This window comes from Paramormyrops kingsleyae, chromosome 19 (assembly GCF_048594095.1).
Source record: "Paramormyrops kingsleyae isolate MSU_618 chromosome 19, PKINGS_0.4, whole genome shotgun sequence".
NCBI lineage: Eukaryota > Metazoa > Chordata > Actinopteri > Osteoglossiformes > Mormyridae > Paramormyrops > Paramormyrops kingsleyae.
The window spans coordinates 2,018,025-2,162,203 of record NC_132815.1 but is presented as its reverse complement, the minus strand read 5'-3'; the positions used below and the strand labels follow the sequence as shown (position 1 = coordinate 2,162,203).

General features: G+C 44.2%; 3 protein-coding genes and 1 long non-coding RNA gene across 4 annotated transcripts; all 4 read right to left on the bottom strand.

The window, feature by feature from the left end:
- Positions 1–12,039: 12,039 nt before the first annotated feature.
- LOC111834501 (uncharacterized) lies at positions 12,040–26,589 on the bottom strand. Its single transcript, XM_072703071.1, has 7 exons — positions 26,562–26,589; positions 24,187–24,504; positions 13,956–14,099; positions 13,442–13,555; positions 13,169–13,258; positions 12,815–12,870; positions 12,040–12,725 (listed from the first exon to the last, which is right to left on the bottom strand). Exons 1-7 carry the CDS (start codon positions 26,587–26,589, stop codon positions 12,615–12,617), a joined length of 861 nt encoding a protein of 286 aa, XP_072559172.1. The 3' UTR covers positions 12,040–12,614.
- An 11,967-nt stretch (positions 26,590–38,556) lies between these two features.
- Positions 38,557–128,857, bottom strand: LOC111843825 (uncharacterized). The gene is made up of 9 exons (XM_072702814.1): positions 128,775–128,857; positions 121,018–121,335; positions 120,357–120,620; positions 40,706–40,828; positions 40,174–40,275; positions 39,949–40,044; positions 39,675–39,764; positions 39,320–39,375; positions 38,557–39,230 (listed from the first exon to the last, which is right to left on the bottom strand). The coding sequence occupies exons 1-9, from the start codon at positions 128,833–128,835 to the stop codon at positions 39,120–39,122; spliced, it is 1,221 nt and encodes a 406-aa protein (XP_072558915.1). The 5' UTR covers positions 128,836–128,857; the 3' UTR covers positions 38,557–39,119.
- Positions 70,533–74,328, bottom strand: LOC111842658 (uncharacterized). The gene is made up of 4 exons (XR_002837966.2): positions 73,962–74,328; positions 71,349–71,450; positions 71,101–71,217; positions 70,533–70,704 (listed from the first exon to the last, which is right to left on the bottom strand). It is a non-coding gene; the product is annotated as an uncharacterized lncRNA (long non-coding RNA).
- On the bottom strand, positions 110,476–111,622 carry LOC140581019 (lysosomal cobalamin transporter ABCD4-like). Its single transcript, XM_072702781.1, has 3 exons — positions 111,587–111,622; positions 111,110–111,249; positions 110,476–110,760 (listed from the first exon to the last, which is right to left on the bottom strand). Exons 1-3 carry the CDS (start codon positions 111,620–111,622, stop codon positions 110,658–110,660), a joined length of 279 nt encoding a protein of 92 aa, XP_072558882.1. The 3' UTR covers positions 110,476–110,657.
- Positions 128,858–144,179: the final 15,322 nt, after the last annotated feature.

Sequence of the window (144,179 nt, the reverse complement as noted above, 5' to 3'; positions counted from 1 at the left end):
ATAAACTCTCACTGACCCACAGCGGGACCCCCAGTGCAGAGCAGCAGCCCCACAGGGATAAACTCTCACTGCCCCACAGCGGGACCCCCAGTGCAGAGCAGCAGCCCCACAGCGATAAACTCTCACTGACCCACAGCGGGACCCCCAGTGCAGAGCAGCAGCCCCACAGCGATAAACTCTCACTGACCCACAGCGGGACCCCCAGTGCAGAGCAGCAGCCCCACAGCGATAAACTCTCACTGACCCACAGCGGGACCCCCAGTGCAGAGCAGCAGCCCCACAGCGATAAACTCTCACTGACCCACAGCGGGACCCCCAGTGCAGAGCAGCAGCCCCACAGCGATAAACTCTCACTCACCCACAGCGGGACTCCCAGTGCAGAGCAGCAGCCCCACAGTGATAAACTCTCACTGACCCACAGCGAGACCCCCAGTACAGAGCTGCAGCCCCACAGTGATAAACTCTCACTGACCCACAGCGGGACCCCCAGTACAGAGCTGCAGCCCCACAGTGATAAACTCTCACTTACCCACAGCGGGACCCCCAGCGTAGAGCAGCAGCCCCACAGTGATAAGCTCCATCCACTGCATTTTATCTGCAGGCATCTGGCTCTCAGCGTGCTGGTTTGTGTTTGTCTCACGGCCTGAGAGGATGTTGGTTTATACACTAAAGAGGAAGTGCCCTTCCCTTAATGAGCTCATTTTTGATGGACATTATTTGCACTGTTGGCTAAAATGTAAGATAAAATATCAATATATTAATCCAGTGTCACTGCTACGTACAAACACATCACACACTGTGCACAGGGCACTGAGTGCTGGGGGGGGGGGGTAACAGCCTAATGATCATCATAATAACCATAATAATCATAATTAAATAATTAAACCACTATACATGATATACATAATGGCTCAACATGATAAAATAAATTAAGAAGAAATTAATGTTAATGTTTCTGTCCGCAGTGCTGCAGTGTGTCAGGCAGTAACGCGTCTGCAAACAGCAGCGGCTTTGCAGTTTGTCTCCCTTTGCTTGGCCTCTTTCTCACCGTCTCTCACCATTGTTTGCTGCTCTCACTGCCCAAAAAAACAGAATCTAAAATAGCGTGAGGTTAGTGCTGAACAGCAGATACATACTGAAGCATGTGACTAGTGTGTGACCAGCTGTGAAATAATGAGAACTTCAGATGACAGAGATAAAGACAGAAGAGAGAAAATAGACGCCAGTTAATATGACAGCTAACATGTTAGTGCAGCACGATGTGGCGACTTTTGAAAATGAAAAAAAAGATTAGCCAAGAAATCAGTATTTACCTTAACACCAGTATTATATACAGTCGGCACGGCCATCAAACAGCCACCTGTCTACTGAGTCTCGATATGCTTTCAGGACTTTGTCACCATCATGGGTTCCACACAAGCAGAGATAAACCTCTTCAGCATCTCCAGTTGGTGCAGACACTGTTGGAAGCTGTACTGCTCTCTGATGAGCTGGAGGTGGTTAAATATCAGGCCCAGACTAAAGCATCTGATCCTGAGAGCAAAGGGAATGAAGGGGCGGATTTCTGGGCCAAAGAGGCGGCGCGACGCCCTGAGGTCCTGGCTGCCAGTGTGCTGGTGGCCCAGCTGGATAAAACCAGTGATGTTCCTGATGTGCTTTTGATCCAAACTGGTGCCACAGAGAAGGAGAAAGCAGGATGGAGCAGTGTGTGATCGTCAGGGACATGGTGACATGCGGGAACAGACTGTCTCCCTAGGGCCGCCTACCCAGGGACGGCGAAGGCAGCACATGGTGAAGGTCACGGACCGAAGGTGACAGTGGTGTCACGGCTGTGGCCCCAGGGCGTGTGGCTCCCGTGGTGCAGTTCTGTCAGAGATGCTTGGTGCTTGAAGTTCAGCACAGGGAGATGTATCCAAACTGGTCAGGCCCCAGCCCCTGCTCCCGAGGGCACGTTTGAACATCTGCAGATGGATTTCATTATGTCAGCAATGTGATCTGAGAGTGACAGAGTGGCTGCAGTCTGACCTCAGACATCACTGTGCCTATCAGCCTTAGAGTGGAGGGATGGTAGGGCGGGCAAATCAGACACTGAGACTGACAGTGGCTAAGATCACAGAGACCACTGGCCTGGCCTGACCCCTTACCCATAACCCTAACATCCATGCGAGGGGCCACTCACCGGCAGCTGGGGGGGTCACTGTTTGAAGTTCTGACAGGCTGATCAGTGTGTGTTCCACTCCCCAGGAGTGATAATTTCAATTAAATTCAATTTATGTTTAAATAGTGCTTTTCACAATAGTCACCCCAAGGTGACGTACATGGATGTGTGGTGATACAGTAAAACATCATAAAGACAAAATAAAACAAAAATAGGGAAAAGGAAGGAAGGAGGAAAGAGAGAGAGAAAGAAAGAAAGATCTGGATTTAACTCTTCTTTCATTATGCTCATACATGTCATGTTCACTTAGGCTTTTATTTCACTGTGTTCACATAGATATTGTACTCAGCTAACTCGTTTCTGTATGATTATATGTAACACATAATGTGTATATGTCCTGTAGCAATAGCAAGTAAGCTATAATAAAACAATTTTTCAACAATTTATCCAGTTTATCAATTTAACAGCTTTTACCCCTATGAAATGTTTATTCCCTTTTACACATTTATTGAACATGGAATATTACAGGAACACAGACATGTGAGCAGGTGGGGACCCCCCAGGAAATGTTAGCTGAAATCACTAATTTACAGGATAGTAAGGGCCTTATAATTGATAACGAAATTGATATGGTAAATGAGTTTAATGATTATTTTTCAAGGGTGTTCACAATAGAGAACACAAGTAACTTACCACCAATTAATAGGAATACAGCATCGTCTATGACCAATATATGTATAACTGAGGTTGATGTGATACTAAGCCTAGCTAAACTCAAAATAAATAAATCACAGGGGCCTGATGGCATCTTACCTTTAGTCTTGAAAGAGATGAGGGATATTATTAGCCAACCTTTGACTTTAATATTCCAGAAATCGTTATCTGCGGGTGTGGTACCATCAGATTGGAAGCATGCTAATATAACACCCATATTCAAAAAGGGGGATAGAAGTAATCCGGCAAACTATAGGCCAATCAGTTTAACTAGCATTACTGGAAAAATAATGGAAGCTATAATTCAAGTGAAAATGGTAGATTACCTAGATGCAAATAACATTATAAAGGATAGCCAACATGGATTTAGGAGAGGTAGATCCTGCTTAATGAATCTGCTTGAGTTCTTTGAGGAAGCTACAAGTGAAATTGATCACAAAAAGGCCTATGATGTGATTTACTTAGATTTCCAGAAAGCCTTTGATGTTGTCCCCCACAAACGGATCTTGTTAAAGCTTAAAGCTGCAGGAATTTTAGGAACTGTGGCAGCTTGGATCAAAAACTGGCTAACTGATAGGAAGCAGCGAGTAGTTATTAGAGGCACTATGTCACAGTGGGCCTCCGTTTATAGTGGGGTACCGCAGGGTTCAATTTTAGGACCACTATTGTTCCTAATTTACATTAATGATATTGACACGAATACATACAGTAAACTGGTTAAATTTGCAGACGACACTAAGGTGGGCGGGGTAGCAGATACTAATCTAGCAGCAGAGAGGCTCCAACGGGATCTGGATTTAATTAGCGAATGGGCTGATACTTGGCAGATGAAATTTAACACAGATAAATGTAAGGTAATCCATGCAGGGAGCAGAAATATACAGTACAGATATTTTATGGGTTCCACTGAAATAAAGGTAGCTGATTACGAGAAAGATCTCGGTATGTATGTTGATGCTTCCATGTCCCACTCTCGCCAATGTGGGGAAGCAATAAAAAAGGCGAACAGAATGTTGGGTTATATCTCTAGATGTGTGGAGTTTAAGTCAAGGGAGGTGATGTTACACTTATATAATTCCTTGGTAAGACCCCACCTAGAATACTGTGTGCAGGTTTGGTCACCATACCTCAAGAAGGACATTGCTGCCTTAGAAAAGGTGCAACGAAGAGCTACGAGAATGATTCCTGGTCTTAGAGGAATGTCTTACGAGGAGAGGTTAGCGGAACTGAATCTGTTCAGCCTTGAGCAAAGGAGACTAAGGGGGGATATGATTCAGGTCTATAAGATTCTAATGGGTCTGGATGCCGTTCAGCCAAATGACTATTTCAATATTAGTCTAAATACTAGAACTCGTGGCCATAAGTGGAAATTAGCGGGAGAACATTTGAGGAAGCACTTCTTTACACAGCGTGTAGTCAGAGTATGGAATAGTCTTCCTGCTATTGTAGTGGAAGCTAAAACCATGGGTTCCTTTAAATCAGAGCTAGATAAGATTTTAACAACTCTGAGCTATTAGCTAAGTTCTCCCCAAACGAGCTTGATGGGCCGAATGGCCTCCTCTCGTTTGTAAATTTCTTATGTTCTTATGTTCTTATGTTAGGAGTTTCAAGGACAGAACTGAAGGGCCCAGTACCAGGAACCTGGAAAGGTAACAAGACAGATAAGAGCCGAACCAACAAGGAAGAAAGAGAAACATCTGGCGAGATCATCTGGGAACGTCACCCCCAGAGAAGGTATGGAATGTGTGTTGATTTGTAAGTGGGGGCTCTTCTCCTTTGCATGGGGGAGCCCCTGTGGGCACAGACAGGATAAACGGGAAACTTCTCCCACCCCAAGGTGTCGGCGTTTTATTTATGTCTGTCTGAAATGTTTAACTTCCACACCTCCTTCTCCCAAGGCTTTGGAGGAAACGACACAGGTTGTAAGGGGACAGCAGAGGATTTAGGCCTTTTGTCAGATGATTGGCACAAGTGGCAAGATTTCATCTGTGTTCCAACCAGACCGTCCATCCCTGGCCCTCAGTAAAGCTTCCTGAGCCGGTGTTTTGTACGTACAATACCTTGGTGACCTTCATCAGCTAACTGAACCAAGGTACGGAGCACAGAAATTGGAACGATGAGACACGTATCTCTGAACACATAATTCCTTTGTGCTCTCAGCTCATCACGCAATCAGGGACCTAGAACATCACTAACAGCAGCAGGAGTCGAAGGCCGTCCATGGAAAATATGCTGCTGCAAAGCATTCAGTTCAGAGCAAGATGCAGATTCTGAAGAGAACTCACTGACATCACAGAAGTCATGGCAGCAGACAGCATTGCTACAGACTCAGGTTCCATGTCTGAGTGTCTCCATGAGCATCAGGCAGTGGAAGGAGAGAAAGACAGTCAGTTGGACTGTTTTCAGATCCAGGAAGGTAAGTAACTGCATAATTGCAGCAGAGCAATCGGGCTGCCCAGTGTGTAATACTCATATCCACACGGTCTGATCCTTTAGGAGTTAGAAGGGGGTTAATGCTTGGTGATCAGCATGATTCAAGATTCTTTTAATTGTCACATGCATAGTTATACAGGTACAACATGCAGTGAAATGTATCCTGAACTGCTCTTTTGACTGCAACTATTAGAATAATTTAAGAAGGAAATAAGCAAGAATACAGTTACAGAGGATATGAAAAAAAAAAAAAAAAAAAATTTTAAAATAGAACTTTGAATATAATAGATTTAAAACAGATTTACAGTTATAAAGTTAAAGTGCATAACAGTATAAACAGTAAGGAACCTGAGTGACAGTGTAGCAGCATGAACAGTGCAGTGATAATGACAGAGACAATATGGAATGATGACAATGAGACCCTGAGAAGGTTGCTGTCCAGTTATCATGAACAGAATACTATACTATAATAATATACTACAATACTATAATATATAAAGTACTATAATAATATACTACAATACTATAATATATAAAGTACTATAATAATATACTACAATACTATAATATATAAAGTACTATAATAATATACTCTAATACTATAATATATAAAGTACTATAATAATATACTACAATACTATAATATATAAAGTACTATAATCATATACTCTAATACTATAATATATAAAGTACTATAATAATATACTCTAATACTATGATATATAAAGTACTATAATAATATACTACAATACTATAATATATAAAGTACTATAATAATATACTACAATACTATAATATATAAAGTACTATAATAATATACTATAATACTATAATATATAAAGTACTATAATAATATACTATAATACTATAATATATAAAGTACTATAATAATATACACTCACCTAAAGGATTATTAGGAACACCATACTAATACGGTGTTTGACCCCCTTTCGCCTTCAGAACTGCCTTAATTCTACGTGGCATTGATTCAACAAGGTGCTGAAAGCATTCTTTAGAAATGTTGGCCCATATTGATAGGATAGCATCTTGCAGTTGATGGAGATTTGTGGGATGCACATCCAGGGCACGAAGCTCCCGTTCCACCACATCCCAAAGATGCTCTATTAGGTTGAGATCTGGTGACTGTGGGGGCCATTTTAGTACAGTGAACTCATTGTCATGTTCAAGAAACCAATTTGAAATGATTCGAGCTTTGTGACATGGTGCATTATTCTGCTGGAAGTAGCCATCAGAGGATGGGTACATGGTGGTCATAAAGGGATGGACATGGTCAGAAACAATGCTCAGGTAGGCCGTGGCATTTAAACGATGCCCAATTGGCACTAAGGGGCCTAAAGTGTGCCAAGAAAACATCCCCCACACCATTACACCACCACCACCAGCCTGCACAGTGGTAACAAGGCATGATGGATCCATGTTCTCATTCTGTTTACGGCAAATTCTTACTCTACCATTTGAATGTCTCAACAGAAATCGAGACTCATCAGACCAGGCAACATTTTTCCAGTCTTCAACTGTCCAATTTTGGTGAGCTCTGGCAATTTGTAGCCTCTTTTTCCTATTTGTAGTGGCGATGAGTGGTACCCGGTGGGGTCTTCTGCTGTTGTAGCCCATCCGCCTCAAGGTTGTGCGTGTTGTGGCTTCACAAATGCTTTGCTGCATACCTCGGTTGTAACGAGTGGTTAGAAGTTGCTCTTCTATCAGCTTGAATCAGTCGGCCCATTCTCCTCTGACCTCTCGCATCAACATGGCATTTTCGCCCACAGGACTGCCGCATACTGGATGTTTTTCCCTTTGCACACCATTCTTTGTAAACCCTAGAAATGGTTGTGCGTGAAAATCCCAGTAACTGAGCAGATTGTGAAATACTAAGACCGGCCCGTCCGGCACCAACAACCATGCCACGCTCAAAATTGCTTTAATCACCTTTCTTTCCCATTCTGACATTCAGTTTGGAGTTCAGGAGATTGTCTTGACCAGGACCACACCCCTAAATGCATTGAAGCAACTACCATGTGATTGGTTGATTAGATAATTGCATTAATGAGAAATTGAACAGGTGTTCCTAATAATCCTTTAGGTGAGTGTACTTTAATACTATACTGCAAAGAGAGGGGGGCGTGTCCTGACTGAGTCGTCAAATGACCTGAGGATAGAAACTCCTCCTCAGTCCGGAACCTTCTGCCTGATTGCAGAAGTTGAAACAGTTCCTTACCGGGATGAGACAGGTCTTTAACAATCCTTACAGCTCTGGATCTACATCTCCTTGTGTAGATGACCTGCAGCAGCGTTCCACTGCACGGATCACTCTCTGAAGGCAAGGGCGTAACTTTGGCTGGAACATTGGGGGGGTCGAGGTCTCCACCCATTACAGGGGAAACATTATTATTGGGGGGGGGTTATATTGGCTGGATCTGATTATTGGGGGGGGTCATGACCCCCCTACCCCCCCTGGAAATTACGCCCATGTCTGAAGGTTCTCAGAGATGTAGACGCCCAGGTACTTGGTTCTGCTCATCCTCTCCACTGGAGCTCCGTTGATGATGAGGGGCTTGTAATCACGCTGCTGTCTCCTTCTGAAATTGACCACCATGGTCTAACTGATGTAAGGGGGAATATTCTGCCCCATAGGTATGTCCTCCATTTCTCATTTGCCCACACACAAGCCTGGGCTTCATTTTCAACGGTTTAGTACTTGGGATCAGAAAAAGTCGGTGTCCTGGAAGCAAATGCAACGATGTGCTCTGTGTGTCCTGGATGAATCTGTGAGGACAGCAGCCAGTACATAACCGGACACATCTGTGGACACAACGGTAGGTAGATCAGGACCAAACAAGGCCAATGCTGGACTGTCTAACAGCATCTGTTACATGGCCTGAAAGCTACTTTGTGCATCATCTGACTACTGAAGTTAGAGGTCTCACAGATGCAGGCATGTAGGGATTCAACAACTCTTGCAAAATTGGGAATGAATTTACTGCAGCATGATAAAAGTCCAAGAAATGAATAGGATAAGATAAGATAAGATAAGATAAGATAAGATAAACCTTCATTAATCCCACAGTTGGGAAGGAAGCTTAGCTGCATCATTTGGGGCTGGAGCATAGATAATAACAGCGAGATGATGTCCATCAGGCTGAACTCCATGAGCTGTGACCATGTGGCCAAGGAACCGCAAGCTGGTCCAGCTGAAGGGCCATTTGTCTTTGTCCAGCTGCAGACCAGCCTCTTGTATGTGCTGAAGAACAGCTGCAGTGTTTGGTCATGTTCTGTTTGTGTTTCACCTCAAAGGATAATTTCATCAATACAGTTTCCTACATTTACTGACTCCTGCAAAAATGTCCCTGACATCTTATGTAAAGCAGATGGAGCTGAGACCGACCCACATGGAACTTAACAAAACAGGAAAAGTCCTTTGTGTGTAATGAAAGCTGTTAAGTCATGACTGTCCTGAGACAATGGTAACTGAAAGTATGCACTTTCCAGGTCAGTTGTGGAGAAGACAGTAGCCCCTCTCAGCTATGATAACATTTCCTCCATGTGTGTAATAGGGTAGCTGTCTGTTACATCTGCTTTGTTAGGCTCATGCAAATCCAGACACATACAGATTCCCCCAGACTTCTTCTGCACAATGACGATGAGTCAAACCCATGGTGAAGCATCAGTCTTCCCAGTGATACCTGCTTAAGAAGACAATATAGTTCCTTAATCACAGCATTCTGAACAGAGAGCGGCAAGTGGCGTAGTTTATGACGTACAGGTGGGACACTGTCTGCTATTTCAACTATTTTTAAAAATCCTTTGGCTGAACCCAGAGACACCCGGGTTGGCGGAGCAGCAGGCAGCTGACTGACAGGTTTGGAAGTTGTCATGGTAACTGGAATGATAGCAGTGCTGTTAAAACAAAGATTGAGTCCCTTTATTAAATCCGGTCCAAGCAAACAGAGCCTGACTCAACAACATAACTTACCGCAGCATGTAATGTCGTCCTTAGAGACAGTGACCGGTAACAATCCAAGAGCTGCACTTGGAGCCTCAGAGTCTGTGACCAGTTTCATAGCAGAAGGTTGTAAGGATTCACCACAGAAATAAGGATTATTGTAGTTTGGCTGTGATTTTGGGTGCGGTTTGCGATGGCGGCTTCCTCCGCAGGAGTCGGCCTGGTATCTACAACCCATACATGTAAGGAGAGCTGGCTGGAGATACATCTCACCTGCTGCCCAGCAGCTTCAGTCTGAGGCCCAAATCTAACAGCCTGACTAAAATTGGCTGCTACGTCTCTAAGGGCAGCGATATGCTGTTAGACTCAGTAGGAGCTTGAACACATTTTCTAAATGCATGTCGCACTGCCAGCACGTTTCTCTTAGGAGTGACATGTGCACACAGCACAGTAATGGCGTCCTCCATCGACTCACCCTGGACCAGAAAAGTGTAAAAGGGTCTCTGACTCGAGGCAGTGGAGAAGCAGCACGTTTGCGAGTGTCCTGCCAGTCGTCCTCCGGTGTGGCAACAACAAGCAAATGATTTCTAAGTTTATAAGTTTAATCCAAGTATCAAACTGCATAGTCGGCTCCCCTGGGCCCAGCAGAAAGTGAGCATTAAAAGAAGGACTGACCACCATCAGACAGTAGTTGGTTCCTCGTCGCCAGTTTAAGTTGTGGCTTGGAGGAATCAGAGGTACATTATAGATGTGCTGCTCGATACACCGTGTCGAATCACATGTCGAGTTTTCAAAGCAACAGTGTTTTGAGGCAGTGCCTCAGTGCCTCAGTGCCTCGCGTCACATGACATTGTCATGTGGTCACTGGGAAAGACGCTTCCAAACTTCACTGAAACGTCATACGGTTCTCAAAAACAATGCAAGGCAGATGGTACAGCTCACTGTAATGATAATGTGCATAAGTCAACAATAAATATAAATGTATATATACACTGCTTGGCAAAAAATCACATACATTCATATTTCGTTGGACCATATTTTGTGGTGCACATTCATCATGGCCTTGTTTCCACAAACTTATGCAAAATCTCAGCATTTATTTTCATCCATATTTGCATTAATTTCTCACTGAGATCTTATACTGAAGGCAAGTCCATAAAGTCCACCTCCATAAAGTCGTCTTCAGCTCATCCCAAAGACTGTCAATGGGGTTAATGGCCGAATCACATGTGAAAATGACTCTTTCCCAGTTCGAGCCCCATGGCCCTTGGCCTCCTCATCCTGGAACACGCCCATGTCATTAGGGAAGGAAACATCCATTGATGGTGATGGAGCTGTAACCCAGACATTCAGTAGATTCAGGTACTCAGCTGACTTCACTCTATTGCTGTGTAACGTTGCTCAGCTGTAATAATGATCCAGTCATTGGGTTTTAAGTATTTGCTGATTTAAATTCAAATGGCATTTTTTTAGGCCTTCAGTGCATATTCTAATCATAGGATAATGGGCTTGCATTACCAGTAGAAGCAAGTCAGAATGACCCTCATACACAGAAAGTCATGCATACAAGTACAATTTAAAACAGTTGTGACTGTTGTCGGCTGCTTTGTTTAACAGGAAGCTGATATATGATACGTGTCAGTGACACATTCACTTAGAAAAACACCAGGAGTGGGTGTAGGATGTTTTATTGACCAGTAGATGTCGACATAGAGTAAGGTGTCGAATGCTTTGAGGCGCCAAACCCTTTCAGCTGCCAAAGCATCACTGTCAAAAGCCTCATTCAGCACATCCGTAGAAAATACAGTTAAACTTAAACATATTTTAATGACACTCTGAACAATGTGTAATACACTTCTCCACACTCTGCTCACTCCTCACTCTCTTTCGTCCCTCTGCCCTCTGTCTCCCCCTACTGGCCTGTATGTGTACAGCACTGAATACAGCAATAAGTAAGATTTATAATCCTGAGATACGTGCCTTGGATTACAAGGTTGTATAAATCTGACTTTTACTGGTTGTATGAACATTTAAGTTTTTGTACGTACATATATTCTTCCGCATTAAGGTACAAACATTTATATGCATGAGCTCCCTGGTTTGGCTCCTTTTCTATCACCGGCTGGGCTGCAGTCTTTCTGTGCTGGAAAGGGCCTGTTGTGTGTGGCCAGCAGGTGGCGCCAGCTCTGGGGTGTATCTAGCCGGGGGGGCCTGGGGGAGGGGTGTGGATGTGCAGGAGCTGGGGGGGGTTACCTGACGAAGCCCCTCCCTCGAGTCTCTGTCCTCATGTCACAGTGAGTTCTCTGCTCCCTCTCCCCAGGCGACCCACCCAGACCCTGACCTCTGACCCCGTGCAGACCCTGACCTCTGACCTCCCCCCTCGGCCCCCGCCCTTCCATGGACGGCACCAGACTGCTTGGTGTCATTCTGTTTGTCCCCCTCTGTCCTTACACACGTTTGTCTTTCATTTCGGTTTTATTAGACACGTCTCTGCTCTCGTTCCCCATAAAGTCCGGGTCCCTTCCTGCTGGCGTCTATCTGCCAGCCCACCTGAAGGGGGCGCCACAAACAGAGAGAGCCTCACGGGAGACTGAAACACAGCAGTGTGACAGAAGGCTGTGCCACCGTATCCAGTCCTGTGCATTAATTCTCATGGTCGCTGTTAGATTAATGTGCAAATAAAACAGATCATTCAAAATAGAACATTCATGACATTTTATTTTTAACTAAAAATACAAGAGAAGCATAACGACAGAATCAAATGTTCGTTATTTATGCCGGTTTCACATAATCACATATAATAAAATATTTCATTAAATGCAAACCGTTTTCTCCATGGTATATTGTGGGCTGTTGGAGACGGACCAGAGCCAATTAGAAGGTTTTTAATTAAAACTCACATTCATGTTCGTTTGGACTTTTGTCCAAAGTGACGCACAAGTGAGGCAGAGAGTAAATCACAAGCGCAGTACCAGTCCAAGCCTGTGTGGTGCCCTAGGCAAGCATCACCGCTGTCGCCCCCCCATCTGAGGCAAAGTCAAACTGCAGGGGAAGCTGACGCCCCTTCAGAAGTTACCCCCCCTAGGCGGTCGCCTATGTCGCCTGTAGGACTGACCGGCACTGCACAAGCATGCAGCTGTAAAGGAGCCAACTGGGCATAAGTGCAGCTGGGCTGAGCTTCCAGTTAATGCCCAGTGGCAAGAGCAAGTTAGCACTGGAGCAAGAGCCATACAGAGTGTCAAAAAGTAACCTAATAAAGGAGTGTATATTTGCAACGGTGATAATAGCGGCTATTAAGAGTGTGTATATATGTACATATTTCATGTAAAAGTTCTGATACTGAGAGGATTAGGCCCCAGTTCTGACGGTGGCGTATTCTGTAAAGTTGTCAGAATTTGCTCTCTCTCTCTTTTTCGGTGCCGGATGATTGACCATGGAGTAGGTGACTTCGTCCTCTGTCTGCTTACACACAGCAAAGAATAAATTGCAGTGTCAGGAATAATTGAATCAATAAGGATCTCATATACTGAGTGGATGTTTGTGCTCACCGTCTTCGGATTGGATGTCATGTGATTCTCTGACATACGGGGAGGTGAAGAACCATCTTTAAGCAAAACACAAATATACATTCATACTCCAGCTCAATGTTTAAGACTAAATATGAAGGAAATGAATGTCATTAACCCTAAGTAACAACTTCTTACTGGGACAAGAGGACACTTACAAATCACACATAGTAAACATCCTAGTCTAATATGTTTGATGGTCCATCATCTCTCATATCTACGTTCCTGTAAGCTGATTAAAATAAAGGTAATTTAAATAAAATATGAATAGTCCATTATGGCAGCTGAGAGGCCGGGTATGACAGAGTCAGAGTGTCCAGCAGCTCTGTGACTCACCTGCCCTCCTCCTGTACGTCACCATGACGACGACAGCCAGACACACAGCTCCAAACACAGCAGCTGCAGCCCCGATACCTGGCAGGAGTCCTGAGGGAGTATAGAACAGTGCGGGAGACATGGATGCATTACTATAGTGACCACTGTGACAGACAGGTTCAGCTAATAGAAGGTAACAGTGATTTTATGCATTTCTGCTCATACATTATGGGATTATGCTGTCATTGTGCTTAAAAATTAAGGTAAAAATAGAAACCAGAAATATCACTGTACCTGCGTTAGTTGGTGCAACTACAGTTGTGTGATTTGTATGGTTAGTATGGGAACCAGTATGAGTTGGTGTCTTCAGTGTAGTTTCTGTATGACCATTGTTGTCTTCAGGACTGTCTGTCAGTTGAGTACAAACACATAGAATTTTTTGCTCAGTTTCTACCACTAACCAGCTGGAGAATGTTAACTTGAATCAGACACTGTTAAGGACTAAACACTCATGTTATTTTGGTAAAAGGGTCTCACATTGAGGTTTTGTAGGAGAAAGACGAACAGTTTGCTTTATTATACGTATTTTTCAACATTTATTTTTGTAAGATTTAAATTATATTTAATATCCAAATATTTAACATATCCCCATGACCCAGGAGGATAAACGGTTTGGAAAATGGATGGATGGATATTTAACATTTATTAAATTTCTTTAACTGCTAAATTATTTATTTTTTAAAGGATTTCAAATTTAAATTAAAAAATAGGTTTAAAAAAAGCACAAACCAGAAATCAGACACCCTACCTGCTGTAGTACAGACTGTCCCTGTGTTTATGAGGTTAGTATGGGAACCAGTGTGAGTTGGTGTCTTCTGTGAAGTTTCTGTGGCTGTGGATGTTTTCTCTGTAGGTCTGTGTTTGTTTCCTGTAGTTTTACCACGACTCTGTTCTGGATAAACAGTAATGAAGCTGGAAGTTACTTAAGATCTTTCCATGATTAGCTTTTCAGTAACAGCACTTTATTAAAAAGTGACTCTGGATGTGGAAACACACTTTCATCCCTGCTAAGGGGACCTGATCTTTTTAAAATTAAACATCCTGAATAAGCAGCTGCAGTAATACACTGTGCAACTGAACTACAGTTTGCTTTGTCCTCCTCATTTTCAGCAGGGGGAATTTCTAGAAAATGGGCTGTTTTTAATAAAGTGTTGTTTATAAAGATGCTCAAAGCATGAAACAATTCTGAAGTTCTTATGTGAAACATAAAAAGATCTTTGTAAGAAATACTAATAGCCTGAACTTTCTGATATAACCCTACATTTTTTTAAATTGATTTAATATTTGGCAATTTTTCTGAATAACTATACTTACAGTAAAACCGGTCTAAGTCGACACTCGCGGGACCAGCTTAAAAGTGACGACTTAGAGAATTGACGAGATACACCTAAGTCGACACTTTGGCGACTTACGTCTATCTCGTAGTTTTGCCGACTTATCAAGTCGACACTTCAGCGACTTATGTCTATCTCGCCGATTTGACGACTAGTAAATATAACACCATACCTCTACTCATCACGGTAGAGACCTGCGCGGGACGGATTTTTCAGTCCCGCTCCTGCCCGCTCCCGTAAGATTCTGTCCCGCTCCCGCAAAAAATATATATTATTTTTTCCCGCTCCTGCCCGCAGTATTCAAGTTTTGTCCCGCTCCCGCCCGCAAAATACCGCAGGTAAACATATAAGTAGTTTTATTTTTACCGCTTCTTCCCGCTACTCTGTTATTTGTTTCACTTGCTTCCCTTTTGAGTATATATAAAAAAGAAACGGAAAATAAACAAATATGTTTCGTTTTATTTTAGTTTAATTAAATGTAATGATGAACATGGACACGAACGAGGAGCTTTTCAGAACATGCCATCCCGTCCAAGCACCAGGCTGATTACTTCTTGGGGTGTCCGGTTACGTCCCCCGGCACTCAGAGCGCAGCAATTGTAGTTTCTGTAGACGATTCGCCTGTAAATTGTTATTATTTTAATTTAGTCGTTCTTGTTGCTTTTGTGCAGTAGATAAATGAGTATTTGTTTTTAATAAATAAATTTTAAGATAATTACATTTTGCGGGAGTCCCACTGTAGCTACACGGGTCCAATTAAACAATGGCCACGCTTCATACAGATGTCTTTGAGGGTTTATTTGTATCTCTCTCTCTCTCTCTCCTCTCAGCAGACACCGTGAAAACTATAACAAAATTAAGACAAAAATTTACATCACAGTCCATACAAGTCTCTTCCTTAGCAGCCCCGTCACAAACACGCAAGCTCGTCCAAAATACATCACACTCACAATTAACCGAAACAAAGATACATCGTTCATATAAATACACACTTAATTATAACCACATACAACACAAAAAATTTAACAATTACCGTGTGCGCCTCTTGGACCACATGCAGAGTTAAATCCCTTTCAGCACTGTGCAACTACCTCTTCCCCAGTGCCACCGCGCCAAAACCATGCCAAACGTCAGTCATGTGACCCATTACGCTTTGCGTCAATTTACATAGAATTTTTAATTATTCAATAAACATATCTTAAATAAATTGTAAAGATCACAACAGATTTAGGCATCTCAATTTATAACAAAAATGAACTTTCAGAACACACTGTCATTGGGACAGTTACACTCCCACCAAATTACTATGATTTATGAGAATGTTCGCACAAACTCTTGAATAAATCTAGTTATTTCTAAAACTAAATAGTTGTGGCCTCTAAGCAATTCTGAGGTCTAGGCTGATTCCTTGAACTGCACATACATAAGTTTCACTGGAACATATTTAGTTATTTTCTATAAGCACTACTAGTTTATGAATGGGACGTTCAAGGATGGATGGGTGGAGTCTTTGGCTCTCCTTCTCTTGTTTCCTACTTCCTAATTGGATCTTGGCCCTTCGTACCAGTCCATCTTCATCCTCACAGACATGGAGTACTCTTCCAAGTCTCCATTCATTGCGAGAAATCCCTTCCTCTTTGACAATGACAATATCTCCCATTTTCACATTTCGTCTTGGAGAGCGCCAACGTTGTCTAAGGGTGATATTCAACAGATATTCCTTCCTCCATCTACTCCAGAATTGCTCTGTTAAATATTGCACTCTACGCCACCTTTTTCTGGCATACAAATCTTCAACCATGAACTTTCCTGGTGGAGGCAATGGGATAGAGGTTTTCATGGTGAGTAGATGGTTTGGTGTGAGAGGCTCTAGGTCTTTAGGATCACTAATGCCTTCAGTAGTTAGTGGGCGGCCATTTACGATTGACATGGCTTCATAGAAAAATGTTCTCAAGGAAGCATCGTCTAATCTTCCAGCACTCTGTGAGAGGACAATGTTTAGGACACTCCTAACTGTCCTTATCTGCCGCTCCCAAACGCCTCCCATGTGACTAGCGTCTGGTGGATTCATGATGAAGTCACATTGTTCTTCAGCAAGGTAAGTAGTCAATCTGTCCTTGTCCATTTCTTTTAGGGCCCTTGTCAGTTCATTTTTTGCCCCAACAAAGTTTGTCCCCTGATCTGACCTGATTTGCCTCACAGCTCCACGGATAGCTATAAAACAACGTAAAGCATTTATGAAGGCATACGTTGTTAGGTCTTCCAACATTTCGATGTGAATTGCCCTTGAAGACAGGCAGGTGAAAATAAGACCATATCGCTTGTATTCTTTACGGCCTTGCTTTGTGTGAAATGGTCCAAAACAGTCCATCCCACAGTAGGAGAATGGCGGCGAAGGGTCAACACGATGGGCAGGCAGATTAGCCATCTTCTGAATTTCTGTTGGCCTGCGAGCTCTCCTGCATGTAACACACTGTTTGATGTAACTGGCTACAACCTTGCTGCCACCAACAACCCAGAAGCCATCTGCTCTCAGTTTATTAAGAGTTTGTCCCCTGCCTTGGTGCTGAGTCTTTTCATGACAGTAACGTAAGATTAGGAGTGTGACTATGCTATGTCTGGGTAGGATTACTGGATGCTTCAAGATGAGAGGTAAGGAGGCCTTCCTTAATCGCCCTCCCACCCTGAGGAGACCATCTTGCAATATTGGGTCAAGTTGAGACAATGGATGGCTGTGTGGCAGTTTGTCATAACTCAGCATTCGCATTTCATCTTTAAAGGCTGCCCTTTGTGCTAATTTTACAAGCACAAGACAAGCATTTCTCCTGTCTTCGACATCTATGGCCTTTGCTGGGTTTACCCTTCTGGCTAGCTGCTGGATTCTGGCAACAACATTCAACACTGTATGCCATTTTGAGAACCTTTTAAATCTCTCTAAAAAAATCTCCTTTTCTGTTACCTTTGTTTGGAGAACTTGTGTTGCCTTGACTTCAGGATCGCCCACCAGAAGCCCTGGCGCTGACACTGGCATAATGATCTCTCTTTGCCACAAAAACTCAGGTCCAGTAAGCCAATTTGAACTGATCAGCTCGGCCACCTTAAGGCCTCTTGAAGCATGATCTGCTGGATTTTGATCAGTGTCAATATAATACCATTGGGCTGGGTCAGTGGCTTCTCTGATTCTTTGGACTCGATTTGCAACAAAAACGTGAAATCTGCGGGCATCATTATTAATGTATCCTAAAACCACCTGGGAATCTGTCCAGAAATACTCTTGGTCAATTTTAAGCTCCAGCTCTTCCTTAAGTATACTGCTGCATACTGAGGAGACCACAGCAGCTGTTAACTCCAGTCTTGGTATAGTTACAACCTTTGTGGGTGCAACCCTTGCTTTAGCAATGACTAAGGAACAATGCACCTTGTCGTCACTCAGCACTCTAATATATGTACACTGACCATACCCATGACTACTTGCATCTGAAAAGTGATGCAGTTCAATTCTTTGAACTTTCCCTAAACATTGAGGAGCAAGGCATCTTGGGATCTGGAGTTTTTCTAGATTCTTTAAATCGCTAAGCCAATTATCCCATCGTGGTTGTAATTCTCCAGGCAGCGGGTCATCCCATCCTATACCCTTCAGGCACATTTCTTGTAGAATTTTCTTACCCAGCAGAAGGAAGGGAGCAAGGAAGCCTAATGGGTCAAACACTGATGCTATAGTTGAGAGGATTACTCGCCGTGTTGCTGATTTCTCATCCAGGGTAACCTTAAAGGAGAAGTTGTCGCTGTTTGCACTCCACCTTACCCCCAACACATTCTGCACTGGAAGTTCATCATGACTGATATCCACATCCTGAACTTCACTAGCTCTTTCACTTTCTGGAATCGACTCTAGGACTTCCCTGCTGTTGGAGATAAACTTGTGAAGGTGTAATCTTCCCTTTGCACACAACCCTTGCGCCTCTCTTACTAGATTAATGGCCGTGTCCACAGATTCTAAACTGATGAGACCATCGTCAACGTAGAAATTCCTTCTGATAAAGCTGGCCGCCGCGGGATACTCCCCTTCATTTTGGCTTGCGAGATACTTCATTCCATAGTTTGCACAGCTAGGAGAGGATGCTGCGCCAAAAAGGTGGACTTTCATGCGATATTCCTTTGGCCTTGAATTTGTATCGCCATTTTCCCACCACAGAAAGCGCAAGTAATCACGGTCTTCTTGATTTACATGGAATCTGTGGAACATTTTCTCTATGTCACAAATAATAGCGATTGGGTGTTTGCGGAACCTGCAAAGTACCCCTATTAGTCCATTTGTAAGATCAGGACCAGTTAATAAATGATCATTTAAGGCTGTGCCACCATACTTAGCAGAACAGTCAAATACCACTCTAATCTTTTCTGGTTTCCTTGGGTGATAGACACCATGATGTGGGATATACCACACATTTCCTGGCTTGGGATGATCTTTAGCTCCCTCTGCATCACCTTCCTTGAAGACGCCTTCCATAAACCTTAAATAGTCATCCTTGAATTTGGGATTTTTGTCAAGTTTTCCTTTGAGATGTCTCAGTCGTACCAGAGCTAGCCTCTTATTTTCTGGTAGTTCAGGGCGTGTCTTAAAGGGGAGGGGCATTTCCAGGTGTCCATCTGCATTTTGGTGTATTTTTCCATTCAGCAGTTGCGTGAACTGTATGTCATCTTGTGATATACTCCTTTCTCCAGGATTAGTGTCTCTGAAGTCTGACTCAAGTGCTCTGATGACGGTGGCTGGTGTTAATGGTGGTAGTTCCTTGACTAACACACGGTGGCACAACCCTGTCACTTCTGTTGACTTTGCCACCTGTGCTGAACTGCCAACAATGCTCCAACCCAAGTCAGTTTTGATGGCATATGGCTCTGCTTCACCTCCTATGATGACTTGTCGTGGTACTAATGCTCTGGAGCAGTCGTAGCCAATCAACAGTCCGGCCTTACAATCCATCAGCTCTGGTATTTCCTGTGCTATTTTGCTCAGATGTTTCCACCCCTTGGCGGTTTCAGGAGTAGGAATGTGGGAACGGTCAAGTGGGATGAAATCTCTGGTATAGGCGAGCGGCAGGTTGATAAAGCCTTGGGAGGAAAACCCTCTAACTCTGAGCCCACTAACTCTTTCACTCTGAATAACAGAATCCTTTCCCATCATAGTAGTTAGCTTTAACTTGACTGGCTCTAAACCCACCCCTATTGTCTCACATGTTTCTTGATCTACAAACGTGTTACTGCTCTGAGTATCTAGTAGAGCGTACACTAAAGTTTCTGTGTTTGGAGTAGTGTTTGAAGAAATCCACACGGGCACTATCATTGTTGTGCTCCCACCATCGCTTCTGTCCACACCACAAGAAAGTGAGGATGTGTTTGCTGCAGCAGGGGAACGGTCTTCATGAAGTGGTGTTGGATGAGGTTTTTTACAAATGGCACAAATAGATCTGCTCTTGCACTCCCTTGAGGTGTGTCCTCGCCTAAGACACCCAAAGCATAAGTTATTTTCAAATATGAACTTTCTTTTGTCATCCACAGGCTTGCTGGCAAACTTCTGGCATTTGTAAACTGAGTGGCCTTCTCCACAGCACATGCATGTGACTGATTTTGAAGAAGATGAAAATAAAGGATTTGCTTTCTTAAATGAATCCAAATCCACTGAGCTACTCTCCTCGGCACTGTATGTTTTGCCTGAGGCTTTCACGCTTGTGATATATGCATTTGCCTTTGGACGCTTCATGTCTCTGGATTGCCTGTCTTCAGTATTCTTTAAGGCATGAAAGGATGTTACCGGATTGCATGCTATTTCTGCTTCTTGTGCCACAAAATCTGTAAACTCTTTGAAATTAGGATATTCCTCTGTCTGTTGCAATTGCTTTGTGACATGACGATTCCATCGAGAGGTTACCCAATCAGGGAGTTTTTGGAGTAATCTCTGATTCTCTTCACAATCATTTAACACCTGTAGTCCCTTAATGTGTGACATAGCATTGCTGCAGGCTGTCAGAAAATCACTAAATTGTCTCAGTTTAACTGACTCCCTTGAGCTAATCTTCGGCCAGTTGTTCAGCCTTTCTCTAAAAGCACGCTGAATTACAAAGGGGTGACCATACCGAGCATCTAAAGCTTTCCAAGCTTGGTCATAGGCTTCATCATCATTTCGATAGAAGCTTCCTTCCAGTACAGATTGTGCTTCGCCACTGATGTATCTCTGTAGGTAGAATAACCTGTCAGCTGAATTTGTGCATCGCCGTTCAATCAATGCCTTGAAGCTTGTGCTCCACTCTAAGAACTTAAGAGGGTCACCTGAGAAGACCGAGGGCTCAGGTGAAGGAAGTCTGGTAAGTACCATTGTGTCATGCAGGGCTTGTATTAAAGATGCTTCATTGTTAGTTTTGTTTGTTTGCTCACCTTTAATTTCTTTGCAAGCCGATGGAGGGAAGTTAACTACCTCAAGTGCTATTCTATCTTCATCACTGGCTTCAGCAGTGTCTGCTTCAGAGTAAGCTTTGAGCTTTGCAGCTATCACATGAAGATCTCTCTGACCTTCCAGTCTTTTCAGTTCTTGCCTCTGTGCAGCAATAGCTTCCTCCATCTCCATTTCAGCTCGTTTTGCAGCCAACTGTGCAGCACACTCTGCTCTTTTTGCTGCAATGCTTTGCTGCTCTGATAAACAGCTAGAGCGATGGCTGAGGACTGTAGATCTGTGGACTTCAGACCCAAATATTGACTGGGCATACTCTCTGTCGAGCACCATATGAAGTATTGCATTTTCTGCCTTAGCATCGAACTCGTCTAGCCCCACTTCACTCATACGTACCTTCATTATCCCCATCAAATCTGCTGTTACTGCTGTGCAGGAATCCATCTTCCTTCTGATTTCAGTAGAAGTTGTTGACTGAGATCGTATGTTTTCATAAACATTTTTCACTTGGGTCTCCAGCCCTTCAACAGCATCCATCATGTCACCTATGTCTTGATCAGAACACTCATCCTTAAGTTTGGTACGTGTAGCTTTCACTTGTTCCTTCCAGCTTTCATATAGTTTAATGAATTTGCTCTCCTTGTGAGAGGTCTCTTGTTGCTTAAACTCTGACATTTTGGATGTTAACTTTCTATCTCTGGAGGACTTCCTAATATTGACTCTTGAGATAGTTGGCGAAAGCTCCCTTGAAGTTGTTTCAATTTCCTTTGGTGATTCAACTTGTAATTTTTGGGGGGAACCAACACTGTACATGTTTTAGAAAATTTACTTTAGCTATTATCAAATTATTCCTATATACATAACCCTTTGCAATATATAATGGTCAGTACAATGCAAGTCTTAACATGTAATAACAGCTTACTTAAATAAACCCATTGTTGCACTACCTATAAAGTAGCTTTCAAAAAAAAACTAATAAACATTCAAACCAATATTAAAGAAGGGCATCGATTACACTATCGTAATAGATCATAGTCAGTTACCCTTTAAACCCAGTTACCTTTATCTATAACAAACGGAAAGACAAATTTATTTATTTTTTTACACTGTACTAATGTCCATAACCTTGCAGATGTAGTACAGTCAAACCTGACGCCGTCTGCAGAGTCGCACTCTTATGCCTGAAGACCTCAAATGAGAAGCCAGTCACTGCACTCCGACGAGAAATCGCTGTCTTCACCCATACACCGAATCTAGCGATCCCGCTTTCTTCTCCGCCGTCATCCGGCTACACTGACGAACGTGGTTCGTTCTCTCTTATCCCGAACATGCGCCGCTCCTTTTGGAACTCTCAGCCATGTTGGCGGTACGTTTTCACTGTAGCTACACGGGTCCAATTAAACAATGGCCACGCTTCATACAGATGTCTTTGAGGGTTTATTTGTATCTCTCTCTCCTCTCAGCAGACACCGTGAAAACTATAACAAAATTAAGACAAAAATTTACATCACAGTCCATACAAGTCTCTTCCTTAGCAGCCCCGTCACAAACACGCAAGCTCGTCCAAAATACATCACACTCACAATTAACCGAAACAAAGATACATCGTTCATATAAATACACACTTAATTATAACCACATACAACACAAAAAATTTAACAATTACCGTGTGCGCCTCTTGGACCACATGCAGAGTTAAATCCCTTTCAGCACTGTGCAACTACCTCTTCCCCAGTGCCACCGCGCCAAAACCATGCCAAACGTCAGTCATGTGACCCATTACGCTTTGCGTCAATTTACATAGAATTTTTAATTATTCAATAAACATATCTTAAATAAATTGTAAAGATCACAACAGATTTAGGCATCTCAATTTATAACAAAAATGAACTTTCAGAACACACTGTCATTGGGACAGTTACACCCACGATTAATTCTATTCTCCCGCAACCCGCACATACATGAGGACCTTACCGCCCGCACCCGCATTCACCCATCAAATCTTGTCCCGCGCCGCACTCGGCGGGAGTGCAGGTCTCTACATCACGGCCTCGGCATCCAGGGAGCGACTAGTGCGATAGGTGGGGATTCCCCAGTTCTACATTGCCGTGGTGACAAGCAGGCGGCGGGAATGCAGCGATTGGGGTGTCGACTTACAGGTAGGAAAATCCATTCATTTGTGTTGTTCGGGACCGGGATTTAGGTGACGACTAAAGGAATTTGACGACTTACAAGCGGCGACTTACACAAGGAATTTTAAAGGAAACATCATTAGGAAAAATCGGGACTTTTGCTTGAGCGTCGACTTGTGCACATTGACGAGTTACAAGCCGGCGACTTAGACCAGTTTTACTGTATAAAGAATTTCATCTACCAAACACAAATGCTTTTCTGAAAGAGTGTGTGCTTACGTTTTATATTACAGACAGTCCCAGGGTTAAGAACAACTGACTACAGGCAACTTGTACTTATGAACGGGCTGCAATAAAGTCCATTATATAAAACTTTCAGGTTAACACAATGGTTCATAATACCGAAGGCATGAACTGCTTTGTGACGCTTGTGAAACTATTGCGTGGCTCTCGGTACAGTACAGTACCGTATGTAGTTACGTTTATTATTACCATATAATTATTATTGTTATTATGTAATGTATTATTATTATTCCGACTTAAGTACAAATTCGACTTAAAGACAGACTTAGGGAGCAGATCTCGTTCGTAACCTGCGGACTGCCTGTATTTACCAACAGCGGTAGGTTTATATTCAGTTTCCTCTTTAATACTCTGACTGCGGCTTTCTCACTGTAAGAACACAGAAAGCAAACATTCCACCTCATGTCACTTTCTTTATCTCCTCTTTCTTTCTATGTCTTAAAATGACAGCGGATAAAATGTACAGATGCGCTACAGCTGTAAGCATCGCTGTTTAACCTGAGATTACGGCCGTGATGCTGACGGACTATACATCCATCCGGCCATTATCCATAACTGTGGATCTAACCAAGTCGTGTCGTTTGTCTCGTCGAAGGAAACTAGAGTTTCTCTGCAGAAACCAATATAACCAGAGAGAACATGCAGACATAAAAGCTTAATTACTGCATGAAAAGCTTCATGAATAAATATATAAAAATGTTAAACAACTGGTCATGTTTATGGAAAATTTCAAACGCAATAGTATTTCATAAGGGAAACACTCACCGGTAAGAACAGACAGGAAAGCAGCAGTATCATGTCCGTGTTTCTGTCCATTGATAAACGTCTGACATGTGTACTGTCCAGCGTCGTCAGCGCTGACATTATTAATGTGTAGAGAGCAGTCAGTCAGCAAACTTAGTCTCCTGTGATTCTGTGGGTCTTTGATCTTCCCATGACCGACCAGTTCAACAGCACTTTTGCTTGACCTCCCAGCATAGAGCCACGTACTAGAGTAGCAGTTAGGATGAAGTACATTTTTACACGGCAGAGTGACATCATCTCCCTCTGTGACGTATAAAGCAGTGGATTCCCCACCGGCACCTGGGAGAGAAAGATGAAAACTCACTGAAACAGCAAACGGTTTAGTCACATAAAAACTACATAACCTCAATAATCCGCTAATCAGCGCGTAGGTGCAGGTGGTAACAGGGCTGCCAGCTTTGGTCCGCTGGCTGGGGTGAGATTTTCCACTCAGGATAAATATGCACACACGCATTTACATGTATGTCACAGTTTTATTACCTTGTAAATAGTCTGTAGGGTTTGCAAACTGCCCGACGCTTTTGATGTAGCTACTTTTAAGTTTATAATGTAATAACACAGATTTGCCGTAAGATTCCTTGCATGAGCGTGAGAGTCAGAAAGCGTGAGAGCTGGCAGCCCTGTGGTGAAGCTCAGCCATCGGCTGCTGGGAAAATTAGCCGCTCGAGTATAAACAGGCGAATCGATCGACCCGATTTAATAAGTAACGTTAGTCTTCGCAGCGCATCCTTCTTCTTTTCGGCTACTTTGTGCCGGTTCGCTGCCAGTGAGCAAATTACTGCTATGTTTGTCTTTTAAAGAGCAGACAAACTCGACGAGGGTTTTACTTAATGATTTTTACTAAAACACTCCTAGTGTTTTCCTAGTGCCCGCGCTCCGTCTGCGCATAGCCTCATGGGAAGTGTAGTGAATAATAAAAGCAAGCTATGCAGTTCTTAATGACAGAATTTTGATGTCCAGTACACAGAAAACGATGTACACCAATTATTTTTGCGGTACGAGCCATCTCACAATTTGTGCAAAATCTTGGTAATACCTAAGACAATTGTTCATTTCTGCTCTAATTAGATGTTGGTTTAGCATTTTGGGTTCATGATAACTAGCTATTGCACACCCCTTGGTTTTCCAGATTTCTTTACGGGCGAATTTTGATTAATTTTTTAATGTTCGCGTTTATCCATATAATATACGATGGGACAATACGTGAATCGGTTAATAACTTTTAAACTAAACATGACCGGCACATTTGGTGACGTGGGCTTTGATTAGTGGACTCAGGAGGACAATGCAGATTCCTTGGATTTCTGACATAACACACCCAGGTTATCTTTGTCTGTAATAGTTATTAATTATTATATTGTATCCATCAACAAGCCCCCTGACCCCCCCTGACATAGTCCCTGCCTCTGTCACCCACCCCCCACACACTCTCTCTGCATGCATCTTTGTGCATCTTTTTAATTTATCGCGCGTCATATATTTTCATACTTTTATATTCTAATATTCAGTACCTCTGAACCCTTTAATGTTCTTATTGTCTCACTGACAAATGTAAACACGGCCGAGATGGAGGCTACGAAACAAAATACCCTCACAAGGGACTTTATTATCAGGAACAGAAGCAGGGAGAAGCAGCACTGACTGGACAGGGGAACTCAGGACTGGGGAGTATTTAAATACAGGATCTACAAAGGAGCAAACAGGAGGCAGCTGGCAGTGACTGACGAGAGGACAGGAATGAGAGGTACGAGGGGCGTTCAATGATTTATCTACCTGAGTATTAAAGAAAAACGTTTTTTTTTTTTTTATATTTTTCAATATAGTCCTCTGATAACTCCAGACACTTCATTCGCTTTTGCTGCAATGACCTTAACTTAACCCCTTTTGAAAAGAAATCTTCTGTTTGACCTTCAAACCAGGACGTCACAGCTGCCTTGACATCTTCATCACTTGAAAACCGTTGTCCAAGAACACTTGCAATGCCAGTGTCTCTGCACTGCGTGTGTCTTTAGCACGGGTGGTTTGTTTGTTTATTTGGTTTATTTTTTTTTGTACTGGTGTTGCTCCCTGCTGACATGTGTGTCTCATTTGGACTTAGGGCTATTAACCCATTCATATGTCTCCAAATTGCACATTAACCCTAACTACCCCTATATATAACTAACCCTACTGTATATACTAACCATAACCTCTTTCCTTTGCTCTTGGCTGGCAACACGTCCGCTGTTTGCACAGGTATGTGCAGTTCCATGCATTTATAGCTGACATGGTTAGTTGGCGTCACTCTTCACTAAAAGTAGATCTGAATGACCCCAGTGCCTTCTGGACGTCTATACCGGCTGTGGTGACAGTAGTGCAGGCCATCGCTGCATTTCTCAGGTATGTTTCGTGCCAATGAGGCAGGTTTTGCTGGTGTGTTTATTTTACTATGTGTCACTGTGTTGTTGTTGAACTGATCCACTAATAATTGAATTGTTTAACGTGAGCTTTTGGCATTGAATGCTGCTGTGTTACTGGAAAATGCAATTGCAGAAAAGGTACAGCTGCAGTGAGAGTATAGGTGGGGTAACTTGGTTTTAGTTTTTCATCTCAAATGCCTCCTCGTCATACAGTTTGTATTGACGTGAGTTTTATATACACTTTAGCACCATTATGCTCGGTTATCCTGCAGGACTGTAGGGCCCCCACACAGCCCCTTTGTTAATCCTCTGTTAGGCTGTAATCTACTGCAGCCTCTGGCCTGTTTAGTGTTTGGACCTGTGACTTGCTTAAATGCACTGCTGTTCACATCACCTGTAATATGATCTGTAATGTGTTTTTTCTTGTAGTTCCTGCTGTATTTCCTTTGTGTGAGTGAGTGGCTGCCTTCATCTTTGTATGCATGATATTGATCAGTGTTCCTGTCTTTAACCAGGTACTGCATGTCAGACTGCAGAGAGGCTAGCGCCCCTGGTGGTGGGACCTCACACTGCGTGTGACTGTCTTCAGATTGCAGTGCCAGTGTGTGCACGCTGTGTGTGACTTTAGCACGGGTGGTTTGTTTATTTACAGTCATTGACAAAAGTCTTGTCACATAAGGACATAGTAACTTAAAAAGGCATATAACTTTATTTCTAATCAATCAATTGTTACAATAAATGGATCAATTTAATGCCAAGGGCTTTCACATTAATAACTGGGTACAAAATGAAGCAGTCAAAAAGTGTCCTGATGTTCACAGCTTGTTAAAGTCCATAAACACCTGTTTTTGCAAGGACAAAAGTCTTGTCATGTCTTTTAATTATTCAACCAATCACAAATTAGAGGTTCACCTGTGACAAATATTGTAATGAACATAATCCCAGGTGTGTATAAAAAGAACCCCAGCACACCAGACCTTCACTTGAAGTGCAACCTGACTTCTGACAACATGCCAAAGATTCAACCACAGACCAAGTCTGCTGCTGAGGTGGCAGACATTGTTAATGTATCCAAACATCAAGTGGAGAGGATTAAAAAAAGATATGAAGTAACTGGTGATGTTCATGACAAGCCCAGGTCAGGCAGACCCCGTAAGACAACTCTTTGAGAGGACCGTTTGTTGCTTTGAAAGTCCAGGGCCAACCCTTTTTCAACTGCAGCAGAGCGACATCAGAACTGTTCACCAGAAACCGCTGTGTCTACAAGAACAGTTTCTTGAATTCTTGCACGCAGTGGTCTCCATGGCCAAATTAGTGCTCAGAAGCCAGCATTAACAAGAACACAACAAAAAAAGCGTGTTCAATTTGCCAAGGCCCACAGCTTGCAGCAAGGATGGACAGAGGCAAAGTGGCAGAAGGTTGATTTTTCTGACGAATCATCCATTGAACTACATACCAAATGCTGCAAATACTGCAGGAGACCTGTTGGAACCCGCATGAACTCAAAATTCACCCAGAAAACAGTCAAGTTTGGTGGAGGAAAAATCATGGTTTGGGGTTACATCCATGGGGGTGTTCGAGAGATCTGCAGAGTGGATGGCAACATCAACAGCCTGAAGTATCAAGATATTCTTGCTGCCCATTACATTCCAAACCATAAGAGAGGGCAAATTCTGCAGAAGGATGGCGCTCCTTCTCATACTTCAGCCTCCACATTGAAGTTCCTGAAACTGAAGAGGATCAAGGTGCTCCAGGATTGGCCTGCCCAGTCACCAGACATGAACATTATTGAGCATGTCTGGGGTAGGATGAAGGAGGAGGCTTGGAAGACGAAACCAAAGAATCTAGACGAACCCTGGGAGTCCTGCAAAACTGCTTTCTTTGCCATTCCAGATGACTTCATCAACAAGTTATTTCAGTCATTGCCAAGACGCAATGCCGCTCCTGTTTTCCCAGCATGCACTGGTGTTTCTCTTCTCTCAGCTCCTCAGCCTGTGCACGCATCGTCTCTGCTGCCCTGAACATGTTCACTGCCTTTTCCAGTGTTACATCCTTCTCACACAACAGTCTGTCTCTGAGATTATTTTCTGGAATTCTACACAGAATTTCCTCAAATCACCAAATTCACAGGTTCTAATTAATGTCAGTAGCTCAGCTAAGTATTGATCAAAACTTACACCTTGTCTCTGGTCTTAGGGGATAAACATATACAATGAGATCCCTGTATCCACAGTTTCAGTAGCTGCAGTTTCAGGTATCTGCGGTTTACCGTTTGAGGTAGTTTGAAAATTGTTTATAAGTGTCAAACCGTGCGACAAGTGAGTACAGGCTGTAAGCTGGTGTTACGGCACAAGCAGGAAAAAGGTGACGATCCACTGGCGGCTCGGTGACAAAAGGGGCTTATAAACAAAACAGAGCAGAACACACTGGGAAGAGCACAAAATAAAAGGACCACGAGGAACCAAAAAGCAAACAGGGAAAACAAGAACTAACTACAGGAATCCTAAAGTAACCTAAGAAGGAAACAGGGTAACACAGGATTATACAACAAGCAGCATGGATACACAGTGTAGGATCACACATGCACATATCACAGGGCCTAAATTCCAGGTGGCCTGAGACAAGGCCGAGCCTGGTACGAGAGGTAGACATTGGCCTAGGCACCAAAGGGGGGTTAGTGACCCCACACACATAAACACACACACACACACACATAACAAGGGAGGCCAGCACTCCAACTTTTTTGCCCAAAGATTTAGGGACCTACAGACAAGCAGAGTGGACCTAATGGACAGGGGTCCCTCGACTTGGCACACAACCCCCTCCCCATACATTCTGCCTTACATATCACTCACCCAACAGACGAACACCCTAAAGGAAGTTTCATTTAAGTTTGGCTTTTGTATACCCTGTATATTGATTTACTCACAACTACTAGTCTCAATATACAGATAGGTTATGTTTGTATGTGTCCTTAGACAATCTTAGTGTTTTGTGTGCCACCCTTATAACCATGTTCACGGAGTATCACCTATTTCACCCCTTTGCACTTGAACACATATAAATTTAAATAAATAGATAGGTATAGCTACCATTGTATATATGTTCTCATGGTATACCAGAAGAATCTGGAAAATTAGTGTAACGAATGTGTCCTAACTTTGTTAAAAACCCCCCCTTCTCTTCCAACATTCCTTTGTGGTCCTTATCTGATCTTGGTGGACCGTCACCAAATTTCTTTGTTCTAACATGCTATGTTAAAAGAACTGAATTAAGTTGTATCTTATCCATTCTGGAGAAGATGAATTGGCATAAGCCACACCAAACAAAATATGTTGTTTCCAGATGTGCAACTTATCTTGATATTACCACAAACTAACGGCCACGCCTATCTATGGATAAGATGTGCTGTTTGTAATATGAATATTTGATGTAATATCCGCACAAAGTGTAACATCTGTTGAGGTGCAACCCAAAACACCTGTATCCTATACTGATGTGAATCAGTCACATAGATAAAATAATTAATTGTTTAATCAATTAATGCAGATGGTATGAGGTATGTACCTATGAAGCTGGTATGGCATGTTTGGTGTCAAACTGATTGTTAATCACCCCTGATTCCAAATCTGGTCAGTGATTACCATAAAAGTGGATGTATCAAAGGTTATAACAGCTTAATGAAAATCATCAGTAAAGGGAGTGTAAGGAAGAGGACTCCCTTACTATTATTTATATTGTAGGCCTAATCGGTATAGCACGTTAGCAGCATACTTTTCACTTTATTAAAGGCATGGTATATTAAGCACTTTATTTAGCATCGCACTTTAACCACAGATTTGCATAGAAGAACATGTGCATACAAAAATTTAATTGTGTGTTGAATATTTATTGGGAATTTTAAAATCAGTTGGTAGCCTTGTTTTAGATCCTGCACGGCGGCTCCTCATCAAGGAAGGTGGTGGTGCCTGTGAAACAGAAAAGGAATGGTGATTGAGAGAGAATAAGGTTTACTAGTAAGGAGAACTAAGGCAGATGTGTGTGGGTGGAAAATCTAGAATTAAAGGGGATGCAAAGAAATGATTGTAAGATGTGATGACTCACCTTTCTTTCCTGTGTTCTCTCCAAGGTGTTTGGGCAAATATTTCCCCGGGGGTCCAGACACCAGTTAAAGGTTCCGGGAGAGACCACGGGTTAAGGGAGTGTGGGGAATCTTTTGTGTTTGGGGTTTATAATTTGGGGTTTGATGTAAGATTAAAGTGGAAAATATTTATTAATATGAAAATGTGAAAATGTATTTGTATATTTATGTATTCAGGTTAATGTGTTGTGTATTATGGTGGAAGGTGGGGATTTAAGAAATTACCTGTAAGTGGAATGATGGTTTAACCTGTGACAGCTTAAAGTATTTAAGGCTGCCAGTTGTCATTAGACGAGAGTTGTTGTTGTGCTGTGAAGAAGCTCGACGGGTGAATTGGTTGTAAGAAGAGCTGCATGACAATAAATATGCGTTGTTCCACTGCATTTGTTTTAGTCTTCCTCACTGTCAAATCCAGCCGCTAAGGGCCGCCTCGTTACAGGGAGAATCAGTCAAGTCATAAATCCCAAAAGGACTGATACAGACCCCCTTCCAAAAGCCCGCCAAATGGATGGCCAGCCATTGGGCCAGGAGTCGAATTCCTGGTCATCCCTATTCATGAACTTTACAGCATAAAACCCTGGCACCTCAGAACAAAGAAGAGCAGAACAACCATCAGCCCAAGGAGAACAACCATTAGCCAGGGCAAACAGATCATCAAGCGCAGAACGACCATCAGCAGCGCAGGAAAAGACCATCAGCCTGGGAGAAGAGAAGCCCACAAGAAGCCCTCCGGTGAAGGCCCAGCTGAACAGAGAACAGCACCCAAGACAAAGCTTCACCAGGAGAGAGAATCCAAAGGGGCTCCACTCCACCGCTCCAAACGCCGCGCCTTCCTGAGTGCCATCAGCTCAGCAGCTCTGCCATCAACTGCCAAGACCCCCCCTCCCACTCTTCAACCAAGTAAACCAACTTCCTTTCATTCTAACAACTTAAGCTGTTCTGTTAACCTGCTATAAGACTTTAGGGTCGTGTTTCCACAAACTGTGCTTGCTTTGCAGAACAGTATTTCCCATTTAAGGTTACTCATTTAAATCCGGTCATTGCATTTTTCATAATTACATCGTTTGTTTTATTCCGTTATTTCGTGTTTGTTGTTTGTGTTAGGTGTAATGTCTGTCTTATGTTAGTTGTAGTGTTAGCTAGGAATAAATGCATGTCTTTTACACAACTTCAGCCTCCGTCATTGAGTACTCACACTAAGTTCCTGCCTCTGTGCGATCTTGCTACACGCTCTGAACCTCAAACTCGCCTGAAACATCGCGAGACTCTCTCTCATCTGCCGTAAGGGGGGCTTCGCTACCAATCGTTTACATTACCTGGTGATGCAGCTCGCTGGATGAGCCTTCTAACCCAGGTTACTAAACGATACTGGTAATTAGTGAATCCCATTTAAGTCTCACATTAACAGACTCACAGGGATACCGCAATTGAGTTTGGAGGAGCCGACCATTCGGCATAACGATTGATTAATAATCAGCATTAAATAATAATTAATTAAACTTTAATTAATTTCAAACATATTGGTGGAGATATTAAAAATTACCTGAGCTAATAATTCCTACAACAGTGAGAGACTAAAGACCTGAGCAGGGGCAGGCAGTTAAATACAAAGGTAACTGGGCTAATGAGGGGCAAGGTGTGGAACATCAGACAATCAACCAATAACGACGACGCAAAGTGTTTAGTATTGCAGAGTGTAAGTGTTTAGGAACAACAGGAACTCAGTCACAAAGTGGCAGATCATGTAAAGTAACAGAGCGGGGTCATCGAGTGCTGAGGCACATAGTGCATAAAAATCGCGATTGGTCTGTTAACTAAAGGGGGAGGAGCTTACATGGTGTTCCTTCACAGGCACAATAAGTGGGCCCCCCATCCCCAATACTACCCCCGCCCCCCCTTATCACACACACCAGGCACAAATAGGCATATACACTCACCTAAAGGATTATTAGGAACACCATACTAATACGGTGTTTGACCCCCTTTCGCCTTCAGAACTGCCTTAATTCTACGTGGCATTGATTCAACAAGGTGCTGAAAGCATTCTTTAGAAATGTTGGCCCATATTGATAGGATAGCATCTTGCAGTTGATGGAGATTTGTGGGATGCACATCCAGGGCACGAAGCTCCCGTTCCACCACATCCCAAAGATGCTCTATTGGGTTGAGATCTGGTGACTGTGGGGGCCATTGTAGTACAGTGAACTCATTGTCATGTTCAAGAAACCAATTTGAAATGATTCGAGCTTTGTGACATGGTGCATTATCCTGCTGGAAGTAGCCATCAGAGGAGGTGGTCATAAAGGGATGGACATGATCAGAAACAATGCTCAGGTAGGCCGTGGCATTTAAACGATGCCCAATTGGCACTAAGGGGCCTAAAGTGTGCCAAGAAAACATCCCCCACACCATTACACCACCACCACCAGCCTGCACAGTGGTAACAAGGCATGATGGATCCATGTTCTCATTCTGTTTACGCCAAATTCTGACTCTACCATTTGAATGTCTCAACAGAAATCGAGACTCATCAGACCAGGCAACATTTTTCCAGTCTTCAACTGTCCAATTTTGGTGAGCTCGTGCAAATTGTAGCCTCTTTTTCCTATTTGTAGTGGAGATGAGTGGTACCCGGTGGGGTCTTCTGCTGTTGTAGCCCATCCGCCTCAAGGTTGTGCGTGTTGTGGCTTCACAAATGCTTTGCTGCATACCTCGGTTGTAACGAGTGGTTATAAAGTTGCTCTTCTATCAGCTTGAATCAGTCGGCCCATTCTCCTCTGACCTCTAGCATCAACAAGGCATTTTCGCCCACAGGACTGCCGCATACTGGATGTTTTTTCCTTTGCATATCATTCTTTGTAAACCCTAGAAATGGTTGTGCGTGAAAATCCCAGTAACTGAGCAGATTGTGAAATACTCAGACCGGCCCGTCTGGCACCAACACCAATGCCACGCTCAAAATTGCTTAAATCACCTTTCTTTCCCATTCTGACATTCAGTTTGGAGTTCAGGAGATTGTCTTGACCAGGACCACACCCCTAAATGCATTGAAGCAACTGCCATGTGATTGGTTGATTAGATAATTGCATTAATGAGAAATTGAACAGGTGTTCCTAATAATCCTTTAGGTGAGTGTATATAAAACATAATGTGTAAATGTCCTGTAGGTGTAGTAATAGCAATTAAGCTATAGTAAAACAATAGGAAATATATTTTTTACTGTTTATCAGCTTTTATCCCTATGAAATGTTTATTCACTTTTACACATTCCTAACATGTAACATGGAATATTACAGGAACACAGACATGTGAGCAGGTGGGGACCCCCCAGGAAATGTTAGCAGTTTCAAGGACAGAACTGAAGGGCCCAGTACCAGGAACCTGAAAAGGCTACAAGACAGATAAGAGCCGAGCCAACAAGGAACAAAGAGAAACATCTGGCGAGATCATCTGGGAACGTCACCCCCAGAGAAGGTATGGAATGTGTGTTGATTTGTAAGTGGGGGCTCTTCTCCTTTCCATGGGGGAGCCCCTGTGGGCACAGACAGAATAAACAGGAAACTTCTCCCACCCCAAGGTGTCGGCGTTTTATTTATGCCGTTTTGTCAGATTATTGACACAAGTGACAAGATTTCATCTGATTCATCTCGTCGGAATGAATTTACTGCAGCATGACAAAAGTCCAAGAAATGAATAGGGTTAGGATAAAGATAAAGATAAGATAAACCTTTATTAATCCCACAGTTGGGAAGGAAGCTTAGCTGCATCATTTGGGGCTGGAGAATAGATAATAACAGCGAGATGATGTCCATCATGTTGAACTCCATGAGATGTGACCATGTGGCCAAGGAACCACAAGCTGGTCCTGCTGAAGAGCCGTTTGTCTTTGTCCAGCTGCAGATCTGCCTCTTGTATGTGCTGAAGAACAGCTGGAGTGTTTGGTCATGTTCTGTTTATGTTTCACCCCAAAGGATAATTTCATCAAGACAGTTTCCTACATTTGCTGACGCCGCAAAACTGTCGCTGACATTTTCATAAAAGCAGATGGAGCTGAAGCCAACCAACATGGAACTTAACAAAACAGGAAAAGTCCTTTGTGTGTAATGAAAGCTGTTAAGTCATGACTGTCCTGAGACAATGGTAACTGAAAGTATGCACTTTCCAGGTCAGTTGTGGAGAAGACAGTAGCCCCTCTCAGCTATGATAACATTTCCTCCATGTGTGTAATAGGGTAGCTGTCTGTTACATCTGCTTTGTTAGGCTCATGCAAATCCAGACACATACAGATTCCCCCAGACTTCTCCTGCACAATGACGATGAGTCAAACCCATGGTGAAGCATCAGTCTTCCCAGTGATACCTGCTTAAGAAGACAATATAGTTCCTTAATCACAGCATTCTGAACAGAGAGCGGCAAGTGGCGTACAGGTGGGACACTGTCTGCTATTTCAACTATTTTTAAAAATCCTTTGGCTGAACCCAGAGACACCCGGGTTGGCGGAGCAGCAGGCAGGTGACTGACAGGTTTGGAAGTTGTCATGGTAACTGGAATGATAGCAGTGCTGTTACAGCAAAGATTGAGTCCCTTTATTAAATCCGGTCCAAGCAAACAGAGCCTGACTCAACAACATAACTTACCGCAGCATGTAATGTCGTCCTTAGAGACAGTGACCGGTAACAATCCAAGAGCTGCACTTGGAGCCTCAGAGTCTGTGGCCAGTTTTACAGCAGAAGGTTGTAAGGATTCACCAGCGAAATAAAGATTATAAAGTGATTTTGGCAAATTGGAAACTGAGAGTTCGGAGTCCCCAGTCAATTCCACTGGCAGTGCAGTCGATGTATCAGTGTTAACAAGCCAATGGGTTATGTTAGTTGCTGTTTGCTCTTGTACATAAAGGATTTGCACATTAATCAATTTCATCTCCATTACAGACTGTATTTGTGAGGAATGACACACTCTAGCAAAATGTCCAGTTTTCTGACAAGACTTGCATATAGCAGAAGCTGCAGGGCAGTTTTTCCCATTAGCAAGGTGCTAATCAGACCCACAGTGATAACAGGCTCACAGGGATGCAGGGCGGGGAGGAGGCTGTGCAGACAGCGACACGGCGGTGGTTTAGTGAGCGGTTTGCGATGGTGGCGTCCTGCAGGAATCGGCCTGGCATTTACAGCCCATACATGTAAGGAGAGCTGGCTGGAGATACATCTCACCTGCTACCTATCAGCTTTAGTCTGAGGCCCAAGTCTAACAGCCTGACTGAGGGTCACATCAGTCTCTGTAAGCAGGAACTCGCCAATCTGGCTGCCAGCCACATTTTCCATAAACTGATATTCCATCTAAATTAGCTGTAAAATCACAAGTGGCTGCTACGTCTCTAAGGTCAGCGATATGCTGTAAGACTCAGTAGGAGCTTGAACACATTTTCTAAAAGCATGTCGCACTGCCAGCACATTTCTCTTAGGAGTGACATGTGCACGCAGCACCGTAATGGTGTCCTGCATCGACTCACCATGAACCAGAAAAGTGTAAAAGGGTCTCTGACTCGAGGCAGTGGAGAAGCAGCACGTTTGCGAGTGTCCTGCCAGTCGTCCTCCGGTGTGGCAACAACAAGCAAATGATTCCTAAGTTTCTAAGTTTAATCCTGGTATCAAACTGCATAGTCGGCTCCCCTGTGCCCAGCAGAAAGTGACCATTAAAAGAATGAGTGACCACCATCAGACAGTAGTTGGTTCCTCATCACCAGTTTAAATTGTGGCTTGAAGGAATCAGGGAAACATTAGGGATGCGCTGCTCGATACACCGTATCGAGTTTTCAAAGCAACAGTGTTTTGAGGCTGTGCCTCAGTGCCTCGCGTCACATGACATTGTCATGTGGTCACTGGGAAAGACGCTTCCAAACTTCTCTGAAACGTCATACAGTTCTCAAAAACAATGCAAGCCAGATGGTACAGCTCACTGTAATGATAATGTGCATAAGTGAACAATAAATATAAATGTATATATACATTGCTTGGCAAAAAATCACATACTTTCATATTTTGTGGTGCACATTCATCATGGCATTGTTTCCACTAACTTATGCAAAATCTCAGCATTTATTTTCATCCATAATTGCATTAATTTCTCGCTGAGATCTTGTACTGAAGGCAAGTCCATAAAGTCCACCTCCATAACGTCGTCTTCAGCTCATCCCAAAGACTGTCAATGGGGTTAATGGCCAAATCACATGTGAAAATGACTCCAAAGGCTCCTGAGTCACTCTTTCCCAGTTCGAGCCCCATGGACCTTGGCCTCCTCATCCTGGAACACGCCCATGTCATTAGGGAAGGAAACATCCATTGATGGTGGATGGAGGTGTAACCCGGCCATTCAGTAGATTCAGGTACTCAGCTGACTTCACTCTATTGCTGTGTAACGTTGCTGAGCTGTAATAATGATCCAGTCATTGGCTTTTAAGTATTTGCTGATACAAATTCAAATGGCAAGTTTTCTTGGCCTTCAGTGCATATTCTAATTATAGGTTAATGGGCTTGCATTACCAGTAGAAGCAAGTCAGAATGACCCTCATACACAGAATGTCATGCATACAAGTATATTTTAACACAGTTGTGACTGTCGTCGGCTGCTTTGTTTAATAGGAAGCTTATATATGACACGTGTCAGTGACACATTCACTTAGAAAAACACCAGGAGTGGGTGTAGGATGTTTTATTGACCAGTAGATGTCGACATAGAGTCTAATGCTTTAAAACATCAAACCCGTGTAACTGCAAATGCATCATTGTCAAAAGCCTCGTTCAGCAGATCCATAGAAAACATAGTTAAGCTTAAACTTATTTTAATGACACTCTGAACAATGTGTAATACACTTCTCCATACTCTGCTCACTCCTCACTCTCTTTCGTCCCTCTGCCATCTGTCTCCCCCTACTGGCCTGTATGTGTTTAGCACTGAATACAGCAATAAGTAAGATTTATAATCCTGAGATGTGTGCCTTGGCTTACAAGGTTGTTAAAATCTGACTTTTACTTAACATTTCAGTTTTTGTACGTACATATATTCTTCTGCATGAATGTACAGACATTTATATACATGAGCTCCCTGGTTTGGCTCCTTTTCTATCACCGGCTGGGTTGCAGTCTTTCTGTGCCAGAAAGGGCTTGTTGTGTGTGGCCAGCAGGTGGCGCCAGCCCTGGGGTGTATCTAGCAGGGGGGGTCTGGGGGAGGGGTGTGGATGTGCAGGAGCTGGGGGGGTCAGCTGACGAAGCCCCTCCCTCAAGTCTCTGTCCTCATGTCAGAGTGAGTTCTCTGCTCCCTCACTGCAGGCGACCCACCCAGACCCTGACCTCTGACCCCGTGCAGACCCTGACCTCTGACCTCCCCCCTCGGCCCCCGCCCTTCCCTGGCTGGCACCGGTCCGCTTGGTGTCATTCTGTTTGTCCCACTCTGTCCTTAACACACGTTTGTCTGTCTTTCATTCCGGTTTTATTAGACACGTCTCTGCTCTCGTTCCCCATAAAGTCCGGGTCCCTTCCTGCTGGCGTCTATCTGCCAGCCACCTGAAGGGGGCGCCACAAACAGAGAGAGCCTCACAGGAGACTGAAACACAGCAGTGTGACAGAAGGCTGTGCTACTGTATCCAGTCCTGTGCATTAATTCTCATGGTCGCTTTCAGATTGATGAGGAAATAAAACAGATCATTCAAAATAGAATATTCATGACATTTTATTTTTAACTACAAATACAGGAGAAGCATAACGACAGAAACAAATGTTCATGATTCATGCCTTTTCAGAAATTCACATATAATAAAATATTTCATTTAATGCAAACCCTTTTCTCCATGGTATATTGTGGGCTGTTGGAGACGGACCAGAGCCAATTAGAAGGTTTTTAATTAAAACTCACATTCATGTTCATTTATTCATTTATTCAGCAGACGCTTTTGTCCAAAGTGACGCACAAGCGAGGGAGAGAGTAAATCACAAGCGCAGTACCGGTCCCGGCCTGTGTGGCGCCCTAGGCGAGCATCAACGCCGGCGCCCCCCATCTGAGGCAAAGTGAAACTGCAGGGGAAGCTGACGCCCCTTCAGAAGTTGCCCCCCTAGGCGGTCGCCTATGTCGCCTGTAGGACTGACCGGCACTGCACAAGCATACAGCTGTAAAGGAGCCAACTGGGCAAAAGTGCAGCTGGGCTGAGCTTCCAGTTAATGCCCAGTGGCAAGAGCAAGTTAGCACTGTAGCAAGAGCCATACAGTGTGTCAGAAAGACACCAGTGCACCGGTGATAATAGCGGCTTTTAACAGTGCATATATTTGTACATATTTCAGGTAAAGGTTCTGATACTGTGAGGATTAGGACCCAATTCTGACGGTGGCATATTCTGTAAAGTTGTCAGAATTTGCTCTCTCTCTCTTTTTCGGTGCCGGATGATTGACCATGGAATAGGTGACTTCGTCCTCTGTCTGCTTACACACAGCAAAGAATAAAATGCAGTGTCAGGAATAATTGAATCAATAAGGATCTCATATACTGAATGGATGTCTGTGCTCACCGTCTTCGGATTGGATGCCATGTGATTCTCTGACACACGGGGAGGTGAAGAACCATCTTTAAGCAAAACACAAATATGCATTCATACTCCAGCTCAATGTTTAAGACTAAATATGAAGGAAATGAACGTCATTAAACCCTCAGTAACAACTTCTTACTGGGAGAAGAGGACACTTACAAATCACACATAGTAAACATCCTAGTCTAATATGTCTGATGGTCCATCATCTCTCATATCTATGCTCCTGTAAGCTGTTTAAAATAAAGGTAATTTAAATAAAATATTAATGGTCCATTATGGCAGCTGAGAGGCCGGTTATGACAGAGTCAGAGTGTCCAGCAGCTCTGTGACTCACCTGCCCTCCTCCTGTACGTCACCATGACGACAGCAGCCAGACACACAGCTCCAAACACAGCAGCTGCAGCCAAGATACCTGGCAGGAGTCCTGAGAGAGTATAGAACAGTGCGGGAGACAAGGATGTGTTACTATGGCGACCACAGTGACAGACAGGTTCAGCTAACAGAAGGTAACAGTGATTTTATGCATTTCTGCTCATACATTATGGGATTATACTGTTATTATGCTTAAAAATTAAGGTAAAAAACAGGAACCAGAAATATCACTGTACCTGCAGTTGTGTGATTTGTATGGTTAATATGGGAACCAGTATGAGTTTGTGTCTTCAGTGTAGTTCCCTTATGATCACTGTTGTCTTCAAGACTGTCTGTCAGTTGAGTACAAACACACAGAATTTTTTGCTCAGTTTCTACCACTAACCAGCTGGAGAATGTTAACTTGAATCAGACACTGTTAAGGACTAAACACTCATGTTATTTTGGTAAAAGGGTCTCACATTGAGGTTTTGTAGGAGAAAGATGAACAGTCACAGAAATGGCTGTGGATGTTTTCTCTGTAGGTCTGTGTTTGATTCCTGTAGTTTTACCACGACCCTGTTCTGGATAAACAGTAATGAAGCTGGAAGTTACTTAAGATCTTTCCATGATGAGCTTCTCAGTAACAGAACTTCATTAAAAAGTGAATCTGGATGTGGAAACACACTTTCATCCCTGATCTTTTTAAAATTAAACATCCTGAATAAGCAGCTGCAGTAATACACTGTGCTACTGAATCATAGTTTGCTTTATTATACTTATTTTTTAATATTCACACATTTATTTTTGTAAGATTTAAATAATATTTAATATCCAAATATTTAACATTTCCCCGCAACCCAGGAGGATAAACAGGTTGGAAAATGTATGGATGGATATTTAACATTTATTACATTTCTTTAACTGCTGAATTATTTCTTTTTTAAAGGATTTTAAATTTAAATTTAAAAATAGATCTTTAAAAAATCACAAACCAGAAATGAGACACCCTACCTGCTGTAGTACTGACTGTCCCTGTGTTTATGGGATTTGTAAGGGAATCAGGGTGAGTTGGTGTCTTCAGTGTAGTTTCTGTGGCTGTGGGTGTTTTCTCTGTAGTTTTACCACGACCCTGTTCTGGATAAACAGTAATGAAGCTGGAAGTTACTTAAGATCTTTCCATGATGAGCTTCTCAGTAACAGCACTTTATTAAAAAGTGAATCTGGATGTGGAAACACACTTTCATCCCTGCTAAGGGGACCTGATCTTTTTAAAGTTAAACATCCTGAATACGCAGCTGCAGTAATACACTGTGCTACTGGATTACAGTTTGCTTTGTCCTTCTCATTATCAGCAGGGGGAATTTCTAGAAAATTGGCTGTTTTCAATAAAGTGCTGTTTATGAAGATGCTCAAAGCATGAAACAATTCTGAAGTTCTTATGTGAAACATAAAAAGATCTTTGTAAGAAATACTAATAGCCTGAACTTTCTGGTATAACCCTACATTTTTTTTAATTGATTTAACATTTGGCAATTTTTCTGAATAACTACTCATAAAGAATTTCATCTACCAAACACAAATGCTTTTCTGAAAGAGTGTGTGCTTACGTTTTATATTACAGACAGTCCCGGGTTAAGAACAACTGACTACAGACAACTTCTACTTATGAACGGGCTGCAATAAAGTCCATTATATAAAACTTTCAGTTTAAACACAATGGTTCATAATTAAGTTTGTGACGCTTGTGAAACTATTGTGCGGCTCTCGGTAAAGTACAGTACAGTGTAGTTGCGTTTATTACCATATAATTATTATTGTTATTATGTAATGTATTATTATTATTCCGACTTAAGTACAAATTCGACTTAAAGACAGATTTAGGGAGCAGATCTCGTTCATAACCTGCAGACTCCCTGTATTTACCAACAGCGGTAGGTTTATATTCAGTTTGCTCTTTAATACTCTGTCTAGTGCCTGACATTACAGAGACAGACCAGCTGTCAGATATGAGAAGGAGAGTTCCTACCAGGGCTGGATGTGAGCTTCACCTTCCCGTTATCCAGCAGCTGACATCGCCATTCCGTCTGGTCCTTCTCTGTCCCCGGATGGTTAATCCACAGAGTGGAGCTACAGGGGTCTGTGTGTGTCTGGGAGCTGGGATCTGTGTCACTAACCCACCGCAGTGTGAGAGATGGGGGACACCGTCCAGGACCTTCATAGGTGTACAGGAGACACTGCAGCGTCACGGTGCCGCCAGACTGCGACTTTCTCACTGTAAGAACACAGAAAGCAAACATTCCACCTCATGTCACTTTCTTTATCTCCTCTTTCTTTCTAGGTCTTAAAATGACAGCGGATAAAATGTACAGATGCACTACAGCTGTAAGCATCGCTGTTTAATCTGAGATTACGGCCGTGATGCTGACGGACTATACATCCATCCGGCCATTATCCATAACTACGGATCTTTAGAGAACATGCAGACATAAAAGCTTAATTACCGCATGAAAAGCTTCATGTATAAATATGTAAAAATGTTAAACAACTGGTCGTGTTTATAATAAATTTCAAGCGCAATAATATTTCATAAGGGAAACACTCACCGGTAAGAACAGACAGGAAAGTACGAGAATCATTTCCGTGTTTCTGTCCATTAATAAACTGCTGACATGTGTACTGTCCAGCGTCGTCAGCGCTGACATTATTAATGTGTAGAGAGCAGTCAGTCAGTAAACTTAGTCTCCTGTGTTTCTGTGGGTCTCTGATCTTCCCATGAGCGACCAGTTCCACAGTAGCTCTGTTAGCCCAGTCATCAGAGTTCCACGTAGTTGAGGAGCAGCCAGGATAAAGTAAATTTTTACACGGCAGAGTGACATTATCTCCCTCTGTGACGTATAAAGCAGGGGATTCCCCACCGGCACCTGGGAGAGAAACATGAAAACTCACTGAAACAGCAAACGGTTTAGTCACAAAAATCACTACTGTATATCCGGGGGGGTGATTTGGGTCATACAACAAATACCTCAGATTGGAATAATTTTGGTCTGTCATAACTATAGTTGTTTAGGAAGAAATTAATGTATGAAACAAAGTGTCGATTATAAAGCTGTTATTGTGTTATTACAGTATGATTTTCAACTGGACGAATCCCCCCCCTGCGTAGCTGGTACCGCCGTAAAGTGTGTGTGTGTGTGCGCGCTGTGATAGGTTGGTGCCCCATCCTGGGTTGTTCCCTGCCTTGCGCCCATAGCCTCCGGGATAGACTCCGGACCTCCTGCGACCCTGAATAGGACCAGCATTTACAGAAGATGGATGGATGGATAAAATAACTGTATTTAGACCATGAAAGAAATAAAACACTTTAGCAATTTTGGTTAATGCGCTATTTTAAACAAGTATGAAATGTTATATTTCAAATAAGTATGAAATATTTAATAAGTCTTAAGGAATAAAAAACTTCCGCAGTCAGAACATTTTTTTTGCGAATATCTACCCAAACAGGCCAGCAGAGGGCAGCACATATCACCCGCACCAGGGGGTTATGTGTTCCTTATTAGGTGGATATGGTCAGCTGTGTGCATACGGGCCTGTATATAGCTGTTGTTTTAAGTCCACTTTTTGCGATTATCTGCCTGCGGTCAGCGATGGTGTGTGTGTGTGTGTACAATACAGTGGTACCTCAGTTCTCGAACTCATTAGAACTGGAATTTCTTAAAAGTCGAACCAACCAGTTCGAAAAAAAATTACCTAGAGCTCGATCTGAATCTCAGAAGTCAATCCGTGCACGAACGCCGACCTAAGATGACTTGTACACACGGGGAAATGAGTCACGCGGCACATCTCTCAGCGGAAACAAAGGGTAATGCTTTAGTCTCAGCCTCGCATTCGCTGTGATAGCATGTTTACACTATAGCTGAATACATATATTTAGACAGAAAAATACATTTAGACAATGATAGACAGTAACAGTAATTATTGTTATATAATAAAATACATTTAAAAATAAAGATTTCTTATTCATTATTTTAATATTAATAATAAACCATTAAAATGTCTAATTATAATAATATTGTTGTGCCGAGCGGGGACGGAACGGAGACAAAGGACGTCAGGGTATTGGGGAATACGGGGTTTAATTACAGGTAAGGCAGACAAAATGCAGATGGACAATACAATGACCGGACTGGGGAAATAAACTGAAACACGGACGAAATACAGAGGGTTAATGAAAACAACCAGAAACAGCTGATCACACGGGGATTCCACACGGGGTTAATGAGGGGGCGTGGCACACGGAAGGAGCGGACAATCGGGGCAGGACACATTGTTTGGATACATTTATTTTCTGACTTTACAAATTACTGTTTTGATAAATGTGCTTAGATGCGTTTAGTACAGTATATGCTCTTCTTATTTTATCCGGTTCATTTTGTGTTTAAATGCTAAAAAAACATATTTAGGTGTAATTTTTTGGGGCCGGGAACCAATTAATTGGTCTTCCATTATTTCTTATGGGGAAAATTCGATCACAACTCAAACTTTTTAGGATTAGATCCGGAGTTCTGAACGGATTAAATTCGAGTTCTGAGGTACCACTGTATATACACATAAATAGACACACACACTGATTATACTTCATCTTGGTATTCTCGGCGCTGTAGAGTGGTGACGTGTTGAATGCCGCTCCTCGCAGATTTGTCTGTTTTGCGTATATTGTCTTGTTTGTAATGTCTAGTTCACAGCCAGGAAGTAGTCTAATCCAGTACGATAGACAAACACTCCTAAATTTTGGCGAAGAATATGGAAAAACTGCTGTTTTAGACCCTGAGGTGACTTCGCTACTCACCCGCGAGCACATCGGTCGATGCGACCCAGCTGGAAGCAACCGGAGGACGCGTGGGCGGAGACGGGGCCGTAGGGCTGGGGTGCAAGTCAGACTGAAACGCCGCGGACTACGACCACCGATGCCAAGCGTTTTCCTGGCAAACGTCAAGTCCTTGGACAACATATTGGACGACCTCAGAGGAAGACTTCTATTCCATAGAGAGCTGAGGAACTGCTGTGTCCTCTGTTTCACGGAGACGTGGCTGACCGAGAGCATTCCAGACCATGCAGTCCAACCGGAGGAGTTCTCAATCCATCGGGCTGATCGGACAGAGATGTCGGGGAAGAAACGAGGGGGTGGCGTGTGCTTTCTTGTCAACAACTCGTGGTGCACGAACGTGGAAATTATTTCACGTAACTGCACTCCGGACCTCGAGTACCTGCTGATAAAGTGCCGGCCGTTCTATTTGCCGAGAGAGTTCGGAGCGGTGTTCCTGACGGCGGTATATATCCCACCGCAAGGGAACACACAGCGCGCTCTCGGCTCTGAGCGAACTCTACCAGCTGATCACCAGCCAGGAGGATGCGCAGCCGAACATCCTCCTAACAAGGCGAATTTTAAGAGTGTGTACCCGAAATACCACCAACATGTCTCCGGCCCCACTCGGGGAAACAACACGCTCGACCACTGCTACACAGAACATCGGGGTGCATATCGCTCTCTGCCTCGCGCGCGCCTGGGCGCCTCCGATCACAGCGCGGTGCTGTTACTGCCTGTTTACAAGCAGATACTAAAGCGCGAGGAGCCGGTGACACGCATGGTGCAGCGCTGGACACGGGAGGGAGAGGAGAAACTTCAGGACTGCTTTGACTGTGTGGACTGGAACATGTTCAGAGATTCATCCTCTGACCTGGACGAGTACACCACTGCGGTCACTGATTTCATTAAGACCTGCGTTGAGGAATGTATTCCCACTAAAACTGTACGGTCATTCCCCAACCAGAAACCCTGGGTTAACGCTACCATCCGCCGAAAGCTCCGCGAGCGCACGCGTGCTTTCCAGTCCGGAGATGCGGACCTGTACAAAAAATGCAGATACGATCTCCGGAAAGCCATCAGGAGCGTGAAACGGGAGTACAGCAGTTAAGTGTACTCCCAGTTTAAGTGCACACGTGACGCGCGTCAGATGTGGAGGAGGATTCAGACGCTGACGGACGATAAACCACAAGCTCACACACCCATTTTTGGCAGCCCATTACTTTCAAACGAACTGAATGCATTCTATGCACGCTTTGAGCTCGCTAACTCTCACCCTCCAGAGCGGGCTCCGGCAGATCTGCATGACGTCACTCCCACCGTGTCCGTTGCGGACGTGAAGAACAGCTTTACAGGGGCGTAGATTTAGGGTGGACGGAGGGGATGTGTCCCCACCAATATCCTCCGACCATTGAAATGTCCCCACCAATAATTTAATCCACTTTAAAAAAAAAAAAAAAACAATCGTGCTGTCAATATTAACCTAGACACGCAGAAAGGGATAAATCACGTTCTCTCCTTGAGTCCTCCCGCCCCCAAAACACATATGAACATTTTGATTGGCTGTGCATTTCCCTGCTATCATGTAAGAGGCTGTGGCTGCGTTCAGATACAAGCAGCGCCAAATGCAGTGGATTTTTTCCCCCGTGTAAGAAGGTGTGTTGGGTGACACATGTGAGGATGGCGGCAGCAAAAAAAAGAAGCTGGACATAAGGAGCTTTTTTTCAAAAAAAGTGTAAGTCACTTCAAGTTCGCTAGTGAATCCATCAAAGTCCATCAAAGTAACGACAACAGTTAACGTTAATGCTAGTGGGTTTTTTTTTTTTACCGTTTTGACGCACATTCATTATAGCAGGGCAGGCTATAGTCTGTGAATACGAACTTAAAACTAACAGCAGATTAAACAGCTAAATGTAAAAGTATAAATATGATCCCTGTCAGTTCTCCTAAGGCCACTTAAAATTAATAAATTGTTTTACATGGCCGCCCGCCTCAATTTTTTGGTGCCGCCTCGATTTTTTTAAATATTTTATATTTTTTATTTTGCTGTTTTGCTATTGTCAGGAGGACGGTTTTATTGGGCCATTCTGTGGCAAGACCATTAAACACTTAGACTAGGCATTTGTTTTTAAGGTTTCTCTTTTCTTGTAATTGTTTGAACTGTTGAGAGTTTAAAATGTTGAGATACATGAAAACGACATTGACATAGTAAATGAGTTCAATGATAGTTTTGCACGGGTATTCACGGTTGAGGACACTAGTAACTTACCAGTTCTTATTACTAATCCAACATCGTCTATAACTAATATATATATAACTGAAGCTGATGTTTTGCAAAGCCTAGCAAAGCTCAAAATAAATAAATCACAGGGCCCTGATGGCATCTTACCTATAGTGTTAAAAGAGATGAGGGATATTATTTGCCGACCCTTAACATTACTGTTTCAAAAATCCTTATCTGAAGGTGTGGTACCTTCTGATTGGAAGCATGCCAACATAACGCCCATTTTCAAAAAAGGGGATAGAAGTAATTTGTCAAACTATAGGCCAATCAGTCTAACTTGTATAACTGGTAAAGTTATGGAGGCTATAATCAAAGAGAAAATGGTAGATTACCTGGACTCAAATAACATTTTGAGGGATAGCCAGCATGGATTTAGGAGAGGTAGATCCTGTTTAACAAATCTGTTGGAGTTTTTTGAGGAAGCTACTCAGGAAGTTGATGATAAGAAGGCCTATGATGTCATCTACTTAGATTTCCAAAAGGCTTTTGATGTTGTTCCCCACAAGAGGCTCTCACTTAAACTCAAAGCGACAGGTATTTTAGGAACTGTAGCGACCTGGATTGATAACTGGTTAACGGATAGGAAGCAGCGAGTAGTTATAAGAGGCTCAATGTCACAGTGGGCCTGCGTTCATAGTGGGGTACCGCAGGGTTCAATTTTAGGACCACTTTTGTTCCTAATTTACATAAATGATATAGACACCAATATATACAGTAAACTGGTGAAATTTGCAGATGACACCAAGGTGGGTGGTGTAGCAGATACTGAACTAGCGGCTCAGCAGCTACAGCGGGATCTTAATTTAATTAGTGACTGGGCTGACACCTGGCAGATGAAATTTAACATAGACAAATGTAAGGTACTCCATGTAGGGAGCAGAAATATAAAGTACCGGTATTTTATGGGACCTACTGAAATAAAGGTAGCTGACTATGAGAAAGACCTTTGTGTGTATGTTGATGCTTCCATGTCTCATTCTCGCCAGTGCGGGGAAGCAATAAAAAAGGCCAATAGGATGTTGGGGTATATCTCCAGGTGTGTGGAGTTTAAGTCAAGGGAGGTAATGCTAAGATTATACAATTCCTTGGTGAGACCTCACCTAGAATATTGTGTACAGGTTTGGTCACCATATCTTAAAAAGGACATAGCGGCCTTAGAAAAGGTGCAGCGTAGGGCCACAAGAATGATTCCTGGTCTTAGAGGAATGTCATACGAGGAAAGGTTATTTGAGCTAAATCTGTTCAGCCTCAAGCAAAGGAGACTGAGGGGGGACATGATCCAGGTCTATAAGATTCTAACAGGTTTGGATGCTGTTCAACCGAATAGTTACTTCAGCATTAGTTCAAATACAAGAACTCGTGGCCATAGGTGGAAATTAGCGGGAGAACATTTCAAACTGGATTTAAGGAAGCACTTCTTTACACAGCGTGTAGTCAGAGTATGGAATAGTCTTCCTGATAACGTAGTGCAAGCTGAATCCTTGGGTTCCTTTAAGTCAGAGCTAGATAAGATTTGAACAACTCTGAGCTATTAGTTAAGTTCTCCCCAAGCGAGCTCGATGGGCCGAATGGCCTCCTCTCGTTTGTATAGTTCTTATGTTCTTATGTTCTTATGTAGTTTTAGTATATCTCTGTTGCCGTTCGTCTTTTCGCTAAAAATATAAAATATAAAATCCCCGACTCACCAATATTTTAGAAGTTTGAGTCATGTAAACAATTTATTAATTTTAAGTGGCCTAATCTAATGACGACTATTTGTCAGAAATCAGTCTTGTGAAAGAAATTGATATGCTACATACTAATATTGCCATGGCTAGAATTTTATTGACAGTTCACCAATAGACAATCCACTTCGCACAAATAGTTTTTAAAATGCATTCACTGACTTGGCAAACATTAATGATTTGATTCGAGATTTGCACACTAAGACTCAGAAAAAGTGAAATAAAATGATTGCCGTTTAAATGGCATGTGTTTATCCTGTTTTGTCAGGTGACAGAACCTAAACAACTGTGCTGTGTATCAGACAGTGATGGAGAGAAGGGGTCACAGGTGATGTTGAACGATGACTTGATATTATTATACCTAGTTGTCCTGAGATTTAACATTGTTACCAATAATAGGCTGAGGCATTCTCTGTCAATGCTCATAAGGAATCCCTCAATGTTTTTTTATTAGGGGACAGAAGCATATCAGCCATGTTGTAGTTTAGGTGAAGAGGCAAGGTCACAGGAGGTGAATCTGAATGTTGATTATATATAACATATAATATGTGTGTGTGTATTATACATGTTGATTATACTAATATTTAACATTATAGGCTGAGGATGTAAGTGATTCATTAGTGTTTTTGGCAAAAGTTTTGAACTGACATGTCTCACTTTTTTGTCACGCTATTTCATCAGATGGCAATCCTGTCAGGTACTAGTGCAGTCAGAGGGGAAGAGTTAGGGTCAAAGGTGAGGCCTATTAAAGGCATTGTCCAGCCCCCCAAAAAACTTTACTCACTATTTACTCCTTAAGTGGCTCCATTCCTTTGACATTACACTATTCCTTAATTTAACTTAATGAATTGCATTTCGAGTGGATTAATATCAATCGAAGCATTGCTAGTATTAATGTAAAGTGATTTTGCATTTTGCAGCATATTAAAAAAACATGCATTCCGTGGACGGAGTTGGGGTGGCGGGGTTGGTGGGTGGGGCAGGGGATGGGGGGGTGGAGTCATAGGTCCCCACCAATGTCCAGAGCAAATCTACGCCCTTGCAGCTTTAACAGAGTGAACATCCGCAAAGCTGCCGGTCTAGATGGAATTTCGGGTCGTGTACTGAAGGTGTGCAGTGAGCAGCTGTCTGCCGTCTTCACAGACATTTTTAACACCTCCCTGCAGAGCTCAACCGTCCCCATCTGCTTCAAAAACACCACCATTGTCCCGGTTCCCAAGAAGAACAAAGCCAGCTGCCTTAATGACTTTCGGCCTATTGCACTAACCTCCATCACAATGAAGTGCTTTGAAAGGCTGGTAATGGGGCACATATCTGGACCCCCTTCAATTTGCATACCGTCACAATAGATCCACTGATGACGCCATTTCACACACCATCCACACCACCCTGGCTCACCTGGACAACAAGAACTGCTATGCCAGACTGCTGTTTGTGGATTTCAGCTCTGCATTCAACACAGTTATCCCCTCCAAGCTGATCCAGAAGCTGCGGGCGCTGGGACTCAGTGCTACTCTGTGCAACTGGGTTCTGGACTTTCTCACCAACAGACCACAGCATGTGAGGATCGGCAAAAACACCTCCACCACAATGATCCTCAACACTGGCACGCCACAGGGAAGCGTTCTGAGCCCAATGCTGTACTCCCTGTTTACACACGACTGTGTGTCCAGGCACAGCTCCAACACAATCATGAAGTTTGCTGATGATACCACCGTTGTGGGCCTGATCAGCAACGACGACGAGACGGCCTACAGAGAGGAGGTGAGACTCTTGGCAGAGTGGTGTCAGGAGAACAACCTCTCTCTCAACGTCAGCAAAACCAAGGAGATGGTTTTGGATTTTAGGAGGCAGGATGCAGCTCATCCCCCTATCCACATCGGAGGAGGTGCTGTGGAAAGGGTCAGCAGCTTCAGGCTCCTTGGGGTCACCCTCAGTGCCAACCTCAAGTCCTCAGAACATACAGCAGCGGTCACCAAAAAAGCCCACCAACGACTTCACTTCCTCAGACGCCTAAAGAAGGCTGGGGTGTCCACCTCTGTCCTCACCAGCTTTTACAGGTGCGCTGTGGAGTCCATCCTCACAGGGAGTGTTGCGTCTTGGTACGGCAGCTGCACTGCTCAGGACAAGAAAGCTCTACAGAGGGTGGTTGTTGGGTTGGAATTGTGTATATATTATCACTCATGTGTATTCTTATGAATGTATAACTTGTTTTATATGGCAACTGTGTAAGCGCTTAACAGTAATTTTCTAACACGTGCAGCAGACAAGCCCACCTCTGCTATACGTTCTGTTGTTCCTATTTCCACTCCCACTTCCACATCCCATTCTATCCCACTCGAAATGTTGTTCACACCCACAATGTAAAGTATAAATAAACCCTCTCATGGTGCCACACCCTTGTAGCTACACTGCGGTGTGCACCCTTGCAAGTAAAACAGCGCGTGTCTCATACTCTGTGGGCCAGCAGCCGGGGGGGGCTGATCACTCTCTCCGACAGTGGTGAAAACAGCTCAGAGGATCACAGGCACACCACTCCCTGCAATAACGGACATTTATAGCACGCGCTGTCTCAGGAAAACTAAGAGCATCCTGAAAGACCCCAGCCACCCTGCCCTGGCACTTTTTACTGTCCTGCCATCGGGCAAGAGACTCAGGACAATTCACTCACGCACAACTCGATTCAGGAACAGTTTTTACCCCAGTGCCATCAGGCTATTCAACACACAGTAACAGCAACTTACTCCACACTATGCACTGACACCACACAGTAACTGCAACTTACTCACACTATGCACTTACACTTTACCTATTTATTATTTATTGCTGCTGCACTACTTTGTCTTCTATGTCTTATGTTTTCTCTGTGAGGGAGGGGTTTTCAAGTAAGAATTTCATTGTGCTCTGTACGCTGTACTTTGTACATATGACAATAAGCTTCAAACTTAACAAACTTAATCTATAACGTCAATGTTGGTGAACCTTGCATCACTGCATGAACCCTCACAGAACAATACAATTCAATACATTTACGGTTTATGACTTTGTCCGGCTCCCCCACTCATTTTTTATATTCCTTTTTCAGTATATATAAATTGGAAGGCTGGCAGATACTTTCATTGCTTGCTGGAGTTTTGCATCAGTCCGCAATACATACGCGTTTTGTTTCGGTAACCTAATATAACAAAGTTTTAAGCAAAAGCTGACTGGCCGCCCGTTACGTCAATCAAGTGACGAAAGCCATAGGGGTTGACAGATGACAGAGGCTATAACATCTAAAACATTTTTTTGAATGTTGCGCGATCTACCTCCACTACCTTTGCAACCTACTGGTCGGTCGCGATCGACGTATTGGGCACCCCTGGTTTTAGCAAAGTGCAGCAACCGTTTGACAGGGTTTACTTCGACGGATGAACGTATGACAGCACATGTTATGCAGATCATCGAAGGGGTTCCGGACCAGATTATGGATGAGACAGTGCAGGGGTCCTGCCGTGGTTGTGTGATATATGCTATTCAAACCCACCGTGACATTCATGTTTCTATCATCCATCCATCCATCCATTTTCTGAAACCGCTCATCCTATCCAGGGTCGCGGGGGTCCGGAGCCTATGGGCGCAAAGCGGGGAACAACCCAGGATGGGACGCCAACCCATCGCAGTGTGTCTATGATCTAGATGCGTTTTACCTTTTTATACAGTTTTGAAAAGCTGTTGAAACTGTCTAAACCACGGCTGAAAATGTCATCATGAAAGCGGCTGTGACTCTGTTTCCCCCCAAACCACCAACGCCAAAGAGCCGCTGAGGTCATCAGCTGAAGAGCTGAAGGAGGAGATCGACATTCCCTACAAACTGCGGGGTTTGATATGTGATGTTGCAGACAGATGATGAGAGAGCTGTGGATGCGAGCCTTCGTGCTTCTGGGAAATGCAGCAGCTTGGTCAGTCTTCGGCGGCTGTGGATGGAGGATCGGCTGTGGCCTGATATCTATGTCTCAGTATCACTGCTTTTTAAATAACGTTTGTCTGTCTGTGTGTCTGTTTAACATTATTTAGCATTTTAATCACCGTCATTTATTGATAGAAATTGTATAATCTTTAGTAACTGACTCACATCCCTCATTCTAAGGGCACTATTTTGTACCAGTGGAAAGCGCGACGCAGAGTGGTTTTGCTGGTTTCATACTAGCGCATTTCTCATTTTCACACCAAACACGCATCTTACCAAAATAAATGATTTTCCGTCTGCGTTCAGCTCATATAGGAGTGGTGTGTGTGCTTTTTTAGAACAGGCGTGGCTGGGGCAGGAAATGACATTTAGCTTTTGAAAAACAAAAACCGCGTCTAAAGCCAGTGGTGCAACATAAACAGTATCTAAGTTGTACATTTTAGAAACGTGCGGCTGCACGACGCTCCTTACGGACACGGGTATGCGCTTGAAGTGCAGTAATGCTTTTCTCTAATTTTAACACCTACATCATCAGATATTTTTGCTCACATGTTATCATGCTATCACTAAATAAAATTATCTGCTTTAAAAACCTAATGCCATGTTTATGCCGGAATCCATGGGATTGGCAGCCTTTGAATTCGCAGGGTGGTTTTCCACGCTTGTCCAATATGTTTTGATTAAGACACAGTGAGCCTGTAACAAAACTAAATTTTGGTTCAGTGCGGGATAAGGTTCCACCTAAATGTAAGGGTGATCTGGGAGCATGAGAAGGTTGGTGTCCAAGCTTTCTTGAGAGAATTTGACGGAGACAGTCAAGCTGGGGCAGTGTGTGGCTCAGTGGGTTAAGCCTCTGTATCTGTGATCAGAAGGTTGCTGGTTCAAGCCCAGCCTTGGTGTGTCTGTAGGTCCTTGAGCAAAGCCCTTACCCCCAGCTCCCTGGGTGCTGCTATGGGAGGCTGCCCTTCATGGCCAGCTTGTTCTCAGGGAGAGAAAGCAAACTGGGGGAGGTGTATAGAGAATTTCCCCATGGGGGTTGTCACACTCCGGCGTGCAGGCGAGCGGGGAAGCAGGCAAGCGGAGCCGTTCTCACGGGTAAACAGGGGTTTTAATCAGCAAGACACACACACGCAGGAACATCCACGGACATTACAATGACGGATCTGGGGAAACTAACTGAGACACGGACTAAATACAAAAGACTAGCCAGACATAACAGGACACAGGTGATCACAATCGGGGATGCACACGAGGTAATGAGGGGGGCGTGGCACACATCGGGATCGTACGGAGCGGGGCGTGACAGAACCCCCCCCCAAAGGCGCACACACCGGGCGCGCCCGAGAGGAGGCGACGGACGAGACGAGGGGCCCAAAACCTGGAAAACAAAAGCAAAAAACATCAATGGGGAACAGGAAACAGGACAGAGATACAGAACAGGAACAGGGACCAGAAAAACGACAAGACCTGGCATAGGACGGGGAACACAGACAGGCAGACAGAAAAGGGCGACACGGAGGGCACAGAAGGATCACCCACAGGCGACACAAAGGGGCCAGGGGTGAACAGAGGAGGACCAGAGGGACGAGGAACAGACACAGGCGGGACGAAAGGAGGAGGAGCAGACAGGAACGGAAGGGGGGCGACGGGCAGCGGCCGGAGGGGCCGCAGGCGAGAGGGAGAAGGGAGCAGAAGGGGACCGCCAAGGGAACGGGACGAGGGAGTGACGGAGGGGACACGGAGGGAGCAGAAGGGAACACCAGTGCAGGCAGGCAGGAGAGGGAAGCCGCGGAGGTGGCTCTGGAGCCGGGGAAGGCACCGTCCGACGCCCAGCCGGAGTAGGGGGGCTCGGAGGCGGCCGACACGGAGGCAGGACCGAGGACCGGCACCGAGGACCCGGCGGAGACTGCCAACCCCGAGCCGGAGGACCCGCAGGCAGCCACCGAGCCACAGCCAGGGGCCGAACGGGCAAGCCAGGGGGCAGGGTGGGCGGGGCCTGACGCCTGTGTCCCTGTCCCTTGCGGGACACTGAAAGGCGGGGTCCTGGGGGCTGTTGATCTCGCCGGGGCAAGGGTGAGGGAGTCATGAGGGAGGTCAGTACTGGGCGGATAGGAGTCAAGGCCTCTAAAGAGGTGGCCACAGGCGGGGCAGCCAGAGCCGCGGGCGTGGCCGCATGCGGGATGGGCAGGACGGGAGAGCCGGGCTGGACAGGAGAGCCAGGCTGGACGGGAGAGAGGCGGCCTCAGGCAGGGCCGCGGGCAGGACAGGAGAGGCGGCCTCAAGTAGGGCCACGGGTAGGACAGAAGAGGCGGCCTCAGACAGGGCCGCAGGCAGGACAGGAGAGGCGGCCTCGGGCAGGACGGGAGAGGCGGCCTCAGGCAGGGCCACGGGCGTGTGGCCAGCAGGGGGCGCCTCGGCGGGTGCCGCCCTCACTTGGCCAGCAGGGGGCACCTTGGCCCTGTGGCCAGCAGGATGCGCCTCGGCAGGATCCTCGGGCGTGCGACCAGCAGGGGTCAGTAAGTATCTATCATCATTACTGTTATTTTCCAGAGCTCCTCGACCCCCGTCTGGGCTGTTTGGTGGAGATTACTATGGCTTTACGCATCTTTACCCCCCTGTCAGGTTTAGGAGAACCCAGTGAGCCTCACACAATGGTACAGAAAACTGGTTTGGTTTCATTAAAGTCAAGGTGTCTCCCCCAAAAGGACTTTATCTACCGGTGCTGCTGTACTGGGCTGGTGGGAAACTCATGTTTAAAACATTAAAAGCATTAAAACTTAACATGTAGCATTAAAACATGACGAGAGGCTTAGTAGTTTAAGGGCAGCTCTGCTTCTTCTGTCAGGAAGTGGTTTGTTACCTCAAAGGGAAACTGGCGAGACAACAATTAAAATGCTGCACTTTGAACACATTGGATTGGTGGTTAAACACAGAACATTAAATATTTGTATGTATTACATAAGCGTAATAATACAGGAATATAAACAAATAACTGACTTTTTAAAAAAATCTGCTTATTTAATAGAAATAGCCTTAATTGCTCCTTAAATATGCCCAAAGTGTGTAAAGTGTTTGTGAGACTTTTCAAAGGCATTTGTTAAATTTAAATAAAATGACATTTTTTTATAAAACATTTTAATGTTTTAGTGTTTAATACAGTGCAGAAATTTCATATGTAAGTATATCTATGGCTACTTTCTCAAGAGCTGCCAGGAAATGAAGTGATTAAAGTTTCAGTGAAAACTTTCCTTATAATCAGCTCATTTAATAAAATAAAAGCCCAAACTAACCCAGAAATGTAGCCTAATGTATCTTTTGAGGGACTTTTCAGAGAATTTCTCCTTTATCTCAGTCCAGGCATTTGTTGAATTGAAATGGAATGAGCCTTAATTAAGAATAAACAATATGTTTTAATGTTTTAGCACATGGTTACTGTCTCAGAGACTTTTTTCCTCCTGGCTGGAAATTAGTTAAATATTCACCTTACATTCAGTAAATAGAAATCAACATATTTCAGTAGCATGATATTCTGATGTGAAAATGTGTAAACATCACAGTAACATTCCGTGTTCTTTGCATTAAACCCCTTTATATACGGATGTCCTCATGCAGCAGGATAATTAGTAAATAATATTTAGTGTCAGATCTGGAGCTCTGCTACCTGCCCAGTTCTCACTGACCTACAGCAGGACCCCCAGTGCAGAGCAGCAGCCCCACAGTGATAAACTCTCACTTACCCACAGCGGGACCCCCAGTGCAGAGCAGCAGCCCCACAGTGATAAACTCTCACTGCCCCACAGCGGGACCCCCAGTGCAGAGCAGCAGCCCCACAGTGATAAACTCTCACTGACCCACAGCGGGACCCCCAGTGCAGAGCTGCAGCCCCATAGTGATAAACTCTCACTGACCCACAGCCGGACCCCCAGTGCAGAGCAGCAGCCCCACAGTGATAAACTCTCACTGACCCACAGCGGGACCCCCAGTGCAGAGCAGCAGCCCCACAGTGATAAACTCTCACTGACCCACAGCGGGACCCCCAGTGCAGAGCAGCAGCCTCACAGCGATAAACTCTCACTGACCCACAGCGGCACCCCCAATGCAGAGCAGCAACCCCACAGTGATACACTCTCACTGACCCACAGCGGGACCCCCAGTGCAGAGCAGCAGCCCCACAGTGATAAACTCTCACTGACCCACAGCGGGACCCCCAGTGCAGAGCAGCAGCCCCACAGTGATAAACTCTCACTGACCCACAGCGGGACCCCCAGTGCAGAGCAGCAGCCCCACAGTGATAAACTCTCACTGACCCACAGCGGGACCCCCAGTGCAGAGCAGCAGCCCCACAGTGATAAACTCTCACTTACCCACAGCGGGACGCCCAGTGTAGAGCAGCAGCCCCACAGTGATAAACTCCATCCACTGCATTTTATCTGCAGGCATCTGGCTCTCAGCGAGCCGGTTTGTGTTTGTCTCACGGCCTGAGAGGATGTTGGTTTATACACTAAAGAGGAAGTGCCCTTCCCTTAATGAGCTCATTTTTGATGGACATTATTTGCACTGTTGGCTAAAATATAACGTAATATATTAATCCAGTGCCGCTGCAACGTACGAATGCATCATATGCTATACATAGTGCATCACACGCCAAGGGGTGGGGGGGCACAATAACAGCCTAATGATCATCAGAATAATCATAATAATCATAATGATGAATTATTTGAATTTGAGATGGAGCAGTAGACACCATTAAATAATTATACAAGATATAGACAATGATTTGAAATAATAAAATGAAAACCAATGGGGTTCCAGCACAATTATGAAGCCCCTAATTATGAAGCCCCCAGTCTCCTTGTGGTTTGTTTGGTTGCCCCTGACAACAATTTCGGAAACGGCCCCAAACAGGGGAAACAGGGAAGCTCTTTTACTGCGAGTCCTTAAAAGGACCGAACACAACCATCACGCACCGACCCACTCACACTACACAGTCACACTACACGCTCACACTACTCACTCACACTACACACTCACACTACACACCAGACTCGGGGTGGCCAGTCAGGAGAATTGCCGGTGGGCCAGTTAGCTCCAACATGACGACTGTAACCCCCACCCAGCCCTAACCTTAACCAAAAGGAACCAAACATAATATGAAAATTTTGGCATCACCCCAGAACTGAGACAGAATGGGCTGGACTAGGGCATTAAACTCCCGGGCTGAAAATCAGCCCCCCCCCCCTCCATGCCTGCTACACACTCACACTACACACTCACACTAAACACTCACATTACACACTCACACTACACACTCACACTGCCCACCATGCTCGTCGGCCTAACTGCTCTTTACATGACACTACGACACAATGCAATGCAGCACACTAAACACTAATCACACAGCTATTTACATTATTTACACAGCTGGCCCCGGTCCAGCATGGACCCCCAGTGCTACGTAACGTTAGCTGGAAGCTAAAGGTCCTATAGACTGTCAGGTATGTACTGGCCATCAGCCAAACGGAGCAAAATCCCACAGACCTGTGGCCTGTATCTGTATGTATCTATGCCTGTATCTGTATGTATCTATGCCTGTATCTGTATGTATCTATGCCTGTATCTGTATGTATCTATGCATGTATCTGTATGTATCTATGGATGTATCTGTATGTATCTATGCCTGTATCTGTATGTATCTATGCCTGTATCTGTATGTATCTATGGATGTATCTGTATGTATCTATGCCTGTATCTGTATGTATCTATGCCTGTATCTGTATGTATCTATGCATGTATCTGTATGTATCTATGGATGTATCTGTATGTATCTATGCCTGTATCTGTATGTATCTATGGATGTATCTGTATGTATCTATGCCTGTATCTGTATGTATCTATGCATGTATCTGTATGTATCTATGGATGTATCTGTATGTATCTATGCCTGTATCTGTATGCATCTATGTCTGTATCTGTATGTATCTATGCCTGTATCTGTATGTATCTATGCCTGTATCTGTATGTATCTATGCATGTATCTGTATGTTTCTATGGATGTATCTGTATGTATCTATGCATGTATCTGTATGTATCTATGCCTGTATCTGTATGTATGTATCTACATTCCTTGACCGGCTGTGTATATATACATACTGTATGCTATCTATTTATCTGTCTGTCTATTTGTTTATTTACGTTCCTGTCGGCCCTGTTGGACTTCAGTGTGGTATATATACACACACTTAGGCATCAAAATAGCCAGTCAGTCTGTTTTTGGTGTCTCTAAACGGCCTGTAGTGTTTGGCTGTGTGTAAATGTCTTCTGATAGGCTGCTAACCCTGAGGCTGTGTGTAAATGTCCTCTGATAGGCTGCTAACCCTGAGACTGTGTGTAAATGTCCTCTGATAGGCTGCTAACCCTGAGACTGTGTGTAAATGTCCTCTGATAGGCTGCTAACCCTGAGGCTGTGTGTAAATGTCCTCTGATAGGCTGCTAACCCTGAGACTGTGTGTAAATGTCCTCTGATAGGCTGCTGACCCTGAGACTGTGTGTAAATGTCCTCTGAAAGGCTGCTAACCCTGAAGCTGTGTGTGCATGTCCTCTGATAGGCTGCTAACCCTGAGACTGTGTGTAAATGTCCTCTGATAGGCTGCTAACCCTGAGGCTGTGTGTAAATGTCCTCTGATAGGCTGCTAACCCTGAGGCTGTGTGTAAATGTCCTGATAGGCTGCTAACCCTGAGACTGTGTGTAAATGTCCTCTGATAGGCTGCTGACCCTGAGACTGTGTGTAAATGTCCTCTGATAGGCTGCTAACCCTGCGGCTGTGTGTAAATGTCCTCTGATAGGCTGCTGACCCTGAGGCTGTGTGTAAATGTCCTCTGATAGGCTGCTAACCCTGAGGCTGTGTGTAAATGTCCTCTGATTGGCTGCTAACCCTGAGACTGTGTGTAAATGTCCTCCGATAGGCTGGTAACCCTGAGACTGTGTGTAAATGTCCTCTGATAGGCTGCTAACCCTGCGGCTGTGTGTAAATGTCCTCTGATAGGCTGCTGACCCTGAGGCTGTGTGTAAATGTCCTCTGATAGGCTGCTAACCCTGAGGCTGTGTGTAAATGTCCTCTGATAGGCTGCTAACCCTGAGGCTGTGTGTAAATGTCCTCTGATAGGCTGCTGACCCTGAGACTGTGTGTAAATGTCCTCTGAAAGGCTGCTAACCCTGAGGCTGTGTGTAAATGTCCTCCGATAGGCTGGTAACCCTGAGATTGTGTGTAAATGTCCTCCGATAGGCTGCTAACCCTGAGACTGTGTGTAAATGTCCTCTGATAGGCTGCTAACCCTGAGACTGTGTGTAAATGTCCTCTGATAGGCTGCTGACCCTGAGACTGTGTGTAAATGTCCTCTGATAGGCTGCTAACCCTGAGACTGTGTGTAAATGTCCTCTGATAGGCTGCTGACCCTGAGACTGTGTGTAAATGTCCTCTGAAAGGCTGCTAACCCTGAGGCTGTGTGTGCATGTCCTCTGATAGGCTGCTAACCCTGAGGCTGTGTGTAAATGTCCTCTGATAGGCTGCTGACCCTGAGACTGTGTGTAAATGTCCTCTGAAAGGCTGCTAACCCTGAGGCTGTGTGTGCATGTCCTCTGATAGGCTGCTAACCCTGAGACTGTGTGTAAATGTCCTCTGATAGGCTGCTAACCCTGAGACTGTGTGTAAATGTCCTGATAGGCTGCTGACCCTGAGACTGTGTGTAAATGTCCTCTGATAGGCTGCTGACCCTGAGACTGTGTGTAAATGTCCTCTGATAGGCTGCTAACCCTGAGACTGTGTGTAAATGTCCTCTGATAGGCTGCTAACCCTGAGGCTGTGTGTAAATGTCCTCTGATAGGCTGCTGACCCTGAGACTGTGTGTAAATGTCCTCTGAAAGGCTGCTAACCCTGAGGCTGTGTGTGCATGTCCTCTGATAGGCTGCTAACCCAGAGGCTGTGTGTAAATGTCCTCTGATAGGCTGCTAACCCTGAGATTGTGTGTAAATGTCCTCTGATAGGCTGCTAACCCTGAGACTGTGTGTAAATGTCCTCTGATAGGCTGCTAACCCTGAGGCTGTGTGTAAATGTCCTCTGAAAGGCTGCTAACCCTGAGGCTGTGTGTAAATGTCCTCTGATAGGCTGCTAACCCTGAGACTGTGTGTAAATGTCCTCTGATAGGCTGCTAACCCTGAGACTGTGTGTAAATGTCCTGATAGGCTGCTGACCCTGAGACTGTGTGTAAATGTCCTCTGATAGGCTGCTGACCCTGAGACTGTGTGTAAATGTCCTCTGATAGGCTGCTAACCCTGAGACTGTGTGTAAATGTCCTCTGATAGGCTGCTAACCCTGAGGCTGTGTGTAAATGTCCTCTGATAGGCTGCTGACCCTGAGACTGTGTGTAAATGTCCTCTGAAAGGCTGCTAACCCTGAGGCTGTGTGTGCATGTCCTCTGATAGGCTGCTAACCCTGAGGCTGTGTGTAAATGTCCTCTGATAGGCTGCTAACCCTGAGGCTGTGTGTAAATGTCCTCTGATAGGCTGCTAACCCTGAGGCTGTGTGTAAATGTCCTCCGATAGGCTGGTAACCCTGAGGCTGTGTGTAAATGTCCTCTGAAAGGCTGCTAACCCTGAGGCTGTGTGTGCATGTCCTCTGATAGGCTGCTAACCCTGAGGCTGTGTGTAAATGTCCTCTGATAGGCTGCTAACCCTGAGACTGTGTGTAAATGTCCTCTGAAAGGCTGCTAACCCTGAGGCTGTGTGTGCATGTCCTCTGATAGGCTGCTAACCCTGAGGCTGTGTGTAAATGTCCTCTGATAGGCTGCTAACCCTGAGACTGTGTGTAAATGTCCTCTGATAGGCTGCTAACCCTGAGACTGTGTGTAAATGTCCTGATAGGCTGCTGACCCTGAGACTGTGTGTAAATGTCCTCTGATAGGCTGCTGACCCTGAGACTGTGTGTAAATGTCCTCTGATAGGCTGCTAACCCTGAGACTGTGTGTAAATGTCCTCTGATAGGCTGCTAACCCTGAGGCTGTGTGTAAATGTCCTCTGATAGGCTGCTAACCCTGAGGCTGTGTGTAAATGTCCTCTGATAGGCTGCTAACCCTGAGGCTGTGTGTAAATGTCCTGATAGGCTGCTAACCCTGAGACTGTGTGTAAATGTCCTCTGATAGGCTGCTAACCCTGCGGCTGTGTGTAAATGTCCTCTGATAGGCTGCTGACCCTGAGACTGTGTGTAAATGTCCTCTGATAGGCTGCTAACCCTGCGGCTGTGTGTAAATGTCCTCTGATAGGCTGCTAACCCTGAGACTGTGTGTAAATGTCTTCTGATAGGCTGCTAACCCTGAGGCTGTGTGTAAATGTCCTCTGATAGGCTGGTAACCCTGAGGCTGTGTGTAAATGTCCTCTGATAGGCTGCTAACCCTGAGGCTGTGTGTAAATGTCCTGATAGGCTGCTAACCCTGAGACTGTGTGTAAATGTCCTCTGATAGGCTGCTGACCCTGAGGCTGTGTGTAAATGTCCTCTGATAGGCTGCTAACCCTGAGGCTGTGTGTAAATGTCCTCTGATAGGCTGCTAACCCTGAGACTGTGTGTAAATGTCCTCCGATAGGCTGGTAACCCTGAGACTGTGTGTAAATGTCCTCTGATAGGCTGCTAACCCTGCGGCTGTGTGTAAATGTCCTCTGATAGGCTGCTAACCCTGAAACTGTGTGTAAATGTCCTCTGATAGGCTGCTGACCCTGAGACTGTGTGTAAATGTCCTCTGATAGGCTGGTAACCCTGAGACTGTGTGTAAATGTCCTCTGATAGGCTGGTAACCCTGAGACTGTGTGTAAATGTCCTCTGATAGGCTGGTAACCCTGAGACTGTGTGTAAATGTCCTCTGATAGGCTGGTAACCCTGAGACTGTGTGTAAATGTCCTCTGATAGGCTGGTAACCCTGAGACTGTGTGTAAATGTCCTCTGATAGGCTGGTAACCCTGAGACTGTGTGTAAATGTCCTCTGATAGGCTGGTAACCCTGAGGCTGTGTGTAAATGTCCTCTGATAGGCTGGTAGCCCTGACACTGTGCCCTGTGCATCCTGGGACAGGCTAATGGCTCCAGGCTGACATCCTTTAGCTAAGTCATAGCAGCTCTGAGTTTTCTGTCTGAATCAGCTGCTTTATGCATGAGCCTGTGAGCCGTTTCTCTGTCAGCCTGGTTAGTGCTGCTCAGAATCACAGGTAATGTTTCTGTCCGCAGTGCTGCAGTGTGTCAGGCATTAACGCGTCTGCAAACAGCAGCAGCTTTGCAGTTTGTCTCCCTTTGCTTGGCCTCTTTCTCACCGTCTCTCACCATCGTTTGCTGCTCTCACTGCCCAAAAAACCAGAATCTAAAATAGCTTGAGGTTAGTGCTGAACAGCAGATAGACACCCAAGTGTCTCAAGACGAGTGACAAGCTGTGAAACAATGAGAACTTCAGATAAAAGAGATAAAGACAGAAGAGAGAACATAGATGGTAGTTAATATGACAGCTAACATGTTAGTGCAGCACAATGTAGTGACTTTTGAACATTAATAAAAAGATTGAAATAAAAGATTACAGTTTTTCTTCATTGCTTTGGCATCATGCTTAACATTTTCACAACTATAAGAGCATTTCTCAAAGCAGTTCATGCATATAGATCAACATTGTAGTTTAGCTGCAAAAGCCTGTAACTCACCCAAAGCTATTAACTCAAGTCTCCACAGCAAATAATTCCACCAATGAATTAGTCAGTGCTACTAAAATGAAAAGTACAATCAGCATCTATGTCACCATGAGAGTCAAAATACTGTCAGTGTGTCAGTGTAAGTATGCAGGTTCTGAGCTCCACAATGCTGAATGACAGTCGTTTCTCACTCTCTCTTTGTCACTGATCATTTTTCTTTAGCAAACTGTTACTTATTCATGTCAGAAACACCAGTTTCAACATTGCAAGGCTCTACATCACAGTATGTAAAGCTCACTGGAAAGAGGAAGTAGTCATATGCACATGTAACTTCCTCAGATCTCAAGACACAGTACAATAGCAAACACATAAGTCACACAGCATTGTAACACAAACACAGCAAAATGGCACCAAAAGCATGTACTGTGGGATCCAAAAACACAGCAATGCACTGTAATTTATGGAATATATTTTGAAATCATTTTGAAAGTTTGGTCAACTGTTTTGCATGTGGTGCCTTACATGACAATCACTTACATGTGTAGTTTTGGGTGTAAAATTATCACAAATGGAAGTGTCACAATCTATTTTGACCAACAAGACTAAAGCAACTGAAAATTGTGCCAAACGGTGACATTTGTACAAAACCATTTGTGTGAAGCAATGAGGAATTACGTTCAGCTGTGCAGAAGTGACATTATGGTGTGGGAATTACACTTGTTCTGCAAATATTAATTGTCATTTGAGAAATGCTCCAAAGCGATCGATAAAACCTGCATTAGATTACATTTATTCATTTAGCAGACGCCTTTATCCAAAGCGATGTAGCACAGTGAGAGACGTGTCAGCCAGTCCCTGCAGTGACTGGGGTAAGAGTGCTGTATAGAGGACATTACTGTCACCTAGACTGATACACAACATGCAAACCAAAAGCCCTGGTTCACAGCAGATGTGCAGGAACTACTGAGAATCCAGAATGCTGCTTTACATCTGGCACTGAGGAGGATCTAAGGGCAGCAAAAGCCAACCTGTCCAGGTCTGGCAGAAAGGCTTAGTGCTCCTCTGCAGAGAGGGGACACAACACCTCTCTGCCAGTAGAGACACCGGACGTATGTGGCATGACATTCAGGCCATTGCAGATTTTAAAGACCCCCCTCACTGCGCGGTAATGACAGTGAACCAACCCTTTTATGCAGGGTTTGGGGCACAGAACAATGTACCACTGAGGAAGTTTACCCCTCCATTGGATGAACAGCTCTGTCTGCCCCCAGCTGAGGTGAGGAAGCCTCTAGCCGGAGTTAACCCCTGCAAAGCCAGCGGTCCTGATGGTTCACATGGCTGTGCACTCAGGGACTGTCTGCACCAACATACAGACGTGTCGTCCTTGCAGCATACAGATGTGCAGCTATCATACCCATCCCAAAGGTGCCCAGTGTGTCAGGCCTCGTCGACTCCGTCCCTGTGGCACTTACCTCAGACATCATGAAGGGCTTCCTGTCAGTATCCTGGGCCACACTGGAGCCAGTTTGCCCACTTCACTAGACCCACTGCAGTTTGCATATCGTCACAATCGGTCCACAGAGGACACAGTTTCCATGACTCTTCACACCACATTGGCCCATTTGGACAGGAGAGACTCCTATGTGAGGATGTCAGGTCAGTGTTCAGTACAGTCATCCCTCAGTCACTGATTGAAAAGCTGACTTTGCTGGGCATCAACACCTCTCTCTGTAACTGGGTCCTGGATTTCCTAACTGGAAGACCACAGAGTGTGAATATTGGTGACAGCATCTCCAGCACCATTACAGAGTACAGGCTCCTCACAAGCCTGCGCACTCAGTCCAGTACTGTTTACTCTGCTGACCCATGACTGTAAGGCCAGGTCACACTCAAATCACACTGTAACATGTGCTGATGATGCCACTGAGGTGACAATCAGCGGGAACGAAGAAGCAGCTTATAGAGAGGAGGTGGAGCAGCTTATAGAGAGGAGGTGGAGCAGCTTACAGAGAGGAGGTGGAGCAGCCTACAGAGAGGAGGTGAAGCAGCTTATAGAGAGGAGGTGGAACAGCTTATAGAGGAGGTGGAGCAGCTTACAGAGAGGAGATGGAGCAGCCTACAGAGAGGAGGTGAAGAAGCTTATTGAGAGGAGGTGAAGCAGATTATAGAGAAGAGGTGGACCAGCTTATAGAGAGGAGGTGGAGCAGCTTATAGAGAGGAGGTGGAGCAGCTTATAGAGAGGAGGTGGAGCAGCTTGCTTACTGGTTAGAAGAGAACTACTTATGCTTGAATGCAGCTAAAACCAAAGAGATGGCTGTGGACATCAGCAAAGTAAGAAAAGTCCTTCCTGCAATGTAGAGAGTAAAAAACATGGAGTTCCTTGGCAGACGCCTCACCGAGGATCTTATCTGGAGCTGCAATGTCTCTACTCTGGCCAAGAAAGCAGAACAATGCCGGCACTTTCTGTGGCAGCTTAACGAGTGCAGCTCCCCCCACCCATCCTCAGGATGTCCTGCAGGGGGCGACAGAGCATCCTGACAAGCTGCATTACTGTCTGCTGCAGCTCCATCAATGATTAGACCCTGCAGCAGGTTATAGGAACAGCAGAGCGTATCACTGGGACTCTCACTGCCATCCCTGGACATCGACAAAAAAGCTGCATCTGTAGAGCCGTCAAAATGGTGACAGGCTCCTCCCACCCTTTTGACAGTCTGTCTGACCTCCCACCACAGAGGAGGCTCCACAGCCTGCAGGCCAGACCCACCCGGATGAGAAACACCTGTCTGCCCCTCACACGATACCCATAACTTCCCAACAACAGCTGGAACTATTTATATGACCACTGGAGCGTATCTATATCAGTGCGTATCTGTATCTCTGAATTAGTGTGTATCTGTATCAGTGTGTATCTGGATCTGTGCATATCTGTATCTGTGTGTTTCTGTACCTGTGTGTATCAGGACCAGGAGCGGTAGGAGCAGGAGCGGCTGTGTGGTGAGTTGGCCAGGTGGGGACAGGAGTGCGACCATCAGAAGTGTTTTATTTGTATGTTGTACATATCATTTGTATGTTGGATGTATGACTGACTGTCAGAGGTGAGAATGGTGACATGATGAATGATGGAGCAGATGGTTTTTTATATTTTTTTGTTATTTTTCATTTTTATATCTTTACCACATTCCAAAATGTATAATGGCCCCGAAGAAGCAACATTTCACGGTACTGATGTGGGACTCAGTACAAAAACGCTTGTGCTCATGTGTCCTTATATGTTGATATGACAGTGAAGAATCTTGAATCTTGGGATGAGTCCAAACCCACTGAGTCTCACACAGTCCCCAGTATGCATTACGTCCTGTGTGCATATTAACCTGCTTCTTTACATGGAGAAATGTCTTCCTAAGCGTGCAAAGCCATGGTGAAGGTTTTTCACTATTATTATTATTCAGCTGCAGGAACTGAAGGATTCTTTCATTGTGATATTTTATGTGCTTTGAATATTTTGTTTTTTTTCTTTACTTTTTTTGCTGTTGTCTTAAATAAACCGCGACTGCATGTTTGCCGATTCAGACGTCACTGTGAGGTAAAGCACAGCACAGCCGTGACGTGGGGCTGCTTCTGGGGCCCTTTGGCCTTTTCACACTCATTCAGCACCAGCTCTGTGCTCACAGACAGCCGACTGTCTGGGCTAATTGCTCTGTCAGCCTGTTTACAGGGTCTGTAAGCTGGACTTGAGCCCGTTAGAGGAGATGTGGGGGAATGAGGCTCCTCTGAATGTCTTTGGCTTTTCTCTCTGTAGTTTGCTTTTTGGGGTTCAGATTGTTATGTTTGTGCCTCTTCATGAGACCTCGCCCCCCATCCTGTGTTTGTATGTTGAGTAATAAACTAATTTCTGCTCCTTTGACCTGCCTTGTTATTCACTTCCACCCAACACTCTGTCACAATTTTGAACAAAGACATTCGTTTACATTTTTCAAAGTAATGAGCTGAAGTCGCCCGCAGCCTCCTGCCTACGAACGCCAGCGACTGCCTTAGCAAAGGAGCTCAGGCGGCTGGCAAAGGGCCGAGCGCCACATAGCAGCTCCGTACCTGGAGTCTCCCTCCAGCTCCTCCTGCTCGACCAGCGTGGCCACGATGGGGCCCATCGGCACCTTGTCAGTGAGGGTTAGGTTTAGGGTTAGGTTTAGGTGTAATAGGCCATGGTGACGGGGGACAGGATGAGGCGGCTGGCCATGGCGCTCATCTGCTTACACAGCCTCTCCGCGTCCTGGCTGATACGCTGGTCTCTGGCACACAGACACCAGCGTCACTCTCCGGCTGTATAGGCAGCGGCAGTGTGGCCCTCGCTCTTTATCACGCGTGGTTTCAGATGGCGCACACTTATTCACACTTCAAAGAGGCCTTCGGCCAGGAACCACAGGGCTAGGAGGAGCCCAGAGACCCGGGCCGGGCGACACAGAAAGGGCCGGAACTGGCAGAGCAACAGATGTTTCATGGCACTGAACTACATTAAATGCTAAAACATCACACAGCAGCTGAAGCCAAAGCATCACTGTACACAGGGCCATGTGAATACCGCCCCGCGTTTGATACACGGGCGCGAGTCAGTCACTGAGCACAGCAGCCGGGGCGTACGGGTTGTCCAGATCCTCACGCAGCACGTTCAGCGTGTAGTAGACCCTTCCCTGGAAGTAGGAGCCATGAAGCCGCTCAGTCAGAGCCCTCCGCCAGCTCACATACATCAGGCTGCAGATGTGCTGGTTCAGGTTCTTCAGCTGAGCGAAAACACAAAACTGCCATCAGACCCTGCAGCTGTGAGGCTGCAGCCCGGCCTGCAACATCCAGAACCATGTGTGAAGGACAGAACAGTGTCAGTGTTCTGTATCAGTCCTGCTGCTGTGCTCCACAGAGGAACTCAGCGGGTCTGAAGGAGAATCCGAATTTCACACCATCATTAATCCCGGAAAGTTTACTTCATGGAGAGAATGGAGTTTTTAAGATGGTAAACTGACTGTTAACTAGTTTCATAACTGAATTCATTACTGATGGTTACTGGTTAAGGGTTCCCGTAAGCCCTGTGGATGTCTGACTACAGACTCCTGACCTTTGAACTTACCATGCAGCAAACATCAAGAGGCCTTTAAAACCAGGACAGTCTTTGCTTGGAATGACACCCAGTTGGTAAATTATCAGCCATCAGGCTGGAACGGTGACCTCACATCTCCAGCATGGTGGGTCTGAATTCCACGTCTGCTGCGTGTCTGGAGTTTGCATGAGCTCCCTGGTTCTGCAAAGGTCCAAAATACAGCAGGCTGAAGACACACAGTTACACTAATTGGCATCTCTGAGTATTTTGTAAGGTCTCACTCTGCAACCCTGACCAGGATAGATGGTTAGAATATGGACATTCTGAAATGCAGTGACCATATTAGCCCAATACTCATTCAGCTTCACTGGCTTCCTGTCCAGTACAGGACTGAGTATTATCACATGCTGTAAACCTAGTGAGCATATCACCCTGATACTCATTCAGCTTCACTGGCGTCCTGTCCAGTACAGGACTGAGTATTAGATACTCTTGCTTACTTTCAAAGCCTTTCATACCCTTGCTCCTAGTTACCTGGCTGACCTTTTACACTCTCATACTCTCTCCGCTCCTCCTCACCGGAATGACTTACTATTCCTTCTGTTGGACTCAGCACCATGGGTGGCAGGACCTTCAGCGCTCAGCACCTACACTATGGAACTCTCTCCCCCTCAATATCCAGCAACTGCATTCAGTTTAAATCGCACCTTAAAACTCATGTTTATATTAGCTTTCTCTATTTCAGGAATTTTTTTATTTTCACTCTTGTATCATTTATACTGTGTATGGAGTTTCTTATTTATCGTTGTTTATTATTATAAAATGTTACTAAGTTGTTTGTGTATGGCGACATTGAGTGTCCTGAAAGGCACCTGTAAATAAAATGTATTATTGATTAAAATTAAAACTATTAATAATAATAATGATTTTCCCTGTGCTTCTTGGAATATCCCCCAGGACTGACATCCATTGAGTGATTGGTAATGAGAAATATTTATTTTTTGGCTATTTGTCTAGTCATGCTTTTGCACGGGACTGACAACATTATGGTGGTTTGTCAATAAGGGTGTTATACCTGTTTAAAAAGGCAAGTTCTAAAGCCAGCAGTTTTACTGACTGAAGTTCATTAATGGGCCTAATATCTATTTATATACAGCAAACAGCTCTAGCTGTGCATTAGCTGCACGTAACATATATCCTACATGACTTAAAGACCCTGACCAGGATGAGCTGTTATAAGTTGGATGAGTGGATGTATCTGTGACGTTTGGGGAGATGAAGGACCCCAGTGCAGCTGTGGAGCAGGAACCAAAGCAGCACAGGCCAATCATATCCACAAAGGGCCAGTGTGTGTGCAGGTTTTTTGGGTAACCTTCAGGTCAGCTGTTCAAACCCAGGTGTGAGGACTGTTCAACCAATCAGTCCTCTAATTTGGGAGTTACAGTGAGACCTGCACACACAGCGGCTCTTTCTGGGTAAGATTGGCCACCCCCGAACAGGGAATGGCACTGGGAACGACACCGATGACAACGACCGGACTGGGGAGCAGGTACTGATATATACAGACTAACAAAGAGTATGATTGATTAGACCCAATAGGGAGGACAAGGGATGACCAGCAGCACCCTCTGTTGGCCAAACGGGAGCATGACAGTATTCCTTTATACCACATACTGATTACAGACATGCATATACTCATCTACCCCAAGGGAAGGTAACAGCTGGAATATATTGGTGGAATCAAGAGAAAATGAGAACACAGGAAAAAGGTACGATTGGTCTGACAGAGAGAAAAACAGCTAAAACTCAAATTTTATACAATGAATCAAAAAAATTCAGCAAGTTTCTGTAAAAAGATTTACTTTATTGATCCAACGGGAAATTCTGGATCCTGTACATAACAACATGCAATATGAAGGAGAGCTGCAGGACTGAGCAGAGAGCAGGGCTCACTGCTCTCATTATATACACAAATGATATAACTGCAGGTCACTGGCAGGCTGTAGGGCCGCCCTGTTCCTCTCTGGAGCTGCTGAGAGAGCAGGGCTCACTGCTCTCATTATATACACACATGATATAACTGCAGGTCTGATTTAGATCAAAGCCGGAATAACATTAGAAGTACAGTAAGTAACTCTGGGTCAGCGCATTTTCAAACAAGCATCACATGCGTAACAGATCTTACACATATACAGCGTGTTTAGAGACAGTGTTACATCTGCCACACTGCAGATAATATTCATTCATCAGCCTGTCGCCTATGGAAAGAAACGCTGCTGGTGCAGTCACTGCGCTGAGCGATGCTCCTCTTCCTCTTGGTGTAAACAGCAGCTCCAGTGAGCAGAGGGACGATCAGGGCCAGGAAGAAGAAGGAGAGCCTGACGGGAAGCACTAGGAGAAAAGCACTGTCATGTTATCAGAGTGACACCATGTGGAGGGTCAGGGAGACGCATGCTGACAGTGAAGGTGACAGTGAAGCGTCACACTGCATAGTGTCAGAAAGGGATTAATGAAGCAGACTGGGCATGAGTCTGACTGTCAGAGAAATGGCTGCATATATTCAGGGATCCTGCAGGATATGAGCGTCTTAATCAGATTTACATGAATGCATTTGTCTTCAGTTATTATACTGATGCATTAGTCAGACATTTAAACACACGGTGATAAATACCTTAATGGTAAACTCACTCACAATTTCACAAATATCACATCCATTATGTATACGTATTACTCTTACAAAACAACTCTGAAGGTAAAAACTGGAAACCAGAAATGATATCACTGTACCTGCTCCTGTAGCTGTTGCACCTACAGTTGTGTGACTTGTATGGTTAGTAAGGGAACCAGTGTGAGTTGGTGTCTTCAGTGTAGTTTCTGTATGATCACTGTTGTCTTCAGGACTGTCTGTCCATTGAGTACAGACACACACAGAATTTTTTGCTCAGTTTCTACCACTAACCAGCTGGAGAATGTTAACTTGAATCAGACACTGTTAAGGACTAAACACTCATGTTATTTTGGTAAAAGGGTCTCACATTGAGGTTTTGTAGGAGAAAGATGAACAGTCACAGAAATGGCTGTGGATGTTTTCTCTGTCGGTCTGTGTTTGTTTCCTGTAGTTTTACCACGACCCTGTTCTGGATAAACAGTAATGAAGCTGGAAGTTACTTAAGATCTTTCCATGATGAGCTTTTCAGTAACAGCACTTTATTAAAAAGTGAATCTGGGTGTGGAAACACACTTTCATCCCTGCTAAGGGGACCTGATCTTTTTAAAATTAAACATCCTGAATAAGCAGCTGCAGTAATACACTGTGCTACTGAATCATAGTTTGCTTTATTATACTTATTTTTTAATATTCACACATTTTATTTTTGTAAGATTTAAATAATATTTAATATCCAAATATTTAACATTTCCCCGCAACCCAGGAGGATAAACGGGTTGGAAAATGTATGGATGGATATTTAACATTTATTACATTTCTTTAACTGCTGAATTATTTCTTTTTAAAGGATTTTAAATTTAAATTTAAAAATAGATCTTTAAAAAATCACAAACCAGAAATGAGACACCGTACCTGCTTGTAACACCCAACTCTCAAGGGTACAAACAATAAGCTTAAATCAAGGGAAGAAATTGGAGGATGGGCCAGTAGGTTCAGCTGCTGGAGCACAAGGAGCGTTCAAATCAGACATCAGAAGCCAGACTTTAACAAGAACCCTTTTTAATATCCAATAGGAAATTGTAGAAAGAGGAAAAGAAAGATAAATAAACAGACAAATGAATGAGTAGTTATTGACCCAAAAAGTTAATTTACAAATTTAACAACAGCAATATTTCAATTTTGGTATAAAACAACCTCTTTTCAAAATTTAAAATTTTCCTCTCAAAGAAAACTTCTGGTGCAAATTATCAGCAAATAATAATAAAAAAATAAAATAAAATATGCAATTCAGGAAAATAAGGTTTTATGCTAAATCAAGTTCAAGTCCAGTTCAGAGTCTCAAAAAAATAATATTCTTTTGATTGTGAGTGAATGAATGTGTATGTGTGTGTGTGTGTGGAGCTGCTGAAGAGCTGTTGTGGTGACACAAGCTGGGCCTACCACACTGGAGAGTGCAACAGGGTCTGTCCAGTTAATTCAGGCAAAAATCACTCCTTTAAAGGGGTCCGAGTGGGAAGGCTCGCCATCAAACGTCACAGTCCAGAGGCAGGACGTCAGCCCAATCAAAAAAACCTGACCTGCCAACAGACATGGCCAGTAGAATACGCAGAAGAAATGCACCATCAACGTACGCAGTTATACAAAGTAGCATCACATGTCCACAACTTTGACCGCATTAAATCAACTAATCAAAAACACAAAAATCACTTACATACCCAAAATTAAATGCAACAGTATCTCTCTCCATTACAAACGTCATGTAATAAAGCTTTTACAACAATCCTCTCGACTTTACATAATAAACAGAATTAACTTTTTTTCCCGTTCATTTCAAATTATTACATTTAAGATGGCTGCCATCAAAACCTCAACAATGCAATTTTCAATTTTAAAGTACAACATTAAACCTAAAATCTCCTTTTACAACATATAAAGAAAATAAAGCTTACCGATCTCCGTATGAGTGAATACACGCCTAAAAATGGCCGTGGCAAATGCATCCACAAAATTTAAAGATGTAAGCAGCGTTACATGAAGCCTACAAAATCCGTCCAAACTCGCAACCGAATCCTCAACCTATGGAAATGCTGTAAATATTTCCGTACTTTTATTAGTGTTCGTCGTTATTAAGCTCCAGTTTTTTCCCAACGCCAAGGTAAATCTGGATGTGGAAACACACTTTCATCCCTGCTAAGGGGACCTGATCTTTTTAAAATTAAACATCCTGAATACGCAGCTGCAGTAATACACTGTGCTACTGGATTACAGTTTGCTTTGTCCTTCTCATTTTCAGCTGGGGGGAATTTCTAGAAAATTGGCTGTTTTCAATAAAGTGCTGTTTATGAAGATGCTCAAAGTATGAAACAATTCTGAAGTTCTTATGTGAAACATAAAAAGATCTTTGTAATAAATACTAATAGCCTGAACTTTCTGGTACAACCCTACATTTTTTTAAATTGATTTAACATTTGGCAATTTTTCTGAATAACTACTTATAAAGAATTTCATATACCAAACACAAATGCTTTTCTGAAAGAGTGTGTGCAGCCCGTGCTTATATCATAGGCAGTCCCCGGGTTAAGAACAGACAACTTGTACTGAACGGGCTGCAATAAAGTCCATTATATAAAACTTTCAGGTTAACACAATGGTTCATAATAACAAAGTTTGTGACGCTAGTGAAACTATTGCATGGCTCTCGGTACAGTACAGTACAGTGTAGTTGCGTTTATTATTACCATATAATTATTATTGTTATTATGTAATGTATTATTATTATTATTATTATTATTCCGACTTACTGTAAGTACAAATTCAACTAAAAGACAGACTTAGGGAGCAGATCTCGTTCGTAACCTGCGGACTCCCTGTATTTACCAACAGCGGTAGGTTTATATTCAGTTTACTCTTTAATACTCTGTCTAGTGCCTGACATTACAGAGACAGATCAGCTGTCAGATATGAGAAGGAGAGTTCCTACCAGGGCTGGATGTGAGCTTCACCTCCCCCGTATCCTTATCCAGCAGCTGACATCGCCATTCCGTCTGGTCCTTCTCTGTCCCCGGATGGTTAATCGGCAGAGTGGAGATGCAGGGGTCTGTGTGTGTCTGGGAGCTGGGATCTCTCTGCCCCGGGAGGTCTGTGTCACTAACCCACTGCAGAGTGAGAGATGGGGGACACCGTCCATCATGGGGGTACAGGAGACACTGCAGGGTCACGGCGCCGCCAGACTGCGACTTTCTCACTGTAAGAACACAGAAAGCAAACAAAACCAGGGCAGAAGTACAGAGAAGGGGCAAAGCGAGAAATCGTAAACCGAGAAACCAAAACCGTCATACACAATAATCAATCAATCAATAAGCAAACCAAAAAAACAATCCAAAATATGAGCAGAGCTCTCGAAGGGTCTTGCTGTCCGGCTTTTCACTCCGGGAACCAGGAAGTGACGTGCGACGCATTGGAGGAGCCGTGGGCGGGATCTGGTCAGCAAGGCGGAGCCAAGATGCAGCCGGCGAATGACGACGAAGGAGGGAGGTCCGGAGATTCTGCAGGGCTCACCCTGGAACTTACGGCACATAACACCCCCCCACACAAGAGCGAACCCGACAGGAGTTCGCCATCACAATCCAGATTTGCACAATCAAAGCACCCAAAAACAAAAGAACTGAGAATCAGGAGAAATAGAAACCACCTGCGAATAACCGAGGGTAACGAGATGTCAAGTAGAGTTTAGATTCTCTGCCCGAGCCCGAGCCCAGACCCGACCCGACCCGACCCGTGGGCCGGGTCGGGCCGATATTTCCTGCCACTATCTTCGGGCCGGGCCGGGCCGGGTCGGGCCGGGCCGGGCCGGGCGGGGCCATGATCAAGCATTTGTGTGTGTTTTTTTTTTTTTTAAATCATTACTTAATTAGCCTAATTGGGTGGAGAGCTATGCCATAATTATAAATGTAGCTCCCTCCCGTAAGACACGAGCACAAGAGTCCTTTGCATTTAACTGAGCTGACGGTTTATTCGAAAGACAGTGGCTTCGTTATTATCACCATCATGGCAGACGTGAGAACTAAATACAGATACGGAAACACAAAATCAAGCACATTTACTTACAATATTAGCTAACAAACATTGAAATTCAAATGAAATATAAACATAAATAACAATAAAGACAGCTTAGAGAATTCATATACAGTTAACACGAACCTCAGTTAGCATTTACATTTACATGGCTAAATACAACAAACTTAACTAAAACTTAATTAACACATACCTCGTTGGCTGCTTACGGAAAGATTTAACCTTTTTCTTAACCCTTTACTTAAAGTTCGATGCCGAGCACACAAACTGGTTCCAGCAGCAAGCGAACTGGATAAGTGAAAACGTGCTTTTCTTCTAAACGTGTCTCAAAAATCCATTCTGAATAAACAAACAATGCAGTTTACATGCTTCGTCCTTGTTGCATTTTTCATTAAGATAAATCTAAACTAATTTCTGTAGTTCAAACAACTTAGAATTGTAGTTGAGAACGTCTGTTACAACGGCTCACGTATTAAAAAATAGTCGGGTTTAAATCGGGCTCGGGCTCATAATTACAGTTAATGTGTCGGACCGGGTCGGGCTCGGACACAAGGTGCACGGGCTCGGGTAGGGTCGGGTTAAATTTTTTGGGCCCGATCTAAGCTCTAATGTCAAGGTCTGGAGGGGACACTTTCCGCACTTGATCGTGGTCGTAAAAAACACACGCAGTGGGGTGGTTCTTGAAGTCTGTCTTCTCGACAGCGGAGGCAGGACAGGACACCAGGGAGAGATTTGCTCCCTGAGCCGTAACTAGGGCTTCCCTCGTGGAGGGAACTTCAGGGGGATCAAGGACATGGCGAGCAACAGGGGTGTCAAAATCGCACAATGAAGAAGTTGCTAGAGGGGAGTCAGACATAAGGGTATCAGCCAGGACAATATCCACGAGCCGGCGCCGCTGGGCGCGGAGCACACATGCAGGAAGCACAGTTGGGAGTTCCACCGCAAGATCTGTACTAAACAGTGGTTCGGGAAGGACTCCAGGCAGAGGAACAACTCTTTCCCCCGCAATGTCATTCCCCAGAACAAACGTGATGCCAGGGACAGGAAACTCTTTCTGCACCGCAACACGCACGTACAGTAGCCAGAAAAGTCAGGGGTCCTTAAGTATACGGTGTGTAGGGGAACAGCGGTCACACGTAGATCGATGCCTTGCACCAACACATCCGTACCACAGTAGGAAGTATCCGCGAGTGGTGCGATGCCTTCCACCAGGAACGACTGAGCGGCCCCTGTATCCCGCAGGATAGTAACAGGGTGCCGGGTGTCAGTCTCACTAAGCGAAACAGAACCAGCAAACATAAAAGGTACAAAAACAGCGTCAACAGCGGAGGACGAGGGCGAAGAGTTGTCGGGGCAGGCAGCAACATTAACTTTCCTTACAGCAGCCAAACGAGTATTCTTGCGCCGAAGCGGAGGGCAAACAGAAATGAGATGACCAACTTCATGACAATAGAAACATTCCCTGGTTTCTACGCGTGGGGTAGAAACAGCCGTCTCAGGGGTCGGCACCGATCTAGGGTGGAGTTTACGAGGCATAGGGGTAGGAACAAACACGGTTCGATGGGTCAGTACGAATTCATCAGCTAGGGTGGCGGCTTCCGCAAGAGACGTCACCTTTTGTTCATTCAAGTAAATAACCACACGATCAGGTACACAGTTCTTAAATTCTTCCAACAAAAGCAGTTCCTTTAGCTGGTCAAAGTTAGTCACACCACTAGCGGTACACCATTTATCGAAGAGGAGTGACTTCTCCCGAGCGAATTCCACGTGGGTTTGCTGGGCGGATTTACAAAGTTTCCGGAAGTTCTGCCGGTAAGCTTTGGGCACTAACTCATAAGCCCTCAAAACAGTAGCCTTCACAACATCATAATCTAGACTCTGTTCTAAACCAAGAGCCGAACATACCTCCTGAGCTTTCCCCACGAGTTTACACTGTAGCAGGAGCGACCAAAGGTGCCTGGGCAATTCAAGGTGGTCGCGATGCGCTCAAAGATAGGGAAATATGCATCCACTTCATTTTCTCTAAATATGGGCACGAGTCCAATATGGCGACTCACGTCAAATCCAATGTTCTCCCTCTCAGGGGATCGAGTTAAACCCAGCGGAGACTGAGTATTAGGACGCACGTTCTCGTCCGGCGAGCCTACACCGGCACGAGCGGTGGAGCGAGCAGTTTCAAGGGGCAACTTACGGCACATAACACTTGACCTGTAGTTAATCAGTTGGAATCAGAAATGGCTTATAAGAAAAGGCAAAGCCCTCTAGATACCAAAATAAAGTTTTGCATCATTCATTGAGTTTTTTCATGTAATTAGGACAGAAAGGTCAACTTTTGCCTGGACAAAAGTCTTGTCATATACAAAAATAATGTAGAAATTATACATATACTTCATTTAGAATACACAAACATGCTACAATAACATCAGAACATAAAGTCATGGTGCCTTGGAAAAAAAATAATAATAATGTGTATGACTCCCATGAGCTTGGAGGACCACATCCATACGTCTTGGCAATGACTGAAATAACTTGTTGATGAAGTCATCTGGAATGGCAAAGAAAGCAGTTTTGCAGGACTCCCAGGGTTCGTCTAGATTCTTTGGTTTCGTCTTCCAAGCCTCCTCCTTCATCTTACCCCAGACATGCTGAATAATGTTCATGTCTGGTGACTGGGCTGGCCAATCCTGGAGCATCTTGATCCTCTTCAGTTTCAGGAACTTCAATGTGGAGGCTGAAGTATGAGAAGGAGCACCATCCTGCTGCAGAATTTGCCCCCTCTTATGGTTTGGAATGTAATGGGCAGCAGGAATATCTTGATTCTTCAGGCTGTTGATGCTGCCATCCACTCTACAGATCTCTCGAACACCCCCATGGATGTAACCCCAAACCATGATTTTTCCTCCACCAAACTTGACTGTTTTCTGGGTGAATTTTGAGTTCATGCGGGTTCCAACAGGTCTCCTGCAGTATTTGTGCCATTTGGTATGCAGTTCAATGGATGATTCATCAAAAAAATCAACCTTCTGCCACTTTGCCACTGTCCATCCTTGCTGCAAGCTGTGGGCCTTGGCAAATTCAACATGCTTTTTTTGTTGCGTTCTCGTTAATGCTGGTTTCTGTGCACTAATTTGGCCATGGAGACCACTGCGTGCGAGAATTCGAGAAACTGTTCTTGTAGACACAGCGGTTTCTGGTGACCAGTTCTGATGTAGCTCTGCTGCAATTGAAAAAGGGTTGGCGCTGGACTTTCGAAGCAACAAACGGTCCTCTCAAAGAGTTGTCTTACGGGGTCTCCCTGACCTGGGCTTGTCATGAACATCACCAGTTTCTTCATATCTTTTTTTAATCCTCTCTACTTGATGTTTGGATACATTAACAATGTCTGCCACCTCAGCAGCAGACTTGGTCTGTGGTTTAATCTTTGGCATGTTGTCAGAAGTCAGGTTGCACTTCAATTGAAGGTCTGGTGTGCTGGGGTTCTTTTTATACACACCTGGGATTATGTTAATTACAATATTTGTCACAGGTGAACCTCTAATCTGTGATTGGTTGAATCATTACAGTTTTTTCTGATTGCTTAAACCCTAACTGTGATTCTTATAGCACAATTTCTAAAACTATTAATACTTATAGCAAAACCACTCACTGAGTTTGCAAAACTAAAAGCACAAACACTGCTTTGCACTCAGTTTGCAATTTTGTAACACACACTTTGCAAAACTGTAGGCACAACTCACTGCTTACACTCAATTACCAAATTTCCAACACACTCCTAGCAAAATTATACACATGTATGGCTATCATTAACACTATTTTGCCAACTGTCTGGCACACTTTCACATGTGAAAACTGTTTTAGAGAATTAGTTCACTTTGCAATCAGCCTAAGCACTATAAATAAGCCACAGGTAAGCTGTCTATGTGGAGTACAATGGAAGGAGCAGTAAGAGTGAGAAGAGTGAAAATCAGAGGAGGCCGAGGAGGCCTAGGGAGAGGAGTTCTTCTCTGCCTGGCGCTGGAAAGTGTACGACCGTCATCCTCATCAACAGGTAGCCCTTTTACAGGCAATGGAGGAGGCATGTGGAGATATTGACCAGGCATCATGTCAGGCCTGGATACGGCATTCATGGAGATATTTCCCCCGGTGCCTTGGACTGGAGGATATCGCATGCGATGTGGACGAAATTTTGTGGCCGGACCCAGAAAGACGACATGATGCAGGCTGATTGTCTTTTTTTTTCCTTTTTTTTGTGAAATTACTATTTTGTGTTCTGACTTTGTCTTGGTTTTGATGAGTGTGAATAAACACCAATACTTGAAGTTTGGATCCTTGTATGTTTACATGACACTATGACAGAAGTATGACCTCAAATTGACATCCGTACACAGAGAAAGCAAAAGCCAGATGTGTTTTGCATTCATACCATCAGTGTGCAGTTGGCGCATTGTGTGCTTAGTAGATGATGGCTTGTGTGTACTGTTTGATACGAAAACACCATTTTTACGAAGGTGTGAAGAGTTCATCTAGCTGTGTTCGCTTTTGAAAGAGAACTACAATGTTTTGATAATTGGGTGAAAGGTTTTCTTATTTGTGTGTAGAGTTTTGCAAAAATAGCCAATAGTTACAAAAAATGTGCTTAAGCAATCAGAAAAAACTGTAAAAGATATGACAAGACTTTTGTCCTTGCAAAAACAGGTATTATGGACTTTAACAAGCTGTGAACATCAGGACACTTTTTGACTGTTTCATTTTGCACCCAGTTATTAATGTGAAAGCCCATGGCATTAAATTGATCCATTCATTGCAACAATTGATTGATTAGAAATAAAGTTATATGCCTTTTTGAGTTACTATGTCCTTATGTGACAAGACTTTTGTCAATGACTGTAGTTGTTTAGGAAGAAATTCATGTATGAAACAAAGTGTCGATTATAAAGCTGTTATTGTGTTATTACAGTATGATTTTAAACCGGACGAATCCATCCAGAAGATGGATGGATGGATAAAATAACTGTACTTATACCATCAAAGAAATAAAACACTTTTGGTTAATGTGCTATTTTAAATAAGTATGAAATGTCATATTTCAAATAAGTATAATATATTTAACAAGTCTTAAGGAATAAAAAACTTCCGCAGTCAGAACATTTTTTTTGCGAATATCTACCCAAACAGGCCAGCAGAGGGCAGCACATATCACCCGCACCAGGGGGTTATGTGTTCCTTATTAGGTGGATATGGTCAGCTGTGTGCACATGGGCCTGTATATAGCTGTTGTTTTAAGTCCACTTTTTGCGATTATCTGCCTGTGGTCAGCGATGGTGTGTGTGTGTGTGTACAATACAGTGGTACCTCAGTTCTCGAACTACACATCTGTTTACCTCAACGGATGGATGTATGACAGCACATGTTATGCAGATCATCGAAGGGGTTCCGGACCAGATTATGGATGAGACAGTACAGGAGTCCTGCCGTGGTTGTGTGATATGCTATTCAAACCCACCGTGACATTCATGTTTCTATCATCCATCCGTCCATTTTCTGAAACCGCTCATCCTATCCAGGGTCGCGGAGGTCCGGAGCCTATGGGTGCAAGACGGGGAACAACCCAGGATGGGGCGCCAACCCATCGCAGTGTTTCTATGATCCAGATGCGTTTTACCTTTTTATACAGTTTTGAAAAGCTGTTGAAACTGTCTAAACCGCGGCTGAAAATGTCATCATGAAAGCAGCTGTGACTGTTTCCCCCCAAACCACCAACGCCAAAGAGCTGCTGAGGCCATCAGCTGGAAGAGCTGAAGGAGGAGATCGACATTCCCTACAAACTGCGGGGTTTGATATGTGATGTTGCAGACAGATGATGAGAGAGCTGTGGATGCGAGCCTTCGTGCTTCTGGGAAATGCAGCAGCTTGGTCAGTCTTCGGCGGCTGTGGATGGAGGATCGGCTGTGGCCTGATATCTATGTCTCAGTATCACTGCTTTTTAAAAAACGTTTGTCTGTCTGTGTGTCTGTTTAACATTATTTAGCATTTTAATCACCGTCATTGATTGATAGAAATTATATGATCGGTAGTAACTGACTCACATCCCTCATTCTAAGGGCCCTATTTTGCACCAGTGGAAAGCGCGACGCAGAGTGGTTTTGCTGGTTTCATACCAGCGCATTTCTCATTTTCACACCAAACACGCATCTTACCAAAATAACAAATGATTTTCCGTCCGCGTTCAGCTCATAGGAGTGGTGTGTGTGCTTTTTTAGAACAGGCGTGGCTAGGGCAGGAAATGACATTTAGCTTTTGACCAACAAAAACCGCGTCTAAAGCCAGTGGTGCAACATAAACAGTATTTAAGTTGTACATTTTAGAAACGTGCGGGTGCACGACGCTCCTTACGGACACGGGTATGCGCTTGAACTGCACTAATGCTTTTCTCTTATTTTAACACCTACATCATCAGATATTTTTGCTCACATGTTATCATGCTATCGCTAAATAAAATGATCTGCTATAAAAACCTAATGCCATTCCTGTGTTTATGCCAGAATCAATGGGATTGGCACAGCCTTTGAATTCGCAGGGTGTTTTTCTACGCTTGTCCAATATGTTTTGATTAAATCCGCTGGGATATTGTGTGACTCTGTTAGAAATACCTGTGTTGCAACTGATGAGGATGTGCCAAATTTTGAAATGAGAATAATATCTCAGGCAGACCAACAGGATAATGCTTTACAGACACAAATTGAGGCAATTATGATGCATAGAGATCTGCAGAACGATGTTAACCCCACTGACAGTATATCGAATGTGCCAAGCAGATCAACTGCACATAGTTCTATATCAAGCACCTCTTCTGCCCGCATTAAAGCTGAGGCTGGTCTGGCAGCATTAATGGTACGGCAAAAACTCATGCAGGAACAGCACACACTTGAGGAGGAAGAGGAGCAGAAGAGGAGCAGATCAGTCATATTTTGCTGCTTCATTCATTCCTCAGATATTGGAACCACCTAAAGGTGATGTGCAGGACACAAGCAGTAGTGTTGATCCAGCTACAAGACCTAAAGCTAGAGTGGTCACTCATGATACTCAGGTTAACTTTTCCACCCTGGAGTATAGCATGGGTAAGTCTCAGCCTCCCACTGGCATCTGTTATGGGCCGCAAAGTAGGATTACAGGTAACAACGAAAATCTTTCAGGCCATAGTGGTTAAAGCACTGTTCTCGACATAATGAATAAGCAAAATGAAATATCACTCCTTTATAAGGGTCTTTGAAAGCAAGTCCGATAGCTACAGTGATTGTCTGTATTTCCTTGAACAATTCACTAGAGGGCGCTCAAGAGAACTTGTAAGAAGTTGCTTGCATGCTGATCCAGAGAAGGGCTACACACTAGCAAAGGCCTTGTTACAAGAACATTTTGGTAACAGGCAACGAATTGCAGCAGCCTATATGGAGAAAGCTCTGTCATGGACTCCAATTAAGTCTGAAGATGTAAAGGCGCTACACGATTATAGTTTGTTCCTCAGAGGTTGCTGTAATGTGATGAATGAGGTGCAGTATATGTATGAGCTGGATATACCTGCTAACATGCTTACAATTGTGAAGAAGTGACCCTATAAGCTGAGAGGCTATTGGAGAACAGTAGCCTGAGAAATTGGCAACATCAAAGGGCCGCTTTTAGTGACATCGTCAAGTTTATTGAAAGGCAAGTGAAAATTGTAACAGATCCTATTTTTGGGAATATTCAGGACACTCTACCATTTTTAAGTAAAGGTGTGAACCAAAGAAATTTAAAACTCCAGACCCAAGAAAAGTAGTTTTGCCACATCTGTGAATACTGTGGAAGGCAGGAATGGTCATTAAATAATGTTTCACCTGTGAAGGCCTGTATATTTTGTGGAGATGGACACACATTGGAGTCATGTCTTCAGCTCACGAAAAGGCCTCACAGAGAAAAGATTGCTTTTTTAAAGGAAAATGGTGTTTGCTTTGCTTGTTTGTGTATAGGACACATCAGCAGGGATTGTAGAAAGCGTCTGTCTTGTGATATGTGCAGTATGAAACATCCCACAATGCTTCATATAGGATGGAAGGAAAGGCAAAGTGAATCCGAAAATGAAGAGTCAGATGTCACACTGGGCAGAACTATAGTGTCCAGTGGCTTAACTGGGGCTGGCGGTCAGGACTGCAAACTCCCTGCAGTACCGGTGCAGATTAAGTCAAAGAAAAGTAACACAACAGTGATCACTTATGCTTTCCTGGATTCAGGCAGCACTGCTGTTTTCTGCACTTTGAACTTGTTGAATAAACTTAATATTACAGGAAAAAGGAGGCGTGTCCTTTTACGTACTATGGGCCAAGAGAAGGTGGTGAACAGTTGCATGGTCACTGGGCTAGAAGTGGCTGGTTTAGGCAGTGAGCAGTTTTGTCAGCTGTCTTGTACTTATACACAAGAGAACATCCCTATTAACAAAAGTAACATTCCACATCAGAAGGACTTGACAGATGGCCTTATTCAAGCCATGTTTTTGCCAGATATTGATACAGGAATTGAACTGTTAATAGGTACAAATGTGTCCAAGACCCTGGAACCTCTGGAAGTGATCCGTAGTGTTGATGATGGACCCTATGCTGTTAAGACCATGCTTGGATGGACTGTCATCGGACCTTTGGGAGGAAATGGTGACCAAGAATATGATGCTGCAGCAGTGAATAGGATCTCTGTTTTGAATCTTGATGAACTTTGGCATCAGTAGTTTAAGACGGATTTCCCGGAGTGTAGCCAAGATGAACAAGAGAGGATGTCAAGAGAGGATCAAATGTTTATGAAACTGATCAGAGATTCCGCTAAACTTGTGAATGGTAAATACCAGATCGCATTGCCTTTAAGAGAACAGGAAGTCAATATGCCAAACAACAGAGAGGTTGCAGAGCAGCGTGCTGTTAATATGCAAAGGAGATTCAAGAAGGATTTGTCATTTCAACAACAGTATATAGGTTTTATGGATGACATTGTCCGTAAAGGATTTGCAGAGCAAGTTCCTGCAGAGGAGTTGGCTCGTGGCAATGGGAGATTGTGGTATATCCCACACCATGGTGTTTACCACCCTTGAAAGGGGACTATTCGTGAAGTTTTTGACTGCGGGGCAGCTTTCCAGTCCACGTCTCTTAATGCTCAGCTACTACAGGGACCAGATCTCACCAGCTCACTGATTGGTGTGATGACCAGATTTAGGAGACAGTCAGTGGTGATCATGCAAAAAAACATCAGGTGAGCCTTTACCCCTCCAGCAGGTTCTCACCATGGAGGTGTTTGGGACAGATTGATAAGGTCAGTGCGCAAGGTCCTTAACTCTACCCTGAGGTCACAGAATTCTGATGAAGAGGGTTTTCACACTGTTCTCTGTGAAATAGAATCTATAATTAATGGTCGTCCACTCACAAAGATGTCTACCGATCCTAATGATTTGGAAGCATTGACCCCCAATCATTTGCTGCTGCTAAAGACGTCCCCATGTTTACCACCAGGGGGATTTCAGAAAGAAGACCTCTATGCTTGCCGTCGCTGGAAGCAAGTTCAGTATATGTCCGACCTGTTCTGGAAGCGGTGGGTTCGGGAGTACCTGCCACAGTTGCAGGAACGGCAGAAACGGTCCAGCACAAAGAGCAACTTTATGGTGGGGGACATTGTTCTCATCATGGATGATAAAGCACCCCGTAACTCCTGGGTTATGGGTAGGATTATCCAAACCTTTCCAGACAGAAGAGATTTAGTTCGAAGGCTTCTTATCAAGACTAAGACTAACTGTCTTGACAGGCCAATAACTAAGGTCTGTCTTCTGCAAAATGGTGAAAACCTGAAAATTTGCACCAGACAGTGTGACTGTGACTGACAATTTATTTACTTTATATAGGCTGATGGTAAAGATCACCCTAATGGGTTATGTGCTTGAACCTCTGGCCCAGACTTGACTTGTGTCTTTGCAAGAAGATGATTATTCTGTGGTAATATTTTTATGGACATTTGTGTGTGATTTGTTGTAATTATTATGGTGTGGTAGGACTGGACGATATGGCAAAAATTTATATCATGATATATTTATTAATTTTGGTCGATACGATATAATTCCGATATCGATATGGACAATATTAAAAAGCCTCAGGAAAAAACTGTCGAGGACACACACAACTAACAGTTTCTCTATTATAGTGGATAATTCCTCTATCTCACCATCCCCGCAGGTTAGGAGTCTGGGTGTCATCCTTGATAGCACACTATCATTTCAATCACACATTAATAACATTACCCGGTCAGCTTACTTTCACTTAAGAAATATTAATCGTCTCCGTCCATCTCTTACCCCCTATTCTGCAGCCATTCTTGTTCACAGTCTAGTGACTTCCCGTCTAGACTACTGCAATTCACTTCTTTTGGGTCTCCCTCACAAGTCCCTCCGTAAACTTCAGCAAGTCCAGAATTCAGCTGCCCGAATTATTACCCGAACCCCATCCGTCCACCACATCACTCCTGTTCTTCAGCAGTTACACTGGCTCCCTATTCAGTTCCGTATCCAGTTTAAAGTCCTCTTGCTGACATTTAAAGCTATCCACAACCTCTCCCCCCCCTATTTATCTGACCTCCTTCATGTTTCTATTCCATCTCGTTCTCTCAGATCCTCTTCCTCATTATATTTGTCTGTTCCACCTGTCCGTCTTACCACAATGGGGAGCAGAGCATTTAGCCGCTCTGCACCCCGCCTTTGGAATTCCCTCCCATCTCATCTTAGAAACATGGACTCATTTTCTCATTTCAAATCTGGACTCAAAACCTATCTGTTCAAGCGAGCCTATTCATTGTAAAATCCATTTATTTGTCATTTATATTTATTTTTTTTGCATTTTATCCTTTGTAGTGTGTATAAATTTTATGTATGCCTGTACGGTGACCTTGAGTGTCAGAAAGGCGCCTTTTAAATAAAATGTATTATTATTATTACAATGGATGTCTGCAAACTGAATTTGCAAAGTCTATAATACTGTACCTCCAGGCTCCTTCTATTAAAATTATATATATATTTTTTTAATAAAAACAGTACAAAAAAAAATAAGGTTCACATTTTATTTGTATTTAGCCTTTACAAACAAGAAATGTGAAATAAACTATCAAATAAATAAAACTCTCAGACTCAGCTTATTAACAATAATATATTTCCATTTAAACTAGAACAAGCTGATTATTCATATACAGTCGAACCCGGTTATGTCGCCGGCCTAGGGGGTTGCCAAAAAGCGTCGAGATAATCGATGATCGAGATAACCGAAAACCAATATGGCAGCAATATATTAACATGTGCTTGAAATTTATTTATGTGCGTTAATAACTGAGAATGTACATGCACGGGTTTTTGGTGTTTTTGGCATTGCCGCGATTTGTTTGACGCGATCGGCATGCTATAAATATGTACATACATCAGAGCCGGTTCTAGACATGCATATATGAGGGGGCAGACAGAAATGTGAAGGGGGCACATGGTGGCGACAAAGGCGGGAAAGGGGTGGGGTGGTGCTCTGGATAACTGTTTTTGTCATGTAATTGAATTGCACTTTGTCAGGCCTCTACCCTAAGACCTGTCCAACTTGGGGGTCCCACCTGAAGGCTAAGCTTCTGCTGGTGTAGCTCTTAGGGTCACTGAGGCACGCAAACCCCCTGACCCCAGGTGGCAATCCCTCAGGGGGAAAACTGAAAAGTAAAACAACAAAAAATAAAATAAAATATTCCTCATCAGATTAAAACAAGTAAAAACATGACATTTACCTTAATTGGATGGCCTATATCAAACATATTTGAACCCAACAAAACACTTTTCACTATTGCCGATATTAACAAAACTAAAAAGGGTAGGCTAAGTTATGAAAAAGAAAAAATCAATTCAATCGAGTCTTGAAACATAAAACTGAAAAATAGGATCGGTCAGGTTTCATTTCACTACATGTTGTACTTGTTATAACTATGTATGTGACGAATAAAGAATCTTGAAATCACAACGAACAAGTCGCTCAATGAGAATGAATGACGTAACCGACTGGCTAAGCTGCTTCTAGCGCCGAGGTGGTTAAAATGGTACGGTCCACACTAGGGGTGTCTGAAATCGTTTTACATAAAATTTTCCTACAAGGTGAGGTTATCTTTCTTTAAAAAAAAAAAAACAAAATAAAAATGTTAAGACCGCCCCCCAAACTATTTTTGTCTATTTGGGGGGGGTCTTGATCGGGGGGTACAGTACCCCCCGATCTAGACCCCCCCCAAATAGACAAAAATAATTCGAACCATGATCTCACTAGTCACTATGATTTTGACGAGAGAGATTGTTGTTTCCTCTAAACCTCCCGCAATCGCGCAGCTCATTTCGCCCTGCCCTGCCTACTGAGAAATTGGCTCATTTGCATACTAACAGTGATTGGATGTTTAGCTGGGGGGAGGGTGAGTGGGGATCTCTGGCGTGCCGTGTGAGCCCGCGCACAAACAGAACGCGGAGGGAAAGAGCGAACAAGAAGTGAAATTTATCGTCTCGTTTGTGCCTTTTTCAGTGGATTTTTCAGCTACTGTAGTAAATCTTGTCCATATTCAGTTTGTGGGTAATTATTATTTTCTTCCTCAACTTCTAAAAGTTTGATTTAAGGGGGCAGGACGTTTGCTTAAGGGGGCGTTGCCCCCTCTTGCCCCAGCGTAGAGCCGGTGTTCTGTCGAAAAATACTACCTATCGAGACGTGCTATCGAGCCTTTCTGCGCATGTGCAGTTCCACCGTTTTGGGATTAGGGTTAGGTTTTAGGGGTTAGGGTTATGGTTAAGGTAAGGGTTTTAGGGGTTTTGGGGGGTTAGGGTTAGGGTTAGGGTAAGAGTTAGGGTTAGGGCTATCTATTAGCACTACAGTAGCATTTTTCGACAAGGCAGCATATATCGACAGAACACCGGCCCCGACATACATATTGGCTAACAAAAGGCATATGTGCACCAACTAACAGCAGAGATTTACCAGTATACATTAAAAACCACCGTTGTTTCTCGATACAAACCTTTAATTATATTCTCCAACATTGAAAAGATCGCTCACAAAATCACAAAAAACCTGCGGGGTGTACTGTAGTTCGTTGTTACAAAAAGCTAACCAGTGTCAAAATTAAATTCACGAGTCATTTCGCTCTGACACATCTCTGAAAAGTATCATACACGCGGTTACTATGGTTTCTTTACAAAGTCTAAAATGGTTTGTTGATTTTGCCTTTAACAGTGTGCTTGAAAACAAATGCTTCAATATTATTTATGCTGTCTAAAAAAGTTTTACCTGGATCGCGTTTCACAGCTGCGTTGTTCAGCAAATTACCATGCGAATGCGATTTGAATACGCGCTGTTTAGCACTTGTGATACATTTTTAAAAGCTGGCGAATCCTCATGGGGATCGAGATAACCGATGTTAAGTGGCGATTTTGGCCCTCTTTCGTGCTCGAGATATTAGGGTTCGGCGACATAAAAGAATCGACATAACCGATGAGAAAATGCTAAGACAAAGAGGGAATTTGGTGGTTCCCTCTATACATTTGGTATATTCAAATGTATATCGAAATATCGGAAATGTGTTTAAAAATCGTATCACCGTTATTGAAAAAAATTCTATCGCGATATATATTGATATCGAATTATTGTCCAGCCCTACGGTGTGGTAATAATTAGGGGCTGGGATGTAACGGCCATATGTATGTTGCACTTGGGCTTTTATTTTGGTGTTTACTTGTGGTGTGAAAGTCACGTGAGTATGGGTGTCGGTATTCATTTGTAAAGGAAATCACCTGTGCAGGGAGAAACAGGCAAGTAGGTAGAGGACATTTTTGTTGACCGCATTTTGTACCGGAGTTTCTCCAATGTTTTTATGTCGCTGATACCTCACACTGCATGGTTTGAGTCAATTGATGTAGTCTATCGTAAATGGATCTAAAGGACATTTTGTATCTGCAAATAAAAGAAACTGAGATAATTGGAATTTTTGCGCGTCAGCCTGGTACCTCCCACACTTAGCCTCGTTGGTATGTTAGCAGCCAACAATGGCTTTATGCGTCTTTACCCCCCTGTCAGGTTTAGGAGAACCCAGTGGGCCTCACACAATGGTATAGAAAACTGTTCTGGTTTCATTAAAGTCAAGGTGTCTCCCCCAAAAGGACTTTATCTACCGGTGCTGTCGTACTGGGCTGGTGGGAAACTCATGTTTAAAACATTAAAAACATTCAAACTTAACATGTAGCATTAAAACATGACGAGAGGCTTAGTAGTTTAAGGGCAGCTCTGCTTCTTCTGTCAGGAAGTGGTTTGTTACCTCAAAGACAAACTGGCGAGACAACAATTAAAATGCTGCACTTTGAACACATTGGATTAGTGGTTGAACACAGAACATTAAATATTTGTATGTATTATATAAGAGTAATAATACAGGAATATAAACAAATAACTCTGACTTTTAAAAAAAATCTGCTTATTTAATAGAAATAGCCTTAATTGCTCCTGAAATATTCCCAAAGTGTGTAAAGTGTTTGTGGGACTTTTCAAAGGCAATTGTTGAATTTAAATAAAATGACATTTTTTGATAAAACATTTTAATGTTTTAGTGTTTAATACAGTGCAGAAATTTCATATGTAAGTATATCTATGGCTACTTTCTCAAGAGCTGCCAGGAAATTAAAAGTGATTAAAGTTTCAGTGAAAACTTTCCTTATAATCTGCTCATTTAATAAAATAAAAGCCCAAACTAACCCTGAAATGTAGCCTAATGTATCTTTTGAGGGACTTTTCAGAGAATTTCTCCTTTATCTCAGTCCAGGCATTTGTTGAATTGAAATGGAATGAACCTTAAGTATGAATGATATGTTTTAATGTTTTAGCACATGGTTACTGTCTCAGAGACTTTTTTCCTCCTGGCTGGAAATTAGTTAAATATTCACTTTACATTCAGTAAATAGAAATGAACATATTTCAGTAGAATGATATTCTGACGTGAAAATGCGTAAACATCACAGTAACATTCAGTGTTCTTTGCATTAAACCCCTTTATATACGTATGTCCTCGTGCAGCAGGATAATGAGTAAATAATATTTAGTGTCAGATCTGGAGCTCTGCTACCTGGCCAGGTCTCACTGACCCACAGCAGGACCCCCAGTGCAGGGCAGCAGCCCCACAGCGATAAACTCTCACTGACCCACAGCGGGACCCCCAGTGCAGAGCTGCAGCCCCACAGCGATAAACTCTCACTGACCCACAGCGGGACCCCCAGTGCAGAGCAGCAGCCCCACAGTGATAAACTCTCACTGACCCACAGTGGGACCCCCAGTGCAGAGCTGCAGCCCCACAGTGATAATCTCTCACTTACCCACAGCGGGACCCCCAGTGTAGAGCAGCAGCCCCACAGTGATAAACTCCATCCACTGCATTTTATCTGCAGGCATCTGGCTCTCAGCGAGCTGGTTTGTGTTTGTCTGATGGTCTGAGAGGATGTTGGTTTATACACTAAAGAGGAAGTGCCCTTCCCTTAATGAGCTCATTTTTGATGGACATTATTTGCACTGTTGGCTAAAATATAAGGTAATATATTAATCCAGTGCCGCTGCAACGTACAAATGCATCATATGCTATACATAGTGCATCACACGCCAGGGGGTGGGGGGAGGTGGGGGGGCACAATAACAGCCTAATGATCATCAGAATAATCATAATAATCATAATGATGAATTATTTGAATTTGAGATGGAGCAGTAGACACCATTAAATTATTATACGAGATATAGACAATGATTTGAAATAATAAAATGAAAACCAATGGGGTTCCAGTACAATGTGCTTGGACCCCTAATTATGAAGCCCCCAGTCTGCTTGTGGTTTGTTTGGTTGCCCCTGACAACAATTTCGGAAACGGCCCCAAACAGGGGAAACAGGGAAGCTCTTTTACTGCGAGTCCTTAAAAGGACCGAACACAACCATCAAGCACCGACTCACTCACACTACACACTTGCACTACACACTCACACTACACACTCACACTACACGCTAGTTGATACGCCGTTTAGGGAGACGGTGTGTACGCCACTAACGGGGGGGAGGGAGAATGAAGAGCAGAGAGGTCGAGAGAGCTGGGTGACCGTAGGTCGTAGACGCAGGAAAAGGCGTACACACGTTACAGAGGCGGCATCACCTGAGGTGTCTGTGTCTAACAGGTTTCAGGTGCTTCCAGCTTTAGAGCCGGAAGGGACTGGGGAAGCAGGTGGGCCCTTGGGCACTGAGGAGCCCCCTCCCCCCAGAAAGAGGGAGGTTGTGGTAGTGGGGGATTCAATTATTAGGGGAGTAGACAGTTATGTGTGCACGCGTGATAGAGGGTCCCGTACGGTGTCTTGCCTGCCTGGTGCCCAGGTAGGAGACCTTCCAGATCGTGTGGACAAGCTTTTGGCCCCAGCTGGGGTGGATCCAGTTGTCGTGGTGCATGTTGGCACCAACGACATAGGCAAGGGTAGAAGGGCTGTTCTGCAGGATAAATTTATAGAAGTCGCCAATAAGCTTAGAAGCAGAACGTCCATGGTGGTATTTTCCGAAATACTCCCCGTGCCACGCGCAAGTGAGGCTAAGTTAGCTGAGATAAGGAGATTAAATGCGTGGCTAAAAGGATGGTGTAGGAAAGAGGGGTTTAGGTTTATGGGGCACTGGAGGACCTTCTGGAACAGGTGGGACCTGTTCAAGCCGGATGGGTTGCATCTGAACCGGAGGGGAACCAGTGTACTGGGAAGGCGTATTTGTAGAGTAGTTGAGGAATGTTTAAACTAGGGACTGGGGGGGCAGGGAGGTTAGTTAAGTATGTAACTGGGGGGAAACGGAAAGCCCAAAAAAATCATATTATAAGTAGGCACTGTAATAAGCCTACCCTTTGTTGTCTGTATTTAAACGCCAGGAGTATTAGGAATAAAATTCATGATTTAGAGGCTCTTATCTCATCGGACTCTTATGATATTATAGCAATAACTGAAACGTGGTTGAGTGATAAGGATGGACAAGAATATAATATGGATGGTTACACATTGTTCCGTAAAGACCGTATAGGTAAGAAGGGAGGTGGTGTTGCAGTATATGTAAAGGAAATCTTGCAGGCAAGGGAGCTTACTGATATAAGTAAAAGTACGGAAGCTATATGGGTAAAATTAGATGCTACAAACTCAAATAGCCTAATTGTCGGTGTTTGTTACAGAGCACCCAATGTAGCTGCTGAGGAAAGCAGATTGTTATACAGTGATATTAGGATTATGAGCAATAAAAATGATGTGGTAGTTATGGGTGATTTTAATCTACCGGGGATACGGTGGGACATTGTTACTGGCTCTTCTGAAAATGAACTTGAGATGGTGGAATTAGTACAGGATTGTTTTTTTACTCAGTTTGTTAACACCCCTACCAGGGGAGATGCCATTCTTGATCTTGTTTTGTCTAATAACCAGGACAGGATTGGTAAATTAGATGTTTTAGAACCACTTGACAGTAGCGATCATAACATGGTTAAATTTGAGGTTAAGTTTAGTGCCCGAAGAGCAAAGTCCAAATCAAAAATATATAATGTTAGGAAGGCTAACTTCAATTGTATGAGATTAAAACTAGAAACCGTGAACTGGATGGAGTTAAATAACAAAACTGTTGAAGAGGCATGGGAATTTTTTAAAAGCACATTATTGCAAGTACAAGAGGACTTCATACCTGTTTCTAGCAAGAATAAATCTAGGAAATTGCAACCTAGGTGGTTTAATAGGGACATAAAGTATAAAGTAAGGAGGAAAAGGGCTTTGTTCCAGAGATGGAAAATAACTGATGATGACATAATAAAGCAAGAGTATCTAAATCTACAGGCTGAATTAAAAAATGACATTAGACGAGCTAAAAGGAATGTCGAAAGGAAGATCGCATTGGAGGCTAAGGATGACGTTAAAAGTTTCTTCCAGTATTTTAACTCTAAAAGAGCTCTAAAAGCTGAAATTACTAATCTGCAGGATAGTAAGGGTCTTATAATTGAAAACGACATTGACATAGTAAATGAGTTCAATGATAGTTTTGCACGGGTATTCACTGTCGAGGACGCTAGTAACTTACCAGTTCTTATTACTAATTCAACATCGTCTATAACTAATATATATATAACTGAAGCTGATGTTTTGCAAAGCCTAGCTAAGCTCAAAATAAATAAATCACAGGGCCCTGATGGCATCTTACCTATAGTGTTAAAAGAGATGAGGGATATTATTTGCCGACCCTTAACATTACTGTTTCAAAAATCCTTATCTGAAGGTGTGGTACCTTCTGATTGGAAGCATGCCAACATAACGCCCATTTTCAAAAAAGGGGATAGAAGTAATTTGTCAAACTATAGGCCAATCAGTCTAACTTGTATAACTGGTAAAGTTATGGAGGCTATAATCAAAGAGAAAATGGTAGATTACCTGGACTCAAATAACATTTTGAGGGATAGCCAGCATGGATTTAGGAGAGGTAGATCCTGTTTAACAAATCTGTTGGAGTTTTTTGAGGAAGCTACTCAGGAAGTTGATGATAAGAAGGCCTATGATGTCATCTATTTAGATTTCCAAAAGGCTTTTGATGTTGTTCCCCACAAGAGGCTCTCACTTAAACTCAAAGCGACAGGTATTTTAGGAACTGTAGCGACTTGGATTGATAACTGGTTAACGGATAGGAAGCAGCGAGTAGTTATAAGAGGCTCGATGTCACAGTGGGCCTGCGTTCATAGTGGGGTACCGCAGGGTTCAATTTTAGGACCACTTTTGTTCCTAATTTACATAAATGATATAGACACCAATATATACAGTAAACTGGTGAAATTTGCAGATGACACCAAGGTGGGTGGTGTAGCAGATACTGAACTAGCGGCTCAGCAGCTACAGCGGGATCTTAATTTAATTAGTGACTGGGCTGACACCTGGCAGATGAAATTTAACATAGACAAATGTAAGGTACTCCATGTAGGGAGCAGAAATATAAAGTACAGGTATTTTATGGGACCTACTGAAATAAAGGTAGCTGATTATGAGAAAGACCTTGGTGTGTATGTTGATGCTTCCATGTCTCATTCTCGCCAGTGTGGGGAAGCAATAAAAAAGTCCAATAGGATGTTGGGGTACATCTCCAGGTGTGTGGAGTTTAAGTCAAGGGAGGTAATACTAAGATTATACAATTCCTTGGTGAGACCTCACCTAGAATATTGTGTACAGGTTTGGTCACCATATCTTAAAAAGGACATAGCGGCCTTAGAAAAGGTGCAGCGTAGGGCCACAAGAATGATTCCTGGTCTTAGAGGAATGTCATACGAGGAAAGGTTATTTGAGCTAAATCTGTTCAGCCTCAAGCAAAGGAGACTGAGGGGGGACATGATCCAGGTCTATAAGATTCTAACAGGTTTGGATGCTGTTCAACCGAATAGTTACTTCAGCATTAGTTCAAATACAAGAACTCGTGGCCATAGGTGGAAATTAGCGGGAGAACATTTCAAACTGGATTTAAGGAAGCACTTCTTTACACAGCGTGTAGTCAGAGTATGGAATAGTCTTCCTGATAACGTAGTGCAAGCTGAATCCTTGGGTTCCTTTAAATCAGAGCTAGATAAGATTTTAACAACTCTGAGCTATTAGTTAAGTTCTCCCCAAGCGAGCTCGATGGGCCGAATGGCCTCCTCTCGTTTGTATAGTTCTTATGTTCTTATGTTCTTATGTACACCAGACTCGGGGTGGCCAATTGGGAGAATTGCCGTTGGGCCAGTTAGCTGGTCAACAAAATAATTTGACAAGTGTAAAATTGAGCCGGTCAGAAAACAAAATCGTTGGAAACTTTAAAATTCTACAGCAACCCTCCAGAATGTTAACCAGCGAGTTTCGTCACACACACACACACATACACACACACACGCACACATACACAGGTTTGTACAGTAATTATATCTTTGTGGGGACTCTCCATTCATTTCTATGCGAAAAATTATAACAAGACTCCAACATGACAGCTGTAACCCCCATCCAGCCCTAGCCTTAACCATAAGGAACCAAACATAATATGAGAATTTTGGCATCCCCCCAGAACTGAGACAGAATGGGCTGGTTTTGGGCATAAAACTCCCGGGCTGAAAATCAGCCCCCCCCTCCATGCTTGCTACACACTCACATTACACACTCACACTACACACTCACACTACACACTCACACTGCCCACCATGCTCGTCGGCCCAACTGCTCTTTACATGACACTACGACACAATGCAGCTCACTAATCACACACAGCTATTTACATTATTTACACAGCTGGCCCCGGTCCAGCATGGACCCCCAGTGCTACATAACGTTAGCTGGAAGCTAAAGGTCCTATAGACTGTAAGTATGTACTGGCCATCAGCCAAAATGAGCAAAATCCCACAGACCTGTGGGCTTCTGTGTCTGTGGCCTGTATCTGTATGTATCTATGCCTGTATCTGTATGTATCTATGCATGTATCTGTATGTATCTATGCCTGTATCTGTATGTATCTATGCCTGTATCTGTATGTATCTATGCCTGTATCTGTATGTATCTATGCCTGTATCTGTATGTATCTATGCCTGTATCTGTATGTATCTGTGAGGGACCAAGCAGTCAGGCAACACAAACACAGGAACTTAATTAAAGAAACAGGGCTTTATTAACCCCCAAATACAAACAATAGTAAACTCAAGATCTTAATAACTGGGCCCATAAAAGAGATCAACAAAAATAAACAAAACTTAACATTACAAAGCAAAGTAATAACTAAAACAAACTGACCTCCCAATAAAGAAACGAGGGAACATATATAGAGGTTTGGCCAAACCAATTAACATACAAAGGGGTAAACCAAATAATCGCTACACATAATTAAACAAAGCAAAACACAACTAAACACCAACTCCCCCCTCTTGCCATGGCAGCACATGGTTTGCCCCTGCTCCAGGAGTCGTCCTTCTGGGAGATCTCCGCCCTCAGCCACACCTTTATGCTGCCTAGAAGAGACCATCCCCCAAAACCAAAATAACTGCAAACCAAAATGATTGATTTCAACAATCATTGCACACAACCCTACAACATGAAAACATGCTACCCCAACAGAAGGCAAAATCAAAACCTATAAATTACTGCAAATAAAACAAAAACATACAAAACAAATCAACTAAGGATGTAAATATATTTCTAGCCTTACTGTGTGGCTGTAGCCATCACACTCCCCCCCCCCCTTCTGAACTCTCGCTGGCACAGCGGGAGAGATAGTCTGCTATAAGGTTATCCTTGCCTGGAATATGCTGAACATCAAAACAAAATGGTTGCAGTGCTAGATACCACCGGGTAATCCTTCCGTTGGTGTCCTTCATCTTATCCATCCACTGCAACGCTCTATGATCCGTTTCCAGGGTGAATTCTCTACCCAGGAGATAGTATCTGAAGGAGTCCAGGGCCCATTTTATGGCCAACGCCTCCTTCTCCACCGCTGAATATCGAACCTCCCTGGGGAACAACTTCCGGCTGATGTAAGCAACCGGATGACGATCACCCAGAGGTCCCTGCAGAAGCACTGCTCCCAAGCCTCTATCAGAAGCATCTGTTTGCAATATAAAATGGTCATCAAAATTTGGACTATACAGAACTGGATTCTTACTCAGTGATTGCCGGATGTCCTGAAAGGCTTCTACAGCATCCTCCGTCCACTGGACCTGATTGGGATGCTGAGAACCAGTCATGTCAGTGAGCTTGGCGGCTCTGGCAGAGAATTGTGGTATAAAGCGATGATAAAACCCCGCCACGCCCAGAAAAGATCGGAGTTGTTTTTTTGTTTGTGGCAGAGGACACGACTCTATAGCATGGATCTTACTAACCTGCGGCCGTATCACTCCACCTCCAATAATATGGCCCAGATAGTCTGTTTCAGGAGCTGCAAACACACACTTTGCAGGATTCACCGTTAGCCCAGCAGAGTTAAGACGGCCCAGGACTGTGCCTAAATGTTCCAAGTGCTCCTTCCAATTGGCACTATAAATGACAATGTCATCCAAATAGGCTGCAGCAAACCCACCGAGATCACAGAGTACCTGATCCATGAGCCTCTGGAAGGTAGCAGGAGCCCCATGCAGGCCAAAGGCAAGAACGGTAAAATGGAAGAGACCCCATGGTGTTCTAAAGGCTGTTAATTCCCTGGACCGCTCCGTGAGTGGGACCTGCCAGTAGCCCTTACATAGATCTAACGTGGTCAAGTACTTTGCTTTTCCGAGCCGTTCCAGCAAGTCATCAATCCTTGGTGTTGGATAAGAATCAAACCGAGAAACTGAATTCAAGTACCTGAAGTCAATGCAGAACCTTATGCTGCCATCCTTTTTTGGCACCAAGACCACGGGGTTGCACCACTCGCTCCTTGAAGGCTCAACGATACCTAGGGACAACATTAGGTCAACTTCCTTTTTCAACGAAGCTAATAGACGCTCTGGAATTCTATAGCTAAGTCGTCTCACGGCCACCCCTTCCCGAACAACAATGTCATGCTCAACAAGACTTGTCCTCCCAGGATTCTCCTGAAACACTTCAGAATCACAAAGTGATCTTATCTGCTGTTGCTGGGGGTCTGAGAGATGACTAAGGTCAAAATCTTCCCGTGCACTGGTGTGAGGCAAGTATTGCTCATCTACTTCCTCTTCCTCCAGCACCCTTTTGACCAGCATCCCTTCTGCCTTCTTTTCAGGCCGCTGGACCCACTCCGTCAAAAGATTTATATGCAACACTCTGCTCGTACGTTGCCGTCCCGGGGTTGATACCTGGTATGTAGTAGGCCCCAGTTTCCTCAGGATCTCAAATGGCCCTTGCCATTTCGCCAATAACTTGTCATCATCACTAGGGAGGAGCACCAGCACCCTTTGTCCCACCTCAAAGGATCTCTGTCGAGCTGATTGATCATACCAAGTCTTCTGTTGCTTCTGGGCCTCTTCCATATGCAACCGAGCAAGCTCACGCATTCCCTCCAGTCGATCCCTCATCTGCACCACATAGGAGACAATGTTCACAGGTCCATTACTGCCCTTACCCCCCTCCCAGATGTCCTTCATCAGTGAGAGGGGTCCTCTCACTTCATGCCCATACAGCAGCTCAAAGGGGGAAAAACCCGTAGAGGCCTGTGGTACCTCCCTATAGGCAAAAAGGAGGCAAGGCAGCCATTGATCCCAGTCCGTACCACTACTGTTCACAAACTTCCGGAGCATCTGCTTCAGAGTCTTGTTGAAGCGCTCAGTCAGGCCATCAGTTTGGGGATGGTATGGTGTGGTCCTCAAACTCCTGATACCAAGTAACTGATAAACCTGCTTCAACAGGGTGGACATAAAGTTAGTACCCTGATCAGTTAGAATTTCCCGAGGGAAGCCCATCCTGGAGAAGAAATGCACTAAACAGAAAGCCACCGATTTTGCTTTTATGGACTTCAATGGAAACACCTCTGGGTATCTGGTTGCGTAATCTGTTATCACCAGCATAAAACGGTTTCCTGCCTTACTCCGTTGAACTGGCCCAACAATGTCCATTCCCAGGCGTTCAAAGGGAGTACCAATGATAGGTAATGGCTGGAGTGGAGCTCTAGATGGAATGCTCGAAGATGTCCTTTGGCACTGGGGGCAACTTCTACAAAACTGAGCAACATCTCTACGCAAGCCGGGCCAATGGAAATAACGTTGAATACGCGCTGTGGTCTTATGCTTACCTAGGTGGCCAGCCCAGGGAACAGAATGTCCCAACGCAAGTATTGTATCTCTAACTGCTTGGGGGACCACCAGCTGCCGCACTGACCCCTGCTGCCGATAGAGAATGCCCTTTTGCAAAATAAAGCCCTCAATGCATTCCAGTCCAACTCCTGGCTCCTTCTCCTTTACTTCCTTAAAAAGAGATTTCAAAGATGGATCAGTTCTCTGCATATCCATCACATTGGCTGGCACCTGGAACCCTGAAAATAACTCTGGATCAGTGTTGGTTGGAGGTTCCACAACTGTGTGTTGGAATTTCTCCACTCTTCTCTGACGACGGGTTTTCCGGGACTTCCCAGGCAAGATCTCCAACTCACCATTGTAGAAGGGTAGAGCACTGAGTCCCTCCAGGCACTCAAAGGACCTTTTAGCCTGTGTTCTAGTAACAGCAACATTACATTTTCGGCTTCTGTCTGACTCCAACAAATCAAAAATCACCGGAAGATCTCGACCTAACACAGCTGGATAAGGTAGGTTATCAACAACCCCAATGTTCACAAGGTAAATTACACCCTCTACCTTTATGTACACATCTGCTGTTGGATATCTTTTCTCATCCCCATGTACACAACAGATAGGAATGGTGTCTCTGGTGTTAACCACATTAGGCGTAACAAACTTTCTGTTGACGAGGGTCTGATCACTTCCTGTATCAATCAAAGCCTTTAGAGCGGTCCCATTAATTTCAGTATGTACTACTTTAACCGACATACTCCTATGGGGCTCAGGCTCAGCCTGACGGCGCGGCACCACACACATTTGTGTTATCTTAGCTGAATTTTTAGGACACATAGGTTTCGTGTGTCCTTCTATTCCACAAAGGTAACAAATTAGCTTGTGACCCAAAGGCCTTAATGGCCTAGTAGCTGCCTGATTCTCCCACAAAGGTGGCTTACCCGCCACCAGTTTCTGACTCTGCTGTTGGGTAGGTTTGTGGCTCTCTTTTACCATCTTCCCTGAGGTGTAGCTCCATGGCTGTCCCTTCCTCCGGGCAGCCACAAACACATCAGCCAACTTAGCAGCCTCCATTCCCGAACTAGGGTCATGTTCCCGGATCCAAATCTGTAGCTCAGGGGACAACATTCTCAAGAATTGCTCCAATATGATAATTTCACCAATCTCAGCAATGGTTTTACCTTTCGGCTGTAACCACTTCCCATAAAGCTCCTTAAGTCTTGCATACAATTCCTTGGGACGTTCATCAGGGTAAACCTCCAGGGAGCGGAACCTCTGTCTATAGGTCTCAGAATTAATTTCATACTTAGAAAAAATGGCACCTTTTACCTTGTCGTAGTCAAGGGCGTCATCCACATCCATATGCACATATGCGCCTCTAGCTTTTCCAGTCAGCAACGGCATTAAATGAAAAATCCAGTCCACTTTTGGCCACCTACATGCTTCTGCAATGCGTTCAAATGCAGTGAGGAAATGCTCAATATCATCAGCATCGGTTAATTTTTCTAACCTGGGCTTGCAGTGTGAATGATATTGACTTGCCGCACTCATGGCTGGATTAGTGGTTATAGCCATAGCCCCATCTTGGGCCTGAGGGAGATAAGGCTCCTCCAAATCCAGGGGCTCATCTGCTGGTAGGGGATCTGATGGTGGTGAGGTCCGGGCCTGCACTTCCATCTGCAATAGCTGAAACTGATGTTGCAGTGATTTAAACCGTTGTTCCTGTCTTGCAGCGATCTCCCTCTGCCTCTCTTCTCGGGCCTCCTGCTGCCCCATATGGGCTTGAAAAACAGCCATCAAATCAGACAGAGTTGGCTCCTTTCCTTCACCTTCTGTACCATCCGCACCACTGGAAGCTCCCTGGTCAGCCTCTTCACTCCCAGCTAGCCTCTCCTGCGGCATCTGTGAGCTCACCAGTGCTCCTTGGTCTTTCCCACTTCTTCCTCCACGAACCATTTTTCCTCAATGGAGGGGAACCGGGGGAAAAATAAAAAAATTCAAAAAAAAAAGAGAAAACCCTGTGCCTGCCACTGAATGATCCCACCGCTGCCACCAATTGTGAGGGACCAAGCAGTCAGGCAACACAAACACAGGAACTTAATTAAAGAAACAGGGCTTTATTAACCCCCAAATACAAACAATAGTAAACTCAAGATCTTAATAACTGGGCCCATAAAAGAGATCAACAAAAATAAACAAAACTTAACATTACAAAGCAAAGTAATAACTAAAACAAACTGACCTCCCAATAAAGAAACGAGGGAACATATATAGAGGTTTGGCCAAACCAATTAACATACAAAGGGGTAAACCAAATAATCGCTACACATAATTAAACAAAGCAAAACACAACTAAACACCAACTCCCCCCTCTTGCCATGGCAGCACATGGTTTGCCCCTGCTCCAGGAGTCGTCCTTCTGGGAGATCTCCGCCCTCAGCCACACCTTTATGCTGCCTAGAAGAGACCATCCCCCAAAACCAAAATAACTGCAAACCAAAATGATTGATTTCAACAATCATTGCACACAACCCTACAACATGAAAACATGCTACCCCAACAGAAGGCAAAATCAAAACCTATAAATTACTGCAAATAAAACAAAAACATACAAAACAAATCAACTAAGGATGTACATATATTTCTAGCCTTACTGTGTGGCTGTAGCCATCACAGTATCTATGGATGTATCTGTATGTATCTATGCCTTTATCTGTATGTATCTATGCCTGTATCTGTATGTATCTATGCCTTTATCTGTATGTATCTATGCCTGTATCTGTATGTATCTATGCCTGTATCTGTATGTATCTATTCCTGTATCTGTATGTATCTATGCCTGTATCTGTATGTATCTATGCATGTACCTGTATGTATCTATGCCTGTATCTGTATGTATCTATGCCTGTATCTGTATGTATCTATGGATGTATCTGTATGTATCTATGCCTTTATCTGTATGTATCTATGCCTGTATCTGTATGTATCTATGCCTTTATCTGTATGTATCTATGCCTGTATCTGTATGTATCTATGCCTGTATCTGTATGCATCTATGCCTGTATCTGTATGCATCTATGCCTGTATCTGTATGCATCTATGCCTTTATCTGTATGCATCTATGCCTTTATCTGTATGCATCTATGCCTTTATCTGTATGTATCTATGCATGTATCTGTATGTATCTATGCCTGTATCTGTATGTATCTATGCCTGTATCTGTATGTATCTATGCCTGTATCTGTATGTATCTATGCATGTATCTGTATGTATCTATGCCTGTATCTGTATGTATCTATGCCTGTATCTGTATGTATCTATGCCTGTATCTGTATGTATCTATGCATGTATCTGTATGCATCTATGCCTGTATCTGTATGCATCTATGCCTGTATCTGTATGCATCTATGCCTGTATCTGTATGTATCTATGCCTGTATCTGTATGTATCTATGCCTGTATCTGTATGTATCTATGGATGTATCTGTATGTATCTATGCCTGTATCTGTATGCATCTATGCCTTTATCTGTATGTATCTATGCATGTATCTGTATGCATCTATGCCTGTATCTGTATGTATCTATGCCTGTATCTGTATGTATCTATGCCTGTATCTGTATGTATCTATGGATGTATCTGTATGTATCTATGCCTGTATCTGTATGCATCTATGCCTTTATCTGTATGTATCTATGCATGTATCTGTATGCATCTATGCCTGTATCTGTATGCATCTATGCCTGTATCTGTATGCATCTATGCCTGTATCTGTATGCATCTATGCATGTATCTGTATGCATCTATGCCTGTATCTGTATGCATCTATGCCTTTATCTGTATGTATCTATGCATGTATCTGTATGTATCTATGCCTGTATCTGTATGTATCTATGCATGTATCTGTATGCATCGATTCCTGTATCTGTATGCATCTATGCCTGTATCTGTATGCATCTATGCCTGTATCTGTATGCATCTATGCATGTATCTGTATGCATCTATGCCTGTATCTGTATGCATCTATGCCTGTATCTGTATGCATCTATGCATGTATCTGTATGCATCTATGCCTGTATCTGTATGTATCTATGCCTGTATCTGTATGTATCTATGCCTTTATCTGTATGCATCTATGCATGTATCTGTATGTATCTATGCCTGTATCTGTATGTATCTATGGATATATCTGTATGCATCTATGCCTGTACCTGTATGCATCTATGCATGTACCTGTATGTATCTATGCCTGTATCTGTATGTATCTATGCCTGTATCTGTATGTATCTATGCCTGTATCTGTATGTATCTATGCATGTATCTGTATGTATCTATGCATGTATCTGTATGTATCTATGCCTGTATCTGTATGTATCTATGCATGTATCTGTATGTATCTATGCCTGTATCTGTATGCATCTATGGATGTATCTGTATGCATCTATGCCTGTATCTGTATGCATCTATGTCTGTATCTGTATGTATCTATGCATGTATCTGTATGTATCTATGCCTGTATCTGTATGTATCTATGCATGTATCTGTATGTATCTATGCCTGTATCTGTATGTATCTATGGATGTATCTGTATGCATCTATGCCTGTATCTGTATGCATCTATGTCTGTATCTGTATGTATCTATGCATGTATCTGTATGTATCTATGCATGTATCTGTATGTATCTATGCCTGTATCTGTATGTATCTATGCATGTATCTGTATGTATCTATGCCTGTATCTGTATGTATCTATGGATGTATCTGTATGCATCTATGCCTGTATCTGTATGCATCTATGCCTGTATCTGTATGTATCTATGCATGTATCTGTATGTATCTATGCCTGTATCTGTATGTACTGTCTATGCCTGTATCTGTATGTATCTATGCCTGTATCTGTATGTATCTATGCCTGTATCTGTATGTATGTATCTACATTCCTTGACTGGCTGTGTATATATACATACTACATGCTATCTATTTATCTGTCTGTCTATTTGTTTCTTTACGTTCCTGTCGGCCCTGTTGGACTTCAGTGTGGTATATATACACACACTTAGGCATCAAAATAGCCAGCAGCAGTTTTGTTTTAATCAATTAAGGAAAACCATTGTACTACATGAATGCTGATAGTTGGTGGCACGGGGTTGTAGGTTCGAATCCCACCTCCACTCTGCATGTGTGGAGTTTGCATGCTCTCCCTCTGCGGTGTGAGTCTCCTCTCATAACCCAAAGCTACACAGTCAGTCTGGTGTTTTTGGTGTCTCTAAACTGCCTGTAGTGTTTGGCTGTGTGTAAATGTCCTCTGATAAGCTGGTAACCCTGAGACTGTGTGTAAATGTCCTCTGATAGGCTGGTAACCCTGAGACTGTGTGTAAATGTCCTCTGATAGGCTGGTAACCCTGAGGCTGTGTGTAAATGTCCTCTGATAGGCTGGTAACCCTGAGACTGTGTGTAAATGTCCTCTGATAGGCTGGTAACCCTGAGACTGTGTGTAAATGTCCTCTGATAGGCTGGTAGCCCTGAGACTGTGTGTAAATGTCCTCTGATAGGCTGGTAACCCTGACACTGTGCACTGTGCATCCTGGGACAGATTAATGGCTCCAGGCTGACAGCCTTTAGCTAAGTCATAGCAGCTCTGAGTTTTCTGTCTGAATCAGCTGCTTTATGCATGAGCCAGTGAGCCGTTTCTCTGTCAGCCCGGTTAGTGCTGCTCAGAATCACAGGTCATGTTTCTGTCCGCAGTGCTGCAGTGTGTCAGGAATTAATGCGTCTGCAAACAGCAGCGGCTTTGCAGTTTGTCTCCCTTTGCTTGGCCTCTTTCTCACCGTCTCTCACTATCGTTTGCTGCTCCCACTGCCCAAAAAACCAGAATCTAAAATAGCTTGAGGTTAGTGCTGAACAGCAGATACACACCCAAGTGTCTCAGGACGAGTGACAAGCTGTAATGAGAACTTCAGATAATAGAGATAAAGACAGAATAGAGAACATACACTCACCTAAAGGATTATTAGGAACACCATACTAATATGGTGTTTGACCCCCTTTCGCCTTCAGAACTGCCGTAATTCTACGTGGCATTGATTCAACAAGGTGCTGAAAGCATTCTTTAGAAATGTTGGCCCATATTGATAGGATAGCATCTTGCAGTTGTTGGAGATTTGTGGGATGCACATCCAAGGCATGAAGCTCCTGTTCCACCATATCCCAAAGATGCTCTATTAGGTTGAGATCTGGTGACTGTGGGGGCCATTTTAGTACAGTGAACTCATTGTCATGTTCAAGAAACCAATTTTAAATGTTTCGAGCTTTGTGACATGGTGCATTATCCTGCTGGAAGTAGCCATCAGAGGATGGGTACATGGTGGTCATAAAGGGATGGACATGGTCAGAAACAATGCTCAGGTAGGCCGTGGCATTTAAACGATGCCCAATTGGCACTAAGGGGCCTAAAGTGTGCCAAGAAAACATCCCCCACACCATTACACCACCACCACCAGCCTACACAGTGGTAACAAGGCATGATGGATCCATGTTCTCATTCTGTTTACGCCAAATTCTGACTCTACCATTTGAATGTCTCAACAGAAATCGAGACTCATCAGACCAGGCAACATTTTTCCAGTCTTCAATTGTCCAATTTTGGTGAGCTCGTGCAAATTGTAGCCTCTTTTTCCTATTTGTAGTGGAGATGAGTGGTACCCGGTGGGGTCTTCTGCTGTTGTAGCCCATCCGCCTCAAGGTTGTGCGTGTTGTGGCTTCACAAATGCTTTGCTGCATACCTCGGTTGTAACGAGTGGTTATTTCAGCCAAAGTTGCTCTTCTATCAGCTTGAATCAGTCGACTCATTCTCCTCTAACCTCTAGCATCAACAAGGCATTTTCGCCCACAGGACTGCCTCACACTGGATGTTTTTCCCTTTGAACACCATTCTTTGTAAACCCTAGAAATGGTTGTGCGTGAAAATCCCAGTAACTGAGCAGATTGTGAAATACTCAGACCGGCCCGTCTGGCACCAACAACCATGCCACGCTCAAAATTGCTTAAATCACCTTTCTTTCGCATTCTGACATTCAGTTTGGAGTTCAGGAGATTGTCTTGACCAGGACCACACCCCTAAATGCATTGAAGCAACTGCCATGTGATTGGTTGATTAGATAATTGCATTAATGAGAAATTGAACAGGTGTTCCTAATAATCCTTTAGGTGAGTGTAGATGGCAGTTAATTTGACAGCTAACATGTTAGTGTAGCACGATATGGCGACTTTTGAAAATGAAAAAAAGATTGAAATAAAAGATTACAGTTTTTCTTGATTACTTTGGCATCATGCTTAACATTCTCATGGCTATAAAAGCATTTCTCAAAGCAGTTCATGCATATAGATCAACACTGTGGTTTAGCTGCAAAAGCCTGTAACTCACCCAAAACTATTAACTCATGTCTCAAAAGCAAATAATTCCACCAATTAATTAGTCAGTGCTACTAAAATGAAAAGTACAATCAGCATCTATTTCACCATGAGAGACAAAATACTGTCAGTGTGTCAGTGTAAGTATGCAGGTTCTGAGCTCCACAATGCTGAATGACAGTCGTTTCTCACTCTCTCTTTGTCACTGATAATTTTTCTTTAGCAAACTGTCACTTATTCATGTCAGAAACACCAGTTTCAACATTGCAAGGCTCTACATCACAGTATGTAAAGCTCACTGGCAAGAGGAAGCACTCGCCTGCACATGTAACTTCCTCAGATCTCAAGACACAGTACAGTAGCAAACACATGTCACACAGCACTGTAACACAAAAACAGCAAAATGGCACCAAAAGCATGTACTGTGGGATCCAAAAACACAGCAATGCACTGTAATTTATGCAATATATTTTTAAATCATTTTGAAAGTTTGGTTAACTGTTTTGCAATCCTCCAGCTCCTCCTGCTCGACCAGCGTGGCCACGATGGGGCCCATCGGCACTTTGTAGGTGAGGGTTAGGTTTAGGGTTAGGTTTAGGTGTAATAACCTAAACCTAAAGTGAAAGGGGACAGGATGAGGCGGCTGGCCATGGCGCTCATCTGCTTACACAGCCTCTCCGCGTCCTGGCTGATACGCTGGTCTCTGGCACACAGACACCAGCGTCACTCTCCGGCTGTCCAGGCAGCGGCAGTGTGGCCCTCGCTCTTTATCACGCTCTTTATAAGCCCTGTGAATGTCTGACTACAGACTCCTGACCTTTGAGCTTACCATGCAGTTCTGCACCAGCAGAGGAGCAGCAAACATCAAGAGGTCTTTAAAACCAGGACAGTCTTTGCTTGGAATGACACCCAGTTGGTAAATTATCAGCCATCAGGCTGGAACGGTGACCTCACATCTCCAACATGGTGGGTCTGACTTCTACATCTGCTGTGTATCTGGAGTCTGCATGAGCTCCCTGGTTCTGCAAAGGTCCAAAATACAGCAGGCTGAAGACACACAGTTACGCTAATTGGCATCTCTGAGTATTTTGTAAGGTCTCGCTCTGCAACCCTGACCAGGATACATGGTTAGAAGATGGACATCCTGAAATGTACCAAATCCTTAACTGATGATGATTTCATAATGCAAAGACAGAGTTTCCTGGACAAAGGGTAACGTGTCCTTGGGTGTAGAAGCTAAGAGCACCTTATCTCTGTGGAGGGCCCCAGAAAAGTGAAGATGTTCACTTCACTCAGATCCAATAGTGCTCATCTTATTTTTTGATTCATATTTCTACCATTTTATATATTATAAATTGAACCTACTCACTACGGAACTCAACTGTCTCAACTTCACAGGCTCCAGGTCATCCAAAGCTCTGCCTCTCGTATTATCACATGGTGTAAACCTAGTGAGCATATCACCCTGATACTCATTCAGATTCACTGGCTTCCTGCCCAGTACAGGACTGAGTATTAGATACTCTTGCTTATTTTCAAAGCCCTTCATACCCTTGCTCCTAGTTACCTGGCTGACCTTTTACACTCTCATACTCTCTCCACTCCTCCCCACCGGAATGACTTACCATTACTTCTGTTGGACTCAGCACCATGGGTGACAGGACCTTCAGCGCTCAGCATCCACACTATGGAACTCTCTCCCCCTCAATATCCAGCAACTGCATTCAGTTTAAATCGCACCTTAAAACTCATGTTTATATTAGCTTTCTCTATTTCAGGAATTATTTTATTGTCACTCTTGTATCATTTATACTGTGTATGGAGTTTCTTATTCATTGTTGTATTAAAATGTTACTAAGTTGTTTAATTTGTGTAAGGTAATCTATAAATAAAATGTATTATTATTAATTAAAACAATTAATAATAATAATGATTTTCCCTGTGCTTCCTGGAATATCCCCCAGGATTGATGTCCATTGAGTGATTGGTAATGAAAAATAGTTTTATATTTTTTAGTTTTAGTATTATTTTTACTTATGCTTTAACGTTATGGTGGTTTGTCAATAAGGGTGTTATACCTGCTTAAAAAGGCAAGTTCTGAAGCCGGCAGATTTACTGACTGAAGTTCATTAATGGGCCTAATATCTATTTATATACAGCAAACAGCTCTAGCTGTGCATTAGCTGCACATAAAATATTTCCTGCATGATTTAACCCTCAATGGTTCCTTGGGGTGCGTTCTGCACCCCCTGCCCATTTCTATGGCTACTACCATGTTGTTATTAAAATTACAGCAGTTATCCTCTAGGACATTGTAAGTGCACAAGTTTTACATACGGTCATGCAGAAAATGATAGAAAAAGTGTTGACGTCAATTATCGCTGGCATACTTTCTTCGGGGGTGCAAAATGCACCCCAAAAAAAACTTAATTTATGACAGATGTCTGTGGAGATTCTCAGTTATCCAGGTCATGGTTATCCTAAAAAAGGGTTATGCAATAGCAACTGGACTTTGTTTTTCATAGAAGAAGTGTTGCACTCCATCCAGAGTGCTTTCTCAATTCTGACTGACTGGTTGGCATAGCAGGTTGATGAACCCTGTAGAATCCTCAAGTCGTTAGCACTCGATGGTCACCTGTGGGTTGTTGTTGTTCCCCCTGGCTTTCATGTGTTTCACTGATACCACCTGAGGCTGAGCGTGAACGACTGTGGAAGCGTCTGGGCAAAGTTGAAAGAACTGCATTGTAGGTAGGTGATAGACGTCTTAGGCCACCTCCTCTGTTCAACGACGGTCGTTCATTTGAAGCAGTTGTCCTCCCGGTCCACCTACAATGCAGTTCTTTCAACTTTGCCAAGACGCTTGCAAAGTCGTTCACGCTCGGCCTCAGGTGGTATCAGTGAAACACATGAAAGCCAGGAGGAACAACAACAACCCACAGGTGACCATCTAGTGCTAACAACTTGAGGATTCCACAGGGTTCATCAACCTGCTATGCCAGTCAGTCAGAATTGAGAAAGCACTCTGGATGGAGTGCAAAACGTCTTCTATGAAAAAGTCCAGTTGCTATTACATAACCCTTTTTAGGGTTAATTTATGACATTGATATGATCGACAAATTCAGTTAATTAGTGATAATTGCTACTATAATTTTTTATGTTATTATATTCTAGAACATTTTCGGATATTAAAAAAAGTCAGCCATTTTGTTTTGTTTACATTTCAACTGTTAGAAAAGATATAACACCATGGCTAGGTATTCCACAGCTGAAGCTCTTCGACACATTCTGCAAGAGGATACAGTCGGAATGTGCATTATATGACCAGTCCCCTCTGCTGCCCCACCCCCATCCCCCCCCACTGCCGCAACCCCTTTAACTGCACTATCTCACTGCATAAGCTGTGCAAGCATCATGCAGTTAACTAATAAATGTATCTTAACTTTAGTTAATTGAATTTGAGCTTGGTACCATTGAATTATATATGCCAATGGATAGGGGTGCAACTTGAACCCCAAGGACCTGGAACGTAACTTTCTGACAAGGACCCATTGAGGGTTAAAGACTCTGAAAAGGATGAGCTGTTATAAGTTGGATGGGTGGATGTATCCATGTAACAATGCTGACCATCTCCAGGAACTGAAGGATTCTCTCGTCGTGATATTTTATGTGCTTTGAATATTATGGGTTTTTTTTCTTTACTTTTTTTGCTGTTGTCTTAAATAAACCGCGTCTGCATGTTTGCCGATTCAGACGTCACTGTGAGGTAAAGCACAGCACAACCGTGACGTGGGGCTGCTTCTGGGGCCCTTTGGCCTTTTCACACTCATTCAGCACCAGCTCTGTGCTCACAGACAGCCGACTGTCTGGGCTAATTGCTCTGTCAGCCTGTTTACAGGGTCTGTAAGCTGGACTTTAGCCCGTTAGAGGGGATGCGGGGGAATGAGGCTCCTCCGAATGCACAGAGCTCTTCTCGTCTTTGGCTTTTCTCTCTGTAGTTTGCTTTTTGGGGTTCAGATTGTTATGTTTCTTCCTCTTCATGAGACCTCGCCCCCCATCCTGTGTTTGTATGTTGAGTAATAAACTCATTTCTGCTCCTTTGACCTGCCTTGTAATTCAATTCCACCCAAAACTCTGTCACAATTTTGAACAAAGACGTTTATTTGCATTTTTCAAAGTAATGAGCTGAAGTCGCCCGCAGCCTCCTGCCTACGAACGCCAGCGACTGCCTTAGCAAAGGAGCTCAGGCGGCTGGCAAAGGGCCGAGCGCCACACAGCAGCTCCGCACCTAGAGTCTCCCTCCAGCTCCTCCTGCTCGACCAGCGTGGCCACGATGGGGCCCATCGGCACCTTGTCGGTGAGGGTTAGGGTTAGGTTTAGGGTTAGGTTTAGGTGTAATAGGCCACGGTGAAGGGGGACAGGATGAGGCGGCTGGCCATGGTGCTCACCTGCTTACACAGCCTCTCCGCGTCCTGGCTGATACGCTGGTCTCTGGCACACAGACAGCAGCGTCACTCTCCGGCTGTCCAGGCAGCGGCAGTGTGGCTCTCACTCTTTATCACGCGTGGCTTCAGATGGCGCACACTTATTCACACTTCAAAGAGGCCTTCGGGCAGGAAGCACAGGGCTAGGAGGAGCCCAGAGACCCGGGCCGGGCGACACAGAAAGGGCCACAACTGGCGGAGCAACAGATGTTTCATGGCACTGAACTACATTAAATGCTAAATCATTACACAGCAGCTGAAGCCAAAGCATCACTGTACACAGGGCCTTGTGAATACCGCCCCGCGTTTGATACACGGGCGCGAGTCAGTCACTGAGCACAGCAGCCGGGGCGTACGGGTTGTGCAGATCCTCACGCAGCATGTTCAGCGTGTAGTAGACCCTGCCCTGGAAGTAGGAGCCATGAAGCCGCTCAGTCAGAGCCCTCCGCCAGCTCACATACATCAGGCTGCAGATGTGCTGGTCCAGGTTCTTCAGCTGAGCGAAAACACAAAACTGCCATCAGACCCTGCAGCTGTGAGGCTGCAGCCCGGCCTGCAACATCCAGAACCATGTGTGAAGGACAGATCAGTGTCAGTGTTCTGTATCAGTCCTGCTGCTGTACTCTCTAGGGGAACTCAGTGGGTCTGAAGGAGAATCAGAATTTCACACATTTAACCTGGAAAGTTTCCTTCATGGAGATCCTGGAGTTTCTGAGGTGGTAAACTGACTGTTAACTAGTTTCATAACTGAATTAATTATTAATGGTTACTGGTTAAAGGTTCCCATAAGCCCTGTGAATGTCTCACTACAGACTCCTGACCTTTGAACTTACCATGCAGTTCTGCACCAGCAGAGGAGCAGCTAACATCAAGAGGTCTTTAAAATCAGGACAGTCTTTGCTTGGAATGACACCCGGTTGGTAAATTATCAGCCATCAGACTGGAACGGTGACCTCACATCTCCAGCATGGTGGGTCTGAATTCCACGTCTGCTGCGTGTCTGTAGTTTGCATGAGCTCCCTGGTTCTGCAAAGATCCAAAATACAGCAGGCTGAAGACACACAGTTATGCTAATTGGCATCTCTGAGTATTTTGTAAGGTCTCGCTCTGCAACCTTGACCAGGATACATGGTTAGAAGATGGACATCCTGAAATGTACCAAATCCTTAACTGATGATGATTTCATAATGCAAAGACAGAGATTCCTGGACAAAGTGTAACGTGTAGAAGCTAAGAGCGCCTTATCTCTGTGGAGGGCCCCAGAAAAGTGAAGATGTTCACTTCACTCAGATCCAATAGTGCTCATCTTATTTTTTGTTTCATATTTCTACCACTTTATCTATTATAAATTGAACCTACTCACTACGGAACTCAACTGTCTCAACTTCACAGGCTCCAGGTCATCCAAAGCTCTGCCTCTCGTATTATCACATGGTGTAAACCTAGTGAGCATATCACCCCGATACTCATTCAGATTCACTGGCTTTCTGCCCAGTACAGGACTGAGTATTAGATACTCTTGCTTACTTTCAAAGCCCTTCATACTATTGCTCCTAGTTACCTGGCTGACCTTTTACACTCTCATACTCTCCCCGCTCCTCCCCACCGGAATGACTTACCATTCCTTCTGTTGGACTCAGCACCATGGGTGACAGGACCTTCAGCGCTCAGCATCCACACTATGGAACTCTCTCCCCGTCAATATCCAGCAACTGCATTCAGTTTAAATCCCACCTTAAAACTCATGTTTATATTAGCTTTCTCTATTTCAGGAATTATTTTATTGTCACTCTTGTATAATTTATACTGTGTATGGAGTTTCTTATTCATTGTTGTATTAAAATGTTATTAAGTTGTTTAATTTGTGTAAGGTAATCTATAAATAAAATGTAGTATTATTAATTAAAACTATTAATAATAATAATGATTTTCCCTGTGCTTCCTGGAATATCCCCCAGGATTGATGTCCATTGAATGATTGGTAATGAAAAATGGATTTATTTGTCTAGTCATGCTTTTGCACGGGACTGACAACATTATGGTGGTCTGTCAATAAGGGTGTTATACCTGTTTAAAAAGGCAAGTTCTGAAGCTGGCAGTTTTACTAACTGAAGCTCATTAATGGGTCTAATATCTATTTATATATAAAGAGCAAACAGCTCTAGCTGTACATTAGCATGTAACATATATCCTACATGACTTAAAGACCCTGACCAGGATGAGCTGTTATAAGTTGGATGGGTGGATGTATCTGTGACGTTCGGGGAGATGAAGGACCCCAGTGCAGCTGTGGAGCAGGAACTAAAGCAGCACAGGCCAATCTTATCCACAAAGGGCCGGTGTGTGTGCAGGTTTTTGGGGTAACCTTCAGGTCAGCTGTTCAAACCCAGGTGTGAGGACTCTTCAGCCAATCAGTCCTCTAATTAGTGATGTGATTACAGAGTTACAGTGAGATCTGCACACACAGCGGCTCTTTCTGGGTAAGATTGGCCACCCCCGGACTAAAGGGCTTTATTATGCCAACAGGAGGGAAGGTTTGGATTAAACTGACACAGAGAACTCAGGCAGGGAATGGCACTGGGAACGACACCGATGACAACGACCGGACTGGGGAGCAGGTACTGATATATACAGACTAACAAAGAGTATGATTGATTAGACCCAATAGGGAGGACAAGGGATGACCAGCAGCACCCTCTGTTGGCCAAACGGGAGCATGACAGACAGATACTTGCAGTATTACTTTACACCACATACTGATTACAGACATGCATATACCCATCTACCCCAAGGGAAGGTAACAGCTGGAATATATTGGTGGAATCAAGAGAAAATGAGAACACAGGAAAAAGGTATGATTGGTCTGACAGAGAGAAAAACAGCTAAAACTCAAATTTTATATAATGAATCAAAAAAAATTCAGCAAGTTTCTGTAAAAAGATTTACTTTATTGATCCAAGGGGAAATTCTGGATCCTGTACATAACAACATGCAATATGAAGGAGAGCTGCAGGACTGAGCAGAGAGCAGGGCTCACTGCTCTCATTATATACACACATGATATAACTGCAGGTCACTGGCAGGCTGTAGGGCCGCCCTGTTCCTCTCTGGAGCTGCTGAGAGAACAAGGCTCACCGCTCTCATTATATACACACATGATATAACCGCAGGTCCCTGGCAGGCTGTAGGGCCGCCCTGTTCCTCTCTGGAGCTGCTGAGAGAGCAGGGCTCACCGCTCTCATTATATACACACATGATATAACTGCAGGTCACTGGCAGGCTGTAGGGCCACCCTGTTCCTCTCTGGAGCTGCTGAGAGAGCAGGGCTCACTGCTCTCATTATATACACACATGATGTAACTGCAGGTCACTGGCAGGCTGTAGGGCCGCCCTGTTCCTCTCTGGAGCTGCTGAGAGAGCAGGGCTCACTGCTCTCATTATATACACACGTGATATAACTGCAGGTCACTGGCAGGCTGTAGGGCAGACCTGTTCCTCTCTGGAGCTGCTGAGAGAGCAGGGCTCACTGCTCTCATTATATACACACATGATATAACTGCAGGTCACTGGCAGGCTGTAGGGTCGCCCTGTTCCTCTCTTGAGCTGCTGAGAGAGCAGGGCTCACTGCTCTCATTATATACACACATGATGTAACTGCAGGTCACTGGCAGGCTGTAGGGCCGCCCTGTTCCTCTCTGGAGCTGCTGAGAGAGCAGGGCTCACTGCTCTCATTATATACACACAGGATATAACTGCAGGTCACTGGCAGGCTGTAGGGCCGCCCTGTTCCTCTCTGGAGCTGCTGAGAGAGCAGAGTTCACTGCTCTCATTATATACACACATGATATAACTGCAGGTCTGATTTATATCAAAGCCGGAATAACATTAGAAGTACAGTAAGTTACTCTGGGCCAGCGCATTTTCAAACAGGCACCACATGCATAACAGATCTTACACATGTAACAGTGTCTCTAAACACGCTGTATATCTGTCACACTACAGATAATATTCATTCATTAGCCTGTCACATCCTCTATGTATTACTCTTACAAAACCACTATGAAGGTAAAGAATAGAAACCAGAAATGATATCACTGTACCTGCTGCTGTAGCTGTTGGAGCTACAGTTGTGTGACTTGTATGGTTAGTATGGGAACCAGTGTGAGTTGGTGTCTTCATTGTAGTTTCTGTATGATCACTGTTGTCTTCAGGACTGTCTGTCAGTTGAGTACAAACACACAGAATTCTTTGCTCAGTTTCTACCACTAACCAGCTGGAGAATGTTAACTTGAATCAGACTCTGTTAAGGACTAAACACTCGTGTCATTTTGGTAAAAGGGTCTCAGATTGAGGTTTTGTAGGACAAAGACGAACAGTCACAGAAATGGCTGTGGATGTTTTCTCTGTCGGTCTGTGTTTGTTTCCTGTACTTTTACCACGACCCTGTTCTGGATAAACAGTAATGAAGCTGGAAGTTACTTAAGATCTTTCCATGATTAGCTTTTCAGTAACAGCACTTTATTAAAAAGTGAATCTGGATGTGGAAACACACTTTCATCCCTGCTAAGGGGACCTGATCTTTTTAAAATTAAACATCCTGAATACGCAGCTGCAGTAATACACTGTGCTACTGGATTACAGTTTGCTTTGTCCTTCTCATTTTCAGCAGGGGGAATTTCTAGAAAATTGGCTGTTTCTAATAAAGTGCTGTTTATTAAGATGTTCAAAGCATGAAATGATTCTGAAGTTCTTTTGTGAAACATAAAAAGACCTCTATAATGAATACTAACAGCAGCCTGGAACATTTGTTATAAACTTTCATTATTAAAAATGCTTAACATTTGGGTACTTCTCTGAATAATTGATTTTTTTTTTTTTTTCTCCCTCCACCACCCCCCCTCTGCGGAGGACTACTTTATTTGTATTTTTTTTTTTTTTTTTTTTTAATGTAATTTTTTTTTTTTATTATTATTATTTTTTATTTTTCCATCCATCCATCATCTTCCGCTTGTCTGGGGTTCGGGTCGCGGGGGTAGCAGCTTCAGTAGAGGCACCCAGGCCTCCCTCTCCCCAGCTAATCCCACCAGCTCCTCGGGGGGGACACCGAGGCGTTCCCAGGCCAGCCGAGAGATATAATCCCTCCAGCGAGTCCTGGGCCTGCCTCGGGGCCTCCTCCCTGTAGGACAGGCACGGAAAACCTCTCCGGGTAGCCGCCCAGGAGGCATCCGCACCAGATGTCCAAACCACCTCAACTGGCTCCTTTCGACGTGAAGAAGCAGCGGTTCTACTCCGAGGCCCTCCCGGATATCCGAACTTCTCACCCTATCCCTAAGGGAGAACCCAGACACCCTGCGGAGAAACCTCATTTCGGCCGCTTGTATTCGCGATCTCGTTCTTTCGGTCATTACCCATAGCTCATGACCATAGGTGAGGGTAGGGACAAAGATGGACCAATAGATCGAGAGTTTGGCTTTTTGGCTCAGTTCTTTCTTAGCCACGACGGATCGGTTAAGCGCCTGCAGAACTGCAGACGCCGCTCCGATCCGTCTATCCAACTCCCGATCCCGCCTACCCTCACTCGTGAACAAGACTTAAACTCCTCCACTTGAGGCAGTACGTCTTCCCCAACCCGAAGAGGGCAAACCACCCGTTTCCGGCTGAGAACCATGGTCTCGGACTTGGAGGTGCTAATCCTCATCCCTGCCGCTTCGCACTCGGCTGCGAACCGCCCCAGTGCCTGCTGGAGATCCCCAGCAGATGAAGCCAACAGGACGACATGGTCTGCAAAAAGCAGCGAGGCAATCCTGAGGTCACCAAACTGGACACCCTCAACGCCTTGGCTGCGCCTAGAAATCCTGTCCATAAATATGATAAACAGGACCGATGACAAAGGGCAGCCCTGGCGGAGCCCAACACGCACCCGGAACACGTCCGACTTATTGCCGGCAATGCGGACCAAGCTTCTGCTCCGTTCGTACAGGGACCGGATCGCCCACAACAGTGGACCCCGGACCCCATACTCGCGAAGCACCCCCCACAGAGCACCTCGGGGAACCCGGTCGTAAGCCTTTTCCAAATCCACAAAACACATGTAGACTGGATAGGCAAACTCCCAGGCCCCCTCCAGTACCCCTGCAAGGGTATAAAGCTGGTCCAGTGTTCCACGACCAGGACGAAAACCGCATTGTTCCTCCTGAATCCGAGATTCGACTATCGATCTCACCCTCCTCTCCAGTACCCTGGAATAGACCTTCCCAGGGAGGCTGAGAAGTGTGATCCCCCTATAGTTGGAACACACCCTCCGGTCCCCTTTCTTAAATAAGGGGACCACCACCCCGGTCTGCCAATCCAGCGGCACTGTCCCTGACCTCCACGCACTGTTGAGAAGGCGTGTCAGCCACGACAGCCCCACAACATCTAGAGCCTTCAGGTACTCCGGGCGGATCTCGTCCACCCCCGGGGCCCGGCCACCACGGAGTTATTTAACCGCCGCGGCCACCTCAGCCTCAGTGATGGGCAAGCCCCCCCCAGCACCCTCGGGCTCTACGCCCTCAGATGTCTCAAAGGCAGTATGCGTAGATGTATCGGAGGCAGGGTTGAGGAGGTCCTCAAAGTATTCCTTCCACCTCCGGATGATGTCCCCAGATGAGGTCAACAGCCCCCCCCCCCCACTATAAATAGTAGGAACCAGGAGCTGCTTCCCCCTCCTGATACTCCGTATGGTTTGCCAGAACCTTTTTGAGGCCGACCGAAAGTCACTTTCCATGGCCTCACCGAACTCCTCCCACGCCCGGGTTTTTGCTTCTGTGACCGCCCGAGCCGCGTTCCGCCTGGCCCGCCGGTACCCGTCAGCTGCCTCCAGAGACCCCCGGGCTAATAATTCCCGGTAAGCCTCCTTCTTCAGCTTCACGGCCCCCCTCACCTCTGGTGTCCACCATCGGGTACGGGGGTTACCGCCACGACAGGCACCGACCACCCTGCAGCCACAGCTCCGTACGGCCGCTTCCACAATGGAGGTCCGGAACAGTGTCCATTCGGACTCAATGTCCCCTACCTCCCCCGGCATGCAGTTGGAATTCTGCCGGAGGCACGAGTTAAAGCTCCAGCGAACAGGAGCCTCTGCCAGACGTTCCCAGCAGACCCTCACTATACGCTTGGGCCTACCAGGTCTGACCGGCTTCCTCCCCCGCCACCTGAGCCAACTCATCACCAGGTGGTGATCAGTTGACAGCTCTGCCCCTCTCTTTACCCGAGTGTCCAAGACAGAGGGCCGCAGATCAGTTGATACGATTATAAAATCGATCATCGACCTGTAGCCCCGGGCATGTTCGTACCATGTCCACTTATGGACACCCTTATGCTCGAACATGGTGTTCGTTATGGACAAACCATGCATTGCACAGAAGTCCAATAACTGAACACCACTCGGATTCAGATCAGGGAGGCCGTTCCTCCCAATCACCCCCTTCCAGGTCACACTGTCATTGCCCACGTGAGCGTTGAAGTCCCCCAGCAAAACGATGGGATCCCCCCGCGGCACACCAAATAGCATACCGCTAAGGGAATCCAAGAAGGCCGGGTACTCCGAACTGACATTCGGCGCATAAGCGCAGATGACAGTCAGAGACCTATCCCCGACCCGAAGGCGCAGGGAAACAGCCCTCTCGTTCACCGGGGTAAACTCCGATGTTAATGCACCGAGCTGTGGGGCCACCAATAGCCCTACCCCAGCCCGGCGTCGCTCACCCGCCGCAACTCCAGAGTAAAAGAGCGTCCAGCCCCTCTCCAGGAGATTGGTTCCAGAACCCAAGCTATGTGTTGAGGTGAGCCCGACTATATCTAGTCGAAACCTCTCAACCTCACGCACAAGCTCAGGCTCCTTCCCCACAAGAGAGGTGACATTCCATGTCCCGAAAGCCAGTTTTGTCAGCCGGGGATCGGACCGCCAGGGCCTCCCTTGGCCGCCACCCGATCCACAATGCACCGAACCTCTGACATTCCCCTTGCGGGTGGTGGGCCCACCTGGGGACAGTCCCGCGTGCCTCTTTCGGGCTGTGCCCGGCCGGGCCCCACGGGCCAAGGCCCGGCCACCAGGCGCTCGCCAACGGGCCCCTCCCCCAGGCCTGGCTCCAGGGTGGGGCCCCGGTGACCCTAGTCCGGGCGAGGGAAACGGGACTTTGATATTGTACTTTTTAATAGGGTTGTTTCGGATTGCTCTTTGTCTGGCCCCTCCCCTGGGACCTTTTTGCCTTGGGAGACCCTACCAGGGGCTATTGCCCCCGACAACCTAGCCCCCAGGTTCACGGAGGCACGCAAACCCCTCCACCACGATAAGGTGGCAATCCAAGGAGGGGTATTTTTTATTTTTTATTTTTTTATTTGGTTCCTCAAAAGAAGGAGAGGGAGGGGGGGAGGGAACAAAGGAGAAGAAGAGAGAGAGAGGGATAGAGAGGAAAAGAAAAAAGAAAGAAAAAAGGAGAGAAAAGGAAAAAAAAAACAAAACAGATAATCTGCTTCCATGTCTGCTGAAAAGAGAAAAACAACATACAACACCTGTACTAACCACAACAACCATCAAACGTTAAATGTTATTGAACAGTACACACAACCCGCATTACAACACATGCCCAGAAGCAACAGCCGGTCAAGACAGTGTGTGTCCGTGAGCAGGTGTCTGTGAGCACCTGTGTGCACACCTGTGTGTGTCAGCGCGCTGGTGTTCCTAAGGTTTCTCCATGTAACTGTCTAGTAATGTGTGTGGGGAGCCACAGCCCCGCCCACCCAGGACATGAAGCCGACATGGAGGAGACCCGGGCCCCAGACATCCAGAGGCCCCTCAGGGCACGGGAACACCAGGAGGACCACCGCAGGGACGATTGCAGCCCCCACCCAGAAAAAGGCAGAGGAGCGCTCCGGAGGGGGGCCATCCGGCAGCCACATCGCAGGAGCCCCAGGGGGCCGTGGCGGCGAGCACGCAGGCCCCGCCGGCAGCCGGCCACACCAGGGCAGACCGGACCCCGGGCCCAGAGATCCAAGGACCCCCCCACCCCCCAGCCAGGGCCCCGACAGAGCCGGAAGGACCAGGCCCCGACAGGCAACCGCCGAGAGTGAGTCAGCACACACCAGAGCATCCAGCCCCGGACATCGAGAACCACCAACGCATCGGCAGCCGGGGGCCCCATCCACCAGCAGGGAGTGTGGTGGGGGGCAATAGAGCCTGAGATGTTATTCCAGGTGGAGTCTAAGACCCAACCTGACACCTGCGTATAGACAAACAGGCGTACACATACACAAGCATACGTTCCCACCCTCATGCACACATAATCAAATATTCACCCATTCGCCCATCATAAAGACACACAGAAATGAACGCCGTACACACATTCACACTCCCCATATATACTCTATACTCCGAGACATAATTGATTTTTAAAGAAATTAATCTACAAAAAACAATTTCTTTTCTGAAAGGGAATGGGCTTAATTTTTATACTATTTACCAACAGCGGTAGGTTTATATTCAGTTTACTCTTTAATACTCTGTCTAGTGCCTGACATTACAGAGACAGATCAGCTGTCAGATATGAGAAGGAGAGTTCCTACCAGGTCTGGATGTGAGCTTCACCTCCCCCGTATCCAGCAGCTGACATCGCCATTCCGTCTGGTCCTTCTCTGTCCCCGGATGGTTAATCGGCAGAGTGGAGATACAGCGGTCTGGGTGTGTCTGGGTGCTGGGATCTCTCTGCCACGGGGGGTCTGTGTCACTAACCCACCGCAGAGTGAGAGATGGGGGACACCGTCCAGGACCTTCATAGGTGTACAGGAGACACTGCAGGGTCACGGTGCCGCCAGACTGCGACTTTCTCTCTGTAAGAACACAGAAAGCAAACATTCCACCTCATGTCACTTTCTTTATCTCCTCTTTCTTTCTAGGTCTTAAAATGACAGCGGATAAAATGTACAGATGCGCTACAGCTGTAAGCATCGCTGTTTAACCTGAGATTACGGCCGTGATGCTGACGGACTATACATCCATCCGGCCATTATCCATAACTGTGGATCTAACCAAGTCGTGTCGTTTGTCTCGTCGAAGGAAACTAGAGTTTCTCTGCAGGAAACCAATATAACCAGAGAGAACATGCAGACATAAAAGCTTAATTACTGCATGAAAAGCTTAATGTATAAATATATAAAAATGTTAAACAACTGGTCGTGTTTATGAAAAATTTCAAGCGCAATATTATTTCATAAGGGAAACACTCACCGGTAAGAACAGACAGGAAAGCAGCAGCATCATTTCCGTGTTGCTGTCCATTGATATACTGCCGACGTATATACGATCCAGTGTCTTCAGCGCTGACATTATTAATGTGTAGAGAGCAGTTAGCCATCACATTTAGTCTCCTGTGTTTCTGTGAGTTTGTGACCTTCACATCACCGAACAGTTCAACAGTTGTACTGCTTGACCTGTCATTATAGTTCCACACAGTTGAGGAGCAGTTAGGATAAAGTACATTTTTACACGGCAGAGTGACATCATCTCCCTCTGTGACGTATGAAGCAGGGGATTCCCCACCGGCACCTGGGAGAGAAACATGAAAACTCACTGAAACAGCAAACGGTTTAGTCACATAAATCATTACATATTTTTGGGGGGTGGGGGCTGATTATCTCGTAAAGTAAATACCTCGGAGTAGCTGGGGAATAATTATGATCTGTCATAACTATACTTGTTTAAAGTGTCTGTTATAAGGCTATTGTGAGGTGATTACGGTGTGATTTTGAACGCGGACAAATCCCCCCCCCTGCGTAAAGTCGCAGTAAAGTTACCCTCATATTCCATATTCGGGTGGACTCAGGGGACGATGCAGATTCCTTGTATTTTTGACGACACACCCTTTGGGTTTTCAGGTTATCTTTGTCTGTTATAGTTATTATTATATTGTATCCATCAACACCCCCCAGTCTCTCTGCATGCATCTTTGTGCATCTTTTTAATCTACCGCACATCATATTTTTTCATACTTTTATATTCTAATATTCAGTATAACTGTGAACCCTTTAATGTTCTTATTGTCTCACTGACAAATGTAAACACGACCCAGATGGAGGCTGTGAAACAAAATACCCTCACAAGGGACTTTATTATCAGGAACAGAAGCAGGGAGAAGCAGCACTGACTGGACTGGGGAACTGAGGACTGGGCAGCATTTAAATACAGGATCTACAAAGGAGCAAACAGGAGGCAGCTGGCAGTGACTGACGAGAGGACAGGAATGAGAGGTAAGACCAAACGGGCAGCAGGTGTGGCTTGTTAGGCCGCTAGGGAGGGAAACAGGAGGGGTGTGGCACACAGGACAGGTAGGATGGGACACTTATAATTATTGTCAGTATATTGCTCAGCTTGCGCTGCACTATTTTATTCCTTTATTATTTATATTTATCTTTTTCTTAATTTATGTTTTTTGTTCTTCTATGTTATCTGTGAGTGTAAAGCACCAATACTGACAAAACAAATTCCTTGTACAAGCACCTGTACCTGGCCAATAAAGTGAGTTCTGATTCTGATTCTGATTAATGTGCAATGGGGCAATACATGACTGGGTTAATAGCCCTGAAACCAAATGCCAATGCACTAACCCTAACCCTAACCCTGACCCTGAAAATCCAAGGGGGTGCATTGTCTCCCAGAGTCCTGACCAAAGCACACTGTCATGACCTGCTCGTACGATCCTCGTGTGTACCACGCCCCCCTCATTACCTCATGTGAATTCCTGATAGTTCTCCGCTGTTTTGCATCTCTGTCCTTTGGTCTTGTGTGTTTAAGTCTGAGTCTGTATCGTCAGATCTGTCATTAATGTTCGTCCGATGCTGTCCTTTGCTTCCCTGTTTTCCCCGTAATAAATCCCATTCCTGATTATCCGTCTCCCTGCTCCTGCTTCCCTGGATGCGATCGTGACACACACTTCACTGAACATGTCTGTCTCATTTGGTTATAGAGTCATTAACCCATTTATGTTTGGCTTCTTTGTGCATCATAGGCAGGGGCTCCGTAAAGGGGGGGGGGGGGCAGTTATGACAATTCCTAACAGGGGCTCTAAAAAATTTGGAACATAATATGATTGGTCTGGGTTGGAGGCCGAAAATCTCTAATCACACCCCCAATCATAGGGGTACAGTATAATAATGAATAAATATGTATAGACATATATAACCCAAAATTCTAAGGGGTCGGCATTGTTCCCAACAGGCCACGGACCAAAGAATACTGTGCTGGACACGACTTAGGGCTATTAACCCATTCATATGTTGCCAAATTGCACATTAACCCTAACTAACCCTATATATAACTAACCCTATATACTAACACTAACCCTTTTCCTCTGCTCTTGGCTGGCAACATGTCCGCTGTTTGCACAGGTATGTGCAGTTCCATCTCCTTCTCATTCAACAGTCTTTCTCCTGGATTATTTTCTGGAATTCTACACAGAATTTCCTCAAATCACCAAATTCACAGGTTGTACTTAATGTCAGTAGCTCAGCTAAGTATTGATCAAAACTTACACCTTGTCTCTGGTCTTAGGGCAAAAACATATACAATGTGATCCCTGTATCCACAGTTTCAGTAGCAGCAGTTTCAGGTATCTGCGGTTTACCGTTTGAGATAGTTTGAAAATTGTTTATAAGTGTCAAACCGTGCGACAAGCGAGTACAGGCTGTAAGCTGGTGTTACGGCACAGGCGGGAAAAAGGTAACGATCCACTGGTGGCTCGGTGACAAAAGGAGCTTATATACAAAACAGAGCAGAACAAACTGCGAAGAGCACAAAGTAAAAGGACCATGAGGGACCAAAAAGCAAACTGGGAAAACAAGAAGTAACTACAGGAATCCTAAAGTAACTTAAGAAGGAAACAGGGTAACACAGGATTACAAAACAAGCAGCATGGATACACAGTGAGTGACTAAAGACCTGAACAGGGGCAGGCAGTTAAATACAAAGGTAACTGGGCTAATGAGGGGCAAGGTGTGGAACATCAGACACTCAACCAATAACAACGGCGCAAAGTGTTTAGTATTGCAAAGTTTAAGTGTTTAGGAACAACAGGAACTCAGTCACAAAGTGGCAGATCATGTAAAGTAACAGCGGGGTCATCGAGTGCTGAGGCACATAGTGCATAAAAATCGCGATTGGTCTGTTAACTAAAGGGGGCGGAGCTTACATGGTGTTCCTTCACAGGCACAATAAGTGCTCATTAGAACTCGAATACCACCCCTGCCCCCCCTTATCACACACCAGGCACAGATAGGCATATATATTCTGAAGAAGGAATAAAAAACTTTAGCAGTTTTTGTTAATGTGCTATTTTACATTAGTATAAAACGTGCTGTTTCAAATGTTCCCCACAATGTAAAAAAGCCTGTTTTTTTGATGTTGTGGGGACCATTTTTCAGGTCGTCACAAAGATCTATGAATACAATCAAAAAACTAAAAATGGCAAAAGTCTCATACTTTGATTGGTTACTGAAGCTTAGGGCTGGGTAGGGGTTAAGGTCGTTATGTTGTGATTAGAGTTTTCCCCATTGAAATGAATGGAGAGTCCCCACAAAGATATAATTACAAACCTGTGTGTGTGTGTGTGTGTGAGCGCGCGCGCGTGTGTGTGTGTGTGTGTGTGTGTGTGCATGTGTCTGGATAGGCTCTGGACCCCCTGTGACCCTGAATAGGACCAGCATTTACAGAAGATGGATGGATGGATGGATGGATGCATATAATAATCATCCATGTACTTATACCATCAAAGAAATAAAACACTTTAGCATTTTTGTTTAATGTGCTATTTTAAATAAGTATGAAATTTTGATTAACACGTTGTAAGAAAGATGGACTCTTTATTATTAAGAGTTATTCATAACTCTATTTTAATGTCATATTTTAAATAAGTATAATATATTTAATAAGTCGTATGGAATAAAACACTTCCGCATTTAGAACATTTTTTCGCGAATATCTCCCCAGACAGGCCAACAGAGGGCAGCACATATCACCCGCACCAGGGGGTTATGTGTTCCTTATTAGGTGGATATGGTCAGCTGTGTGCACATGGGCCTGTATATAGCTGTTGGTTTAAGTCCACTTTTTGCGATTATCTGCCTGCGGTCAGCGATGTTGTGTGTGTGTGTACAGAATATATACACATAAATAGACACACACACTGATTATACTTTATATATACCGTCCATGTTGGCGAATCTTGTATCACTGCATGAACTCTCACAGAACGATACAATTCAATATATTTACGGTTTATTACTTTGTCCGGCTCCCCCACTCATTTTTTATATCCCTTTTCTAGTATATACAAATTGGAAGGCTGGCTGGGACACTTGATCATTGCTTGCTGGAGTTTTGCATCAGCTCGCAAAACATACGCGTTTTGTTTCGGTAACCTAATATAACAAAGTTTTAAGCAAAAGTGGACTGACCGCCCGTTACGTCAATGAAGTGGCGAATGCCATAGGGGTTGACAGATGACAGAGGCCATAACATCTAAAACAGTTTTTTGAATGTCGCGCGATCTACCTGCACTACCTTTGCAATCTACTGGTCGGTCGCGATCGACGTATTGAGCACCCCTGGTTTTAGCAAAGTGTAGCAACCGTTTTGCAGGGTTTACCTCGACGGATGAACGTATGACAGCACATGTCATGCAGATCATCGAAGGGGTTCCGGGCTAGATTATGGATGAGACAGTGCAGGAGTCCTGCCGTGGTCGTGTGATATGCTATTCAAACCCACCGTGACATTCATATTTCTATCATCCATCCGTCCATTTTCCGAAACCGCTCATCCTATCCAGGGTTGCGGGGGTCCGGAGCCTATGGGTGCAAGGCGGGGAACAACCCAGGATGGGGCGCCAACCCATCGCAGTGTTTCTATGATCCAGATGCATTTTTCCTTATTATACAGTTTTGAAAAGCTGTTGAAACTGTCTAAACCACGGCTGAAAATGTCATCATGAAAGCGGCTGTGACTGTTTCCCCCCAAACCACCAACGCCAAAGAGCCGCTGAGGCCATCAGCTGAAGAGCTGAAGGAGGAGATCGACATTCCCTACAAACTGCGGGGTTTGATATGTGATGTTGCAGACAGACGATGAGAGAGCTGTGGATGCGAGCCTTCGTGCTTCTGGGAAATGCAGCAGCTTGGTCTTCAGTGGCTGTGGATGGAGGATCGGCTGTGGCCTGATATCTATGTCTCAGTATCACTGCTTTTTAAATAACGTTTGTCTGTCTGTGTGTCTGTTTAACATTATTTAGCATTTTAATCACCGTCATTGATTGATAGAAATTATATGATCGGTATAGTAACTGACTCACATCCCTCATTCTAAGGGCCCTATTTTGCACCAGTGGACAACGCAACGCAAAGTGGTTTTGCTGGTTTCATACCAGCGCATTTCTCATTTTCACACCAAACACGCATCTTACCAAAATAAATGATTTTCCGTCCGCTTTCCGCTCGAGGAGTGGTGTGTCTGCTTGTTTATAACAGGCGTGGCTGGGGCAGGAAATGACATTGAGCTTTTGACCATCAAAAGCCGTGTCTAAAGCCAGTGGTACAACATAAACAGTATTTAAGTCGTACATTTTAGAAACGTGTGGGTGCACGACGCTCCTTACGGACACGGGTATGCGCTTGAAGTGCACTAATGCTTTTCTCTTATTTTAACACCTAAATCATCAGATATTTTTGCTCACATGTTATCATGCTATCGCTAAATAAGATGATCTGCTTTAAAAACCTAATGCCATTCTTGTGTTTATGCCGGAATACATGGGATTGGCAGCCTTTGAATTCCCAGGGTGTTTTTCCACGCTTGTCCAATATGTTTTGATTAAGACACAGTGAGCCTGTAACAAAACTAAATGTTGGTTCAGTGCAGGAGAAGGTTCCACCTTAATGTAAGGGTGATCTGGGAGCATGAGAAGGTTGGTGTCCAAGCTTTCTTGAGAGAATTTGACGGAGACAGTCAATTTGGGGCAGTGTGTGGCTCAGTGGGCTGAGCCTCTGTGCCTGTGATCAGAAGGTTGCTGGTTCAAGCCCAGCCTTGGTGTGTCTGTAGGTCCTTGAGCAAGGCCCTTAACCCCCAGCTCCCTGGGTGCTGCTATGGGAGGCTGCCCTTCATGGCCAGCTTGTTCTCAGGGAGAGAAAGCAAACTGGGGGAGGGGTAAAGAGAATTTACCCATGGGGGTCAGTAAGTATTTGTCATTATTACTGTTATTTTCCAGAGCGCCTCGACCCCCGTCAGGGCTGTTTGGTGGAGATTACTATGGCTTTATGCGTCTTTACCCCCCCCGTCAGGTTTAGGAGAACCCAGTGAGCCTCACACAATGGTATAGAAAACTGTTCTGGTTTCATTAAAGTCAAGGTGTCTCCCCCAAAAGGACTTTATCTACCGGTGCTGTCGTACTGGGCTGGTGGGAAACTCATGTTTAAAACATTAAAAACATTAAAACTTAACATATAGCATTAAAACATGACGAGAGGCTTAGTAGTTTAAGGGCAGCTTTGCTTCTGCCATCAGGAAGTGGTTTGTTACCTCAAAGACAAACTGGCGAGACAACAGTTTAAATGCTGCACTTTGAACACATTGGATTAGTGGTTGAGCATAGAACATTAAATATTTGTATGTATTAAATAAGCATAATAATACAGGCATATAAACAAATGACTTAAAAAAAATCTGCTTATTTAATAAAAATAGCCTTAATTGCTCCTGAAATGTGTCCAATGTGTGTAAAGTGTTTGTGGGACTTTTCAAAGGCATTTCTTGAATTTAAATAGAATGACATTTTTTGATAAAACATTTTAATGTTTTAGTGTTTAATACAGTGCAGAAATTTCATATGTAAATATATCTATGGCTACTTTCTCAAGAGCTGCTAGGAAATGAAGTGATTAAAGTTTCAGTGAAAACTTTCCTTATAATCGGCTCATTTAATAAAATAAAAGCCCAAACTAACCCTGAAATATAGCCTAATGTATCTTTTGAGGGACTATTCAGAGAAATTCTCCTTTATCTCAGTCCAGGTATTTGTTGAATTGAAATGGAATGAGCCTTAATTAAGTATAAATGATGTTTTAATGCTCTCAGAGACTTTTTTCCTCCTGGGTGGAAATTAGTTAAATATTCACTTTAAATTCAGTAAATAGAAATCAACATGTTACAGTAGAATGATATTCTGATGTGAAAATGCGTAAACATCACAGTAACATTCAGTGTTCTTTGCATTAAACCCCTTTATATACGGATGTCCTCATGCAGCAGGATAATTAGTAAATAATATTTAGTGTCAGATCTGGAGCTCTGCTACTTGCCCAGTTCTCACTGACCCACAGTGGGACCCCCAGTGCAGAGCAGCAGCCCCACAGCGATAAACTCTCACTTACCCACAGCGGGACCCCCAGTGCAGAGCAGCAGCCCCACAGTGATAAACTCTCACTGACCCACAGCGGGACCCCCAGTGCAGAGCAGCAGCCCCACAGTGATAAACTCTCACTGACCCACAACGGGACCCCCAGTGCAGAGCAGCAGCCTCACAGTGATAAACTGTCACTGACCCACAGCGGGACCCGCAGTGCAGAGCTGCAGCCCCACAGTGATAAACTCTCACTGACCCACAGCGGGACCCCCAGTGCAGAGCAGCAGCCCCACAGTGATAAACTCTCACTGACCCACAGCGGGACTCCCAGTGCAGAGCTGCAGCCCCACATTGATAAACTCTCACTTACCCACAGCGGGACCCCCAGCGCAGAGCAGCAGCCCCACAGCGATAAACTCTCACTGACCCACAGCGGGACCCCCAGCGTAGAGCAGCAGCCCCACAGCGATAAACTCTCACTGACCCACAGCGGGACCCCCAGTGCAGAGCAGCAGACCCACAGTGATAAACTCTCACTTACCCACAGTGGGACCCCCAGTGCAGAGCAGCAGACCCACAGTGATAAATTCTCACTTACCCACAGTGGGACCCCCAGTACAGAGCAGCAGCCCCACAGTGATAAACTCCATCCACTGCATTTTATCTGCAGGCGTCTGGCTCTCAGCGAGCCGGTTTGTGTTTGTCTCACGGCCTGAGAGGATGTTGGTTTATACACTAAAGAGGAAGTTCCCTTCCCTTAATGAGCTCATTTTTGATGGATATTATTTGCACTGTTGGCTAAAATGTAAGATAAAATATCAATATATTAATTCAGTGCCGCCGCTACGTACAAACACATCACACACTGTGCGTAGGGCACCAAGTGCCGACGACCTGCCTTATGAAGCTCTCTGTAATGCACTATACAGTAGATACCTCTATAATGAGTTATTATGTGGGTATAAGCATTAAGGATAGTTTGTACTGTATTATAAAGGTATCTATAGTGCTTCATAAGGCAGTCATAATACATAGTGCACCACACGCCAGGGGGGCACAATAACAGCCTAATGATCATCAGAATAATCATAATAATCATAATGATGAATTATTTGAATTTGAGATGGAGCAGTAGACACCATTAAATTATTATACGAGATATAGACAATGATTTGAAATAATAAAATGAAAACCAATGGGGTTCCAGCACAATGTGCTTGGACCCCGAATTATGAAGCCCCCAGTCTGCTTGTGGTTTGTTTGGTTGCCCCTGACAACAATTTCAGAAATGGCCCCAAACAGGGGAAACAGGGAAGCTTTTTTACTGCGAGTCCTTAAAAGGACCGAACACAACCATCGACCCACATACACTACACACTCACACTACAGTCACACTACACACTCACACTACACACTCACACTAACACTACACAGTCACACTACACACTAACACTACGCACTCACACTACACACTCACACTACACAGTCACATTACACAGTCACACTACACACTCACACTACACAGTCACACTACACACTCACACTACACAGTCACACTACACACTAACACTACACAGTCACACTACACACTAACACTACGCACTCACACTCACACTACACACTTACACTATGCACTCACACTACGCACTCACACTACACACCAGACTCGGGGTGGCCAATCGGGAGAATTGCTGGTGGGCCAGTTAGCTGGTCAACAAAATAATTTGACAAGTGTAAAATTGAGCCGGTCAGAAAACAAAATCGTTGGAAACATTAAAATTCTACAGCAACCCTCCAGAATGTTAAACAGCGAGTTTCCTCACAGACACACACACACACACACACACGCACACATACAGTACACAGGTTTGTACTGTAATTATATCTCTGTGGGGACTCTCCATTCATTTCTATGCGAAAAATTATAACAAAACTCCAACATGACGACTGTAACCCCCACCCAGCCCTGACCTTAACCATAAGGAACCAAACATAATATGAGAATTTTGGCATCCCCCCAGAACTGAGACAAAATGGGCTGGACTAGGGCATTAAACTCCCGGGCTGAAAATCAGCCCCCCCCCCCCCCACCCCCCCCCCGCCTCCATGCCTGCTACACACTCACACTACACACTCACACTGCCCACCCCCACTCTGTGTGTGTGTAGTTTGCATGCTCTCCCTCTGCTGTGTGAGTCTCCTCCCATAACCCAAAGCTACACAGTCAGTCTGGTGTTTTTGGTGTCTCTAAACTGCCTGTAGTGTTTGGCTGTGTGTAAATGTCCTCTGATAGGCTGCTAACCCTGAGACTGTGTGTAAATGTCCTCTGATAGGCTGGTAGCCCTGAGACTGTGTGTAAATGTCCTCTGATAGGCTGCTAACCCTGAGACTGTGTGTAAATGTCCTCTGATAGGCTGGTAGCCCTGAGACTGTGTGTAAATGTCCTCTGATAGGCTGGTAACCCTGAGACTGTGTGTAAATGTCCTCTGATAGGCTGGTAACCCTGAGACTGTGCCCTGTGCATCCTGGGACAGGCTAATGGCTCCAGGCTGACAGCCTTTAGCTAAGTCATAGCAGCTCTGAGTTTTCTGTCTGAATCGGCTGCTTTATGCATGAGCCAGTGAGCCATTTCTCTGTCAGCCCGGTTTGTGCTGCTCAGAATCACAGGTAATGTTTCTGTCCACAGTGCTGCAGTGTGTCAGGCATTAACGCGTCTGCAAACAGCAGGGGCTTTGCAGTTTGTCTCCCTTTGCTTGGCCTCTTTCTCACCGTCTCTCACCATCGATTCCGGCTCTCAGAGCTCAATAAACCAGAATCTAAAATAGCCTGAGGTTAGTGCTGAACAGCAGATACACACCCAAGTGTCTCAAGACGAATGACAAGCTGTGAAACAATGAGAACTTCAGATAAAAGAGATATAGACAGAACAGAGAACATAGATGGCAGTTAATATGACAGCTAACATGTTAGTGCAGCACAATGTAGTGACTTTTGAACATTAATAAAAAGATTGAAATAAAAGATTACAGTTTTTCTTCATTGCTTTGGCATCATGCTTCACATTTTCACAACTATAAGAGCATTTCTCAAAGCAGTTCATGCATATAGATCAACACTGTGGTTTAGCTGCAAAAGCCTGTAACTCACCCCAAACAATTAACTCATGTCTCCAAAGCAAATAACTCCACCAATGAATTAGTCAGTGCTACTAAAATGAAAAGTACAATCAGCATCTATTTCACCATGAGAGTAAAAATATTGTAAGTGTGTCACTCTAAGTATGCAGGTTCTGAGCTCCACAATGCTGAATGACAGTCGTTTCTCACTCTCTCTTTGTCACTGATTATTTTTCTTTAGCAAACTGTCACTTATTCATGTGAGAGACACCAGTTTCAACATTGCAAGGCTCTACATCACAGTATGTAAAGCTCACTGGAAAGAGGAAGCACTCGCCTGCACATGTAACTTCCTCAGGTCTCAAGACACAGTACAATAGCAAACACATAAGTCACACAGCACTGTAACACAAACACAGCAAAATGGCACCAAAAGCATGTACTGTGGGATCCAAAAACACAGCAATGCACTATAATTTATGGAATATGTTTTGAAATCATTTTGAAAGTTTGGTTAACTGTTTTGCATGTGGTGCCTGAGATGACGATCACTTACATGTGTAGTTTTGGGTGTAAAATGATCACAATAGGAAGTGTCACAATCTATTTTGACCAACAAGACTAAAGCAACTGAAAATTGTGCCAAACGGTGATATTTGTACAAAACCATTTGTGTGAAGCAATGAGGAATGACGCTCTGCTGTGCAGAAGTGACATTATGGTGTGGGGATTATACTTGTTCTGCAAATATTAATTGTCATTTGAGAAATGCTCCAAAGCGATCAATAAAACCTGCATTAGATTACATTTATTCATTTAGCAGACGCCTTTATCCAAAGCGATGTAGCACAGTGAGAGACGTGTCAGCCAGTCCCTGCAGTGACTGGGGTAAGAGTGCTGTATAGAGGACGTTACTGTTACCTAGACTGATACACAGCATGCAAACCAAAAGCCCTGGTTCACAGCAGAGGTGCAGGAACTACTGAGAATCCGGAATGCTGCTTTACATCTGGCAGTGAGGAGGATCTAAGGGCAGCAGAAGCCAACCTGTCCAGGTCTGGCAGAAAGGCTTAGTGCTCGTATGCAGAGGGGGGACACAACACCTCTCTGCCAGTAGAGACACCCGACGTATGTGGCACGACATTCAGGCCATTGCAGAATTTTTATTTATTTTTATTTTTTATATTCCCTCCTCCACCCCCCCCCCCCCTTCTGCGGAGGACTACTTTATTTGTATTTATTTATGTATTTTATTATTTATTTATTTATTTTATATTTTTATTTACTTCCTCAAAAGAAGGAGAGGGAGGGGGGGGGGAAACAAAGGAGAAGATGGCGGGGAGAGAGAGAGGGAGAGAGAGGAGAAGAAGAAAAAAAAGGGAGAATAGAAAAAAACAGATAGTCTGCTTCCATGTCTGCTGAAAAGAGAAAGACAACATACAGTACAACACCTGTACTAATCACAACGACCATCAAACGTTAAATGTTGTTGAACAGCACACACAACCAGCATTACAACACATGCCCAGAAACAACAGCCGATTAAGACAGTGTGTGTCCGTGAGCACGTGTCCGTGAGCACCTGTGTGCACACCTGTGTGTGTCAGCGCGCTGGTGTTCCTAAGGTTTCTCCATGTAAATGTCTAGTAGTGTGTGTGGGGAGCCACAGCCCCGCCCACCCAGGACATGAAGCCGACACGGAGGAGACCCGGGCCCCAGACATCCAGAGGCCCCCCAGGGCAAGGGAACCCCAGGAGGACCACCACAGGGACAATTGCAGCCCCCACCCAGAAAAGGGCAGAGGAGCGCTCCCGAGGGGGGCCATCCGGCAGCCACATCGCAGGAGCCCCAGGGGGCAGGCTCCGCCGGCGGCCGGCCACACCAGGGCAGACCGGACCCCGGGCCCAGAGGTCCAAGGGCCCCCCCACCCCCCAGCCGGGACCTGACAGAGCCGGAAGGGCCAGGCCCCGACAGGCAACCGCCGAGAGTGAGCCAGCACACACCAGAGCATCCAGCCCCGGACATCGAGAACCACCAACGCATCGGCAGCCGGGGGCCTCAACCTCCGGCAGGGAGTGTGGTGGGGGGGCAACAGAGCCTGAGATGTTATTCCAGGTGGAGTCTAAGACCCAACCTGACACCTGCGTATAGACAAACAGGCGTACACATACACAAGCATACGTTCCCACCCTCATGCACACATAAACAAATATTCACCCATTCGCCCAACATGGAGACACACAGAAATTGCAGATTTTAAAGACCCCCCTCCCTGCATGGTAATGACAGCGATCAAACCCTTTTATGCAGGGTTTGGGGCACAGAACAATGTACCACTAAGGAAGTTTACCCCTCCATTGGATGAGCAGCTCTGTCTGCCCCCAGCTGAGGTGAGGAGGCTCTAGCCGGAGTTAACCCCTGCAAGGCCAGCGGTCCTGATGGTTCACATGGCTGTGCACTCAGGGACTGTCTGCACCAACATACAGACGTGTCGTCCCTGCAGCATACAGATGTGCAGCTATCATACCCATCCCAAAGGTGCCCAGTGTGTCAGGCCTCATCGACTACCTCCCTGTGGCACTTACCTCAGACATCATGAAGGGCTTCCTGCCTGTATCCTGGGCCACACTGGAGCCAGTTTGCCCACTTCACTAGACCCACTGCAGTTTGCATATCGTCACAATCGGTCCACAGAGGACACAGTTTCCATGACTCTTCACACCACATTGGCCATTTGGACAGGAGAGACTCCTATGTCAGTATGTCAGGTCAGTGTTCAGTACAGTCATCCCTCAGTCACTGAGTGAAAAGCTGACTTTGCTGGGCATCAACACCTCTCTCTGTAACTGGGTCCTGGATTTCCTAACTGGAAGACCACAGAGTGTGAATATTGGTGACAGCGTCTCCAGCACCATTACAGAGTACAGGCTCCTCACAAGGCTGCGTACTCAGTCCAGTATTGTTTACTCTGCAGACCCATGACTGTAAGACCAGGTCACACTCAAATCACACTGTAACATGTGCTGATGATGCCACTGAGGTGACAATCAGCGGGAACGAAGAAGCAGCTTATAGGAGGAGATGGAGCAGCTTATAGAGAGGAGGTGGAGCAGCTTATAGAGAGGAAGGGGAGCAGCTTATAGAGAGGAGGTGGAGCAGCTTATAGAGAGGAGGTGAAGCAGCTTACAGAGAGGAGGTGGAGCAGTTTATAGAGAGGAGGTGGAGCAGCTTGCTGACTGATTTGAGGCGAACTATGTATCCTTGAATGCGGCTAAATCCAAAGAGATGGTTGTGGATGTCAGCAAAGTAAGAAAAGTTCCTCCTGCACTGTAGAGAGTAAAAAAACATGGAGTTCCTTGGCAGACGCCTCACCGAGGATCTTATCTGGAGCTGCAATGTCTCTACTCTGGCCAAGAAAGCAGAACAATGCCGGCACTTTCTGTGGCAGCTTAACGAGTGCAGCTCCCCCCACCCATCCTCAGGATGTCCTGCAGGGGGCGACAGAGCATCCTGACAAGCTGCATTACTGTCTGCTGCAGCTCCATCAATGATTAGACCCTGCAGCAGGTTATAGGAACAGCAGAGTGTATCACTGGGACTCTCACTGCCATCCAGGACATCGACAAAAAAGCTGCGTCTGTAGAGCCGTCAAAATGGTGACAGACTCCTCCCACCCTTCTGACAGTCTGTCTGACCCCCCACCACAGAGGAGGCTCCACAGCCTGCAGGCCAGACCCACCCAGATGAGAAACACCTGTCTGCCCCTCACACGATGCCCCTAACTTCCCAACTACAGCTGGAACTATTTATATGACCACTGGAGCGTATCTATATCAGTGCGCATCTGTATCTCTGTATTAGTGCGTATCTGTATCAGTGCGTGTCTGCATCTGTATATCTGTATTAGTGCGTATCTGTATCAGCGTGTATCTGGATCTGTGTGTTTCTGTAGCTGTGTGTATCTGTATCAGGACCAGGAGCGGTAGGAGCAGGAGCGGCTGTGTGGTGAGTTGGCCAGGTGGGGATGGGAGTGCGACCATCAGAAGTGTTTTATTTGTATGTTGTACATATCATTTGTATGTTGGATGTATGTGTAACCTACATGAAAATAACTTCATAAATATTTGAATAAATTTAAATAAATAAAGATGTTGAACGAGAATTTATTATTTGTTATAAAAAAAAGTAGTGATTAAATTAGGCACCTAAGAATTAAATCACATTTTCAGTTTTGCTATTGGATTAGTCTAGGCATTACAATAAGCCCTATTACTTTAAGCTGTCGGAGTTGTCAGCCAATCGTAACGTCTCCTGACGGAAAAAAAAAGAGAGAGTTGAGATGTAGGCTAGCAAGGTTCGATTAGTGAGTGAACAAAAAGGGTAAGTAAAAAATAAGTATGTTTTATTTTCCATTTAAGAAGTATTTTGTGTTACCTTTCTGTCTATAGTGATAGGCTGTGGTTATGTTGAACATTATTTATTTTTAGTTGAGCAAGTGTTGCTCAAGCAGTGAACGCAGGGGCTCAGATCGACTAAGATGGCGAGCCACCCATGTTGAGAGTACTTGGATCATCACGTCGCCCGACAGGGATTTCCAGCACTTTGGATGACCAGGTTCTCGCTCAGTGAAGCTGGGAATTTGTCGACTACCGCTTTTGACATTTTTTTTTGCTTGAAGTGGATTCGCGGCGCGGTAAGCGAGGATAAACCGCGCCATTGTGCTTTGGATTGCGTGGACTCCGAGTGGACTGCCTAACTCGGACGCTGGTAAAGATAATTTTGTACTTGTTGTTGGAGAAGCTAGAGACTGGATTTATATCCAAAACGCTTGATGCTGCAATTGGATGCATTGTATAAGCTGTAATGGTCGAACTGTTGAATTGGGGTGAGGGTAAAATGCGGACCGTTTACAAACAGCGGATTCCGTGTTTATAAACAGACGTGTCGCAAAAGACGCACGCCGCGTAGACAGATCACGTGGCATAGAAAGAAACCCATACGACGTTACCTAATCACGGGGTGCGTTCGAGGTGTGTCTGCAGCTGACGTGACGTGGAGCGCGATCTGCCGTCGGCTGCAGGGGTGGAGTATACGCTGAACGTAAACAAATGAGTGTTCGAGGAGCTCAGCAAGGCGCAGCAGCTGCGCGTTCAGCCAGTGCAATTTTGTCATCCATATTACAGAGTACAATACGATTGTCCGAAATCCTTATTGTTGTTAATGTTTAACAATTATTTTATTGTTGGTTTTTTTGAAAAAAAATTTTGAAAATGTTCTATATATCATTTGTTGAGCGTTCTCTAGTCGCGTATATAATTTGCATTTGGACGTCCAGCTACTGTACCATGAACGTCACAGGTTGTGGGTGCCTGTTCTGGATGAGTAAAATAAATCGTAATAAATCAATAAATAAAAATGTTTCTTTCACCAATAAAGTGTATTCTTAAGTATTTTTGTAGATCTCATATCGAAACACTTGAACTATATCTTCGTGTTGTCTGGTTTCATTTTCTCATATAAGTAAGGCTACTGTACACCTTGCAAACACTCATGTGAAATATCTACACTATTATAGAAACGTCACATTGGTTGGCACTGTACAAGTCATTATATCAGAATTAATACAAGAAAGAAAAAGAAAATTGCAAAGCAGATCTGTTACATTTAAACATGGAAGTAGCATGTAGAAATAAGTCCCCCAGGCTTGGCATATAGTAGTGGAAAAGGCTAAATTTGTATTTTACGAAAACATTTAAAAGTGTTTGGGGCAGGATTTGTAATTATCCATTTTGTCCTATACACTGTAACAATAGGGAAGCTGCCCTGCATAATCTATAAGTCCACAGAAGTGGCATGTAGAAATGAGGCCCCAGAACATGTGATATATTGCCAGGAAGGTCAGAATTTGTACTTATAATAATATGATAAAAAATATATGAAATGTTCAGCTGTACATAATCTATACATAAGTGATAGGTAAGAGGTATTTTGCTGTGCAATGTGCAAGAGGCCTGAGGTATGTGCCAATGATTTGGACAGTGTGAAGCAGTACTTAGAGGCATTGAGTATTGTCCTGATTTAGGAGCATTATGACCTGGGGGAAAAAGCTCCTCTTTAACCTTTCCGTTCTGGGATGCATTTCCCAAGACCATAGTGAAGCAACACTGTTGTAAAGTTGCGTAGTTCGAACAACTCACGAGCTGTAGTTAGAAGCTTAGTCCCGGGTAAATACATCAGCGATGGTGGAAAATGCAGTCTAATAAGGGTATAGTCACCGTGTAAGTAAGAAATTTAATAATCTTTCATAACTAATAGGGAATAATTTAGCTCTACGATCATATATAATGTGAAGTTGTCTGAAAATGTTTGAAACGTAATTGTTGTGTGGGTCTCTGGTCATAAGTACGGTAACTGTCGGTAGTGAGCAATAGGGACACCTTGCTGGGTGATGCGGGAAGAATCCTCTGTGTGACCCATCTGTACGTTGACGTCAAACTTCAACTCACCAGTGGCACTTGCACTCTCATCTAGCACATATTGTATGTTCTAGTCACTCTTTGGCTTCTTCTCATGTTTAGAAACGTGTGAACAGTTTTGAGTCATTGTGTTTAAATGATGACTACTGTATGGTGGCTGTGCTGAACTTCTGCAGCCTGTGTTTTCTATTTTGCATCAAAGTTCACCACAGTGCAAAATGTGTTTTGATGAATGGGAATGTGTTTAGAGTTTTGCTCAAATCTGCAAATTGTGTTTAAAGTTTCACCAGAAGAGTGATTGATTCAATAAATGAGTTTTGGCAATTGGAAATTTTGTTCCAAGAATGAGGTTTAGTCTTTTAGCAATTCAGAAAAACTGTAACAGAAACATAAGGCAAGGTAAACTTTAACTTACCAAAGCTCCTTGGGGCGGTCAAACCAGATGTGTCCAGTTTATACAGATACTGCACAGTTAGGGGTAAAAGGCTGTTATGGGCAGGGTTAATCAATTGTACAGTTGTGCTTAAAATGGGGTATAAAATCCTTCAAATACTACAAAAGTTATGTAAGAGAACTTTTGTTTTTTGTCTTGTAAACAGGTACACCTACTCTTACAGTTTTAGACTTAACAGGTTTTAAAGAATTTTATATTATATTATATTATATTATATTATATTATATTATATTATATTAACATGATTATAGCGAATGTCTGTCAGCCCCTTTTGACAGAAGGGCCTTTTAGCTATGTTTTCACAGAATCTGAGCCGGAAAAGTCAGATTGCTATGCCAAGAGTACAACTAATTTGAGATAATGCAAAAAACAGTGTGTGTGAAGTCATTTGAAGACTGAATTGTGTTACAGTGGAAAAAAAAACCACAACAGCACAATAAAGTGCAAGTCATTCAGGCAAAGTCAGTCAGAAGGGTGTGTGAACATGCTTGGCAAACTGGGTGATAAGTATAATGATGAATGCCTGCTCACCAGTAAGTTTATGCTTATTTCCTTACAGTATCTCTTGAGGAGGCCTGCCAATGGTGTGGACAGTTTCAAAACGAAGATGGTGACTGGGTGAGGAAATTAATGTAGTCATTTGATAGATGGGAAAATATGGCTACTTGTCCTATACTGTATGTTGTTAATCCCACTGTAGATACTCTGTGATGGATGCCAGAGGTGGCAACACCGTGTCTGTACTGGCATGACCAAGAGCCAATTCAAACACATAACAAATGTTAAATGGTATTGCACAGCTTGTGAAGAGAAGTCTTCGCTATAAAAACGCAGCCACACTACAGTGGCATGCAAAAGTCTGCAACCGCTTGTTAATTTAGCATTTATTACAACTTTTGACCTTTTATTTTTAACCCCTTCATTGAGCCAATGCATTTATTTGAAAACAGTGTTACAGGGGACACAGTAATAAAAATCAAGTTTTTATTCTAGCTTGGCTTTACTTTTCTGAGTTTGTTTGTTAAAGTTCCCATGTCAGTCGTCTTTTTGAGTAATTTGCGTAATGTATTTCTCTCACCAAAGTTGCAAAATAAATGAGTAATAATATACAGTAGAACAGACATGCGTCAAGTTTTCTTCAGGTTCCTGTAGGTGGCCTTGAAAAGGGTCATTTTGTGTCTCAGTGATGGCTCAGTATCTTCATCACCTGCCTGCACCATGTTGGCATTGAGTGAACCAGTTTGATGAGGTGATCATGGCTGATAACATGATTCCAGGCTGCAATGAGTGACTCAATCAACTCATGTTTTGATTTTGGATGTCTCTTGGATATCTCCAAAGCCACCTTGTGCCACAAGTTCTCAATCGGATTCAGATCAGGAGATTGGGCAAGCCACTCAGTTGATCGATGTTGTTCTGACGCTTCCAGTTGATCACCTGTTTGGAGCAATGGCACGGTGCATTGTCATCTTGGAACAGGAACCGGCCTTTAAACAGTTTCTGCACTGACGGCACCATACACTTTTGCAGTACTGTGATGTACTTGGTCCCACTTACCATTCCATCAAAGATGTGCAGATGTCCGACGCCACTGGCAGCTATGCAGCCCCAGACCATGACCTTCAAAGGATGCTTCACAGTGAGGTTGAGGCACTCAGGCTTGAACTCCTCTCCAGGAAACCTCCTCACATAGGTGTCGGCCTGGCTACCAAACAGGCAGAAAGTGCTTTCATTGCCGGAAAGCACCTTTTCACATGGACCTTTCACATGTCCAGCGTGAGTTCTTCCGTGTCCAGTCAACCCGGTTGCACCTTTGGACATCAGTCATCAGTGGCTTGTTGCGTGCCTTGCAACCCTGCAGACCAAACTGCGGGAACCGGCAACAAACAAATAAATATGCATTGGCAGAATGAAGAATTACAAATGAAAATAAACTATTATTTAAGAAATATTCCTTGGAACAACAAATTTTCATGGATTTTCATGCTGCCAGATTACTAACAAAGTCGGGTGCAGTCACAGAGCAGTTGTAAAGATTCTACAAAAGAAGAAAGCGAGTTTGGTGGCAGACACGCCTCGGTCTGGTCATCCACATGCATCAAAATCATGCTAGGATCATGCACTTTGACGCATTCCATTGAGCAATCGCAAGTTGACCTCACCTCAGCTACTGCGTGAGTGGTCAGACAGCTGCCATGTCAGTGTCACCTCATCAACAGTTTTGTCTGCGGGGTTGCAAGGCACGCAACAAGCCACTGATGACTGATGTCCAAAGGTGCAACCGGATTGACTGGACACGGAAGAAGTCACGCTGGACATGTGAAACGTGGGAAAAGGTGCTTTTCGGCAATGAAAGCACTTTCTGCCTGTTTGGTAGCCAGACAGACACCTATGTGAGGAGGGTTCCTGGAGAGGAGTTCAAGCCTGAGTGCCTCAACCTCACTGTGAAGCATCCTTTGAAGGTCATGGTCTGGGGCTGCATGGCTGCCAGTGGCGTCGGACGTCTACACATCATTGACGGCATGGTCAGTGGGACCAAGTACATCACAGTACTGCAAAAGTGTATGGTGTCGTCAGTGCAGCAGCTGTTTACAAGCTGGTTTCTGTTCCAAGATGACAATGCACCGTGCCATTGCTCCAAACAGGTGATCAACTGGAAGCGTCAGAACAACATCGATCAATTGAGTGGCTTGCCAAATCCCCCGATCTGAATCTCATTGAAAACTTGTGGCACAAGGTGGCTTTGGAGATATCCAAGAGACATCCAAAATCAAAACATGAGTTGATTGAGTCACTCATTGCAGCCTGGAACCATGTTATCACCCATGATCACCTCATCAAACTGGTTCACTCAAAGCCAACACGGTGCAGGCAGGTGATGGAGAACAAAGTGTGGCCCACCAGATACTGAGCCATCACTGAGACACAAAATGTCCTTTTTCAAGGCCACCTACGCGAACATGAAGAAAACTTGACGCATGTCTGTTCTACTATATAGTATTACTCATTTATTTTGCAACTTTGGCGAGAGAAGTACATTACGCAAATTACTCAAAAAGACGATTGACATGGGAACTTTAACAAACTCAGAAAAGTAAAGCCAAGCTAGAATAAAAACTTGATTTTAATACCCAACTGTGTCCCCTGTAACACTGTTTTTCAAATAAATGCATTGGCTCAATGAAGGGGTTAAAAATAAAAGGTCAAAAGTTGGAAAAAATGCTAAATTAACAAGCGGTTGCAGACTTTTGCATACCACTGTAGTGTGGCTGCGTTTTTATAGCGAACACTTCTCTTCACAAGCTGTGCAATACCATTTAACATTTGTTATGTGTTTGAATTGGCTCTTGGTCATGCCAGTACAGACACGGTGTTGCCACCTCTGGCATCCATCACAGAGTATCTACAGTGGGATTAACAACATACAGTATAGGACAAGTAGTCATATTTTCCCATCTATCAAATGACTACATCAATTTCCTCACCCAGTCACCATCTTTATTTTGAAACTGTCCACACCATTGGCAGGCCTCCTCAAGAGATACTGTAAGGAAATAAGCATGAACTTACTGGTGAGCAGGCATTCATCATTATACTTATCACCCAGTTTGCCAAGCATGTTCACACACCTTTCTGACTGACTTTGCCTGAGTCACTTGCCCTTTATTGTGCTGTTGTGGGTTTTTTTCACTGTAACACAATTCAGTCTTCAAATGACTTTTACACATACCGTGTGATGTTATCTGTCATTGCAACCACAGATCCATTCCTCTCACATTGTTTTTTGCATGGAAGTAGCATGTAGAAATAAGTCCCCCAGGCTTGGCATATAGTAGTGGAAAAGGCTAAATTTGTATTTTACGAAAACATTTAAAAGTGTTTGGGGCAGGATTTGTAATTATCCATTTTGTCCTATACACTGTAACAATAGGGAAGCTGCCCTGCATAATCTATAAGTCCACAGAAGTGGCATGTAGAAATGAGGCCCCAGAACATGTGATATATTGCCAGGAAGGTCAGAATTTGTACTTATAATAATATGATAAAAAATATATGAAATGTTCAGCTGTACATAATCTATACATAAGTGATAGGTAAGAGGTATTTTGCTGTGCAATGTGCAAGAGGCCTGAGGTATGTGCCAATGATTTGGACAGTGTGAAGCAGTACTTAGAGGCATTGAGTATTGTCCTGATTTAGGAGCATTATGACCTGGGGGAAAAAGCTCCTCTTTAACCTTTCCGTTCTGGGATGCATTTCCCAAGACCATAGTGAAGCAACACTGTTGTAAAGTTGCGTAGTTCGAACAACTCACGAGCTGTAGTTAGAAGCTTAGTCCCGGGTAAATACATCAGCGATGGTGGAAAATGCAGTCTAATAAGGGTATAGTCACCGTGTAAGTAAGAAATTTAATAATCTTTCATAACTAATAGGGAATAATTTAGCTCTACGATCATATATAATGTGAAGTTGTCTGAAAATGTTTGAAACGTAATTGTTGTGTGGGTCTCTGGTCATAAGTACGGTAACTGTCGGTAGTGAGCAATAGGGACACCTTGCTGGGTGATGCGGGAAGAATCCTCTGTGTGACCCATCTGTACGTTGACGTCAAACTTCAACTCACCAGTGGCACTTGCACTCTCATCTAGCACATATTGTATGTTCTAGTCACTCTTTGGCTTCTTCTCATGTTTAGAAACGTGTGAACAGTTTTGAGTCATTGTGTTTAAATGATGACTACTGTATGGTGGCTGTGCTGAACTTCTGCAGCCTGTGTTTTCTATTTTGCATCAAAGTTCACCACAGTGCAAAATGTGTTTTGATGAATGGGAATGTGTTTAGAGTTTTGCTCAAATCTGCAAATTGTGTTTAAAGTTTCACCAGAACAGTGATTGATTCAATAAATGAGTTTTGGCAATTGGAAATTTTGTTCCAAGAATGAGGTTTAGTCTTTTAGCAATTCAGAAAAACTGTAACAGAAACATAAGGCAAGGTAAACTTTAACTTCAACTCATGTTTTGATTTTGGATGTCTCTTGGATATCTCCAAAGCCACCTTGTGCCACAAGTTCTCAATCGGATTCAGATCAGGAGATTGGGCAAGCCACTCAGTTGATCGATGTTGTTCTGACGCTTCCAGTTGATCACCTGTTTGGAGCAATGGCACGGTGCATTGTCATCTTGGAACAGGAACCGGCCTTTAAACAGTTTCTGCACTGACGGCACCATACACTTTTGCAGTACTGTGATGTACTTGGTCCCACTTACCATTCCATCAAAGATGTGCAGATGTCCGACGCCACTGGCAGCTATGCAGCCCCAGACCATGACCTTCAAAGGATGCTTCACAGTGAGGTTGAGGCACTCAGGCTTGAACTCCTCTCCAGGAAACCTCCTCACATAGGTGTCGGCCTGGCTACCAAACAGGCAGAAAGTGCTTTCATTGCCGGAAAGCACCTTTTCACATGGACCTTTCACATGTCCAGCGTGAGTTCTTCCGTGTCCAGTCAACCCGGTTGCACCTTTGGACATCAGTCATCAGTGGCTTGTTGCGTGCCTTGCAACCCTGCAGACCAAACTGCGGGAACCGGCAACAAACAAATAAATATGCATTGGCAGAATGAAGAATTACAAATGAAAATAAACTATTATTTAAGAAATATTCCTTGGAACAACAAATTTTCATGGATTTTCATGCTGCCAGATTACTAACAAAGTCGGGTGCAGTCACAGAGCAGTTGTAAAGATTCTACAAAAGAAGAAAGCGAGTTTGGTGGCAGACACGCCTCGGTCTGGTCATCCACATGCATCAAAATCATGCTAGGATCATGCACTTTGACGCATTCCATTGAGCAATCGCAAGTTGACCTCACCTCAGCTACTGCGTGAGTGGTCAGACAGCTGCCATGTCAGTGTCACCTCATCAACAGTTTTGTCTGCGGGGTTGCAAGGCACGCA

Bases quoted from the DNA above. Each gene is read 5' to 3' on its own strand.
- LOC140581019 (XM_072702781.1), bottom strand. From the start codon at position 111,622: ATGTTAGCTGCTCCTCTGCTGGTGCAGAACTGCATG. The intron at 111,250-111,586 runs GTAAGTTCAAAG...GTTTTCGCTCAG, and splicing joins TGCTGGTGCAGAACTGCATG to CTGAAGAACCTGGACCAGCA. The intron at 110,761-111,109 runs GTACGCCCCGGC...TCTGTGTGCCAG, and splicing joins CGTGAGGATCTGCACAACCC to AGACCAGCGTATCAGCCAGG.
- LOC111843825 (XM_072702814.1), bottom strand. From the start codon at position 128,835: ATGCAGTGGATGGAGTTTATCACTGTGGGGCTGCTGCTCTGTACTGGG. The intron at 121,336-128,774 runs GTAAGTGAGAAT...TTTCTCTCCCAG, and splicing joins TACTGGGGGTCCCACTGTGG to GTGCCGGTGGGGAATCCCCT. The intron at 40,829-120,356 runs GTAGGAACTCTC...CTGTTTATCCAG, and splicing joins GAAGCTCACATCCAGACCTG to AACAGGGTCGTGGTAAAACT.
- LOC111834501 (XM_072703071.1), bottom strand. From the start codon at position 26,589: ATGGCCTGCACTACTGTCACCACAGCCG. The intron at 24,505-26,561 runs GTATAGACGTCC...TTTCTCTCCCAG, and splicing joins CACTACTGTCACCACAGCCG to GTGCCGGTGGGGAATCCACT. The intron at 13,556-13,955 runs GTAGGGTGTCTG...CTCAACTGACAG, and splicing joins GACAGTCTGTACTACAGCAG to ACAGTCCTGAAGACAACAAT.